Source organism: Acomys minous, assembly GCF_964271855.1.
Source record: "Acomys minous genome assembly, chromosome: 11".
NCBI classification, from domain to species: domain Eukaryota; kingdom Metazoa; phylum Chordata; class Mammalia; order Rodentia; family Muridae; genus Acomys; species Acomys minous.
Window position 1 is genome coordinate 55658041 of NC_140492.1, and position 127261 is coordinate 55785301.

Genomic DNA, 127261 nt, shown 5'->3' on the forward strand with positions numbered 1-127261 from the left:
TCTCCCAAGTACCTGGGATTACAGGAGTGTGCCATCCTGCCTGGCTAGGATAATTCTTAAATATAATATTTTCACTAGTTCCTTAAGAAATTCATATATACACACAATGTATTTTGACCATATGATTTTTAAAACTTAAGGAGCTACTGGAAGGGCTTACCTTGCTAATGACGCCATCTGTGGGCCACATCTCCACTAATAAAATTAATTTAGAAGTGTGTTCTTGCCACTTGCAAAGAAGTAGAATGAAAAATGGATGTTAACCAAGTTACTTCACCAGGGGAAGGAACTTTGCTGTGTCAAAAGCCTTGACTTCCACCCCACACTCACGTGATCTTCAAAGCCCTGGGGCAGCAAGAAAACATCACATCTATATTTAGATAATGAAAACAAGACCCAAAATGCTTGGAGAGTCACCCAGCTAAGAAACTGGCCTGTCCTTTCCACTGCACAGCCTCGCCTCTTCCCCTACTTCCCAATGGCCCATCATCACTCAGGTCCATGGAATCCCACATTAAGGATGTGAATCTGCCTCACCACAAAGGGAGAGAGGCCACAGTGCTTGTGGCACCAGTGCTTGTAAGATTACAACCATGAGTATTTGAAGTCAATTGTCTCATGGAAAATTCCAGACCTTGGTCTAAATACACAAGTACAATGAAGAAAATTCAAATGGGACCCGTTCATTGGAGAGATAGAAATTAGAACTCAGTCTGCAGACACCTTTGGAAATAGTTCTCACAGTCAACTGAGGCACCAGCAGAGAAGGGTTGAGAACATCTCCCCACTGAGGAGAAAGATTCAGGGGGCCTTGGGAGAACTCTGGTGCCCTGGAGGCCTGACTGAAGTTGGCTGTGTTTACATGCTTCAGCAGAGAGCAGGAGCCAACTTCTCAGTGGAGCGCGTATCTTGAAGACAGAGTTAGTTTCCTCCTAGGGATAGGGAAGGGTTGACAGGGTTGAACCCATTATTAAGGTCACCGGAAACCAGCAGACACTGCCTGAAGGACAGGAACAGAAGAGAGGAGATGGAGCCTGGGAGTCGGGGAGGTTGAAGCTGAGCCGTGGAGGGCAGGGCTAAGCCTAAGCAAGAGACTCATATGGCTCAGCTGTGTATTAGGTTGCTAATGGCTGGCACTGGCATTGTGAGGGCAGGACTGAGTCAGGAGACCAGGGCCTGATGGATGTGTATGAGCAACAGCTAGCGCACCCCAGCCTTCCCCTCAGCATCCTCCATCCTGAGCTGCTGCCCCTTCTCAGCCCTGGAGCTTGGCTGCTAGCAGAAATGGACCCCAAGTGATCGCAGTGGACTCTAGCATGTCGGGTCTAGCTGAGCACCTCAAGAAGGGTGGTACAGAACACTGAGGAAACGTTTCTGCACTGAGTGTGAGACTAACTCCTTTCCGCAGTGCTAGCACCTAGCTTCTTCCATCCCCTGCCACAGACAGAATGATGGCGCCCTAACAGCATCTGCATTTAGTCCCTGGGACCTGTGAGTATCCTGTAGCCTCACAAGGCAATAATAGTTTTCAGACGTGGTCAGATAGAAACAGGAAGATGATGAGCCCACAGCACTCAGAGTCTGTATGAGAACTGGATGCACATGCTATATATTGATTTGTAAATGGATGCTTTTGGAAGGGGATTAGATGTGAAACTCTTAAGCTGTCTTATGTGTACGCTAGAACTGATTAACTACATCAATACATTGTGAATGGAAGCAGGCTTCATCCTCCATGACAGAGAAAGGAGTTACAGCCAGGCATGGTGGCACAGGCCTTTAATCCCAGCTCTTGGGGGGCAGAGGCAGGAGGATCCCTGAGTGTAAGGAGTGCCTGGTGTACAGAGTTGAGGTCCAGGATATCCAGGGCTACACAGAGAAACCCTGCAGGATGGGGGAACAGTGAGAGACAACTGGAAACCTTTATAGTCACCTTAGTGATAATAGTTCATGGCAATGTTCCTGGTTCTAGAATGGGTGTGGTGGGTGTGCAAGATGGAGTCATTAGTGCAAACTACCACTGCTCTAAATCAGTGCAATATGTTATTTTCACCATGGACTGTGCAATCAGTTTAACACAATAAGTAGTAATTACCGGTGTCCTCTTTTTATTTACTAGTCAAGGATACATGTAACTATTGGAGCGTTCCATTGCATACTATTTTTTGCTTTGTAGTGTGTGTGTGTGTGTGTGTGTGTGTGTGTGTGTGTGTGTGTGTGTGTGTAGACCACAGGACAACTTGCGGAAGTTCCTTCTCTCTTTCCACCAGATGGGTCCCATGGATGGAAGTCAGGTTGTCTCGCTGTCCTAGTGGCAAGTGAGTTTACCTCTTGAGCTACTGGGCTGTCCCTAAATTATCACTATTTTGTAATATCACAGTGATCTGATATTATTCAGCCTCATGAAATATAATTTGACTTTTTAAACCTGTGTTATATTCTTAAAATGTTTTCTATGGGAGGAAAAAGGAGTGTATCTTCTTTAGTTTGTCGTTTGTTTCGAGTTTTGCTGCAGGGTCTTAATCTGTAGCCCCAGCTAGCCTGGAGCTTTGTAAAGAGCCCAAGATGCTCTTGAGCGACATCCTCCTGCCTCAGTGTTCCACGTTCTGAGATTAGAGGCTTGAACTGCCACTGGAAGGCTCATCAGCTCCTCTGAGGCATCTCAGTGATATGAGGTTCCCAGACTTGTAACTCAGGTAAGCTGTTTCAACACAGCTCTAACGTTGTCTCCCCTTCCTCTTCACAAGGTCAGAGCACAGCTTGAAGAGAAAACCAATAAGAAATTTGAAAAATATGAAGCCATTGAATATAAAATGCAAGTGGTCGCTGGATTCAATTACTTCATTAAGGTTAGAACCCAGCCTCAGTTTAGCACTGCTGCCATGTTTCCCGTTGCCCCGACTGTACCTTCGTTTCTATCAGGTGTCTTTCATTAAAGCACCTGCAAGTGGAAGATCCCAAATCCATCAAATGATAGGCTACTTCCTTTGTTTTTCCCTGCGAATATAGGAAGCTTTCTTATGTGGTCCTTAATTTCTAGAACTGTACAGAAAACGACAAATACTGCTCGGGCCTTGGCTTGCCGCCATGGCTATTTCTTCCATTAGGTGGTCAGGGAAGATAACATCTTAGGGTAGAGAGTTGACCAGTTAAATGCACTTAAAGGACTTCAGTCATTAGCTGAAACAATCACTCAAGCCACTTTCATCCTTTAAATAAGTGGTTACTCATATAATTTAAATAATTCCTTTTAAAATTTATTTATTTCTGTATATAAATGATCTGTCTACACATATGTCTGCATACTAGAAGAGCTCTTCAGGGCCCATGATAGATGGCTATGAAACAACTGTAAGAGAGCTGACTCCTCTGGTCTCCGAGGACACTTGTGTGTGCATACAAATACACAGTCACATATGAATATACATAATTTTAAAGTTTAAACAACTTTTATAGCCATATCAAAAATTAAATTATTAAGCTTTAAGAGAAAAACTATTTTGATATCCTTATGACCTCAAGGGAACCAATCCACAAACTCAGCTGTGGATAATAAATAGGAGCTGGGTTTCTCTCTGTGTGTTAAACAAGGACAATCCTGGCTCCACAGAGAACAGACACTCAAGTGCCTTTACCTACCCTGCGTTGCCACTGGACCAAAACCACAGGTGCCCTCTGCTCCTGTTCCAGGCATCGTGGAAATAAAATGTAACTCTGGAATGAGATTTGTGACCCTATTTTAATGAAAAGCATAATAAATTAAATGCAGATGGAGAGATGGCTTAGTGCATGAGAGCACTGGCTGCTCGTGCACAGGACCTGGCTTTGGGTCCCAGCCCCACCAGGGCAGCTCACAGCCGTCTCTCCCTGCAGCTCCAGGGCAGCTGACACACTCTTCTTATATCTTCAAGGCATCGCATTCACATGATGCACTTACACACGAGCAGGCAAAACATCCATACAAAGAAGTTCAATAAAATCGTTTTCTAAAACATCCTAAAAATAAGCCTAGAAAATATACATCCTGCCATCCTGTTAGTTGTTCTTTCTCTTAATGGAAAGGTTGGTGGGAGCTCTGTTCCTGGCTGGTGCCTTGGGACAGAGGTGAGGACAGCTTCCCACAGCAATTCTTTACAAGAAAACCCTGTAATACAATGGAAACCCATGTAAATAATCTCTCCCTCCCTCCCTCCATCACTCCCTCCCTCCTTCCATCACTCCCTCCCTTCCTCCTTTTATGTCTTTCAGGTGGATGTAGGATGTGGTCGTTACCTGCACGTGAACATCCTCAGTGATTTTTCTGGAAAAAATAAGGATTTGGTACTTAATGGTTACCAGGATAACAAAACCAAGGATGACGAGCTGACCTACTTCTAAGCAGCAAATTCTAAAGTGACCTGCTTCCTCTCATTGTAAAGAGATGTGGCCATCAGTAAAGAACCATTCTTCAAATAACTGTTTTTGCCCATTCTTACTCATGTATTGTGTTGATCTTCACTTTCTAGACAATATTTCAAAATATAGAGTGTTTTATGAATTTGCAACCCTGCTGAAGAGATCATAGTATTAATGGTTTGGAGTAGAAATCCCACATTAAGGATACTCACTAGAGAATTTATAAAAACTAAGGCTCAGGTGCAATTGCACACAGGTTAGTGCTGCCCCACCCTCAGGGCAGGTGCATGTGGAGGTCAGGCAAGCACACTCCTTGTTTCCTGTGGTTCTCCAGGAACCAGATGTTGGAGGAGGGGGCTGTCTACGGTCACAGCTCATCATGTCTGGATGGCTGTCCAAGCTTAGTGCAAAATGAAGGACTCCCTGCCCCCACCAGCAGGGCCTCCCATTCTCTGCCTGACTTAATCTGGAGATGGTCTCCAGGCACAGATGCCTGACCCTAGCTGGAGTATGGCCTTTGACACACTTCCCTGCTAACACTTTCCCCCTGCCACCATTAGGATAATAAAGTACTGTGTTCCCATCCATGTGACAGAACTGTGCTGCCAGGTGCAACTAAAGCACACTGTGGACACCTGTTAGGTGATGCCCCAGCTACTGTCCCTGCCCTATACATTCCCCTCACCTCCCTTGAATAGAGTTGAGCTGTCTCACTGCAGCTGTTCCTGGAAGTCATTCCATCATACTCACGGGAAGTCTGCACCCTGCTTCCCACTTCTGCTCCCCTTGTCCTCATGGGCCTGTGGCCAAGGACCCCTGGGGAAGAGCAGCTCCACACCCAGAGTGTCATCTCTGCTTTCACATTTGAAAATTACATGGCTACTTTACAAGATGTGCTTTGAAACAATCCTAAACTTACAGAAGAGCTGCACTTTCCCCTCCCTACTCTCCTCTCACACTTGAGAGTTAGTTGCAGTGATTTCCCAACAACAACAAATGCCTCCTGGCACTCACTAGTGCAAATAGCTGTGCAGACAACAAGGACATTCTCCTGTATGGGCAAAAAACAACAATGAAGATCAGAAAATGGACACTGTTGCCATAGTAACGTCCAGTCCCCAGATGCCATTCCAGTTTGTCAAGTTGTTGCAATAATGTCCTTTATTAGAAAAGGTCCAGTCCAGAGTCATGTGTTCCATCTAATTTCTGTCTTCTTTTAAAATTCTTATTTCATCTATTTGTTTGTTTGTGTGTGTGTGTGTGTGTGTGTGTGTATGTGCGTGTGTGTCTGCGGTGTGTGTGTGTGTGTGTGTCTGTGTGTGTGTGTGTGTGTGTGTGCACTCCACAGACCCTTTGTGGTCAGAAGATAACTTAAGGAAATCAGTTCCTTCTTTCTACCATGTGAGTCCAAAGCTCAAACTGAGATAATTAGCTTTGGTCAGAAATGCCCTCACCCACTGAGCATCTCACTGGCCCACTAAATATTTTATTGAAAAACTTATATTCCATGCATACCATCAGTTCACATATTTCAATTGTTCTGTTTAGGGGCTTTTAGTATATTCACAAATGTGTGCAAACACTACCATGTCCATTTCACAAGATTTTCCACACCAACCAAGAGACCCCTACAGCTGTCAATCCTCCAGGCTCCTCCCTCTCCCCTCACTCCTCACTGCTAAGCAGCCGTTACATCCTTTTCTGTCTGGATTTGCCTATGCTTGACATTACACATGTATGTATGTGTGTATACACACATATGGAATCATTTCTTGGAACATTTGTAATTGGCTTTTTTATGTGAACACTTTTCAATGTTCATCCATGTAGCATCATTTTATTTCTTTTTTGATACTTTGTAGGGCAGTTTGTATCATAGTCTATAAATACATATGTAATTAATATATTTATGTACTATGTTTGGTTTGCTTGTTTGTATGTGTGTTTGAGACAGATTGATGCTATGTAGCCTGGGTTGGCCTTCAATTCAATATGTAGCCCAAGTCAGCCTCTGAATCATGATCCTCCTGCCTCAGCCACTTAGCGTGAGATTACAGACACTTTACTTGGCCCACATTTTTATGATTTTTATTATATCTGAAAATATATATATATATATATATATATATATATATATATATATATATAGTGGGATACTTAAATCAAGCATGTTAATCCTTGCATCACTTCAAATCCTCAAAATTTAATGACAACATTTTAAACATTCTTTTGATATTATACTGCAGAGATCTCAAGTATTAGCTAGATCCAATGCTTTGCACAGTGCTTTCACCAACAGTTCATTCCTCTACTAGAGGAAACTCCATACAGTTTTCTGCAACATTCCCTCCACCTGTACAGTGTCCCCTCCTCTCCAGCCTTATCAGTACTTACTGTGTGAGGTGGCACCTAACTGCCATTTTACCTAGTGACTTTAAGCATAATTTCATGTCTCTCTCAGCCACATGCACAGGGCCAGCTATTCGGTTCTTTTGGATGTTTGTTTTTCTGGAAGATTGAGTTCCTTATACATTTTGCAAATTAATCATTTATCCAGGGTGCATCTTATAAAGATTTTCCCTCAACCCATCGATGTCTGACAGCGTGTGGAACTCTCTTCCTGTGTTCCTGTTTGTGCACTGCTTCTGTGGCCTGTGTTTCTGGGGAGCACATCTAACAACACCCCCCAGGGCAATGTTGTCACCCCTGATTTTTTTCTTGTAGGTTTTTTAGTTTTACTGAGTTATGTTATTGTTGCATTTTGAGGCGACCAAACAAATGCCATCCTGTACCAAGCCTCTGTCTTGTGCCCAGAGTAAACTCCCTCCCTTCCCCCATGCTCCCCAAGTTTTTAGAAAGCCCACAAAAGTAAGCCTGGTAACATCTCCCTTACACCTGGGGGGCCAACTAATAAGGTGAAAAACCCTCAATGTTACCATAGATAAAAAAAAAAAATAGATAAAATTCCTCTGTGGCTTGGCCCAAATCCCCTACCTTATCCTACCCTACCAGCATTAACACCAACTTCCCTCTAACCCCCTTACTCAGTCAAGTAATGCCAAGGCTTTAAAAGTCCTGCTCCAGAGCTTGTTCAATAAAAGACCCTTGTGAATTGCATCCAGCTGGTCTCTGGTGGCCTTTGGGTGTCTTGTGACTTGGGCATAACAGTTTTGTTTAAATTTGAGAAGGGGCCTCATTAAGTTACCCAGGCTGCATCGGAATTCACTCTGTAGCCCAGCTGGTCTTGGACTTTCTTTCTTTCTTTTTTTTTTTTTAATAAAGATTTTATTTATTATGTATACAGTATTTGAAAGCCAGAAGAGGGCATTAGACCACATTATAGATGGTTGTGAGCCACCATGTGGTTGCTGGGAATTGAACTCAGGACCTTTGGAAGAACAGCAGAACAGTCAGTGCTCTTAACCTCTGAGCCATCTCTCCAGCCCCTGGTCTTGGACTTCCAATCCTCCTCAGCCTTCCAAGTATTGGGACTGCCCGCTTGTGCCACCAGGCATGACTGATATTGAAATTTCCACTGATATTAAATTTATAAATATCCTTGGGCGATCAGACCATTTAAACATTAGTGTTTCTACCACAAGCACAAAGTATTATATTTTTCCAAGTATCTCTTTCAATGTTTGAGATTTGTTTTAGAAGTTCAGGTGGGCTTACCTCTCTGATCAAATTTACACCAAATGGTTTTGTGGGTTCGGGAAGCTGTTACAATGAGATTTTTCTTTTAATTTATCTGTCAGATCGGCCATTGCTAGTGTGAGGAGGACTACTGTGGTTATTTTGTTGTTGTTTTTGTTTTTGCAGTTTTGTTTGGTTTTTTGAGACAGGGTTTCTCTGTGTAGCTTTGGCTGTGCTGGATTTGCTTGGTAGACCAGTGTGGCCTTTGAACTCAGGGAGATCTGCCTGCCTCTGCCTCCCAAGTGCTGGGCTTGTTGTTTTTGTGCAGGGCCACACTGCAGCCTGTGGGTAGCTTAGACATCACAGTATAGACAAGGCTAGTTTCATGTAATTAAGTGGTGAGGCCATCAGGGCTGAGATGTTTTATTTCTGATTTAATCTCCAGCCATTTCTTTATTCACATGTGCATATTGCCTATTTTTTCATCATTTGGTGTCAGTAGGGTGTACGTGTCTGGGAGTTCCTCCTGGTTTCTATGTGGGGCATATGTTGTTCATAATAACATTTTACAATGCTTCATATTTTGATGGTAGCTGCTGTAATGGCCCCACTTTGATTTAGTTCTCAGTTTTTATGTTCATCATAGGCAAAGCATGATTTACAACTCAATCTTTTCCAACACTGAGTCATTTTTTCACCTTCCGTCTATTTGTGCCCTGGTTCCTATCTTTCCCCTTCCGGTTTTTAACGCATGCGCGGCTTGACCCTTCCTACTGAAGTCCAACACTAGGCAGCTCATTTGCGATCTTTGGGTTGTGAGCCCTACTGTGATCCTAGTTGCTCCTGGAGCGGCACATGCTCTGTCCTGCACGTTTCGGTGTGCTCTTTCTCAGTGTTTGCTGCCTTCGTTTTTAGGTTCTTTTAACAGCTGCTTATGGATCTGGCATATTACCTAATTGTTTTGTGCTTGTGGATTTCCAAAGTTTTTCTTAGTAGAGATTTCTCCTTTTACAAATTTGTGATGTTAAGAAAAATGTGGTGGTGGTGGGCTCTGGAGAGAGATGCCTTAGTGGTTAAGAGCATTGACTGCTCTTCCAGAGGTCCTGAGTTCAATTCCCAGCAACCACATGGTGGCTCACACCCATCTATAATGTGATCTGGTGCCCTCTTCTGGTGTTCAAGCCTACATGTAGTTAGAGCACTCATAAACATAAAATTCAACCTTTTCTTTAAAATAGGAAGATAATACTAAAAAAAAAAAAAAAAGACATTTACATGTCTTCCTCATGTATCTGTCTTTTTCAGTTGCTAGACTTGTCTTATGGTCTGCTGTAGGACAATCCGGACAGTGTTCTGTTTATTTTGTTAGGTCGATTTGGTCAATAGTGTGAAGTCCAGAGTACTCTTATTGATTTTGTCTGGATAATCTGTCCAATAGTGAAAATGGTATATGGAAGTCCCTTACTGGTAATTTGTGGTATTTCTTTTGTTGATGTTGTTTTGGGACAGGGTCTCATTACAGCCTTTGCTGGTCTGGAACTTAGGATCCTCCTGCCTCTACCTTCTGCATGCTGGACAGTGGTGTGCCACCAACCCCAGCGCCATGCCATTTCTCTATTTTAATTGATCCAATCTTTTAACATCTGCTTCATATATTTAAGTGCTACACTGTTGGTGGCAACAGCTACTGCGTCCTCTTGACAAAGTGAGCTCCTCATTAGGACGTTTATGGCCTCTTTTGCCACTTTAAATCTCAAGCCCCTCTGTCTGACGCAGGGCTTAGCACCACCATTCTTACGTTGCGTTCTTGTGGAATGCCTTCTTCTGTCCTTTTAGTCTCACTCTTATGCGCCCTTAAGAGACCACAACAGCTACAACATATATTATAGTTGGATCTTGGTTTTTGATCCACTCATTCACTGTCTTTTCATTGGAGAATATGAGTCCCTTACATTCAGTGTAATTCCTGACAGTACTGACTTACATGGCTGTTTTCTGATTGTTCTGTAGACGTCTACAAAGAAGGTGGAGGCTATGAGAACAGGGCAGTCAGTGCCGTTAGCGCTGTAGAAGACACTGAGAAATCTCCCTGTAAGCTTCTGCGTCTACTTCAAAACGTTGATCCTCCCAGGCTACAAGGGAAGCTGGGCCCCCACCTGGTAGACAGAGCTGGGGTTCTGGTGGTGAAGGGGAAAATGTGGTGTGGGCCCAGCAGGAAAACTGGGGAAGAACATGGCGCTCACAACCTGAAGTGGAAAGGGGGGCAAGAGCGTAGCAAAGACCCTGACAGAGGTGCTATTGTGGGGTACACAAACGGGACACCTCACCTAAGAGGTAGGCATGGCCTAAGGAAGTGACAGTTGAGACAAGAAGCTGGCTAGGGGGAGAGATAGCAAGCTCAGACATTGGAAAGTGACACTGGGTCTTGGCTAAGAGCAGAAGGCAGCTCAGTAGTGCAGAGGACAGAGGGCAGGGCAGAGGGATGATGGCCAGGGCAGTGAGGACATCCCACACCATTTTAAGGAAGCGTTTTAAGCAGCCTCTGTGGAGCTTTACATGGGGCAGCTCTAGAGTTTAAACCTAGAGGGAAAGTAATTCACTGAGTAGCAATTCTTCCTAAGTGTCAGTGGACTAGCTATCCCTGCCTATTGACTCCTGAGACAGTCACCCAGGCCAGCCTCTCCCTTCCACAGCAGCGCCCTCTAGTGGCCACTGCATTTGGGAGCTGGCTACTTAACCCCAGCACACACAACCCAACTGCTTGAGAATTCTTATAAAATGTTGAAAGAATAATTAGAGGGTTTTGTTTTATTGTTCTGAGAGTCTAACAAACTTTATCTCAGTCTGGAACAGAAGCTGTCAGTCTGTGGGCTGCACCCAAATCCTTTCACAGGGGTGACCTTAGACCATCTGCGTATCAGATATTTACAGTTCATAAAAGCACCAATATTACAGTTCTGAAGTAGCAATGAAAATAATTTTATGGTTGAGGTCACCACAACATTAGGGTCTCAGCATTAGGGAGGTTGAGAATCACTGACCTAGAAAAACATAACTATAAACTTCTATAACTATAACACTGAAGTTGATGAAAACAGATAACATGGTAATGTAAAAAACAATAAATCCTAAAACCTTAGTAATTAAAGCCCAGGTGCTAGGGAGATGATTCAGCTGAAAGTATTTGTTCAGGGCTGGAGAGATGGCTCAGAAGTTAAGAGCACTGCCAGTTCTTTCTAAAGGTCCTGAGTTTGATTCCCAGCAACCACATGGTGGCTCACAGCCATCTATAATGTGATCTGATGTCCTCTTCTGCCTGTGAGTGTACATGCAGGCAGAGCATTGTATACAAAATAATAAAAAAAAGAAATCTTTAAAAAAGAAAGGTTGCACTACAAGAAGAAAGCCTGTTTGATCCCCAGCTGGGGGTGTGAAGGCAGGAGCCTAGGGCTTGCTGGCAGCCAGTCTATGTGAATCAGTGAGCTCCAGGTGCAGTGAGGGACCCTGTCTCAAAACACTAAGGGGAGAGAGTGTGAGGAAGACACTAGACATCAACCTCTTGTCTCCACACAGATGCACACACATCCAGACAATAAACACTTACAAACACACACACAGACACACACACACACACACTCTCTTAAATTTTATCTCTGGGGCACCACAGTACTTATTCCTGGAAACTGAGGCAAAAGGAAACATGTGATGCACATGCTAATGCACATTCATAACCCCAGTACTCAGGGGCTGAGGCAAGAGGATCAGTGCAAGTCTGTGGCCAGCCTGGGCTCGTAAGGCTCTGACTCAAAGGAGCCTGATGGACCATGCCTTTAATCCCAGCACTCAGGATGCAGAACAGAGGTCAGGGTCTTTATGAGTGCAAAGTCAGCCTGGTCTAACATAGTGAGTTACAGGCCAGCAGCAAGGCATATATAGTTGAGACTCTATCTAGTCTGTCTGTCTGTCTGTCCCTCCCTCCCTCCCTCCCTCCCTCTCTCTCTCTCTCTCTCTCTCTCTCTCTCTCACAGACACACACACACACACACACACACACACACACACACACACACACACACGATAAAATAATTCATCAATTCATTAAACTCCCAGAGAAATTCAAACTATAAATTGTGTCACATCTTTACACAAAGTATTTTCTAAGTCATCATTTTTACTGACTTTCTCTTTCTTCTTCTATTCTCCCCACATGGATAAAAGTCAACCTTGCTGGTAATGATCATTTTTCTTATTTTTTTGTTCAAATGTTTATGCTTAGGATAAATTCTTTTGAAGAGTCAGTGATTTATTTAGAGTATTCCACAAGAGTTTCTCACAAGTAAGCTGATTCTAATATTTGACTAGATCCCCTAACTCTAGGTAGGATGGGCACTTTATATTTAAGTGTGGAACATTAGTGGACGACCACAGTAACACTAGCACAAACCATCCCATTCCCAAACTCATAGCTGGAAGCCAACTTACACTAGAGAAGAACATGACAGCGTCCTTCACCACAGCACTCAAGCTGCTCCATACCTAACTACGTCAGCTTGTAAGGCAAGGACCTTGTCCTCCAACCAGCAGCATTTGCAATCCACCTCCACTGCTCCCTGACTGCCTGCTCCTTATTCCTCGCATAGGACTTGACACAGGTTTTCTTCACGTTCCTTTCCTCTGCCAAGTAAAAACCAAGTTCGTCTCTAAATGTTGGCATGTTGGTTCTAAGTTCTCTGAAGCAAAAGCAGCAAATCAAATTGTGAGGCAGTGATAGTGGACGTGGGTTTCCGTAAGAGGACAATCTACCTTCACGTGATAAAGGAATTCTCTCTTTCAACCTCAAGCTTTAAATGCTATGGACACAGGCTGTGAATTCACTTACACTAATTCACTCCAAACTGAGGCAAATGGTTAATGAACGTCACACTGGATTGACTCAGGCACCACTGTGGTGGATGTACACGTTTTTGTTTTGACCCCAAGTGTGGAATGGTGAACAGACTTGTGCGAGAACAGGTGATGCTTATCCACTAGAAGACAAATGACCTCATGTGGGGCTTGGGTTTTTGCCAGCTGAAACACATCTTATACAGACTCTGAGAGTATGTATGTATGTATGTGTGTATGTATGTATGTATGTATGTATGTATGTATGTATGTATGTATGTATATGCCCAAAACAGGAGGCACGGCTTTTTGGGTGTTGGAATTGTTTGGCTGTTCACCGTTCCACTTGGAGAAGCTTCTAGAGAGAACCGCTCCAGAGAACACATTGGGGCTCCATGTTCCAGCTGCTGTTCCAGGTTCCAGCAGCATCTTTGACTGAATCACTGGTCTGCTGAAATCCTGCCAACTATGCCAGGGGAATCACTCCCAGGAACTGAGTCCAAAGGTCTACTTCTCCTGTTCCCACTTACCTCTTTTCTCTCCTATCACTTCTACAAGCTACTAATATAAATTCTGCCACCAGGCTCAGTGAACTCAAGCTGACTTTCAGGGTACAGACAAAAGCCAGGCTCACTCTCAGCTGCCTCTCAGCTTTCAAGCCCCGAGTCCAGTCTAACCTGTGTGGACTTTGGAAGCATAGGACGGTGACACGGCAAATATTAATAGTACGACACTAAGCAGTTGACCTGTGATGGTCTGTTCTGCGGCCACAGAAAGCTAATGCCCCACAGTGCAATACTGTTTCCCTGGAGGAACCCTCTATTCACAGCAGGGCTCTTGTTTTATAGTCACTTATCTCTTTCCCTTTTCTAAAGCATATGCTTCCCTTCCGGGTCCATGGGAAACATTCTAGAAAACAATCCCAACCCAAATTAGTTTTGTATGTCAAAACAGGTAAACGTTCTTTTCTCGAGACAGGGTATCTTGGTGTAGCCCTGGCTGTCCTATTTAGACCAGCTGGCCTTGTACTCAGAGATCCACATGCCTCTGCCTCCCGAGTATTGAGATTAAACGTTTGCTCCACCACAACCTGGTTGAAGATAGATGTTTGTGAGACAGATTCTCCCTATATATCCCAGGATGGCTTCAAACTTGTAACACTCCCATCTCAGCCTCCCAAGGTAACAGGATTACAGGCAGCTTTAAAAAGAAAAGAGGAGTTTGGACAGGAACCAGCCTGATTGTGACATTTTATCTTTTTCCCTTTATTTTTATAAGTATGGGTATTTTGCCTCCATGGTATCTGTGCATCACATGTGTGCCTGGTGCCCGTGAAGGCCAGAAGAGGGCATCAGATCCCCTGGGACTAGAGTTTTACAGTTATGGACTGCCATGTGGGTGCTGGGACCAAACTTGTCCTCTAGAAGAGCAGCCATGGCTCTTAGCCACTGACCATCTCTCCACAGAGAAACACATCTCTGACCAGAAAGAGCCACATCTATAGCAATACATCTGTAAAACTCAAGCAGGTAAACGACATGGAAACTGCAAACTCTTAGAAAATTGATGTCTCAACTTGCAAAGCCACCAAATAAATATGTACACTGAGTCAGAAAATTATTTTTAATAGTTACAAAACATTTTTACAGAATCAGTATAAAATAGCAATTGATTATTTTATAATTATGAGAATTAGACTTGAGGTCTTGGCTAAATGGGACTGGACCAAGCACAGGCCTTGGCCTGCGGGCCCAGACACCATCCTCGGAAGTCCACGCTGCTGACATCTGTCATGCTTAGCTGATGAGATGATGGGGTCTTTAAAAAAAAACCTCTCTACTCATTCTTTGGAGGCTTGAAGTGAATTCGGCAGCGCTCATTAAACACCTAAGATATTCAAACAGAAACAAAAGTCATCCAGTCATCTTACATAAATCAGGCCTCGCTATAAATTCAGATCAACAGATCTAGGTCAACAGGCTCAGGGAAAAGGAAGTTTCTTTAGCACACCAAATTCAGCATGATGTGCACCTTGGTGACATTCACTAGACAATTTCAGCGCCCAATTGCTGGCTAGACCTGTCTTCTGCTAAATTATGTGAATTTATGTATTTCTTGTTTTGTTCACCTTGTTTCCTAAAATTTGAAACAACATGGGCTGGAGAGATGGCTCAGAGGTTAAGGGCACTGAATGCTCCTCCTTAGGCCCTGAGTTCAATTCCCAGCAACCACATGGCGGCTCACAACCATCTATAATGTGATCTAATGCCCTCTTCTGGCCTGCAGGTGTATGTGCAGGCAGAGCACTGTATACATATAATAAAAAATCTTTTTTAAAAATTGAAACAACACATAAATGTCAAAAGAATGTCCTATGACTAAATGCGGCTATGCTACATAAAGTTTTCATAGGAGTAAACGGTTTAAAAATAAGGGAGCTGTTAACATTCTTATGTGAGAAGATTTCTGATGTATGTTAAAGGGGAAAAAAAAACACACACACATAGAACTATTCATGAACAGAGGAAAAATTCACTAGGAGAAACACACATGAGTGTCTGAAGGCCCGCCCCACCCCTACATGAGGAAAACCTCACAGTACGAGGCAGATGCTCACTGTACACTGTGTTTGTTTTCAGTTTGGATTTTGAGACAAGCTCTTGCTTTGTGGCTCATACTGGCCTTGAACTTGCTATGTAGCTTGTCTTGGCCTCAAACTCACACTCCTCCTGCACCAGCCTCAGCACCAGTGCTGAGTCACAGGCCACCGTGCCTGGCTACGTGTTCACTTTCCGTGGGCTAATGATGCACAGAAGAGTACTCTCTGAGTGTCATCCACTGTCGGTGTCTTGAGAACACAGCTTTACTGGGGATGCCATCCCATCATACTGAAGGGCACCTGGGATGTCACATCCAACACTGTTCCACTCTTTCTACCATGCTCTACATGTACCAACATCCTCTGGACTGGCTCCCAAAAGCCAGACAGTCACCAAACCCTTCTCCCACCACAGTCCCAGAATAAATTATGACCTCTTCAGAGAATGAATGAATAGACAAAAAGCCTTCAAGCACCACAGCCCCTAAGCCAATGCAAGGGCAAGTGCAGGCTACATTTTGGCAAGGAAGACAAAATAAGAAATGCCATAAGGCAATTAAAAAAATATTTATTAATTATTATGTATACAGTGCTTTGATGCATGTACAACTTCAGGCAGAAGAGGGCATTAGATCATATTATAGAGGGTTGTAAGGCACCATGTGGTTGCTGGGAATTGAGCTCAGGATCTCCAGAGGAACAGCCAGTTTAAGCTTTTAACCTCTGAGCCGTCTCGCCACCACCCGGCACTCAATTTATAGTCTGTAATTTATTTACACCTTCACATGCTGTGAGTCTGTCTGTCTTTCTTTCTTTCTTTCTTTCTTTCTTTCTTTTTTTAAAGATGGATTTAGTTATTTAATGACACAAGAAATAAGCTGGCTACAAATAGGCAGAACATGGCTTCACTTACAATGTTAAGAAACAGTTAAGAAGCATACAAAAGCTGGAAGGTTACACACCAAGACACCAGCATCACCTCTGCTTAATGACTACATTTCTTTTTTTGTTTGAAAATTTTGAAACAAAATTAATTCTGCAACAAAAGTTCCTGAATAAACAAACAGTTATTAAATGCCAGAATTAGTCAGGGCCCAGCAGCTAATATTCAACCCAAGGAGATCCAGGCGGAGAAGGGTGGAGAAAGCTCGCTGTTCTTTCCTTCTGCTGGAACTTACTTATCTGAGTGTTTCCTCTCCACTTATGTGCCCTGTGTAACTGCATTTAATGAGACTCAATGACTGTTAACTGACACCACTGCAAAATACTGCTAGCAACTTTGGTTTCTTAAAAATAACTATACAAAAGGCTATTTTTTTTTTTCCCGAGACAGGGTTTCTCTGTGTAATCTTGGCTGTGCTGGACTCACTTTGTAGACCAGACTGGTCTCAAACTTACAGAGATCCTCCTGCCTCTGCCTCCCCAGTGCTGGGATTAAAGGCATGCGCCACCACGTCTGGCCACAAAAGGCTAATTTCAACAACTAAACTCTTTCAAAGTTCTCAGTTAACTATAGTAAAAACCAAATATGCCCATAATTAGTGTTAGAAAATACAAAGTTTGTATCCAACCTCACTCTGTAGTGGGTCACAGAATCTTCCCTGTGCCTGTGCCATGATGCTCCAACAGAGGTTAGCAGCACTCACCACCTTCAGCCTTTTGCTGGGCTCTTTTCTCCAAGCCTGCCTGCTCTTCCTGGCCCCTCCCCGTTGCCCCTTGATCACTCAGTTCCGTATTTCTCTGTGAGAATCACCATTATTTCCTACCTTCCAGCTCCTGTCATTTACCACTTCTTCGACATTTAGCTCTGATTGCATCCATTTCAACTGCAAGAAAGGGAGAAAAACAGAAACTCTGAACTACAGCCCCAGTGCTGAGGAATGGGGATGACGTGGAGACAGGCAGATCCTGGGAACCTGCTGGCCAGGCAATCTAGGCAAAGCTGCCAGCTCCCAGTTCAGCGAGAGACCCTGCCTCAAAAAATAAGGTGGAGAAGTGATTGAGGAAGACATCTCAATATAACCTCTGGCCTCATCTCACCAGCACAGACAACCATACCCCCATCCCAACACACACATCACATACAATATCAAATAAAGGTAAACTTTTAAAAGCCTATGTAATATTATATTAATAAGCTGCCCTTTTGTTGAGCTCTCTGAGACACTGGTCCTGGAAGCACTGTCTCTCCACAATTTAGACCCAAACATGTCTGTCTCAAGGTGTCCTCCAAGGACTTGTGTCTAGGGATGAGCTGGCCCTACTAACTTTGTGACAGGGAGGGAAAAGAACAGCAAAACTAGCCCCAAAGTAGAAAGTTTGCCTGAAAACAACTAGAAAGCAAAGCACTTGTAATGGATGTGCCATTACTTGTATCAGGATAGAAAAGTGCCACCAGGGGGAAGGAGAAGCTGGAAGTTCAGCTGTAGGAAGCTCACCCATGGGGAGAGAGCTCACTGGAAACTCCAGCTGACTGCCTCCACTTGTCAGTCAGCTCCTGCTGCCTGTGTGCAGATCCACCTGATACAGTCAGTTACTCCGAGGGGACACTGCTCTGCCTGACTCCTAGTGGGGAGCTCTCCCCAGCAGAGTCCTGCTAGAGACTTCCAGCACCCAATTCAATGGTGTTACTAATGCGATGACGGTAAGACCTGGGGGGGAGGACTGAGGATGATGCACCCATAGAATCCAGCTTCCCACATGTCCACTGCTAGGTCAAGAGGAAGAAGCATCTTCTCTACTTAACACTGCAGTTACAGGTTAGTAGGAAAACAAGCTTTCAGCTCTGTCCTGCCTCTCTTGTCCACAAACAGTGCTGCTGCTAAAGGTCACTGACATCTCTGTAGCTGTGTGATGGGATGTAAAACTTCTCTAAATTCTCAAATTCTGTGTGACCCCTGGCCCTGGAGGTGAGAATAGAAAAATGCGAGATGTTAGGAAGTTCGCCTAAGATATGCAATGAAAAGAAAAAAAGAAAATGTGATGTCATTAGGGTACAGATAATCTTAATTTGCTACACTGTGCCATAATTTGAATTAAGTTCTTATTTAAAGGAGAAACAGTAGGTAGGTAAGAATGATGTTAAGGAGGTGATAAATAGAAAGTAATTTTGGTTTAAAAAAAAAAGTTTAAAAGAGCTTCCTTTGTTCTATTACTATAAAACCTCCATGGAACTGCTTCCATGATAAAACCTGGACCTGGGGTGCTCTAGCTCAGTGTTCCCAGGCCATGCTCACTCATATTTGGCTCCAGAACAAACTAGCTCATATTTGAAAAGGGGGTGGCGGTGAGAATAAGAACGTTTTAGAAAAAAATGGATTTTATATAGTAAAAGATAAAATGAGTCAGGTGTGGTGGCGCATGCCTTTAATCCCATCACTTAGGAGGCAGAGGCAAGGGGATCTCGGTGAGTTCAAGGCCAGGCTGGTCAACAGAGGGAGTCCAGGACAGCCAAAGCTGTTTAAAAAAAAAAAAAAAAGAGGAATTCTCCTAAATAGAAAAGATGAAAACAAAGCAGAACCCTAACATATAAAAGACTTGAGTAGGTTGTACAAGGTGACTCACTTTCAGATCCCATAACCACACTGGGAAGATAGACCAGCGGCCATTGCTGCACTGGCTACAGGCTACTCACAGTTGCCCTTCCTGCCTGGGAAGCAAGCCTGCCACTTATTCACTGATGGCTCCTATGCCCCTCCCCCTCCCTGCACACCTTCCAGGCACTAAGGGCAAAAGGGCAGATCTGAGTGCTGAGTAAATAGAGACACAGTCACTCCCAATCCCAGGCCTTAGCTGAACTTTGCCCTTCACTTCAAGGGTAGCTCCACTCTGACTTTTCAATACATGACTTAGCCATCCTGCCCACACACTGTCAACATATTGAACACAAGCCAGGGTGTGAGGGTGACACGGCTGCCGCATGCTCACACCACTGCTGGTTAGGATCCACTGGGCCGACGTGGACGGCTCCGCGGTGTCCCTTTCCTCCTTCACTGGCTAAGCTGTGGGATAGTTGGAAAGCGTGGCCGCTCCTGACAGTGGAGGACAGGTCTGCAGTCATGCCCTAAACAAACAGAAAGCTCAAAGCTACTCAGACCCTGAGCAATTGTACAAAAGAGCACACAAGGAACTCGGAATACCAGGGGAAGGTCAAGGGCTATTTTATCAAGTTTACCATCTGGAGACTCCATCACTGCCTGATGAAAAAGCAAGACTGAAACAGAGGCCTAGGCAGTGGACAAAGACACAGACACAGGGTTGAGGCTGCATCCAGGGAACACTTAAATCTGAGAAAGCACAGCTGCCTGGCCTACTTGCTGTGTGCCCTGTGCATCTGGCTGCATCTACTAAACAAACATCTAGTTCCACAACTACATAATATTAAAAAAAAAAAAAATCACCACAACAACTGTGTTGCCCATTGTGCTATCTTAAACAGACAACTGTTGTGATAATTCTATGTTGGTCATGTAAGAAAAATCACTGTTATTAAGAAATAACAAATGGGAGGTTGGAGAGATGGTTCAGCAGTTAAGAGCACTGGCTGCTCTTCCAGAGGTCCTGAGTTCAATTCCCAGCAACCACATGGTGGCTCACAACCATCTATAATGAGATCTGATGCCCTCCTCTGGTGTGCAGACATATACATGCAGATAGAGCACTCATATACATTTCTAAAAGTAGCTTTTTAAATAAGTGCCTTAAAATTAAAAATGGACCAGCCAAATGAATAAAGGTACTTGCTGCCAAGTTTTAATCCCAAGAAGTCATGTGTTAGAACAAAAGAACCAACTTCTCCATGTGGTCCTCTGACCTACACATACACACACAAAGAAATAAATATAATTGGAAAATAAGATATAATAAACTTATTTAAGGGTAAAGGGGTACAGCATATCTAACAAGTGCTTAAAATCATTCCAGAGAAGTGTACATGTATGTGCACAGGTAAGAGAAGGAAAGGGGGAAGGCCAGGAAGGATGAGAAAGGGAGGCCAAGACCCGTGAAGCAGCCAATAGCAAGGGAGTACAGGGCGCTCTTTACACTGCGCTGCAGCTTTGCTCTTGTCTGGAATACATAAAGCTAGATGACACCTGAGAGTCTCCTAAGAAAGAAGGACAAGTTATGCCATGAAATAAAATATAAGCGGCTCCCTGTGCCATCTGTGAAATCAAGCAATGGCTGGTGGTGAAAACTGCACTGTAGCAAACATGGGCACGTTGTATTAGCTGCTTTTAGCAGTCTGTGGTGACTTAAAGCACAAGGCAGGGGAAGGAAAGGAGTTAAATGCAAACACTAAGCCACTCACACATGGGAGATGAGAACCTGTGTGCTCTGACACCCTGGTGGGCACTGGGCCGTGGAACCCCAGAACACCAAAGCACAATTGTTTTCTTGATAAAGCAAACAAGGGCCTCGGTGGTGGCTCTGCCCCATTAACTCTATTACATGGGGAAAAGCTCCCTGTCACATATCCCTGAGTGAGCACTTGACTTATAAAATTATGTGGTGTGTGTGTCCAGAGTGAGCAGGTGTGGAGGTCAAAGGACAACTTATGGGACTTCTCATCTTCATCATCTGAATTCCAGAGATCAAACTTAGGGTCTTCTGGGCAGCAGGAATCCTACTCTGCCACTTAGCTGGCCCACGGTGAGAACACTGAAAGGATACTGTCAAAGGCAGCCGAACCCCACAGTGCCTACAGAGTAGGGTGGACATCACACTGAGGTGTTCAGAGTATCTAACTATATTCAACCAGTATGGCTGAAGAAGGCAATAGCTAGAACTGAAGAAATCTGTCTTGATTTCAGCAGATTCCTACACAATGAAAGAGGTAAATATTTTCAAAACACAAATTCATGAGGAAATGTTTCAAGTAAACAAGCACAGATGTTTTCCACAGAGCTTCTGAGGTGGTGGTGGTCATTGATGTTTTGTCTTTAACACTGGAAAACATCACAGGGATAGAAATAAACATAAATCTATGTTAATTTTCCCTAGGCTGCTATTTTGCATTTGTTTATGAAATATGCATTCATTTACTATACTACATCTAAGTGTGATGCAAAGCCCACCTATCTAAGACATTACTCTTCTGCACCCCTCTCGTGTGTGTGTGTGTGTGTGTGTGTGTGTGTGTGTGTGTGTGTGTGTGTGTGTATAGGTACAGAGAGAGAGAGGTAAGTGTGTGGAAGCACAAGTCCACAAGTGTGCACATGCGAGTGGAGGCCTGAAGTTTATATCTTGTGTCTTTTCTAGACCACATTCTACTTTATTTGCCGAGGCAGGGTCTCTTGCGGAACCTGGTACTAACCAATTCTGGCTAGTCTAGCTAACTGGCTTGCCCACGATCTCCTGTCTGCCTCTGAAGTGCTATAATTACAGGGGCTGATAAGATACTCAGGCGTGGGTCCTAGAAACCTACAAGGAGAACATTACGATGGGCAGATCTGGGCCCAGGGGTCTTACTCAAACTATGGCACCAGCCAAGGATAATACGTACAGTAAACATCGAACCCCGACCCAGATCTACCCAATGGACAGGACATTCTCCACAGTTGAGTGGAGAGTGGGGACTAACTTTCACACAAACTCTGGTGCCCCTTATTTGACCACGTCCCCTGGATGGGGAGGCTTGGTGGCACTCAGAGGAAGGACAGCAGGCTACCAAGAAGAGACTTGATACCCTATGAGCATATACAGGAGGAGGAAGTCCCCCTCAGTCACAGTCATAGCGAGGGGAGGAAGGGGAAATCGGGAGGGAGGGAGGAATGGGAGGATACAGAGGATGGGATAACTATTGAGATGTAATATGAATGAATTAATAAAAAAAAATTAAAGGAAGAAAAAAAAGATAACTCAGGTGTTTTGTTGTTGTTGGTTTGGTTTACTTGTTTGATGTATATGGGTATTTTGTCTGCATGTTTGTACACCACAGCATTGCCTGGTGCCCAGAGAGGCCAGCAAGGGAGATCACATCCTCTAAAACTGGAGTTACAGTTGGTTGTGAGCCTCAATGAGGGTGCTAGGAATCAAACTGAGGTCTTCTGGAAGCAGCCAGTTTTCTTAGCCACCACCCCAAACTCCAGTCCCCATACTTGCACAGCAAATAGTTTATTCACCGATCCATCCTCCCAGCCCTGTCCTGGTCGTTCCTTAAGAAGTACCCACAACTTACTTGAATTTTTGCACCTTAAAACTATTTTGAAGGCTATATTGGGAAACCTTTGCCCAGCTTACCTTCGTCTGCTCTTTCCTAAGCTGCTTTAATAACGTCAAGTCATCCAGATTCTTCTCTCGCTCTTCTCGGAGACGGTTTACTACTGCTGAGGTCTGGGCTATACAGTTCTTTATAACTCTGTCCCTACTGACGTGAGCTGCCATCAACTAAAAGAACAAAGGAACGAAGAGGGAAGAAATCAGACTAATTTGTTTCATTTTAGTATTAGGAAAATATTGAGACTTCAGAAATTTAATAGTTTTTAAAACAATTTTTAAAAATCTCTGGAAGAGAAAACTGTTGGTGGGGTTGCCTAAATCACCTCAAAGCAGGCAGAAGGGAAAGCCGGGGGAGGTGCCGAGGATGAGGCCGGCAGCTCCAGCTCCTCCACCTCCGGTACCTGTCCTCACGTCTCTACCCTACAGCGTCCTTCCCACCATCTGCTGCTACTCTTGCTCCTTTTTTGTCTTTTCTAGTTGTTTTCAGACTCGTGTTGCCAACAACGGGAAGATGTTATAAACAAAGTGATGAGAATGTCTTAAAATACAATAAAAAAAAATACAAAGAATGTTATATTTAACTAAGCAGTCAGAGGCCTTTTCAAAAATTTAAAGTACTGTTAAGGAAAACCTGAGGCAGGGATTAGTGGTTGCATCAACTGCATGTGCTGACTGCACGGATAACTGAAAGAATGACTCTCTCTCTCTCTCTCTCTCTCTCTTTTTTTTTTTTTTTTTTTTTGAGACAGGGTTTCTCTGTGTAGCCCTAGCTGCCCTGGACTCACTTTGTGGTCCAGGCTGGCCTCGAACTCACAGAGACCCACCTGCCTCTGCCTCTCGAGTGCTGGGATTAAAGGCGTGTGCCACCACGTCAGGCCAGAATGACTCTCATAACCCCTTCTCAGAGTAGAACATCCCATAAGAAGCCTTTCTCCAGCTGTCTTGAGTAGCAAGGCATCATAATGGTCACGGTTCAAGCTTCTCTTACAGTCACTCCCGAGGAGATTGCAATGAAATTATTTAATTTTTATTAATGAGGAGCCTTTCAAGGTTAACATTCTAAATTCATACTTTAGCTCTCATATCCTTTCCTATTTAAAAAAAAAATCACCATTTAGGGAATGCAAATATGTCTTCGTCAGCTACAAGAGAAGCTGGGCTGGGAGCTGACGTAAGTCAGGGAGGCTGTGAGCAGCAATGCTGGATGCTCCAGACCTCAGAAGAGACAACACTCGAGAAGAGGTCTTACTGCATCTTGTTGGCTGAGCACCCCACAGGCCCAACCTCCAGAACAAAGCTGCTTGAAATACAATAATGACCACCTGGGCAAGCATTCTTAGTTCACTAATCCTCCCAAGCACTAAGAAGGGAGCTTATACCAGATGCTCAGTCACCAACCTAGGAAGCAGCAGATGTGAGGTTTGATCTAGTCCTGGAATCCATATTGCTAATAACGATACTATCAACACTACTCTACCAGGAGACTGTAAATGGGAAGAGCTGAACGGCAGGGATCACGCCGGTGGCCAGGAGGAGGAGAGCAAAACAGAGTGACCGCACATTTCTAGTTCTTAGTCAGAGAATTCGAAGACACAAATGAGCTATCAGACATCCCACAGTACGCTAGGACTTGGACCCAACCCCCACTCGCCATGACTGAATCTTTATAAAACACCACACCCTCTAATTTTCTAAAACCACAGTATTTACCTGATTGCTCAATAGAATGACACACTTTAAAGGAGAAAAGAAAAACCAGAAGGTGGTGTTCTGAAGTAATTGATATGAGTAAGTCTGTCCACAAAATGACTTTTTTCTACACCTGAGAAATACATTTTAGATTTAAATAATGCCTTTTTTTCCTGACTAGAAACCCACTCGGTAACCTCGTGGTGGGAGAGCACTGGAAAGCTAACTTCTAATTTAATTGAGGGGCATCAGCGAGCTACAGCACAGCTGCACCACCATTCCTTCTGCCTTTGCAAAAGCAAAATGGGACTCTAGCAGGTAATGAGCAGCTCCATGCTGGAGGAGGGCGACTGCTAGCACCTGTGGCTTTCTCTTCCCTTCTACTGCACACTTCCTCTCCCTTCTTGATAATGGGGTGGGGTAGGGGCAGTGGGGAACCCAGAAAACAAAAGGCAAAAGGTCTGAAGGATTTACACTCTTCTTGCTTTTAGCTGCTTGGCCTCCTGGGATTGATTCTCGCTACTACTGTCTTGACTGTTTCACGGTCCTTGTGGTCATTTCATGCATACTGTCTATTTAAGCAAAGGGCCATGAATGCACAGGCCAAAACCAATCCTGTTCCTATTCTTTACAACCATTTCTTTTCAGATTTATGCATACACTACACAATGTATGTCTGGAGTTATAGAAATATACAAGATGTCATGTGCTTTTCACAGTTTAGATACAGGTAACTTCTTTCTTTCTTTCTTTCTTTCTTTCTTTTTTTTTTTTTTTCTTTTTTTCTTTTTGGTTTTTTGAGACAGGGTTTCTCTATGTAGCCTTGGCTGTCCTGGACTCACTTTGTAGTCCAGGCTGGCCTCGAACTCACAGCAATCCGCCTGCCTCTGCCTCCTGAGTGCTGGGACTAAAGGCATGTGCCACCACCACCCGGTTCAACTTATTTCTTATTTTGTACAAAAGATACACAAAAGAGAGACTCAAGAGATAAACTTACAGATTCATAAAGTTGTTTACAGGTTTGGCTGGCATCAATTTTCCCTGCAAAGGAAGCTGTTGGAACCGTAGTGTTTAATTCATGTACTATTCTGTCATCAATTGTCCTCATCACCTTGAGTAATTCCTATATATATTTAAAAGAAAAGAAAAGAAGAATAGAACTCAATGAAGTGTTAAGTGATACAAGCTAAATAGTTAAGCAAAAAGTGGGGAAGAAAAAGGTTTAGATATTTTACCTAAGAGGAAAACAAACCAAACAGTGCAAGCAGAATATCTTTATCACAAGGACACTAGGTAGGGCATGTGGCAGTTTTGCTAACAGAGGCCTCTGAGTCTAGCGGTGGCTCAACAGTGGAATCCCACGGCCTGGCCTGACCTTTAGCAAACTGTGTCTTCTACTCCAGCCACAGCCAAAGAGGGCTCTCCAGCCTGAGTTCCACGCTCTCTCCACAACCATGCGTGCCAGCACGCTAACCTAACTTTGCAAATGTGGCACTGGGGGACGCGAGGGCAGGACCAGTCAGCTCACAGAAACAGAAGGCACACCCTGCCAGCCTTACCTTGCAGTTCTTTGACTTTCTACTGTGACTGTAGGTATTTTTGTGATAAAAACAGAGCACATCTGCTAGTAGAGACTAAACATACTTTGGCTTTTTCATTCATTGAACACAAACGAATTAGCTCTAGCTTTTCTTCAGTAGCCCTGGTTCACATCTCTCCTTCAATGTCTCCAACTCACAAAAACCCAATCAAAGCAACAACAACAAACATTATTTATTATTGTGAGTGCCTGCAGATGTCGCTCAGGAGTGGAGCACTTGCTCCCTTCCTGTGAGGCCCTCAGTTTCACCCCAAGAGAGAAAGAAGAGAGAGCTGAGCACACTGCACAGCACAGCCCTTCCCCACACTAGGGATGGGTCGAGCCACACTGTCTTCAAGCTGAGTGTCTAGCAGGGTACAATTCTCTCTTTTATATACATTCTTAACATTGAAACCCCTCCTAGACACTCCCCAGCCCCACACTCATGGGAAAGCCCGAGAAACAACCACATTAAACTGCATACACACTTATTTGTGAAACCTTCCGAGTGAGCCCTAGAGGGAACTTCACTGACTAGCTCCCTCAACACAGCACCCCCTTTCTTTAGTTTGTCAATTTAAACCCATGACTGAAACCAACACTTGGTATTTTTTTTTTCACTTTCTCATTTTTAAAAACTTCCCTTATCATTAATGTAGCCTCTGTCAGGCCTCAGGCAGTCCATGTATCTAGAAATGAGCTCAAGCCGGACTACAGAAGGGTTCCTCAGGAACTTGTGAAACTGGTTCCCATCTGCTCCATCTGGCAAGAGAAGCATGTTGTACATGAAGCCCACAGGCCTCCAGGCTCCCTCAGTCCCTACTCACAAATGCTTCTTATACATCTCGAAGTCCACACTAGCCTCTTGGCCCTTCCTCCCAGCTACTCATCCTCCTTAAAACCACCCATCACTAATGCACTGTGTCTCTCCCTCCCTCTCTCTCCCCCCTCTCTTCCTCCCCTTCTCTCTCCCTCCTCACCCCTCCCTCCGTTCTATTCCCTATCTCTCACTATGTCCAACTTCCAGCTATGCTCTCTCCCTCTCCTTCTCTCTCTTGGACAGCTCTGGCCATGACCAGTCTATTTCTTTTTCTTTCTCTCATTCACAATAAAAACCTTTCTCTTAATCATACTAGAGTGGCCATTCCAGTGATTTCTTTACTGTGCCCCGTCACATACACTTACCTTTTAAAAAACTTAAAGAAATATTTAATTACCCAAAGTTAATCATTAGTAATATATGAACAAGTTTCCTTATTATTTTTATACATACTTATGAAGTAACATCTTAAAAAATGACATACTGTGAACATCTTGCTCATGTTACTAAAAATACCTTGGAAAATCTACACCCAGTGCTGGGGATCAAACCCAGGTCCTCATGCTTGATAGGCAAGTGCTCTGTCACCAAGCCACTCCAGGCCTCCTTGAAGAGGTTAAAATACTCAGTCCATGGAGGACTCAGTTACCAATTGTAACCATTTAATCAGAGTGTGTAGTCTAAATTCTGCTCCTACCATTTCATTCACCTTAACCAGCTGAATATTTTAATGGCCTGCTCATGATCTCAACACAGAAATGGAGTAGCTGTCACAACATCCATAATTTAGACTAATAAATCCTAGGCAAAGGCTTTTATCAACAGATAAAGGTACTTGCTGCCAAGCCTGATGCCCTGAGTCCAATCCCCAAACCCACATGGAGGAAGAAGAGGAAACCAGCTCCCACAGGCTGTCCTCTGATCTCCACTCACTTGAATACCACTGCACGTGCATTCCTTTCTCCAAATAAATAAACTTAATGAAACCAACAAAACACCACAAGCAAGTAACACAAAGTTCGTTATCCTGTCTCCTTTTTTATCTATGTTTGTTGATAGCATCCTTTGCAAACTATAATTCTTAGGGGACATAGAAAGTCAGTACAGTTCTGGGACAATCTCAATATATTCCCTGGGCAACTAGCATTTTAAATAGCATACTATATAATGTAGGGTATATACTGCCCAGGAGTAGTAAATTCCAAACAAATGATGGTAGCATTTAGTGACTCAAAGGGAAGAAGAAGCTGGGTGTGGTAGCAGAAGCCTGTGACCTTAGCACTCAGGAGGCTGAGACAGGAGAACCAAGAGTTGCAGGCCAGCATGGGCTACAAAGCAAGACCCTACCTCTAGGGGGAGAAATATGTACCAGACTGAGCCACCTAACCTTCCACAACATGACTATTTTTTTTCTTTTCTTCTTTTTTTTTTTCCCCCATACCCCCTTTTAAAAATCTCCTTCAAGCTCTTCTTTTCTTCTGTTCATAGTGAATTTATCTTCTGAGGCCAAGTTTCTGTTTTACTTCTTGGACAGTTTTCCTTGGCAAGGAAAGCTAGCAGCAATTTTCTTCTTGGACCAGTGAAAGTTACAATTCATCCTTTCACTAACTCACACTGTATCCAACACAGATGTGGGGCTGTGTAAGAGTTGTTTTTAGGGCTAGAGAGGTAGGCAGCTCAGTGGTTAAGAGCACTGGCTGCTCTCCCAGAGGACCCACGTTTGATTCCCAGCACCCACATGGTAGCTCACAACCATCAGTAACTTCAGTTCCAGGGGACCTCACTCCCTCCTCTAGACTGAGGGCACTATGCATGTAGTCAAAACACATATAAATAAATGTATTTTAAAAACTATTGTTTTTAAACTGTACAGTGTGATATTTTTGTACAGTTAACACACTACCAAATGTATCTTTAGATAACCCTGTCCTGGAGGTATTTTTAATACCCACTGACCTTGTCTGGTACAGGATGGGGGATGTAAACTGGCATGGGAATTTATAACGGGTTCAACAGCAATTAGAATTCAAGAATTTCAAGAATGCCCCTGATAATAATCACTTAGAGCCTCACTGTTATAGTCTATGTTACAGGTCTTTAATGTTTTCTGAGAAGCACAGAAAATGAGTGAAATGCTCTCAGAATAGTGGGGTTGTATGATCAGACTTCTGTTCTGAAATGACTGCCTAGAAAGTGGACTGGACATGAGGATAGGTGTAAAGACCCCAGTTAGGAGACTGACACAGAAATCCAGGCAAAAGTTTATACAGCTTAACGTTTGTTGAGTTTTTATTGATGCTGAACTTTAGTCAGTTTTTGAGTTTGATTACTAGCTGTAACGTTAATCATGATAAATCCTCTCAATAAAACAATTTAAACATGCTACTAAGGTCTTTACACAACAATGGAAATTTGTCTGCATTAGCTGGGTAATGAATCTACTTTTTAAAAATGTAATAGTGTGTGTGTGTGTGTGTGTGTGTGTGTGTGTGTGTGTGTGTGTGTGTGTTGGGGTGCACATGTGCCTCAGCATATATGTACTCAGAAGACAACTCTGTGGATATGGTTCTCTTTCCATGTTTATACAGGCCCTGGAAATCAAACTCAGGTCATAGTAAGGCTTGTGTTGGCAAGCACTTTTACCTGCTGAACCATCTTGCCAGCCCTGAAACCACCCACTACTTTTGCAATCTTTTTTGTTTGTTTTGTTTTGTTTTGTTTTTTGAGACAGGGTTTCTCTGTGTAACAGAGTCTTGACTGTTGTCAACTTACTTTATAGACCAGCCTGGCCTTGAACTCAGATATTCTCCTGCCTCTGCATCCCTCGAGTGCTGGAATTACAGGCATGTGTCATCACGCCCAGCTTACTTTTGCAATCTTACCAACACAATCTACAAACAACATCTGCCAAATATACTATATTCCTCCCTTTCCTGGGAGGGATTTCCTAGTAGATTACCAATCTATGCTCTAAGGCTTTTATTACAACAGACACCAGCATGTGAGGTTTTTTACATTGAAATTCACGATTTAAAATCTTCACTGACAGCAGCATACTTAATAAGCTTAAGAGCGACATGTTAGCGGCAACTACTGCATGTGCATACAAGTACACAGCACAAATACAGAACTTTCTATCATCACAGGGAGTTCAACTGCACAGAGCCAAGCAGGTGAAGGTGCGTGTGACGCAAGCCTGGCAACCTGAGTTCAATCCTGGAGTCCACATGAAGGAGGAAGGAGAGAACCAACTCCACAAAGTGTCCTCTGACCTCCACACATGTGTCCTGTGTTCTCCCACCGTGCACACATTCACACAATAATAAATCATTTAAAAAGAAAATTTAAAAAAATACAATGAGAACATCTGAACTGATGTCATACTTATTCCTGGATTGTTGAGAATTATTAAACTTGATAGATTACAAAAAAGTCTAAAGAACAGGAGCACTATCAATGTCCCACCAGGCCGATCTCCGTACAGTGCAGGAAGCATCAGACCCCTTGGGTCAGCTCCAGGAGGGTCTAGGACAAAGGCTGGGTGGTTTAAAGTCAACTCAAAATAAACTATGTACACCCGAATAAATATTCCTAATAGAAATACAGAAAAACGCTCTAGAAAGAAATAGTGAGTTGATTTTGTCCAAGAGAAACATGATGTGGGTCTCAGCTGGGGGAGGAGAAGGTACTTCAGAGTGAGCGACAGGTGCGAGGAGGAGGCACAGCAAGCAAGAACATGTGCTGAGGAAAAAGTTAGGAATAAGTAACAAGGCAGAGGGTTCAAACACATGCTAGCTATGGAAAGGGGTTGGGAGAGAGAGACATTCAGAAGATTTTGTCTGGAGGCACGTCTCTCTCTCTCACCTTTGTTGTTATTTTGTTTTGTTTTTTGTTTTGGAGACAGGGTATCTGTGTGTGTGTAGCCCTGACTGTCCTGGAACTCACTATGTACACAAGGCTGGCTTTGAACTCAGAGACCCACTTGCCTCTGCTTCTGCCTTCCCAGTACTGGAATTAAAAGCATGCACCACCACTGCCTGGCCTATGATGGGTTCTTAAAAAGACTGGCATGCCATGGTTAGTCCTTTTCGAGACAGGGTTTCTCTATGTTATATCTTGGCCGCCCTGGACTCGCTTTGTAGACCAGGCTGGCCTTGAACTCAGTGATCCGCCTGCCTCTGCCTCCCGAGTGCTGGGATTAAAGGCGTGTGCCACCATGCCCGGCCCTTAGAACTTTTATATAAGTGACCTGAAATGTACACAATGGTAATGTTCTAAATTCAAAAGAAAAGGACACAAGTGACTAATGAAAGGAGACTTATCGTACCAACCAAGGACAATGCATGCAGTGAACCTAGGCCCCCTGTTCAGATCTAGCCAATGGACAGCTCGTTCTCCACAGTTGTGGGGAGCACAGAGACTGCCTCTGGCATGCACTCTGGGACCCCTGATTTGATCACGTCCCCTTGGTGGGCACACAGAGGAAGGGGAAGCAGGCTATCCTGATGAGACCTGATAGGCTATGGTCATATGGTGGGGGAGGAGGTTCCCTTCTGTCAGAGGTCTAGGTGGGGAAGATGGCAGAAAAGGGAAGGGGTGGGGGAATGGGAAGATACAAGTGAGGGGCTAACAGTCGGGACATAATATAAATAAATTATAATAAATTATTTTTTTTTAAAGGAGACATCCCAAAGCTGCAGAAATCACAAGTCCCATATGCCTCTGCCTCCTCAATGCTAAGATTAATGTTGTGAATTACCATGTCCAGTATTTCCTGATTTTATTGACCAGTACTTGTCGGTGTTCCTCTAAGAGTCTAAGGGGCTGAAATTATCAAGTTTTTGTAATGCTGGTGCAAATACACTGTGCTTACAGTCAAAAGTGCATCAAGAATCATCATGTACAGAGTGTAACACTTGACAATGGTAATAAATGTTACTGGTTTATGTATTTATCATTAATTTTGCATACTTTGCTTCTACTTCCTAGCTCTCCTATTTACTGAATCCCAATTGCATCAAGCCATGACAAGGACTGGCTTAAACCTAGATGAGGTTTAATTACTGTTCATATTTGCACAACATTAAGTCACCTGTAACACATTTCTCAGAGTATATCCCTATTATTAAGCAATGCATGACTGTACAGGAAATGTTCTGCTGTGTGCTATTGCCTCTGCCTAGTTGTCAACCGGTATCATCTAAGGCCCAACTCATATGACCTCTTGATTTCTTTCCCTTTGAGCTTTTAAGCATTTTATTTGTAGCTCCAGTGTCTTTTACATGTTTACTCCTCACTTAAAGCTCCTCTTTAATACCATATCCACCATGGCATCTCCCAGAGCCTGGCAGCTGGCCGATACCTCGAAGTGGCTACATTGTGTATCCTGGGGTACATGCTAAAGCCCTAAGTCCTTGTTGACAGGGCTTTCAGAAATGGAAGTGAAATGAAGGTCACAACCAGAGACACTTGTAGTTTCAGCTACTTGAGAGGCTGTGGCAAGATTCCTCCACAACATAGTGAGATCTTGTCAAATACACACATACATACACAGATACATAAGTGGAAGTCAACAAGGCAGGAACCCTAATCTGTCACAACTGGGATTCTTTTTTTTTTTTTAATATTTATTTATTTATTTATTTATTTATTATTTATACAGTATTCTGGCTGTATGTGGCCTCCTTGACAGAAGAAGGCACCAGATCTCATTACAGATGGTTATGGGCTACCATGTGGTTTCTGGGAATTGAACTCAGGACCTCTGGAAGAGCAGCCAGCAGTACTCTTAATCTCTGAGCCATCTCTCCAGCCCACAACTGGGGTTCTTACTGGAAGGGGACAAGACATTAGTGACCCCTCTCCAATTGCACAACACAGAAAAATGGGTGTGAAGACAAGGTGACAAAACAGCCTGTAAGCCAGGAAAAAAGACCTCACCAGAAGTCAATTCCAACAGGACCCTAATCTTGGGCTTCTAGCTTCCAAAACGTCAGGAAACTACATTTCTGTTGTTTAAGACAATGGCAGATTGAGCAGACTTTAAAAAAAATGCCCAATATGTTGTTGAATATATGTTAGAATGAGATTTGAAGCATTCAATTTTAAAATCTCTTTTTTGGATTCTATTTCACTTTGGAAATAGGATATTTTCTGGGAATGCTACAACAGTGGGGTGGGAGATACAAAAAGTTTAAAATTCTTTCAAAATCTTTTAAGCGAAAACAAAATCAAAATTAATAGTTGGAGCTTGACAAAAAGTGACAGGGATTGCTTAGGAAAGCCCATGAGAAAACTTTTTAAGGTGAAAACATCCATTCTGATGTTGACATAAGTTTGTCTTAGAAGAGTATGTCAGGCTGGGCATGGTGACACACACCTTTAATCCCAGCACTCGGGAGGCAGAGGCAGGTGGATCACTGTGAGTTCAAGGCCAGCCTGGTCTACAAATTGAGTCTAGGACAGCCAAGGCTACACAGAGATACCCTATCTGGGGGTGGGGGTTGGGGGGGAGTATGTCAACATCAAACTAGAAGGAGCATTTGTAAATACCTGTGTACTACATCATATGCAAAATATATCCCTCCAAAATAGTAAACAAACCCTAAGCTCAGTTAATGATATGCACGCAGCATATTTCAAAGTGCTCTTGATTTTTGCAACTTTAAAACCTCTTCTCAAATTAAAAGGTGAACTAAATAGACACATACAGTCAGAATGGATGTAGCGAGCCACTGAGTGTAGAATTTAGATGGTGGGTACATGAGCACTCACGGTGCAACTCTTTAATATCGCATAATTATAGTGGAAGGGTTCTACCTAACATTCAGAGTAAAAAAAAGACAAGACGTTCATGGGTTTCGCCCTGCTACTCAGTGCCGGGCTCTCCATAGTTAGGACACTTATATACAAAATGATCTAACAGCTCTTAAGAATGTAAATTTTGATTACTAACTTTCGAGAATTTCAGTCAACCATGTCTTATAACTTTACCAAATTCATCTAAATTTAAATGCCATACCGATGTTTTACATTATTACAGCATCTTCCTGTATGTTCTGGTCCTATCTGAGAGGGAGTGGGAACAAAAAAACCAATGCCTATTTACAAGAAGGTTAAAAGATAGGCTAAGGCCTGTTCTGGGAAACCATGTCTTTAGCTTTTTAACTCACATACTCATTATTAAAGCTTTTGGCCAAGGGACTGGAGAGAACGGCTCAGTACATTGTCTGTTCTTGCAGAGGACTCGGGTTCAATTCCTAGCACCCGTAAGACAGCTTACAACTGTTTGGAACTTCAGTCCCAGGGGATACAATGCCCTTTTTTGGTGTGGGCACTGCACAGATGTGGTGCACAGACATACATGCCTCAAAACACCAATACACATAAAAAAATAGTTTTTTAAAAATTTGGCCAAATTATTTGTCAAACAAATCAATTGAGGTTATCTTCATGTATACTACCTACAAACTGCTCAGAGTATTAAGATTACTACTGAGAGGACAATGATGACATGTGAAACAAATTTTCACTATCTTTAGCAAAAAAAAAAAAAAATACACCTTAAAGGTCATTTTCTTAAAAATTCAACTCTAGTTTAATAACAGAACTTTCACTGGGAATGAATCAACACCCGGATCGTTATTCCTGAATTCTTGGGTGAGTATTACGTCTTCGACCTTTGATATTTATAGTGCAAAAAGACACTTTCCCCCCCCCTTAAGTGTTAACCGTCTCTCAGAGTTCAAGAAGGCAAAAGCACAGACCAGGTATTAGAAACTAACCCTCCCTTCAAGCTTCCAAATATTCTGTCTCGGCAAAAACAGGACACAATGCCCAATATCTTTGTTTTATCAAGCACACGAGGTCTCTCTGACTTCTTTCTCTCCCACAAAAATCTCAATTTACAAGTGGGAGAGGAACGGCAGACGCTGGGAACGAAGTTCGGGGAACTGTTGAGCTGTCACCAGCCCCTAGCCACAGCTTCTGAGCTCGGCTTCACCACTGCAGAGTGACCTGCAGGGACTCAACTACCTCATGGCACCGAGCACCTATGCTTCCCCAAGGCCACCCTTAGCCCCCGTGACCTCCAAAGTTTCCTCTTTAAAAAGCCCTGAAACGCCTGCGCTTCCCACCATTTTCCCATGCTCCCTCCCAGGACGAAGCACGGGCTAGGATCTAGGGACAAAAGGCTGGACAAGCTTGCCACGTGAGGAAAACCTCATCACCTGGAACTCGGCGAACTCTTCACAGTTCACACCGCCACTGGGCGCCGCCATATTGGACGAACGTGAGGACCCCGCAGCCGGCCAATCACCGTGGAGCAGAGGCGTCCGCGGTGCTGCCTGACCGCAAGTAGTGTGAGGCCCGGAGCGGAGGGCGGGGTCTCCTTCCTCCGAGCCTTTCCACTCTGTGATCCTACAGCATAGGGGTACTTGCTATAGAGGAATGAGATCCCGAAGAAGCGTCGAGAAATAAGGGCGTTTGGGGCAGTAAGGGTGAGCAAGCAGTGAGAATAACTAATTTTTTTTGTTTTGTTTTAAATAGCGAAGTGAAAAGCAAGCTTCCCTCAGGGCCATTACAGAAGCCAGCACGCCGTAGGGTCCCAAGCCCCGAGTCCCTCCGCGTGCGTGATCGCTTGCACAGTCCTAAAACACTACTCAGCACTTCACAGTTGGCAAACGTCGCCCTTTCTCCGGGGCACTCATGCCCGAGCAGGCAGGGCGCCTGGCAGCATCCTCCGCCCGTCGCGCACGTCCCACACGCCCGCTGCGTCACGCCTGCCCCGCCCACCTCGCCACAGCGCCCCGCCCACTCCCTCAGCGCCCTTCCCACGCAGGCACTCGGTGACATTGAGCGCCAGCGCCGCGGACGCCGTGGGTGCTGTGCGTCGGCGGAGCAGGCAGTCATGATGAGCCTCCGCGGCCTGCGCCTGGCGGCTGGTGAGACACGGGGCTGCGGGCGGCAGGATGGGGCATCACCGGTGGGGGTGTCCTACTTACTGCAACCGTGGGTGGACCGCAGCGGCTAAGCAGACGTGGCGAGGGGTGGGGGGGCCGCTGGCCGAGACCCTGGCATCTGGCGCTCATCTTAAGTTAACGCCTTGATACCTCCACCTGGTTCGCATCCTCCTGCGAGCACCTGCTCACAGTTAATATCCCTGTAACTTCTGCTTTCCACCCGTTATTCTACCTGAGCCTTCCTACTGAGCTACTTTTCCCTCCTTTGATGAGGGATTTAAAGATCTCACAGAATACAAGTAATTGTTGACTTAAGATGTGAGTGGGAATCCATTACTTTTCAACAAAAGTGCGATTAAGTGTAAAGTCACGATAATGCAAGCTCTGTTGCCTGTTTCCTTAGAAAAACATCGACGCGTTTGGGTGTTTTGGAGTCTGGTAAAGAGAACTTGTCCCGCCTTGGGGAAATCTAGAGAGCCTTGGAATTATCAAGTTGAGAAATCAGAGAAGGCTTGCAGCTTGTATCTTGAGGGTCTTTCGAGGGTAACTTACTTTTTTTGATCATCTTTATGAACTTTCATGAAATAGCTTTTGTTCCATGGGATCAAATAACTAAAGAGTTATTTAATTTCTAAAGAACGAATAGCCCCACGTTTTGCTGTTGGGGGGTCATGCAAATGTACATTGTAAATGCGAACGAAGCAATGCAAAGAATAGTAAATATATAATGCTTGCATAATCTTGAAGAAAAGCCAGTTAGATTTCGGTTAGATTTTACCGAGGGGAAGACATGTTTCAACGGGACAGCACTGCTTACGCCCTTCAACACTAACACCCACTCTGCTTTGAGAAGAAGCCCTCTTCTGTTCCTGGTTTTGATTTGTATCAGTTAGGATCTAATTCACCTAAACTCTTTTGTGTGCATTTTTATTAAGTATTGTAAAGTTTTCAACGTCAGCAAGTGGAAGAGTCAGCAATCTGAGCTATGCGAAAGCCATTTAATACTTGAAGAAACACTGACAAGAGTTACTTTTCTAGCCTTGAGACGGTAGCACACATCATGGAAAAAATCTAAAGTGTCTCCCAAGATTTCCGATGTTTTGGAACTTTGCTGTTGGGTCCTTCACCAAGACAGAATTCCCTGCACAATTTAGCAACAATTTATCTTCTGATAGGTAAAAATGTAGTAGCACACTGGGAGATGTTGTGAGGAACTGCTTGCAAGTGATTTCTTTTACTTGTGACTGTTCTGTGACTGAGTGCTTTCTTATCATTCCCTCCTGGCTTTATAAACAAACATAAGTCACAGGGCTAAATAACTTGTCCACCACCACTTGGTTATCTATGTGAGCCCCAAAGGGAGGCAGTGAGTTTGTGTTATCTGGGTTCCTTCCTACTGTTGAGGCTGCTTACTGTGTAGGTTGACTGTTACACAGCCAGTTGGAGCCTTCTTGTTTTGTTTTGTTTTGTTTTGTTCTGTTTTTTGAGACATTCACTATGTAGCCCTGGCTGGGATGGAACCCACTGTGTGGACCATGCTAGCCGCAAACTCACAGGTATCTGCCCCGGTGCAGTTGGGGCTCCTTAATGTGAACAGATGGCAATCTTGGGGAGACTCCCTTTGCAAGCAGTCTATGTGTGGTATGGGGGCTTTGGTGGTTTATTGTTGTGTGGATGTGGCCACAGCTGGGAGGCCTTGGGAGCCTCTGAATTGATATTCTGATGTTATGGTTGTGTACTAGGAAGAGAGAGGGGCTGCAGCTTAAGTCTAAGTTTCAGCAATGCAGGTTCTTTTAAGAACCGCTAATGTAAGAAGCAGAGGCTAGGGCCGGGCGTGGTGACTCACGCCTGTAATCCCAGCACTCTGCCCAGGCAGAGGCAGGCGGATCGCTGTGAGTTCGAGGCCAGCCTGGTCTACAAAGTGAGTCCAGGACAGCCAAGGCTACACAGAGAGACCCTATCTCGAAGAACCAAAAGACACAAACAAGCAAACAAAAGAATCAGAGGCTAAACAGCATCTCGCTGCTACTACTTTGGCTTCTATGAGCATCAGGCTAGCTTTGTCATCTGTTTACTAAATTCTCAGCATTTACCAATGTCTGATAACACATACTTCTTTGAGTGGAACAATACTAGGAAATATCTTGAATTAAGCAAATAGACGGTGAGTTTTTTTCCATCTCTTTTCTCATGGAAGTTGAATAAAATAGATACAACTTTTAAGACATTGTATCTTTATTTAAGTGTGTGTGTGTGTGTGTGTGTGTTGTACCTGGATGCTTGCGTACACACTTTGTGAAGGCCAGAGAAGGACTTAAGGTGTCCTGCTCTAGCACGTTCTACCTTATTCCCTCACTTAACCTGGAGCTGGGCTGGCAGCCAGCAAACCCCTGGGCTCCTCTGGGCTCCACCCGTAGCATCGAGGCTGTTACAGCACCAAGTAGCCACACCTGGCTTTCACATAGATGCCGGGGAAGCAAACTGAGGTCCTCATGCTTGCGTAGCAGGCACTATTATTCGTTAATCCATCTCCTCAGCTCCAAGACATTGAACCTTTCAGTAGGATGATTGGGTCGAAAGAATGAATGGACTTACCAGAGTATTCTTCATGCCTTACCCGCAGCCCAACTCCCTGAGCACTGAAGTCAAGAAATAATGTTAGAAGTCATCTAGTCCCTTACTTTGTACAGATGAGGGAACGTCTGTTACTTTTTGCTTTTAGAGTCAGGGTCTCATTATGTAGCCCAGTTGCCCTAGAACCCTGAGGCTCCTAAGTACTGGCATTTCCAATGTGCACCAGCAGTCCTGGCTGAAGGAAGAAGCCTGAGGCCTACGAAGGGAATTTTTGCCTGCTAAGGGCGGTCTGTGTGCAGTGCTGGCACGTAACCAATATCCGGCTCCCGCTCTGATCTTATTTCCATTCCAGTTTGCTCCCACGTTGCTCTTTTACTTGTTCTTGTGAGCCAGCCCTAAAAGAGATCACATCCATTGTAACTCCTCCGACTGTGGCTTTGCTTATCATATTACCTCAGGCGGTGGCACTGGCTTTCTATTTGAACATACCCTGTGTGTCCCACACACTGCTCACTTCCCAGGGCTAGTTTATTACGGTGAATCAGCCGGCCCATATAATGCAGCTGGAGAGCACACAGTATGTATTAGGCTCCAGATTACAGGCCACATTGTGAGTGCTGCTGGGCTGGGTCCTGCTGGCATTGTGCACACGCCCCCCAACTTCACAGGTGGTGATGTCATTTTGGCAGTGTGAAACCTGGTGAGGTGAGAGTTTATTAGTTTTTAAAATTATCTGTATTATCTGTAGGCCTGGCTAGCAATCAATTAAGACACAGACACTTACTATATTTTAAAATAGCCTTAGATAACCTGGGGCAGGACAGATTATCAATCCTCTAAACTACCTCCCTTAGTGGGGCAGGCATGGGATCCCTGTGTCAGTCCCATGCCATCTGCTTCTAATAACTTCTATCAAGCTACCTCATATATATGCCCAAAACAGGAGGCAGGGCTTTTTGGGTCTTGGTATTGTTCATGGCTCCACTTCGAGATGCTCCTAGAGAGAACTAGTCCAGAGAACGCTTCAGGGCTCCAGGTTCTGGCTGCTGCTCCAGGTTCCAGCAGCAACTCTGGCTGAATTTGCTGGTCTGCTGAAATCCTGCCGACTATGCCAGGGGAATGGCTTCCAAGAACTGAGTCCAAAAATGTCTACTTCTCCTGTTCCCATAAACGTCTTTTCTTTCCTATCTAAGGTAGGTGCTTCGGAAGGGAGGTATAAGCATTAAAGAACCTCAAATAAAGTGGGTGGTGGTGGAAATGGCAACAGAGAAGTGCCATGAAGAGGGTAGGATGGTTGAGGAGGCATGGATAATTTAAGATGACTTGATGGGACTACAGAAATGACTCAGTGGTTAGGACTGCTTGCTGCTCTTGCAGAGGACTGGAGTCCGGCTCCCAGCAGTACCTACATGGGGCAGCTTCCAGCTACCTGTAACGTCAGCTCTGGGTTCCACAGGCACTTGCACTCACAAGCACACTCGTGTACCTCCAATTGAAAATATTTTAAAGATACTCATTTTTATCTGATATGCATTAGTGCTTGCTTGAATGTATGTCTATGCATACATGCATGATTACCAGAAGAGGGTATTGGATACCCTGGGACTAAATTTACAGATGGTTCTGAGCTGCCATGTGGGACCTGGGAATTGAACCCGGGTCCTCTTAAAGAGCAGCCAGTGCTCTTAATACTCCAGCCCTCTCCCCCCGCCCGTGTGTGTGTGTGTGTGTGTGTGTGTGTGTGTGTGTGTGTTATATATAAAATCTGGGCTGAGGCAGGAGGTTCATTGCAAACTCAAGGCCAGTTTGAGCAACATAATAAGACACACACACACACACACACACACACACACACACACACGTTGGGAGAGAGAAAAGAAGGAGGAGAAAAGAAGGAGGAAAGAGGCAGGAACATCCTCAAAGACTTGTTAGTTGGCCCGAGACGCAGGGCAGATGCATTACTGTGTTGTAGGTGATGGTGAGATTTCTCAGTTAAACACCTGTAGACACAGGCAATGCAAAATGTAGAAGCCATTATAGTGAAGTTAATTATTAAAATAGAATGGAAGCATGCTGGCAGAGAAAGTGGGGAGAGCCTCAGAGGCAGCTCAGAGCCCACCAAGACGCCAAATTCTCAGCACAAAGGAGATTTATTACCCGGGAGGAACAAGCAGGGCTTATGGGGCGAGGTGGGTAAAGACCAATGGCAGCAGGTGTCTCTGCTGAAGTGGTCTTTAAGGGGAAAGGAGAGACGTCTGCTGGGAGAGGTTGCTTAGTCCTGACTGGACAGGTCAGCCAGTATAGACAAATAATGAATTTTGATTGCTGGGCCTTGGTGTTTAGTCTCAGGAATGAGCCAGTGGCCAAATAAGGGAACAGTCCTTGGGTGCCAGTACTAGGAATGTGATCTAACAGTTCAGCAAGAGAGAGGGAGGGGAACCGGGCAAAGGCTGTCTGCAATGCCTGGGCCTGCTAGGGAGCCCTTCGGATCCTTCCACGGTAGCACGAAGTCACAATGAAGGGGTCCAGGCATAGCTCAAGAATGGGAAGTGGGAACGGTGGTAACAGCCGTAGGGCTGGTGAGGTGGCCCAGCTGGTAAAGCACTTGTCCCCAAGCCTAATGACCTGGGCTTGATCCCCTGGGACCCTCCTAGTAGAAGGTGAGAACCAAGAGCTGCAAGTTGACCTCTGACCTCGGGCCAGTGGCACGTCACACACATGCATGCGCAGACACAATAAATGTAAAAATAAGACATAGGACACTGACATTTGAGGAAAAGGAAAATTTGACAAAGCTAGAGTCATCTGGGAAGAAAGAACTTGAGTTGAGAAGTCGGCTCCATCGGATTGGCTGGGGCACCTCTGTGGAGCGTTTTCTTGAACAATTGATGTGGGGAGGCCCAACCCAGTGTGGGTGGTGCCAACCCTGGCCAGATGGCCCCAGGTTGTATAGGAAAGCAGGCTGAATGAGCTTCATGGTTCCAGCCCTGTTGCCCCTGAGTAATACGCTGTGGCTGTGACTGTGAAAGCCAAATAAGCCCTTTCCTCCCAGGTTGCTTTTGGTTAGTGGGGTTGGTTTGGTTTTTTGAGACAAGATTTTCTCTGTGTAACAGCCCTGGCTGTCCTAGAACTCGCTCTGTAGACCAGGCTGGCCTCAAACTCTCAGAGATCCACCCACCTCCGCCTCCCGAGTGGAGGGAGGGGTTGCATTGAGGAACGATAAGGTCATAGACTCCAGTGGCCACAAAGAAGGGAGGGGGAGCGGAAAGGAGGCCCCTGATGGGGTGTAAGGTGCAGTGGTTTGACTAGACGGGGCTCAGCGCACTTAGAGCAGTTCGCTGGCGTGCTTGGGAAGAGGCGTGTGGGCCTCCAGGCGTGTGGTGAAGTGAAGGTAAGAAATGCATGCCTCCTGTGAGAGGAAGATCAGTGTTTTATCTATAGATCCGGTAGAAAACGGTGACTGTTTTCTCCAGGATAACGGGCCCTCCATCCTACTATGGCATGAGACAGGAGCACTCACTGTCTACAGGCCGGACTATATAAGTTGATGCTGCTTCCTAAAAGCAATTTGTTAAATAAAGAACTTTAAGGTGAATTGCACTCTTTAACCTTCCGCCCTGATGGTTAGGTCCTCGAAGATAGTCACAGATACCATTAGAGATATCTACAGGGGAGGTGAAGGTGCAGAAGACTGAGAGCACAGGAGTTCAAGACCAGCCTGGGCAACAGTGAGCTTCTCATTTCAGAGGCAGACAGGCAGGCAGGCAGGCAGGCAGAGACAGACTGGGTGTGATTAAATTCAGGCAATATCTGTGTTGAATGTTAATACGTCTATCAGAGATCTTTCTAATATCCAGGCTAGTATTTGTAGCTTTGTGCATAATCAAGACACAGCATCTGATGATGAGAACCAGGTTGTGTGGGCATAAGGAAGTCTGGAAAGAAACAAGAGCAAGTTCTCCCTGGGAGCTGTGGCAGGCAGCGCCTTCACTTCTACACTGTGCCTTTACCCTCTGTATTTTCAGGGATGGGCAAGAGTTGTGGTTATAATTTAAAGGTGGCTTTGTGGTGTTTTGTCCTTAAGATGGGCCAATGTTGTCTGTTTGGCAGGAAGCAGACAGTGGACGGTGAGGACAGAGGCGCTGATAGAGCAGTGTTGCTCAGGGGGCTCCCAGATGGAAAGGTCTGTGTTTTTCTGAGCCTGTGGGAAGGATGGGAAAAACATGGAGTGGGGTGCCTGTTTTCTGTCATAAAGTGAAGGCCAAGAGAGTTTCCAACAGCCCCTGTTGGGAGTGTGCAGGCCGGGGTCAGGGGTCGGAGGACAACACGGAATGGCTCCATCTCATTATGGTTGGACCATGAGATCCTAGTAACATTTAAAAACCTTTATTTAAAAAATGGCCAGGTTCCAGAGATTTATTTATTTATAAGTTGTTTTTTTTTTTTTAATCTCAGAGAAATGTTCCCATGGAACTAATGTTACAAGCGGTAATTAGGAGTTCCGCCTACCCGCAAACCTCGGTGTCAGTCTGGCCTCCTTTTTCCTCCTTCTCATCACTCGGTTCTTCCCCCGAAATCACAGCCCCCCTGGTTCCCGGGTGGGGCTGCAGTGTAGCCGCGCTTCCTGAAGGAGGGTTCCCTAGCCATGTCTTCCCCTCCGGCTCCTCCGTCTAATTCTGCCTTCACTTCAGGCCTGTCCTGCCATCTGCACTGAAGATCTGTGCCTCAGACATTCTTCTCTCCCTGTTCCCAACTGCCCTGCATGCTTGGCAAAGCTTTGTGTGGGGAGATGGTTGTGGCACATGAGGAGATTCTCAGCTGTGGGGGAGCACGGTGAGGAGAGTCTCAGCTGTGGGGGAGCACGGTGAGCCAGAGTCAGGTGGTCTAGTGTTGTCACTTAGTTTTAGAGAGGCTGTAGAAAAAGCACAGGTGTCATTGACACAGCCAGGCAGGCTGCTCCCAGTGTTAGTACGATTGTTTACAGAAGCAGTACAGACCAGCGTCTGAAGCCAGGAAGAATCCATCTCCTGTCAGAACAGCTGCAGATGTGCATTTCCGAGCCATTGGGCCTGATCCCGGAAAGGCTCAGTGCAAGGTAATAGATCCGTATTGTTTGCTTTGTTGTAATGAGCATTCAGGGCGGCTCAGCTTTGCTTCCAGTGTGGAATCTAAACCATCCACTCTCTGTTCTAAGTGAGCTTTGTGGACCAGAATGCTCATCCATAAAAAATACAATTGCAGTAACTTACTCACCTTAGGTGTCTTGGACTCACTCTGTAGACCAGCCTCTGCCTCCAGAGCACTGGGATTAAAGATATGTGCCACCATGCCCAGTCTAAATTACTCATTCTTTTAGGTCTCCTGAGCACTTGTAAAATTTAATGTACAATCTCAACAAATAAAATACAGTATTGATAAACTGCTATATAGGGAAGTGGCCACCCCCGGGATGCTGTATATCTCCTCTTTCCTTATGAAATTTAAAATTGGCCCTGATTCACTCACACACAAAACCACCGCAGATTTGCCCTTTCCTGTCATAACTGTAGCAACATCTGCAATACTCTAGTTTAGTTTTAAAGCGGACAAACAGGCATTTGAGTACTAATATGAGAACCATCTAATTATTTACCTAAGTTTTTAAAAAAATATTTCCATGGGACATGGGAAAGGAACATTGTTGCCTCAAAACCAGCTTCTTGCTGCCAAGGTCACAGCAGTCCCTGGCCCGGAACATGAAGAAAAAAGGAATGAGGTCGCTGGGCAGCTAGTGTCAGGACTGTGCAGTGGGCTCCGGCCATCCACTGTGGAGCTGTCAGAGGGGCGTGGGATGCTGTGGGAGAGAGGTGTCCCCTGAAAGGGCTGTGATAAGATAGAACGGTAGGACCGTGCACAGCGTGTCATCGCGTCCTGACTGTTAGGGACTGCACGCTCTGCCGATACGCGCCACTTGGCCCAGCGTCTGAAGTAATGAATTGAGCATTAGCAATGAAGAGAAGCTAGCGGGAAGCCCGAGCTGCTTTGTGAAGGGATTTTTAACCCATCCAGAGACAAAGGCATTAAGCTTTACGGTTGGACCCTGGAGTCTTAGTGTGACCAGCGGAGCTAGGGACATGGGTCAGGAGTTACGAGCACTTGGTCTTATTCTGAGGACACAGATTCAGTTCCTAGCACCAACATGGTGGCTTACAACTGCTGTAACTCCAGTTCCAGATCTGATGCCCTCTTCTGACTGCCAAGAGCATCAGCCACACATGGTGCACATGCATCCATGCAGGCAAGATGCTCATGCACATAAATTTTAAATATATATGTAAAATAAAAAACACTGACCAAAACCAGTTTGGCTTACATGCCTCCATCACAGTCGTTGAGGGAAAAGCCAGGGTAGGAGTTCAAGGCAGGAACTGAAGGCTATGGAGGGACGCTGCTCAGTGGCCCACGCTTTATTTAGCCCAGGACCACCTGTCCAGGACTGTCACCGCCCATAGTGAGTTGGGCCCTCCCACGTCTGTCATTAATCAAGAAAACGCCCACAGCCTTGCCTCCAGGTGCACTTCCTCAAATTAGGGTTCCCTTTTCCCACATGACCCTAGCTTGTGTCAAGCTGACAAACTTACTGCAACATTCACAAAGCCTGGGACCAGGGCTGGAGAGATGGCTCAGAGGTGAAGAGCACTGTCTGTTCTTCCAAAGGTCCTGAGTTCAATTCCCAGCAACCACATGGTGGCTCACAAAGCCTGGGACCAGCGGGAGCCACAAATGGTGGTGGAGAAGAGGAACAGTGTCCCATGAGCCTGCACATTAGGACGGCTCGGCTCGGGGACCTTGAGAAGCACTGGTGGCAGAGGCCTGAAGGATGCAGCTGGCTGTGAGAATCTGCGTCTCTATGAAGCTCGCTGAGCCTGAGCAGCACGGCCAGGACTTAACGTGTGAAGCATTGGTTTCCAGGGTCCATCACACAGTCGTCAGTCACGAGCAGCTGTGGAAATGGATACGGGTGGGTTGTCTGCATCTCAGACGTAAACCTTCATTTGAGTACGTGGACCTCATCCAAAGTGCAGGTTTACGTTGTCAGGGTCTGGGTGGGAACTGGCTACACTTCCATTAAGCTCCTTGAAGATGCCAGCCACAATTGAGCGCAGCAAGGACTTAGCCCAGCAGTTCTCAACCCATCAGTCATGTCCCCTTTGACCAGGGTCATATATGAGATCTTTACATTCTGACTCATAACAGCAGCAAAACTACAGTTATGTAGTAGCAACAAAAATACTTTTATGGTTGGGGATCACCACCACATAAGGAACTATAGAAAAGGGTCACAGCTTTACAAAGGTTGAAAACCACTGGCTTAGACTAACAAAACATGTTCCACCATACAATTTTCACCTTGCTGCCAGGACACAGGAGTCATATTGATATATCTTTATTCTGCCTTGAACTGGGTGCATTTCCTATACTTGGCTTTTTCTTTTCCTCTCCCGTTCCAGATGTATATTGGCATGTAATTGTTTTCATATGAAATATCAATACATAATACCTGATAAGGATAAGGTAAAGACCATAGGATGCGATGAATACTCAAGTGCCTAGGTTTCGTGTGTGTGTGTGTGTGTGTGTGTGTGTGTGTGTGTGTGTGTGTGTGTGTGTGTGTGTTTCTTTTGCATTTTTGAGGCAGGGTTTCTCTGAGTAGTCCTGGCTGTTCTGGAATTCACTCTATAGACTAAGCTGGCCTTGAATCCAGAGATCCGCCTGCCTCTGCCTCCCAAGTGCTGGGAATAAAGATGTGCACCACAACCTGCTGGTTCCTAAAACATGTTTTTATTTTGGAATAGTTATACAGAAAACTTTTTTTAAGATTTATTTTTTTATCATATAAACACAGTGTTTTACCCACATGTACACTAGAAGAGGGCACCAGATCTCGTTATAGCTGGTTGTGAGCCACCATGTGGTTGCTGGGAATGAACTCAAGACCTTTAGAAGAGACCAGCCAGTGCTCTTACCCTCTGAGCCATCCCTCCAGCTCCCAGAAAACTCTTATATGTGGCACACAGTTCTGTTTGCCACTCATCTGGTGCTATGGCTTTTTAAAGTAAACATTATCAGACTTCATAGCCAGCAACAGATGTTGACGCCAGGTAGAGGAGCTGGCGGATAATTACAGGCCTTTTGTGGACACTGACTGAACCCTCACTGCCATCACTGACCACTAGAGGTTGCCCTGTGCTTAGTAATCTCCAAGAAGATCTTCAAGGAGCCTGAGATTAAAAAACAAACAAACAAACAGCCAGGCAGTGGTGGTGTCGCACGCCTTTAATCCCAGTACCCTGGGAGGCAGAGGCAGGCGGATCACTGTAAGTTCGAGGCCAGCCTGGTCTACAAAGCGATTCCAGGACAGCCAAGGCTAACACAGAGAAACCCTGTGTCAGAAAAAAAAAAACAAAACAAACAAACAAAACTCTATCCATGCCCCATCTGGAATTGAAGCAGATTTTTATGGAAAAGGACTGCCAGAAGAGGCGCCGTGCCAGCCTCACCCCCAGCCACCAGTTAGCAGCAATGCTTGTAAGGAAGAGGTTTTCAGTTTGTGAGTCCCTAGACAGGCTCTCTAGGACATGTCAGAGACACCCACCCCGGACCCACCCATAGCTGCTGGGTGACATGCTTCAGCAGAGGAGTCCAGTAGCCTCTGGCTCTGATACACAGTCTGAGAACCTCTCCTCTTAAAGTAACCAGCAGAAGCTAGGTGATGGTGACGCACGCCTTTAATCCCAGCAGTTGGGAGGCAAAGGCAGGTGGATTGCTATGAATTTGAGGCCAGCCTGATCTACAAAGTGAGTCCAGGACAGCCAAGGCTACTACACAGAGAAACCCTGTCTCAAAAAAAAAAAAAGTAGCCAGCAGTTTGGTCAGACAAATTTGTCTGGTCAGAGCCTGACAGGCAGCCATGAGGCTTCATCTGGACTTCTGGCTTGGGCTCTGGGGATGAGCACTGGTCCACCAGGGACAGACAAGGCTTCAAGGGCACCCACAAGGTCAAAGGGCTGTTTTTCCTTTTGTTTTCTGTGTTTGTAATTTTGATTTAGCAGAGAGTGGAAAGTTTCTGTCTTGGATATCTGGGGCAATCTGTTCTGTCTCTCAGGGACCAAGAAGGAAAGTTAGTGAGACGTGGCCTGTTTGTGCTCTCATTTCCTTATAACGGAAATCTCATCAAGCAGTTCATGTTTGTTTTCAGAAACAACATTTAAAAATTATTTTATGCCCTTCTGTTGCATTTTTAATGTGTACAAATGTTCGTATGTGTACATGTTAATCCGTGCTTATCCTTTAGAGAGGCAGACATTATTGTCTTATAGTATGAAGTGACAGCAAGAGATTTTTCTAACTCTGAAATGTCACAATACTCATTTCAAATACAAATAATCATGTCATGTCCCAACGTCCCATTTCATTAATATTTTTCCTCTTTGGCACTGAGCTTCTAGTGTGTGTGTGTGTGTGTGTGTGTGTATGTGTGTGTGTGTGTGTGTGTTACACTAGAATATAAGTCACAACAGCATAGATTTTTATCTGTTTTATCTGTTTGCCTTGAGGCAAAGGTGAAAGGCGCTCTAAAGATGAAGTGATGTCGGAACATGAACCAAACACGCAGGGCCTGCTGTGTGTCACGCAGCCTGCCAGACAGATGTTCCCACTTGTTTTTCCCATTCACCCTCAAATGAAATCAGCCTCGGTGCTGTAATATTGCGTGCGTTTCCACATCAATGCGAGGGAACAAGTGAGAGTGGCTGCAGTTCATCTCCCCTGACGTGCATCCACCTGCTGCCCTGAGGCGGCACTGGGCTGCTCACAGAGGCTGGGGCAAAGCTGCTACGATCACAAGCCTAGAAGTGGAAATAAGTGGGCAGCCGCTGTAGGTGGCGCCGCTCTTTGCACAGAGGATCTGATTCTGATATGTCGGTGAGGAGCCCCGAAAGCCCGCTATCCTGTAAACGAAAACTGCCGGCATTTTGTAAGGCCTCACGATCTGAAGAGAGTTGGGGTTTTTTTTGTTGTTGTTGTTGTTTTGGGGTTTTTTTGTTTGTTTGTTTTTTGTTGTTGTTGTTTGGTTTGGTTTGGTTTTTCGAGACAGGCTTTCCCTTTGTAGCCCTGGCTGTCCTAGACTCACTTTGTAGACCAGGCTGGCCTCGAACTCATAGCAATCCTCCTGCCTCTGCCTCCCAAGTGCTGCGATTAAAGGTGTGCGCCACCACCGCCTGGCCCTGAAGAGTTTATTCAAGAAAAATTAGTAAACTGTGCTAAGAACTCTGAGGCTTGGCAGCCTTGACATGCTTGGTTCCATTCTCCCGTCAGCCTCACAGCGGCCTGCAACCCCACCAGCCTAGATCGCAGTTTTGGCTGGAGCTGATGAGAGCTGAAGGGGTTAGCGGTCCCCATCCAGACCCCCAGAGATTTTCTATCAGTTGATCTGTGTAGCAGTTTACAGGAAACGTCCACTCACACAGCTTTCTTTCACCCAACCCTGAGCTGTGCAAGCAGCTTTGCATCAGGGACATCTTTGCGTCGGGGACATTTATGAAAAAAACTGTCTGTGGTACTTGTTCAGCGGAGTGCAGAGCTGATAACTGGGTAAATGCAAACATTTGGAAGGAAAAGCTAGGTAAGGTGTCCGTTCTGAGCTGACAAGCTCTGGCATGCTACTGCGGTGGAGTGCAGGAAAGAGCGCGTGCATCCGGAAAGGCAGAGGAAGCCTCGGCTCTCACACTTGCCTCATTTGGGCTCTGTGTGAGCAAGAATTCACAGCTGTGGGAGCGCCTGACAGGAGAGGCTCCCAGACTTAACCACTGGGAGACTTGGACTGATTATTAGGTGACCACTAAACTGAGCAGAAACTTCTGTGATAAATACATGAAAAAAATACAAGGTGATAGTAAAAATTATACGCCCCAAATTACATAACTAGATGGAATGGACACAACTAGAAAAACAAAAATTACTGAAACTGAGTCAAAATAGATTTTTAAAAATCTGACCCAAACACTTCAGAATAATCAGTGCTAAACCTTTACAACTCTTAAGGCAGAGAAAAGGGCTAGAGATGGAGCTCAGTGTCAAGTGTCTACCTTGTATGGCCAAGGATATGGGTTGAATCCCCAGTAAGGCATGGGGTGGGGGAAAGAGGAAGGAAAGAGAAGGTAAGACCTTTCAAGCAGGTCTTATATAGGTCTTATAGGTGTGGTGGTGTACACCTGTAATCCCAACACTTGGATGCTGGGCAGAAGGATTGAGAGTTCAAGGCCAGCCTGGGCCACACAGTGAGATTCCACCTCACGTCATTTCCAGATTCATTTAATGAGCGCACATCATCCTGATAGCAAGCCAAAGACACCAAAAGAAAACTCCCTCACATCCCTTATAAATACAGATTCAGGAGTCCACAGAGGCTCACCAGCCAGTATGAGTAAGGAGAGGGAGGAAACAGGGACTACAATTACAGCCACCTCCTCACTGCTTCAGTGTCAGAGGCTGAGAGATCCCAGGCAGGTGGCCTCTTTTTTTTTTTTTTTCTAAGATTTTTTTTATTATGTATACAGTGCTCTGCCTGCACATTATAGATGGTTGTGAGCTACCATGTGGTTGCTGGGAATTGAACCCAGGACCTCTGGAGCAGCAGAGAGTGCCCTTAACCTCCTAGGCAGGCTTCTTATGCCCACAGAGCTGAGAAGGTACTCCTGCACAAAAGATAAGGTTTTTTGTTTGTTTGTTTTGTTTTGTTTTTGCCTTCCCTTTCTGTTTCCACAGCACTGGGGAGTGCCAGGGTCCATTAGATCCATCACTCCCACCTTCCTGCTTGCTTTTCTGCTCAGCTGTACTTCCTACACTCTCCCTTTCTCCTTGTCCTGGACCTGGCCTCTTCTGCAGTCTCTGTCTCTCAGAAGCCCTGTACTGGGCCTGCTGTCACATTCCATGACAGCACACCTTGTGACTCCGTTTTCCTCCTACTCCCACCAAAACTTGCTGAACATCTCTGCTATCATTTATTGTTTAAATTACTCATGCAGAAGATGAAAATTTCTGACCAAAATGTATTTCTTTAAAAGTATTCTTTAAAGAAGGTATCCATTTCTTTGCTACCTAGTTTTGTGTCAACTTGACACAAGCTAGAGTCACCTGAAGAGAAGCCTCAATTCAGAACATTTCTCCATAAGATCCAACTGTAGAGCGTTTTCTTAACTAGTGATTGATGGGGGATGGCTCAGCCCATTGTGGGTGGTGCCATCCCTGAGCTGGTGCTCCTGGGTGCTATAAGAAAACAGGCTGAGCAAGCCATGAAGAGAAGCCAGGAAGCAGCACCCCTCCATGGTCTCTGCATCAGCTCCTGCCTCCAGGTTCCTGCTCTGTGTGAGTTCCTGTCCCGACCGCCTTCCATTAAGGACTATGATGTGGAAGTATAAGCTGAATAAACCCCCTTTCTCCCCAATGTGCTTAGGTCATGGTGTTTCATCTCAGTAATAGTAATCCTAAAACACTAGCTTTGTTCACCAAAAAGGCTTAGAGCAATGGTGGTAAGTCCCCCGGGGTCTCTGAAAACATTCCCCAGATCCCTTTGGAGGAACCTGTAATTTCAAGTTAGGGGTGGGAACATTCAAAGTGGGTCTGGAACATGTTGGCAGAGAGGAGGGAAGCTGTCAGCCACTACTGATCATGTTGTGAAGGAACTGAGGAGCCGCCTTAGAGCTTCCTCCTAATCACAGATGGGGGTGTTTGAGGACTAACAGATAACAGAAGCGCTGCACATTACAATGTAAGTTGTAAGGAGTCATGTGCGCGCATCTGTGAGTACGTGTGTATGTGCGCACACACGTACGTACGTACAGGTGTTTATTCATGCAAGCACTTATCCCATGATGCATTGTACCTAAGGATAACCAAATGATATGGAAAGGAATGCTGTCATCTTGCAATCCACAATGAAATACGGAGCACACAAAGGAAAGGGGGGTGGGGGACTTTATAAGGAGTAACTTGCGACAACCTGGGCTGGTGGCACCTTCTGGTCAGTTCAGTATCACTAAATGACAAAACTAGCATGTAAGTCAAGGCCGGGGTAGGAAGAAGGCTTAGTGTTTTGAGACAAAAATCTCAATATAGCCTTCAACTCATCATATAGCAGAAAACAACCTGGAACTCATGATCCTCCGGCCTCTGCCTCCCAAGTGTCACCATGTCCCACAACACCCAGGTCTCTGAAGAAGTACACACAACCAGCGGGGCCAGGTGGCGCACGCCTGGAATCCCAGCACTCGAGAGGCAGAGGCAGGCGGATCACTGTAAGTCTGAGGACAGCCTGGTGTACAGAGCGAGTTCAGGACAGCCAGGACTACACAGGGGCATGTTGTCTCCAAACCAAAACAAAAACCGCACACACAACCTTGCTAAAATCTCTAGCCTGACTCTTGACAAACCTCACCTGCCTGTCTTCAAGGGACGGAGGAGTAATACTGCCATGCTGTAATCATGCTTAGACATGTGTGAAAAGTGCCTGCGTAGAACTTGCTGATAAAGTGTCATGCTGTCATTCTCTAGTCTCTTAATCAGCAAAGCAATTCTATTCTGAAACAGCACCAAGCATAGCACCTTAGACCCAGTCGAATCTCTTACATGCGTGTAGTGTGTATGCTTTATGTATATTGTGTTTTCTTCTATTTTCTAAGAGAGGCGGCTTTTTGTCTGTTTTGTTTGCGTGTTGGAGACAGAGTGGCGCAGGTACGCCTTGACCTCACCATGTAACTCCAGCTGGCTTTGAATTTGAGATCCTCACGCCTCGTCCTTCCAAGTACTATGTCACCACACACAACTGTTAGGAGTTAATTTGTGGTTTGTGTTTATAACTGAAAACTTGCAAACTTGTCCTTTCTTCTTCTTGGGGGGTGGGGATGGTTAGGCAAGGTCTTGCTCTATCGCTGGCCTGAGACTCACTGTGTACGGCAGGCTGGCCTCAAGCCTCTGATGGTCCTCCATCTCTCCCTCCTGAGTGCTGGGATCACAGCCCTGCACCACCACACTCAGCTGCTTGCAGGTGTTCCTCATCCTGAGAAAACATCAGATTTTCTCTCTAAAATATGTCTCTCTCCTCTTTTTAGGACATTGTTTTAGGCTGTATGAAAGAAACGCTTCTTCGTCTCTAAGGTTTACCAGAAACACTGACTTGAAGAGGATCAGTGGATTTTGCACCAAGCCACAGGAAAGTCCCAAAGCTACACCCGGTACGTTTTTATTGCTCTGTCCATTATGGAATGGGTAACCCCTGTCCCTGCCCCTCAGAGGAATTAGGAATCAAAAGAACCCGAAGTAGGCCAGTGTTCCCACATCGTGCTCAGTCGTGTCACTTGGCCTTCCTTACTGGACATGCATTGTTGTGTTCACAGTGTGCAATGGTGTGTGTGTGTGTGTGTGTGTGTGTGTGTGTGTGTGTGTGTGTGTGTGTTACAGGTAAACATCAGTTGTCTTCCTCGACCATTCTAATTTTGTTTTGTTTTGGATTGTTCAAAACAGCATTTCTCTTATAGTACTGACTGTCCTGGACTCACTTTGTAGACCTGGCTGGTCTCGAACTCACAGAGATCTGCCTGTCTCTGCCTCCCGAGTGCTGAGATTAAAGGCACGTGCTACCATGCCCAGCCTCTAATTTTGTTTTTTTGGGTTTTTTGGTGTGGGGTTTTTTGTTGTTGTTGTTTGGTTGTTGGTTTGGTTTGGTTTTTCAAGCAGAGTTTCTCTGTGTAACCTGCCTCTGCCTCCCAAGTGCTGGGATTAAAGGTATGCGCCACCACACCTGGCCTTCTAATTTTCTTTTTTGAGACAAGGTCTCTCACTGAATATAAAGCTAACCGATTTGGCAGACTGGCATGCCAGCAAATGCCTCTGTCTGCCACCCCAGTACTGAGATTCTGAGTGGGCACCATCCCTCCTAACTTTAAAAAAAAAATGTTTTTTAAGGTAGGTCCTGAAGATATAACTCATGTCCTCATGCTTGACTGAGCCGCTGACTTTTTAGCTATACCTAAGACGAAGCTCTCATCACTGCAGGAAGGAGGGCAGTGCGCAGCTGGGACATAGTGGCTGTCTGCAGCCTCTTTCTAGGAGTGCCCTTGGGCTCTGCAGATCTTAGTCAATGAAAAGGAGCCTTCCCTAAAGGACTTGGGAACATTTATGCCCTTCAACCTGGTATTTACCTTTCAGGGTTCAGGATCTAGCACAAGCAATAATCAACATATATGGCTAAAGATGTTATGTATGTCTAACATATATCGTGTGTGTGTGTCTCAAACTTGGATTGGCTACATGAGGCTGTTGACAGTTATAAACACTGTGTAGTTCTGTGGGATGTTACATATCTATGTCTATAATGTCATATTTTGTGTGTAAAACAAGCCTTGTACATATATAGAGAGAACATGGTCATTGCTCATCCTGATACATCTGAGGAAACATACCAGAATGAAAGCATACTGGCTACCCTATGGTAGTAGCACTAAGAATGGCTTTATCATTTCATTTCATTTTTATTTATTTATTTATTTATTTTTGCTTTTTTATATCTGTACTTTCTGAATTGCCCTTCTTTCTTTTTGCTTTTTGTTTTGGTTTTTGAGATAGCGTTTCATGTATCCCAGGCTGAGGTACTCCAGCTCGATAGCGAGTCTCCAGCTCAGCCTGTCTCCTCCCCAATGAGGGCGCTGAGATCTAAGCATGCACCCGACACCTGGCTTCTCAGTCCTCTTCTCAAGTAGTTGAATTCGATTTTTTGTGTGTGTGTGGATACCAGAAAGATGAAAGGCAATCCCTTTTCTGTACTTGTACACACACACACACACACACACACACACACACATACACACACACATACACACACACACACACACACACACACACACACACACACACACACACCCCATGGCTTTCCGGTTCCTCTTGCTGTTGTTTCCTGAGGTGAAAGCAAAGACGTCCATGGTGATGGGCGTGAGGCAAGGTGTGTAGCTCTCAGTCAAAGAGAAATCTCAGAGAGTCAAGTGGGCAGGTGGAAATTGGCTTGCACTTGCCGAATGTCTTGTCTCACCTCAGCACCTTGTGAGTCCCTCATCCTCTTTGCTGCTGCTCCTCAGTGAGCTCCCTCTGAGAGCATCTCCCTGTCACAGTCTTTGGGATGTCCCTGTTTTGCCCTGTCTACGTGCTCTGCTGCCCTCTGCTGTTTTCTCCCACCCCCTGATCTGGACTCTTGGCATTCTACTCAGATTCAGCACCTCAGAGGCTCGCCCTTCACACAGGTGCTTATCTTTACTCCTTACTTATGGGACCTTCTCAGGAGACATTCATTCATTCAGACCTGAACAAATCTAAAATGGCGTTTGTGCCGCTTTCCTCCCTAACTGGTCTCTGCACAGTGTCTTAGCTAGCTAACAGTACTGCTGGTGTTAAGTCCTCCGAGCTTGAGGTTCCTCAGGAGTCTCTCCTTGTCTTCACTCGGGTTCAGAGCCTGTCCCCCCTCCTTATATTAGAGCTCCTGCTTGGACTTTTTGCCCAGGCTCCACTCTTCCCCTTTGCTTTCTTCCATCCAGTGTGAGGACTGAGATGAGCGCCGCCTTCCTTGCTTCAAAGTGCGTCATCTTTAATTCCTGCACCTGGAAGACAGCTGCAGGCAGATCTCTGTGAGCTCCAGGCCAGCCAGGATTGTATTTAAACAAGAACAAAAAAGTGTATCCCAAATCCAGTGAATTCCTTAGCGTGGTGTGGAAAGCCTTTTAATGAAATCTAACCCTCTTTATCCTTTTTCTTATTCTCCCAGAGACAGGCAAGCTCCTGCTGTGCCACCTCAGCTCTCCCTCTCTGTCTCGTCTTGTGGTATTCTTTCCCCTATGTAGTAGCTAGGGCACATATTTTACCTTAGTCCTCATGGCGTCGCGGGATGTCATTGGAAGGCAAGGTATTCTGTGAGTCCTATTCACGGGACACGAAGATCCGGGTCAGCCTGAAGTCTATTGGTGTTCATGCTAAATGAATAATAACTGAAGACATTTATGTGTCTTTTGTTGTTGTTGCTTGATTTGAACATTAAAGTCTCAAGCCAGATTCTTACCTGTTCCCACCCTCACCCTGCACAGAGACTTACAGACACAGAGTGCCGCTGCACAAACCCACGGACTTCGAGAGGAAGATACTGCTGTGGTCAGGCCGCTTCAAGAAGGAAGAAGAGATCCCAGAGACGATCTCGTGAGTGCTGAGTGGGGGGTTGTCTGCGGCCTGCGTTTCTCACTGTCTCCGAAGGCAAAAGCGGAGTTTAAAACCTGTTGGCCAGACTTAGAAACACTCCCATCCTGTCCTTGTTTCCATCTTTGGCAGGTACCCAGAACAGAGAGTGTTGGGAATCTGTGTAGTGTGTTACCTGGTGACTGGTAGATCTGTTGGGTCTGAAGTCAGCTGATGTTCGGTTCCATCTCGTAGCTCCAGAAACATGGGGAACAATCATATGCACTATTTTAGTTTGTTTATAAGTGTGACATAATGACAATAACTACATCCTACAAAAGCCACTCAAGAGTCAGCTTTGGGTGTAGTAGTTCTGATGAATGGCTTCGGTTGGGTCTTAAACATACTCCCACTGCCCACCCACGGTGACACTCTTAGGGAGTCATAGAAACTTAAAGAGGGAAGGCCTCACTTGGCCCGAGATGGCACCCAGCTTTTGTCCCAGCCCTCCAGAGACAGAGGCAGAGGCAGGTGGAGCTCTTGAGTTCAAGACCAGCTTGGTCTACAGAGTGAGCTCCAGGATAGCCAGGGCTACATACAGAAACCCTGTCTCATAACCAAAAAAAAAAGTGAGGCCTCATGGGAGATCTTCAGGGATCCTAATCTTCGTCGATTTTTCTTCCTTCACAGTAAGTGGCCCCATCCTCACACACTTCAGCGGGATGTCGTACCTCAGCACAGACCCAAAGCCATGATCCCATTAATCTTGGGTGAGACCTCAAAGGCCCAAGCAAAGCCCACCTCTGACTTGTCACACGCTGGTCACCCGGGGTATCCCTCCCTGGTAACCAGGAAGGAGTTTCTTCTCCAACCTGCCTCCTTAAGCCTCAACTACAATCTAGACTTTTTCAGAATTTCTCAGAGATAGGTACAGGTTCCTCCAGCCGGGTTTGGCAGCTTGGGCTTGGAATAGTTTGTGTTTTATTTACTGCCCTGTGTACTGAAAGGTGTTTAACAACATCTCTGGCCTATACCCTCTCCTAGAGTATCTCCAGGCATTGTCACACTTCCCCTGGGGGGGCAAGTCTGTCTCAGGTGGAAGCAGTTTTCAGCCTTGTGCTAAAGGCCCTGACTGGCCAGCATGTTGGCCAGAAGTGAAACTCCCCTGTGGGCATCCTCCTCCTCCTTCTCCCCAGAGTAAGGGATATAAGTAAGTTCCCTGTCAGCAACAAACTATTCCTGGGCCTTCTGGATCTGGTCTCAAGTCACAATTGAAAAAGGCCTGGGTTTGAGCAGCGCGTCTTTTCCAGATAGTGTCTGCTTCGCATTTGTTGAGCCCTGTTGCTCCTGCTCGCTGAGTTACAGAACACGATGCTGTCACTGGAATTATCTCATCAGGAAAGCCTTAGTCCTCTCTCTAACCCAAGTCACAACGCCCTCTTCTAAGAAATAGGAATGCACCAGAAATAATGGCATCGCCCGGTTCTTGCTTGTGCCCTGGTTTCTTGATAATATCCCAGCAAAACAAGGTGACCTATACCTGGGGTGGGAGTGATGCCGTTCAGAGCTTGCCATGGATACTGTGTCTCCCTTGTCTCAGACCTGATACTATCTTCCTTTTATTATTATCACTATCTGAGTATTTCTTTCATGTATAGTGTGTTTGGCTTTAATATAGCCGTCTCTTCCTTTCCCTTCAATTCCTCCCACATTTTCCTCCCAACCTCATGTGACCTTTTGACATAGGTGGCACCTGTCATGGCCCTCTTTAAGTGGTCTCCTTTATAAATGGTCTCGTAAGTGTAAGCTATGCCACTGTTTAGGAGGACCGTAAGACTTCAGTAGACCAATCTCATGACATCATGTTGTGTTAGTTACTTTTCTGTTGCTGTGATAAAACACCATGACTGAGGCAACTTGCAGAATAAAGAGTTTGCTTGGGGCTTGCAGTTCCAGAGGGTAGAGTCCCACAGGCAGCACCCACGGGGCTGGAGCTGTGAGCTGAGAGCTCACATCTCACACTGTAAGCAGGAAACAGCGTGGGTGAACTAGGAAAGGCATGTGGCTTCCTGCTGTGTCTCATTGTATAACTTCCTGCTGACTCTGTCCCACTTCCACCCTGCAAACTGTCTATAAGATTCTGTACTTAATAACCTTGCTTGACATAAGCCATCAACTTATGCAAAGCCTCCTGGTCCTGACTTTCCTTTCTTTATTTTCTCATCCTCACCCTTCCCGTTAGGAACTTACTACTGAACATATGGTCCCTTCCACCATATGGGTCCTTGGGATGGAATCCAGGTCATTAGGCTAGGCTGCGAGCACCTTTACCTATGAGCCATCTTGTATACCAGCCTTCTCTATAGGCTCTTGCACATTAGGCCTCTTTGCTTTTGCCTGAGAAAGTTAAGGCATGTGCATCAGCAGTCAGCGGCCAGATTAGAAAAGCTCCATTCTGGGCACCTGCCAAAGAGCACAGGCTCCAGGCCACTGCCATTTAGTTTTGGGAAAACCTTCATGAGGAGATTGATGTTTACAGGATCACTTCACTGGCTCAGGCAGTCTCAAAGCTATTCTTAGTTCAAGACAGAACTAGATTAGGGCTGGAGAAAATACAAATTTACTTGAATTATTTGAAATAAAGCTTAAGGTTTATTTTGGTTTGGTTTGGTTGTATTTGAGACAAGGTCTCTATGTGGCCCTGGCTATCCTAAAACTTGCTGTGTAGAACAGGTTGGCCTTGAACTCACAAAGATCCTCCTGCCTCTGTTCGGGTTAAAGGCCTGTGCCACATTCCCAGCATACTTTATGTATGTTTTGTCTGACTGTCTGTCTGTCTGTGAACTACTCATAATTGAAGTTTAAAACTGGGTGAAAAAACTGGATTACACAAAGCACATTAGCTCTTCCATGTTTTTCTTTCTGAACTGATGTTTTTTGCTGTAACTTGAGTTCATAGCAGGGCTTTTGAGAGGAAAAGAATGAGTTCCAGGCTAGCCTGGGCTGCAAAGCCAAAAAGACTCTGTCTCCAAAACAACAAGAGTTGGGCGTGGTGGCGCACGCCTTTAATCCCAGCCCTCAGGAGGCAGAGACAGGGGAATCACTGTGAGGGCAACCTGGTCTACAGAGTTCCAGGACAGTCAGGGCTGTTACAGAGAAAGCCTGTCTCAGGACAACCACCACCCTCCCCAAGGTGCCATGAGGTCCCCAGGTCCTATCTTCTTTTTTCTATTTAGAGACATCACTGTACTGTAGGTGTACTTTTCTTTTTTTCCCATTTTTCGAGACATGGTTTCTCTGTGCAGTAGCCCTGGCTGGAATTAAAGGCGTGTGCCACCACACCCAGCCTGTAAGTGTACTTTTAAAATGTATTGGGGGGAGATTCTTAAATCTGTCTCCCTAATCCTTCCTAATCCCTTCCAACACCCCAACACTAGGTAGGAGAGAAAGAAGGTTAGTTGGGAGAAGGGGCATGATTTTCCTTAGCTACTTCTTCCTGCTTAGGGACGGCAGGTTCTTTGGGGCAAGTCCAGTCTCGTTTCAGGGAATCTCCAACTACTTCTCCTCAAACTGCATCAACAGCAACCAGGAGCAGCAGGGGGAAGCACCAGGAGCCTTCTTTGTCAGAGCCTCCAGGCTCTCTCTGGGTCTGGCGTTTATTCCCACTGACCTAGACCACACCCCACATGAGGCAGTTCCCAGCTGACAAAGATGTGTACCCTCTCAGGCAGTTATCAGCTGTGGACAAACTGGAGCAGCCCCCATATCCCATACCATGTTTACATATAAACCAGAACTTCCACAATGCTGTACATTTACGCTGTGATGCACAGAGCATCCAATCCTGCTGCAAGTTCAGAAAGAAAGGGGTTAATAAAGTTTTCTTGTCCTGTTATTAGGTTTGAGATGCTTGATGCTGCAAAGAACAAGCTCCGGGTGAAGGTCAGCTATTTAATGATTGCCCTGACAGTGGCAGGATGCATCTACATGGTCATGGAGGGCAAGAAGGTGAGAGTGGGCTCCCCTCCGCATGCTCTCCCCACATATGGGAGAGGGTGGTGACTGGCTCCTGCATTTGGTCTGAGAAAGGCAAAGTCTAAGAATACTTTGTATTAATTTCCTGACTGACTGCTTACTGCTCTTCTGAGTAAAGACCTCATTTGCACCTCACAACAGCTCTGACAAATAGATACTGCCATGAGACGAGGAAACTATAGCTTAGGAAGCTTTAGCATCGGCTGGTGTGAGCTCAGCAGGCAGAGGCACTTCTGCATGGGCCCTGATGATATGACTTCAGTCCCTGCATCCCACAAGGTGGTAGGTAGGAGAGAATCAACTTTAAGAATTTCCCTGGGACCTTTACACGCGCTCCATAGCACATGTGTGCCTGTACCTGCACAATAAATAAAACTAATTTTTTAAAGTAAATTTCAGCACCTTGCCTAAAGCCATGCATCTCTAATGACAGAAGTAATTTGAACCTAGACATAATTGAGGTAAGAGTAAAATTGCTTCCCAGTACTGAATGTCTGATAGGCAGCAGCAACTGCTAAGTTCAGTTACTGGGTGTGAGGACCTGAGAGAGAGGCTTTCCCATCACCAGGTTTATAGTGAAGGAACCGGAAGCTTACAGATGCACTGTGGATCTTCCAAAACTCACATAGTAAGAACAGAGGCAAAAACTTAGGTTAAAAAAAAATGTAAAAGTTTAAAAAACAAAACTTTAGACCTAATTTTGCATGTTACCAAAGTGGCATATTAAACTATCTTGGTATTAAGATAGTTTCTGTTAGCGGAGCGTGGTGGGTCACTCCTTTAATCCCAGCACTCGGGAGGCAGATCACTGTGAGTTCGAGGTCAGCCTGGTCTACAAAGGGAGTCTAGGACAGCCAAGGCTACACAGAGAAACCCTGTCTTGAAAAACAAAACAAAAGATAGTTTATGTTGGGGGCTGAGAGATGGCCCCGTAGTTAGGGCTGCTTGCTGCTCTTGCACAGTTTGCCTGGCTACAGTTCCCGGCCCCACATGGCAGCTTACAGCCATCTATAACTCCACTTCCTGGGGGACCTTGCACCCTCTTCTGACCGCCATAGGTACCATGCACACATGTGATACATGTACATACATGCAGTCAAATATTTATACACATATTTGTAAACTCTAAAGTGTGTGCTTCATGTCTAATTCTGTGTCATGGCTTTCACACACAGACATCCTTTAATTGTTAGTGCATATTTAAAAGATTCTTCTAAAGAAGCACTTGTCAACTGATCTCCCCGAGACTCCAGAGTGAAAAGGAAGTGAACTCTTGAGTCTCTGCACTCTGCAGTCACATAAAGATATTAGCCATTTCGGTCTGGCCTCATAGGAGCACAGAAGGCCGAGTGTGCTGGCCTGGGGGAAGCTCTCTTGAAAATGAGCCCGTCCTCCTTCACCTTTCCCAGCTCCCCCGCTGACCGCCACTCATGGTTCTCAGACTGAAACCTTCAGAAGCCCATGCACAGGACACGAGGACTTCTAGAATTCTGAGAAATGGTGGTTGTTTAAAAAAACAAAACAAAACAAAAACAAAAAAATAATAATAATAACCCTCCAGACAAGTAATTTCCCTTGGACATCCTCCAGCACCTTCCAGGGGAGTGTGCTGGAATGAGAAGCCTTCAGGCTAAATGTCACTTAGGAGATAAGTAGCTACCATTACGCTGTGTCCCCACCGTCAGCATTCTTTTCCCATCCTCTCCCTCTTCCCACCGAGTCCTTCACGTGTGAAACAACACAGACATCAGAAACCCGCGCTGCTGTGCCTGCTAGATTCACGTACTTGACATCAAAGCGGGTCTGATTGTGTAAGCTTCAAAGAGATGTAACAGTTCACATTGAGGGAAGCAGGAGAGTGGAGAGGAGGTCCCCCTACCGCTGACTGCTTTGAAAGGGTGGGGTTTGGGGCCAGATAGTCGTCGGAGGTAATATTTTGGTAGAGCCTGGGATTCCCAAAGCTGCATGGGTGCTGCAAAGGAAAGTGTACACATGAGTTAGGGGAGCAGAAACGGGAAGAGAAATGGAGATGCTATGGCATTTTGTGTTATAAAAAAGAGTGAAGGACGTAAGGAAAATGAGACAGGATTTGGAGAAAGAGGCCGTGAGTGCAGACAAGGGAGAGGTGGGTATTTCTCTCCTCGGACGGGCTGTTGGATACTCAAGTCAGAGAGGTAACAGAAGGTGTGTAGAGGACACTACTGTGCCCAGTGTCCAGCTGACCGCTTCCGGCCTGTGCTGCACTTGATCCACTGTTCTCAGCACAAGGTGAGACATCCCCAGCATGGCATCATCTCTTCAAATGTTTCCTTGTAGGCTGTGAAGAGACATGAGACGTTAACAAGCTTGAACCTAGAAAAGAAAGCCCGTCTGAGAGAGGAGGCAGCTCTGAAGGCCAAAACAGAGTAGAAGTATTCCTGCTGGATCTGGAAAGCCCGGAGTAAGGTGGCAACACCAAGCCTGCATTAGAAAGGATGTGATACGGAGAGCCGTTTCGCTTTGCACAGACTTATTCCACTTCCCTATTTCTGCTGTAGAGGAATAAATTTTCATAAAGAATGACTTGTCTGTGGTTTGATGTTTGTTCCAAGTAAAATGTAGCCTCCCACTTGTCAGACGAAGTGAAAAAGAGGCAACGCTTTTTAGACTTAGCATGACTCTTCTTTGGAGCATCAGGTGCCTTTTCTAGCTTCTGCTTACATGCCAAAGTTGAAGTATCCTCTGAGAAAGACCAAGAGTGTGGATCTTGTGGGTTTCTCTCTTATGTACACAATGTCCAACAGGATAAGAAGGCCAGCTGAGTACGCTGCCCAGGTGCATGTTGGGAAGCCAACCTTCCAAATGCCAAGGCCTCCCTAGAGCCTCGAAACGGCCGGGGTACATGTACTGTATGGTGTGGCATACCACCAGGCAGAGGCAATTAGAGCCTTTGCGCACGCCCTGGCAGTCATGAGGAGTCTGGTGCAATGGCTGGGGGCCAAGTAGTCCCTTTCCTACTCCCAGGGAATTGCAATTTGTACTTATGAAAATGCCACGCTCACTCTTGTTAGTGCTGGAAAGTAAACACTTAACACCAGCATTTGTTGCCTTAGCCTTGTCCTTACGACACCAAGATGTGTGGTATTTGGGTGGTTTCTGCTATAGACTGACTCTCACACGCCTCCCTGGTACCAACAGAGGACAGACACATCATAGCCACCCAACACACTACTTCTCAGAGTTCGTGGTTGTGATTTAAAAAATACCATGTGTTACTGTCTGGGAACTTGAGACCCACATTTTACATTGGAACATGGCTTGAGGGATGGTGGGGCCGGAGAGATGGTTAGTGGTTAAGAACATGGACTGCTCTTGCACAGGATCCAAATTCAGTTCTACAGCTCCAGGAGATCCAATGCCTCTGGCATCCTTGAACACCTCTGCTCTAGCATGCACACACATGTGCGCGTACACACACACACACACACACACACAGAGGATTAATAAAGTAAAAACAAAGAATAAAAAACAAAACCCACAGTGGAATGCTGCCAATAGCTTCATAATCTAATGGTCTTGATACGATCCTGTACTTCTGCCTGTGTGTGTGTGTATGTGTTATATAGATCAGTGTGGATACAGTTATTATGTGGGGCCACTGTAAAATAATTTTTAGTTAATATTATAGTTTGTAGAATTTGTTACCAAAATTCATTGACAGCAAGTAAGGAATAATTGGGCAATAATCATTCATTGCCCAGTAAATATTAAGTCCACTACAGAAAAAGCCAAGGCTACAAAGATAAGACATAAAGCATGATTTTAGAGTTTATTGTCTACTGAAAACATGGCCCATGAAGCCATCAAAGTTGGTAACTGTAAACTTTGACCTTCATAAGAAACTGCAACGAGGAGGAGGAGACACACTCAGCCACCCACTATTGGCAAGATGGCTTCTGAATTGATCGATGTTGAGCAGGAGAGTAAGAAGTCTAATCTGTCATGTAATTTGCCTGAAAAGTCACAAAATGGCACGATCTAACAAAATTTTAAAAGATTTTAAGATTCTGAGGCGGCAGAGGTGGGTGGATGTGTGTGAGTTAGGGCCAGGCAGGCCTATAGGATTACATAGCAAGACCCTGTCTCAAAAACAATGTAAGATCCTGGGCCTGCAAGATGGCTTGGTGAATAAAGGCTGTTGGGAAAGCCTGATCTGAGTTCACGACACAGACCCCACCATGGAAGGGGAGAACCAATTCCTGAAAGCTACCCTCTGACCTCCACAAAACATGCATGATGAAATGTTAAGACTCATAGAACAAACCTGACCATGGCCTCAGTTTTGACAATTTGATGTCCCATCATGTAGTGGAACAACAAAAATATGCAAGTGATGTCCTCTCATTACCTATCTCACTGTCCTTAGTGACCTCCCAAACCAGACACTACAAATCCCTCCTCCCCTCAGCCATCCTGTTCTGTCAACCCTCTCGACATTCTAAATGAAAGCTATTGAAAGGAGGACTAGACACTGTCCAGGGACAAACATGAGATTATTCCCAACAGACCTCCAGATCAGGACTCAGAAGCCCTAGGTCCTAGACTTGCTTGTACAGTGGTCTCCTTTTGCAAATTAAAATGTCTCAAACCCATGCAATCAAAGACAAATTTGAAAAGAACTACAAAGCCAAATTTCAAAGAAACCATCCTTTTGGTTTTGTTTCTAACTTGGTTTTACCCTGCAGCTACCAGAAGCTTTAGCAATCACTCGTCCACAGTTTAATTGTTTTGTCATTTTCTAATGCTGCTGATGCAATGATGTTTTCTGTAGGGTGACAAGCCGCTGAGATCACAACATCTGTGTGACCCTGTAATTTCTGTACAATCTCTTTAGTCTGAAGGTTCCAGATGTAAACCATGTTGTCCTCTGAGCCAGAAACAACCCACTTTCTACCAGTTACAGAGAAATTGGCGAATATACAGTATTTCTCATTCTTATGACCAGTATATGTCTTCAGACACCTGCCTCTGCTGTAATCCCACAGTTTTAGAGTATTATCCAAGGTTGCAGTGAGAATGTATTTACCATTCGGGGAAAATTTTACGAAAGAAACAGGAGGATTACCTTCACCAGCGAGTGTTTTTAAACACTGGCCTGACGCAGCATCCCAGATTCTACAAAGGCCGTCATAGCTCCCCGACACTATCAAAGACCCATTATAATTAAACTGCACGGCAGAAACGGGGTCTGAATGAGCAGACAAAGTCTTGAGGCACTTTCCTGTTTTCACCTCCCATATTTTCACACTCTCATCAAAAGATCCTGAAACAATGAGGTTGGATGGTGGGTTGAAATTACAGCAGAAGACGAAATCACTGTGGCCCTGCAGTGTTTTCAAACATTTTCCAGATCTCACGTCCCATAACTTCAGAGTCTTGTCGTCTGAGGCTGAAACGAGACGACTAGAATCTGAAGACCAGGCAATATCTGATATTTCCATACTGTGACCATAGAGTGTCTTCTTACATTCCCCATCATACGCTCCCCAGATTATAATTAGTGTATCAGCTGCAGAACTTGCTAGCCATTCTCCATTAGGACTAAATTTAACTGATGACACAGCCGCCGAGTGCCCTGCAAGAGTAAATGTGAGGGCATAGTTCGGTTTCTGACGCTCTTCCTGGCGCTGGCGGACCGACTGCGCTCCCTCTGCTGGCGGATGTTCGGAAGCCATGGCTTGGGCTCTACAGTTTGCGCAGGCGTCAGGCCCCGAACCTTACAAAAGATAAAACTTGCCGTTCCAAGGCGCACGGGTTTGATTGTAACATGGACTCGACTTAAAGTCGGCACCGAATCAGCAGGGAGGTGTGGACCACTACCCTCTTGCTTTCTTCCGTAGCACCAGAGATCACAGTAGTCCTCAGTTCGGTACTCGTGCTGGCTCCTGTTAAAGGACTAGGCCGTCCCGCGGGGGTTGGGGCCTGCACAGAAAGGCCTCGTCCATGCTCTCCCCAGCTCCAAATTGTCTGCGAACCGTGAGCAACTGAGGACGCTACACAGAACAGGGTTTGAAAGGTTGAGAAGCTGACCGAAGACCCTGGACGTACCATAGTGCAAGGTCCACATCCACCAATGGGGCCGGCCTGGCGGCGCAAGCGCCGAAGGAGGCCAGCGTTTGCTTCCGGTCCTGGGGGTGGGGCGGGAACGTTAGGCTGATGCTGAACCCAGCTTTTCCCGGTGAGAAGATGCGATGCAGGAAGGGGTGCGGCGTACAGGCATTTCAGGAAGGCTGTGCACGTTGCTGGTCTCTGCCTCTCCTCCCCCACGCTGAGTTTGACTGCCCCAAGGTTTGCTTCTTGTAGGTAGGGGACTGGGGCAAAGAAAATAGTAATTCAGGTTCTCGAGAAAGAACAGGTTGGTGGGAAGGTATGTTGTTGGAGCTTTGTCTCGTCAATAAGGCAAGACTGGTGCAAACTACCCTTTAGTACTGTGGAAATGTTTTTTCAGTGCTTCCTCTTTATGCTATTTTGTGATATACAGTTTCATAGTCCAACCTGCAACTCTTGGCCTAATAACTCCCATTTCCCAAGTGCTGGGGATGCAGGTGTGGACCATCACTTCCACTCATGACCGGGCAGGGACCGAGGTGCTGAGCAGGGTTTCACTGTATCCCAGACTGCCCTAACTATCTTAGTGTGTGGTCTTTTTCATGTGTACTTGGGTACTGGAAATCTTGAGTCCTCTGAACAGCAGCAAATGCTCTTAAATGGCAAGCTCCCATCCCTCTCAAGCTCCTTTAAAAAAAAAAAAAAGGATATAATATAGATGGCAGGATGGTGGTACAGACTGGAGAAGCAGAGTCAGGTGGATCTCTTGAGTTTTAGGCCATCCTGGTCTACAAAGTTCCAGGACAGCCAAGGCTACACCATGAAACCATCTAAACAATTTTTAAATAGTGGTGATATGAGGAAGGTCTCTTTACCACTGAACTGTTGTCTTTAAGACAGCTTCTTATTCTGCAGCCCAGGCGACTCTTGAACTAGCAGCCATCTCAGCCCGGCCTTGTTAGAGCCAGAGTCAACAGGCATGAGCCACCATACCCAACAAAATGACTTCCTTTCTATAGCATGGATTTTTGTAACTCATTTTTAAGCGTATGGTTTTGTCTGCACGTATGTGTGTGTGCTATGTGAATGCGGTACCTCCAGGATCATCCTGGAGCTGGAGTTACAGATGGTTGTAGGTGCTGGAAATAGTCCAGGTCTCAAGAGCACCCAGTGCATTTAACCACTGAGCCAGCATCTGAAGCCCAGGCTACTGCTACTTCTGAATGGGGGAGGAAGGGAGACACCGGGTTTATAAAGTATAGTATCAACTCAAAACCTTACCTAAAAGCACACTAACAAAATTTAGGCTTTATTTCAAGTAAATATGTATTTTTCTAATGACTAGGAAGCGAAAAGGAAAAGATGGGTACAACCTAGGAGCTAAAACAGGATGGTGGTGCTGGATGTTCATTCGCAGCACAGGCAGCAAACATGGGGAACAAAAGAGGCACAGACTTTTTTTTTTTTTTTTTAAGTAAACAGCATCGGAGACTTAAAAGGCATGAAAAGACTGTTAGTCATTATTCATGGGCTAATATTAACAAGCTATCCAAATTACTAGGATTTACTTAGTTCTTTGAGGACTATGTTTATGAACAGGGACTATAAACCCAAGGTGAAGCAATCAGAGTGGGATCTTGAGTTCCTAAGCACTATCGACCTATCCTTTTATAACAAGCTACCCTTCTCATAAGACAAGATGGCCTCTAAGTTTGGCTCACTGGAGAAATCAGATCAGCTCCCCTTAACTGCCCCGAGCCTTCCATCTGTAAGGCAAAGGCCCACTTCCCTGCTCCTCAGTACTCTCTAAATAGAAATGTTGAAACTTAAAACGTGCCAAACTTAACCAGCACGCCTTGGAAGATTCTTCCATTCAGGGCTGGTTTTTTTTTTTTAAATCATATTCAGTTTTGTTCTGTTTTACTTTTTGTCTGCATGTACACCTGTATGCCAGAAGGCACGAGACCCCTTTACAGCTATGTGGTTGCTGGGAACTAAACTGAGGACCTCTGGAAGAGCAGCCACTTGGGACTGTTTTCACTGGCTTCCTTATGGCAGCGCTTGGGACTGTAAATCCGGCTCCCACGCCTCCACCAATCAGGAAAACCTATTCAGACTAAAAAGGACATCTGCCATGAACATTACCCACAACTGAACATTCTTTAAAAGCAAGAGGACACAAATAACTAGAGTACTGATTGATCCATAAATTTAAAAGGCACCATCTTCACCAAGTCAGAAATCATTGGTGACAACCATGCTACCCTTGTAAAATCCCATGCTTACAACTTGATGTCCAGGCCACTCCCAAGCCCTGCACTACTTTGTCTCCACCACTGGTCTTTCGGGTTTTTATGTTCTCCTTTAGTTCAAATGGCTGATAAGGCAGTGACCCTTACAGCCCCTCTTCTGCACTCCACTGGCTTCCTTGGACTAAGGGAGTATGGACAAAGACATTTAAAGCATAACTTTATTCTCTGTAAAAACACTAGTCACATACATACTAACACTCACATACTAAGCCTGTATACTTAGTAATTTTCAATGGTAGGACAAGCTGGGAATGTGGCTCAATAGGCACAATGCTTGCCTTGTACTCACTAAGCTGTTCCTTCAGCCCTTTGCACCACTAAGTTCAGTGTGGTAGTCCCTGTTTAATTCCGACTCTGGCAATGGCAGCACAGCTATCCTCGGCTATAAAGGAGTTACAGCCAGCCTGGGCTTCAGGAGACACAAACTAAAGCATATTGTCCCACATACACCACACCCCAAGACAGGTGAACAATGGTCAAACCCACCCAAGCTTTGTAGTAAGTCCACATACTCTGTGGACTTTAAACTATGCCAGCAGACTGGTAAGGGGTTATCTGCCATACATCAGACCCACTGAGGTATGTAGTAGCTTGCAGAATAAACCAGCAGCTTTTCTTCCTTCTCTTACTGTTTTGCTGCCACAGACTCTGGCTTGCCAATGTTTCCTTTTGTAATTCCAGGTCTTTTATGTATCCTCAAAGGTAACTACAAACATTTTGTTGAGACATTTGCTTTAATAGCTATCAATTCTGGTTTCAGCCAACTGTGAAAAGAATTCCTCTGAATTTTCTTTTGTAATCAAGCACCCATTACTATTACAGATGAATATTCCTCAATATTTATTGACAATTTACTATGTGCAAAGCATTCACCCATGGCCTGGCAGAGTGTATTAAATACAAAGAATCAATAGCCATTCCAAATCAAGTGTAGAACACTCCTGACAAAGGGCACAAGATGGTCAAAGTTTCTTGAGGTAGGAAATACCCAACAGGTGAAATATAGGGAGATGTCTACAGGACAATCTACTTTTAAGAAGTAGGCCGGACTATCTTCATACCCATGGTGCTGCTTATAAGAGCACCTCAAAGCCATTCCCAATGTTGGTACCTTCTATATTTTCATTTTTATCACAAAACTCATAATCAACCCCTTGAATTTCATTTTATGCATTGTCAAATTTCTCTGACTATAGGTAATTTTACTACAGAAAGGGAAAGACGCTTTGGAACAAGGGGGTCAATTATCTATCTGAATATGCAAGTTTATAGCAACTGTGATATAAGTATTGGTGTGAGGGAGGTCCAATACAAAAGGCTTACCCACTGATAACTACTAAAAATTTAGCACAGGACTTCCTGAGAACAGAAATGTTGCATGACCATGAAGAACAGGACTTGCAAAGCTCTTCTCTTTTGGAAAGCCACCATCTAAGAATTATGATACTCGAGCGAAGTCATCCATTAAGTCTTGGTCCTGCCATCTATAATACAGTGAAAGCAACTAGAGGACTGATTAAGGAAAAGCCCTTAGCCAATTACCTGGAGCAAAATAGACACTAAATAAACATGACTTGCTTTTATTTGGCTTAAAGGAAACAGAAATTTCATTGTCTACTCTTAGCTGAAAACAGAATTTCCCCTCCAGTAATATTCCTTAATTCTTTCTTACTGCAAGCTTCTAGATGATCTTATGACCAATAGTAATTCGATACTTTGAAAAACAGTTAACATTTTTTTATCTGTGATTGTTTGTGTTACATAGTATACATGTATACGGTGTGTACACCTGGTGCCTGAGGAGGCCAGAAGACAACTATGGATCTCCTGGAACTGGAGTTACAAGCAATATCTGCCCCCTGATATGGGTGCTGGGATCCAAACCCACATCCTCTTCAAGAGCAGTACCTGTTGTAACTGATGGATCTCTTGTTGATTGGTTGGTTGATTTTTTTAGACAGGTTTTCTCTGTTTAACAGCTCTGGCTGTTCTAGAACTCGCTCTGTAGACAAGGCTGCCTCGAACTCACAGAGATCCACCTGCCTCTGCCTCCCAAGTGCTGGGATTAAAGGCGTGCGCCACCACCGCCCGGCTAACAGATGATCTCTTAACAGAAGAGCCACCTCTCCAGCTCTAGCAATGAGATACTTTTAAGATGTTAAATATTTACTTTATTAAACTATCGTGATCTTTGTATTCATTCTTATAAGCTATCCTTTCCTAACAATAAAGAGTATTATAGAATATCATTTATATTATAATGAACATATTATACTTAGTCACATCTTGTCTCCAGTTACTTTTAACTAATTTGGATGACACGAAAAGGTAACCCAAAATACTTCACAACTATGCAGACACCTAATCTGTTTACCTCAAACAGAAGGAAATGGCCCTACTAATTTAGGGCAACAAAATCAAACTGCAAATGAGCAGATTTTGGAATGTAGGAGGTAGCACACAGAATGTGTGTATCCTAAAAGGAAACGATGCCCTTCTCCAAAAGCAACTCCTTTTTCTTATTGTACATTACTGAACACAATTTATAACATAAGTTAAAATACAAAAGCTCCTAAATACAGCTAAAATGTGACAATTTCCCCAAAATTAACCAGAAATAAAATCCCATGACCCAAGGAAAACCTGTTTTACAATGCAGCCCCACGTCTGGGGGTCAGACAGCTGAAATGTTTATTTAGCACTACAGAAATCAATCAAAGTTGCCGGTAGGTAGTCATGTACAACAGAGTTTGGTTGACAAATTATACTTACATATGTTTTCTTAGGCATAATCAGCAGCAACTGTAATAATTCAGATTAATTATGGGGCAGTAAGGCTGAAAAACACTCAGAGTCCAATAGCTTTGTCTGCTCTATGGAAGAAACAACCCTAGAGCAACAGAGTTTCCAGCAGGGGGACTACTAAGGAGTAGTAAGGAGTAAAAAATGGCTCTGATTGGTGACAAAAACAAGTGTTCCACCAAGAACTCTGTCTCCTACATCTTTTTTATACTATATCTGCACTTTCTGGCTTATTTCTCCCCCCAATCTATTTACCTGCTGGCCCTTCAGATGCCAGATATCTTTACATCTCCAATTCTCTGAATGCTATTTTTTTTTTTAAACCAAAGTTCTCAGTATAAAATACATACTTGGAAAGTCTGAAGGAAGACAGGGAAAGGAAAAGAAAACAAAGCCACTTTGCCCTGATTACTATCTAAAAATCGTAAGTTTTCTTGTGTTATAAATACTAACATGCTTCTATAAGTAACACCTTTCTGATAAAAATATTCAAAAGATTAAACTAAATTAATAGACTTTGCCAGGTGAAAGACTAAAAATAGGATTTACAAGTACCCCCTTAAAATTCCACTTGCATTTTTTTAAAAAAGTCTGCTTTGTAAGTTACTCAGTTCCAGAACATATGCATTTACTAGGGCTTAACTTTAGCCAACTCCAATCTTTACACAGAAACAGTAATTTTACTATTAAAAACAAAGTTCAGAATTTTTAAGGTCCAGGAATTTCTGTTCAGGCCAAGATAAATTCTACTGTTTTAGATAAAAGAAATCACACTGGTTAATGGAGCTGAACTCACTGGCTCACCCTGAAATTGACAGGAAAGTTCCAGCTGTATGCTCTTGGTAAGGTGGACAGCTCTGTGTGCTTTATACTTCTTTCCGTTCAAACTCATTTATAAGATGCAAAGGTTTTAACTACCCAATAGAAAGTACATTAATTTAAAACATTCTATAGAAATAACATGTTACCAGTAATTTACAATTAAAAAAAAATCAGCCACAGAAAAGTCAAAGCTAAAAACAAGATTTTTTACTATGAATCAGTGCTTCTATAACCCTTCTCAAAGAAGTGATATTTTAATGTGATGTAAAGGCAACATTGAAAATTCATCTTTAAATTAACACCTAATTTATCCCTAAAATTACAAAGACTCAGTCTTGTACAGGTCAAGTTCAGTAAACTAACATGTTCTCTCAGCACAAAGCAGCACTAGAAAACAACAGGACAGATGGGAGTTGACTAGCTTTGTAGTGCCTGCTCCATCAATAGCAGACATCAGACAGCTTCTACCCCAGAGCACAGACACAAGTACAGACTAGGGCAAGAATGCACCACACTCTTGGCTGATGAACATCCTTTGTCTCTGGAACTTCCTAGTTTGAATGAAATTAAATTTTCAAAGTAAATCAGGTCGTGTAAGCTGGCTGCTTAAATAACATCATGATGAGGTATGAAAGCTCTGAATATCCCTTACATTCAGCAGGATTTACCAGAGATGTGCAATAGCTTGTCAGGGTAACTTCCAGATGGTTTTTATACTTTGGGGTTACAATGAATTCTAGAAGAGTAGTCTAAAGATATTTAAAAGGGTATGCTCTAAGACAGACATGAGCAACTTTTCCTTCAGAATTCTTTTGAACAGAGTATCATTAAAAAGAAAGGGGGGGGGGAGAGACTCCTCTCTGATAGTGTGTCCCAACATTGAGCCAAGATGGCCAACTAGCACCGAGAAGTCACATTGAACTCATTTGCAGTTCTCTTGGCAATTATGCGTTTTTGTTGTTTTTCCCCCCCTCTAGTCCAAGCACAACTGTGGATCAGCAAACACAGTACTGGAAGCTCCATTTGCAGGTACATTACAGTCATCATTAAATAAGCAGGAGGTGAGCACTGTTCTTACTAGGGGAGGTAGGGTACTAGTAGGAGAGGAAATAAAATTAGGGAACACTGAGGTTATTAGATCACTGCCCTTTTAGTCTAGAGGTCACATGGAGGAGACTTATGCTTTTAAAGATAAGGATGCTGCACTGCAGGGTCATATATGCAGCATGAATACATTAGAATCAAGCTGCACCTGACTAAAAATAAAATCCTTAAGTAACATTTAAATATGTGTTATCTGCCAGTCACAAAGAGGAAAAGCACCTAGGGTGAACTCCAATTTACCAGGACCTTGGTCAGGACCACAAAGCCTGAGCATCTCTTGTAGTGCAGGAACACAGCCTCTAGTCACACTGGGTTAAACAAAGGGATGGGCTTTCTATTCTTACTCTTTAATTGAATTTTATAACATGGTTTTACTTAAGGACTTTTAATCTTTATGCTATCGTTAAAACTGAGCCACTTCCAAATCCTAAGAAACATAAAACCAAAGAGAAGCAAAAGCCATACAAATTAGTATGTGCTCCTCTCCTTTCTGCTTTAAGGAAACCTGCCAAGCCAGTGTCCCATTTAAGTCAAAGTGTTCATTCTTGAGCACCCCTGACAACTAGAAGCACATTCACTGAAGGCTGAAGGGGAGGGAGTGGATGGTTTGATTTTAGTATCTGAAGAATGACTCCATTAGAGGAAAGAAAACCATCCCATCTCAATAAGGATTAATGCAAATTTGGCTAGAAAAGCCACCAGGTACTCCAAGGATTGGTTCACTGTGGAAGAGCTCGAGGAGAGTACTCTGACGTATACACAAGTCTAAACATTTCCCTTGTCCAAGTAGTTGTGTAAAATTCAAGATAAAGGTTTTAGTTTTATCTTTTAATGTCATTTTTCCCCACTTTATGGAATGAGGAAGAGTCCTCTTTTTATCCCCCACAAAAAAGGGAGCCACATTAATATGTGTATATATTCTCATGACTCTAATGTAAGTGCGGATCTCCAAAGCTTAGGGCTTTTCCATAAGAGAGTGGGCCATTCTGCTTACCCTTGTAATAAAAGGATAATCCACCACAGAGAGCCAGAAGTTTTCCAGAGGTGTGTAAGAGAGCAAGTGCGCAAGGCAAGCAAATGAGCGCAAACAGTATTATGGAAAACATTTGAGAAATTAGCTCCATGAGGACTGTGGGCTCCACAAGAGGACTTGACTGGGTAGCCTGGTCTGACACAGGAACAAGAAAGCAGAGGATTGCTTCAAAGCTGGAAACCTTCCATAGGAGCCTCACACTGCTGGAAGATGTACTGCTGCTGGCTAAGGTCAACCTGGGGTGCAATGCTGCTGTCCTCATCTTCGGTCCCAAAGTAATGCTCAATAAGATCAAAAGCCTTTTGATAGATCTCCTGGTTTTCATGACTCTGCAAGAACTCAATTTTATCCAGACCTAAAATGAATAAAGAAGAATCTTTCTTGAAAATCTGAGTAATTACATTCATAAGTCTACTTCTTTGATTCTCTACTTATATATCTTAGATTATGTCATCACTCAGAAAGGGTTCTTACTATTACATTTGAAAGCTACTTTATAAATTAACATCTTAAATACACAAGACAAGCAGTTTCTGGCTGAAGGAAGCAAAATTTCTCTAATTTTGTCACTAGCTGTGTCACCCAGTACCTATCATATTCGTGGTTTTGTGCCATTACTGTCTACTTCCTAATTCTCAGCCAAAAGCTGCCCCAGTCAAAGTCTTACCATATGCTTCTTCAATCAGAGCACAGTAAGGGTTAATGCCGGAGCCATTCCTTTTGGCTTCTTGCTCTCCGAGCCTCAGGATGTTTTCCAAGCCATTTAGGGCAACCTGTACAATCTTTGCATCCATGACAGTGAGGAGATCACAGAGTGGCTTGATACAACCCAGTTCTACTAGGTACCTGAATCAACAAAAAAGGACAATTAAGTCATAAAAATATTTAATTCTAGATTTTTATTGAACTGTGGGGCATCTTTAAGCTTGTTATAAAAATAAAAATAAGAAACCGTCAACTATGGAACTTTAATGGGAAAGAGTATCTATCTGGCTTACACATCCCAATCATCCATTACTGAGGGAGACCAAGGGAGGAGCTAAAGCAGGTAACAGTCAGCACTTACCAGCTGGCCCTTACTCAACTACCTTCTTAAAACCACCTCCCAGGACCACCTGCCCAGGGCTGACACCTCGCACAGTAGGCTGGGCTTTCCAGTATCGACTAAGAAAATGTCTCACAGGCTTGCCTACAGACCGATGTAACAGCGGCATTTTCTCAACTGAGGCTCACTCTTCCCAAGTGACTAGGCCTAGCTTATGTCAAGCTTTCACAGAACCTAACTAGAACGACAGGCATGGTGGCACGCCTTTAATCTCAGTATATAGGAGGCTGAGGCAGCTGAATCTCTGCGAGTTAGCAGCCATGTTGGTCTACATATGGAGTTCCAGGCCAGCAAAGCTATATAGTGAGATCCTGTCTCAAAATAATAACCATTTCATTATACTGACTGGTTGACTGATTGATTGAGGGGTATGTGTGGCATGGGGTGTCTGTGGAAACCAGACACAATCTATGCAAGTTGGTTCTCTACTTCCACAAAGCAGGTACCCACAAGTAGAATTCAGGTCATTAGGCTTGGCAGCCATTGCTTTTAACTGTTGAGCTATCTTGCCAGTTCTGACTGTAGAGCTTTATCACCAAGCACAAAAAACATCAACCAAAACAAAATGGGTTATGTAGTAATATCTTTTTCCCCTTCCTTGTAATTTTTATAGTGCAATGAATTCTTCCCATTTGGGTGAGTGACTCATCAAAATAGTTTTTCTTTCTCCATCTTTATTTTTCTTTTCTTTCTTTTTTTTTTTGGGGGGGGGGGAGGTAGGGGATTGTCTCTGTGTAGTCTTAGTTGTCTTGGAACTCACCCTGTGATAAACACATGGCCTGAAACTCAAGAGATCACTTACCTCTGCCTCCTGGGTGTTGGGATTAAAGGTGTGTACCACCACTGCCGAGCTCTTTGCCTGTTTTTCACTTTGGAGGTATTCCAAGGTGTGCGTTTTACATGTATATGGCTACACACAAGGGATGTGCATTCAAGTGCACGTGGAAGCACAAGGCTGATGTTAGGATCGTCCTTGATGATTCTTCCCACATTATTCATTGAAGCAAGATGCCTCAACCCAACAAACAGGACATATTCATGTGGCAGACTGTCCAGCCTGATGCCCAGGCAGACTCACCCAGCATTTACTTGGGTATGGGAATCCTATTTGCCAAACAACCACCAAGCCCTCAGCCTCAATTATTACATATGGTTTTGATAAGTTAATGTTACCATTATTTCTGTATGTAGTCAATTCTCAAATACAAGTTGTGTGATTTAAATAAGAATGAAACAAATGGAAGGCTTCTATATCTGTGTTTCTTTCGACTCCAGCAGGATATAACATATATTCCAGATTGAGTATAATAAATATGTGGCACAATTTATGGTATGATATTCATAGCAAATATTCATGCAATCCTTATCAATATAGTCTCTCACAAGTTGTATATGGAAGAAACAGAAAACCGATGCAGCTGAAACCTGTGTATGTGAATAATGTCATCGTGGAACTCGGTACTAGTCTTTATCCCTTTCCTTTCTACACTACTTTAAACTTAAAATACACAGATAAAGCTCTACAAGGAAGAAAGAACACATAAAATTACTAACACTATACCATTTTATGGTAAAGAAGAAAATCACTGCTGATGACATAGAGATTAAGAATCCAAAAACAAAGCCAGGCCCAGTGGCGCACACCTGTAATCCCAGTACTCAGGAGGTAGAGGCAGGCGGATCACTGTGAGTTCGAGGCCAGCCTGGTCTACAAAGGAAGTCCAGGACAGCCAAGGCTACACAGAGAGACCCTGTCTCGAAAAAACAAAAACAAAAAAGAAAAACACCTAACAGCAAACTAAGGATAGAGGTAATGTGATAAAAAGCCTTAACAAGAATGTGCAGCTGACATCATACTTGAAAACAAAGATAGGGAATACGAAAGGGACACTTTCTATCTATTCCTATTGCACACTATATGCAAATTCAAGCAATATTTTTTAAAAGGAATAAAAAAAGATGCATAGATAGGAATGGGAAAAAAAACTTTTTCATTATTGTCTATACAGGGGAGGAAAAACACAAAAAACCCTGGACAAAACAAACCTTGATAACAAGTACAGAAAGAGTCTACGACATAAGGCACAATACAAAGCTAGTACACAAATTTAACTGTTTATCGTCCAGTAATGAACACCTGGCATCTGAAACTGACAACATAATCCCACCACGGTAGCATTAGAAAACAGTATAAATTTGGTGGGCAAGGTGGTGCACACCTTGAATCCCACCACATAGGGCAGCTCACAACTGCCTGTAACTCCAGCACTACAGGGAGTATGAAACAGAGACAGAGAGCGGTCATTTTGGAAAACTGAAGAGAGGGTTGACTATTTTAGTGCCTTTAAAGCTTATTTTAAATCTAGTGCATCTCCGAATCTTTTATTTGGGAACTAAATGTTCTGAAGTGGGGTAGAAGCTCCTAATAGGTAAGCAGAAGCTAAAGAAAGCATAGCAAATCCCCCCAAAATAATTCCGATTCAGGACCCAATTTGTCTAGCCTTCCGGGTGCTCGCATTTACATGCACACACATCACACATATATGAATAATTAGAATAATTTTAAAAATAAACCTTAAAGACTAAATGTACTTCTGAGTCTAATTATGACACTGAGAACAATTTCCTAAAGGGCCAAACTTAAGCATTCATAGTCAGGAGGGTCATTTCTTAGTTACCAAGCATATTTTTTGTTTTAAGCTATACATTGGGGTGAAGAGAGGTTAAAACTTGTTTTCCTTTAATTTGCAAGATGCTAGATCATACTTACTTGATCTGCTCAGCTGACCCTCCAGAAGTTGCATTTGTGATGGCCCAAGCGGCTTCTTTCCTTGTCCGGAACTCTGCTGTTTGCAATATACTAATAAGAGCTGGGAACATGTTAGCATCTATCACAGTCTGAAATTGAAGAAAAAATTCAAAGGTCAAGGAAGTTACATAATTTGTAAAAATATTACTAATTGTCATTATAACTTCTTTTGTTTTTTGAGACCAAAAACAGATCTGACTGACCTGGAACTTGCTATGTGGATCAGGCTGGCCCTCAACTCAAGAGTTCTAACTGCCTCTGCCTCCTGTGGGCTGCAATTAAAAGCAGAACTTTTGAACTAACTTGACAAATGATGTTTGTTTTTTCCTGTTATCACTTTTTAAATTTTTATTTATTCATTATTACTGTGTATACGTGAATGCACAGATACAGCAATGGTTTTCTCCTCCCACCACGAGTTCTGAGGATCAAATCCAGGTCTTTAGGCTCACTCAGCAAATGTTCTTACCTGCTGAGCCATCCCATAAACCCTGTTATCTTTTTCAGAGGCTTATACTTAGCACCATAGATAATACTCTTATGAAATGTATGGTCTTATATCAAGTCTCATCAGGGTAGAAGAGATGATTTGGAGGATAAAAGCTCTGGCACAAGACTGGCATGGCAAAGAGTTATAATTCTAGAAGCCATTAGAAACGTCAGATGTGGTGGCAAGCTCAAAACGCAGGTCATAGTGTGCACCTACCTGTGTATAACACAAACACACATACAATAAACAAAGGTCAAATATACTTAATGACGACCTAGGACAGGAAATGTTGATGCATACCTTTAATCTCAATACTTGAGAGGGAGAGGCAGACAGATCTCTGTGAATTTGATGCTAACCTGGTCTACAGAGTGAGTTTCAGGCCCGCTGGGGCTACACACTGAGACCCTGTCTCAAAATAACAGTATTTCTCATTGAGTGACATCATTTTAACTCAATTTCAGTTACATATTATTACTAATCCTCCTAATATACTTTCTCCATGCTTGAAACTGGCCCAGAAACCTAATATAGGCTAGTATAATTTCCTATATCCAAGAAAAAGAAAAAGAAAGAAAGAAAGAAATAGGAAAACAAAGAAAAAATAAAGAAAACAGACACCCCCTTCAGGGGTCCTTGGGGTATACATCCTTAATCTTAGCACCTAGGAGGTAAAGACAAACATAGACAGATGTCTGTGAGTTCTGAGGAGAGCCTGGTTTAAACCATGAGATCCAGGCCAGCAGAGGTTACAAAACAAGAATCCTGTCTCAAACAGCAACAAATGGCCTTTAATAAATAGTCAATGAAAAATTTAAACAATCTAATACATGGATTCACTAGAAAACACAGTTTAATAAGAAGTAAAGCCAATCTACTTAGCATATAGTCCATTAAAACATTTTGAAAACAAAGACTTTTTTTTTTTTTTTGGGCACTTTGGTACAAATTATCAGTTTCTAAATGGTACAAATTATCAGTTTCTAAAGGTAAAAAGAAAACACATGGCTTAAGTATCCAAAGCCTTAACTTCAGGAGAAAAAGTTAGACTGAAATAGTGACATTGAAAGTTCAGAGTTCTAAAATGATGAAGACTATACATTAAAGATGGACCAAAACAACATTACCTATAGTTAAAAAGAGCACCCACAGATGGCTCACATCTGCCTCTAACTCCAGTTCCAGGAGATTCAATACCCTCTTCTGGTCTCCAAGGGCACCACATGCATATGAGACACATAGAGTTAAGCAGGCAATACACAGAAATAAATAAAGTATCTTGAAAATGCATCTCTTGTACAGGGATAGAAAGACAGGTCCTGTGACATTACCTGGATCTGTGCCCTATTTCCAGCTGTAATGTTGGATATTGTCCAACACGCTTCCTTTTTGATAGATTCCTTTGGGCTACTCAGCAAATGCAATAAACTCTGAAGAGCTGAGCAATTCAAGATGACCTAAAAGAAAAACGGGTTTTTAAGTTTTATTTATGGCACTGTTCAAATACATCATTTGATTTTGGATTTTTGTTGGGTTTTTGGTTTGTTTGTTTGAATGTTGTGACAGGGTCCTATGTAACACAGGCTGGCCTTAAACTTAGTGCACAATGCAAGATGAGCTTAAAATCCTGGCTCTTCCTATATCTACCTCCTCAGGGTATTAAGTGCATCTTTAACTTGACAAACCTAAGACAAATATAAGGGGAGGGGGGACCTCACCTCTGGAATTTAAAAAAGTAACTTTACATACATGAAGTAGTTTTAAATTGTATTTATTTATGGGGAGTGTACGGGCTTGAGTGTACCACAATACACATGGAGACCAGAGAAAAATTTGCAGGAATGGGCTCTCTCGCCTTCTACTATGTGTCCTAGGAATAAAACTCGGGCCATCAGACTTGGTGACAAGTGCCTTTATCTTCTCTTTCTTTCTTTTTTAAAGATTTATTTCCTTATTTGTATGTGAGCACTCTACCAGCAAGTTCACCTGCATTCCAGCAGAGGGCATCAGATCACATTACAGATGGTTGTGAGGCACCATGTGGTTGGTGGGAATTGAACTCAAGACCTCCAGAAGAGCAGCCAGTGCGCAAGTGCCTTTATCATCTGAGGCAAATTACTAAGCCAATAAAAAATATTTAATGCTAGTCTGAAATACATTCTAAGATTACTAAACTGATTCCAGTGTATCTATTCACAAACACTGTGACAGTGATTACACACATGTAATCAATCACCTGAGGGCAAACATGGGAAGATCTTGAATTTGAGGATAACTTGATTAAATTCATATTCACTTCCAAAAAAGAAACCAGAAAAAATGTAATGCAACATCTACAATGATGTTAGTAATTAAAAACTGTAATATGTGCTGGAGAGATGGCTCAGCAGTTAAGAACATGTCACTTTTTGCAGAGGACCCAGGTTCAGTTCCCATCAGCTGCATGGTGGTTCAGTACCGTCCACAACTCCAATTCCAGGGGATCTGACGCCTTCTTCTGGCCTTCACAGGCACCAAGCTTACATATGGTACACATACAAGCATGCACACAAAATACTCACACATAAAATAAAAACAACCAGAAATAGGGGCTAGGTGTGGTGGTATCTGCCTTTAATCCCAGTTAAAAAGCCAGTTTAGTCCATCAGAGAATTATAGGCCAGTCAGGACAACACTGTAAACCCTGTCTCCACCACACAAAAAAAGAAGGGACGGAAACTTGGCTGTAGGCCTCTGGTGATGACTAATGACATTTTAAGCCTTTAGGGCTGGGACCCTAGAGGTCACAGAGGGTTTGTCTTCTGGAAGCTCTCTATCTTGAATTCAAGAAACAGATACACACTGAAGACTCTACAGCATACAAAGAGTTAAAAACCAGGAGAAACCTAAAGAAAAAGCCAACCACCAAACAGCTTTCAAAACCAAAGGAATCAGATTAAATCAAAAATAAAAATTATATAGTTAAAATCATTAAAATCATGCATGAAAAGTTCAAGAGTCCATCACTGCATACATGAATAGGCGCTATTTCAGAAGCAGGCAAATATTTATATTAAAAAAGTACATTGAAAATGAAAGGTGATGCCTTTTTCCTCCAATTGCTACTGATTTTACTTAATACACAAGCAAAATGATTCAAATGGATGAAATACATTAATTTTAAAAAAAAAATCAGGGCCGGAGAGATGGCTCAGTGGTTAAGAGCACGGTCTGCTCTTCCAGAGGACCTAAGTTCAATTCCCAGCACCCACATAGTGGCTCACAACCATCTGCAATGTGTTCTAATGCCCTCTTCTGGCCTGCACGTGTACATGCAGGTAGAGCACTCACAAACAATAAATTTAAAAAAAAAAAAAAATACTTGCTTGACCCTTGCAGACAAGTAACAGTAAATACAAAAAAACCAACAACAACAACAACAAAACCACCCACAAAATAGCAAGGAAAAACAAATAAAACAAAACAACACATTTCAGGCTGATCTGGAGGTGTTGAAAGCCTTTTCAGACATACAAACAACCAAAGGGGAGGGGAAAGACAGACAAAAAATTAATACTACATCTAAAAGAAACCACTCCATGTCAAAAATCCTAAAATTAAAATGTAAATGATATTATGTGAAAACATACTTGCAACATGGACTGGCGAGATGGCTCAGAGGGAAAAGGTATTTGCTAGCAATGGGCCTGATGACCTGAGTTCAGTCTCCAGGAAAGAACATAGACTCCCAGGTGCACCCATACACATACACAGAAATCACACTACACATGCACGTAGACACACAAAATAGATGCTTTTTAAAAAAGCAAGAATAATTTATCTTAAGTTATACATATTAAAAAGATAACTAAAATTAATAGAAAATTTCTTCACAAGTAATGAAATAAATGAAAATTAAAACAAAGCCATGTACTGCCTACTAAATGTAGAAACTAAAACAATAAAAGTACAGCTAGTTAAAAGTGTTTTTCATTTATAAAAAGAAAAGAGCATGGTGGTAGTAGTGCACACCTTTTCATCCCAGCAGAGGCAAGTGGATCTGAGTGTGAGGACAGCCTGGTCTACAAAGCAAGTCCCAAGATTGCAAAGGCTATATACACAGAAACTCTGTGTTTGAGGAGAGGTGGGGAGGCTAAAGACGGAAGGAGAAAAAGAGTAAAGGAAAAGAAAAAAGAAAAGAAAGGCAAAGATTTATTTCCCATAGTTCCCTAGTGTAAAGGGCCTTACTGTATCTTCACATGACAGAATGTTGAAGAACCAGTGGGAACAAATTTCCTGTTCTTAACATGACAAAAAAGTCAAAGAATAAACAGAACTTTGTAAAAACAATTTTGACACAAATATTAAGTTTTTATTTTACAAGTTTTATTATTGAAAAATCTTCCAAAGAAAATAAAACACCACACACCAAAATTAACCAGACCTGAAGTCTATTAATCTCAGTAAACTTCTACATAGTCAAAGCCATTCTGATGCTGTGGGGTTCCATAGGAAAAACAATTAGCTTTATATCTTTCATAATGTATGCCTGAAAAGCTGGATACCTAGAAAAAGAAGAATTTCTAAGTTTATACTATCTACTAAAATTAAGCCCTGAGGATATAAACAAACAAACCCTTCACACACAATCAGACTGAAACCGATATTAGAAGTCCAGGGCCAGATGAATTCACTGAGTCCTATCAAACCACCAATGAAGACCTCATACCACTTCTTTATTTGTTCCACAAAACAGAAAGGAACACTACCCCAAACTCATTCTCTGAAGCCAGTATTGTCTTGACACCAAAACCAGGTGAGGACACGAACAACAAACAAAATAAGCAAACAAAGAAAAACCAAACACAAAATGAAAACAAAAGCCCTACAGACCAATTTCCTTGATGAACACAAATGCAAAAATTCTTAACCAAATATTTGCAAACCAAATCCAAGGACATTAATAAGATTATACATTTTGACCAAGTTGACTTTATCACATAGAAAGGCAAGGCTGATTAACACATACAAACCAATATATGTAATACACCATGCAAGAAACTACATGATTAGTTCAACTGGTGTTGGGGGATGGCCTGGTGTATTTTAATTAATGGCTAATTAATAAAAAAAGCCATCCCACCAGGGCAGGGCAAAGGAGATAGGTGTGGCTAAGGTTCCCAAGCTTAGAAATAGAGGAATCCTGGGAAGAAGAAGGAGAGGGTCCTGGGAGGGGAGGAGAAGAAGTCCGCCATAGGTTAGATGGAGAAAAAGCACATGGCCGGCATGAATGGATTTGGCCCAGATGAAGAACATTAGCAAGTACTTGGGATTATGGATGGGAAGTAGCTTGATAAAAGTTATTAGAATCAGATGGCACAGGATTGAGGCAGGGATCTTATACCTGCCCTACTATGGAAAGTAGTTTAGAGGATTAATGTCTGCCCTGCCCCAGGTTAACTAAGGCTATTTTAAAATATAACAAGTGTCAGTGTCTTGACTGATTGCTATCAGGTTTTACTATGATAATAAGAAGTATAGGCCTGAAAATAAACAATTACTAGGCCTCTACTGACAATACTGATAATAAACATTATTAGGCAATCTTAGTAATTTTAAAACAACAAACTGGCTCTGAAAAAGCCTTTAACAAAGTTCAATATCCCTTCATGATAAAAGTTATTAAGATTTTAGGGATAGGTGGCACATACCTCAAAATTATAATAAAGGCTATATACAACACACTGATAGCGAACATTATATTAAATGGAGGCAGACTGAGAGCATTTCCTGTAATCCCAGCACTCATGGAGGCAGAACCAGGCAGATCTCTTGAGTTCAAGGCCAGCCTCATCTATAAAGTGAGTCCAGGACAGCCAGGGCTACACAGAGAAATCCTGTCTCGAAAAACAAAAACAGAAAAGGAGAATGTTAAGTAAACAATAGGAAAAGAACACTAAACATAGCTGCACAAAAGTAAACAAAGTGTGAAAAATAAACATGTTGGAAGTGTGTATGCGGAGTAGGGATAGATGAGAAATTCAATTAACTGTTACGTACTGGTAACTCCAGATACAGTCCATGCACATAAGGGTGATGACCAAAGTTATAGAAGAGAGGAAGGAGGCTTAAAAACTGTTCCCTAGAGCATGCCCACAGACAAATAAGAACAAGAAAAGGCACTAACTAAGGAGAAATAAGCAGAGACAAAGAACCAAAGTATTCATTATCATAGAAGCCTAGAAAGATAACTGTAAGACAATATCACTGATACATCAGAGACAAATAATCAGAGAAAACTAAATGGCTAAAACAACTCACAGCGGATGTCATGCCTTGTCACTGAAGTAGAATGGGCACTGAGAACCATGCGGGAGGAGTCTTCTTAGCATACACAAAGGGAGGAAGCGACCAGAAAGTACACTACTAGAAAGCCAATTGCTGCCCCTAAGACCCACAAAAATAAAAGCAGGCAGCAAGGTGACTTAGGAAAAAGTTGTTTCATAAGGGAACCTATAATTGCTACAAGTCACAGGACAACAAAGATACTGACAATAGCAAACATCAGCAAAAGAGTCAGGGTGCTTCACAACACAGAGTTCAGTGAGGCAGAGCTGTGCTCATGGAGGTCAGGGGACTCACTCTAGGAAACCTCAGCATTTGTTCATACCTGTGTCTGAATATCATCCCCTGTGACAATGTTTCCCACAGCCCGCAAAGCAGGAGAGACCACTTTATAATCATTATGCCTGCAACCATAAAGAAAAAGAAATGTTAGAGACAGCAGTTCTGTCCAGAATCTTTTTTTAGGGGATGAAATCCAAAGTAAAGAAGATGTGATTCAATTTTAAAACAGAAAGGTACTTTATGATTATGGCTATTTAGGGAATCTACCATGGCAGCAGAACTGACCATTACCTACAAAAGCAGCCTTCCCCCACATATTTAAAGTAAATTCTTTTGAGTAATCTTTCCCAGGTACTTCAGCACTGAACTCCACACTTTTCTCTTATTCTCCGCTACAGGGGCCTTTCCTTCTTACTTGGCTCTTGGAGCTGAGATGACTGGGAAACACAGACAACATTTATAGACTGTTCATATTCTGAAACTGCTATGTCAACAGTTGAGCTAAGTTCAAAACCAAAATGAGATTCAAATCTCTAATATTTCTGTTTCCACTAAACCTACAAAGCTACCTTAATGGTCAAAAAAGCTTTCCACGAAGCCTGCTATATAATGTGAAGACAGGTATTAAGTACAAATTTCAAGGTAAATAAAGCAATACCCTTGTAACTTTCCTCCAAGACCTTATTCCTCTGCTTCGCATTTAAGATCTAATGGCTAAAACGACGCATATAGTAAACTTAGTAACTAAAATACAAAAGTGATCACTTCCCAGATTTTTAATTCCTTGGAAACTAGTAGCCCGTTCTGCTTTAACCTATAAGGAGACTACAACTGCTGTGTTCTGCAGCCAGTCTAGGATCAGCTATAATCCCAGTAATGTTATTTCCCAATTTCATGTCATGTTTGAGACACTATCTGTACAACTGTTTTATACATCAATTAACTTCATGTTGCTTCATATTGGTGGCTTTTTCCTTCTAAGCATTAGCTAACGATTTGATTAATACAGTCCAAAATTATTTATGCCATGAGTAAATCTTCAATGCTACTACCAAAAGCACTACAAAAATATGATTCAAAGTCTGCTACTAGTCTGGTTTTTTTCTCTAATGGGGGCTGGAGAGATGGCTCAGAGGTTAAGAGCACTGGTTGCTTTTCTAGAGCCCCGAGTTCAATTCCCAGCAACCACATGGTGGCTCACGACCATCTTATGAGATGATCTGGTGCCCTCTTCTGGCCTGCAGTTGTACATGCAGACACAATATTGTCTATAATAAATAAATCCTTTAAAAAATAAAAAATAAAAAAGCTGGGCAGTGGTGGCTCACGCCTTTAACCCCAGCACTTGGGAGGCAGAGGAAGGCAGATCTCCGTTAGTTCAAAGCCAGCCTGATCTACAAAAGGAGTCCAGGACAGCCAAGGCTACAGAGAGACCCTGTCTTGAAAAAAACAAAAACAAAACAAAAAAGAAAAAAAAGTAAGAAATGGCAATTTATAATGGCAATATGCCTTTGATTTCTAGTACCCAATAACAGAGATAGAATTACATAGCCAAAGCTTTCAAAATAACTGTGCTAAAGGACTCATATAGCAGAGGAATAATAAATTGTTCATTGAGTCACAAAAATGGTATCAATATAAGCATGAGATAGTCACCCAACACATAATAATCAATAAGATGTATAATCATCTTAGTACCAAAGTACTGGAAAGATGCAAAATACAGTAGCGTGTACCAGTTAGCATCAGCTGTTAACTTGACACAGTCTAAAGTCACCCGAGGAAGTCTCAACTGAGGGACTGGCCTGATCAGATTGGACTGTGTCTATGAGAGATTATCTTGGTTGATGACTGATGAGCAACACTAACCTAAGTGATAAGCTGGCTGAGCATGAACTGGCAGCAAGACAGAGAGAGAATAAGCCAGTAAGCAGCATTCACCTACAATTTCTACTTCGGTTCCTGCTCTGGCTTCCCTCAGTGACAGACTGTGACCTAGAAGGAAAAGTCAAACAAACCCTTTCCTCCTCTAAGTCATTTTAGTGTGGTTTCTCACAGCAGCATGAAGAAAAACATGGGAGGGCATCAGACACACTTTCTTAAAGATGTCTTACATCAGAAGCTCCACAAGTCTCCTACATACTCCCGCATCGATGACGGCCTGGATTTTATCATTGGGCCCATCTGACAGATATGAGAGGGCCCAGCAGGCATCAGCCAGTACATCAGTGTCACTGACAAACAGCAACCAAGAAAGGACATTCAGACAAGGAGAAACCTAGAAAAGAAAGATGGTTACAAAATCAACAGAAACAAACTGCAAGTGAGCCTAAAACTCGCAAGAAGCCTACCAAGCAGACACTCCATGAGCTGTGGGTGATTTACACTTCTGGCTATGTACAGTTCTGGCAATGCATCAGTAGTTATTCAGTTTATTGAGCTGAGATAGTCAGAGCACAAGGAAAATGATTTTAGGAAGAAAAATCTTATGCATTTATATCCTTAAATCAGAATCCTTTGTTAAAGTACACACTTACAGAGAAGAAGATAAAGGAATTCTCATACATACTATAGCTGGGAAACTATTGCAGAATGTTGTTATTAACAAAAATTGTTACAGCTCTAAAAAGTAATGCAGAGCTTCATACTGGCACTGAGGACTTAACCTAAATTAAAATAAAAACAAACTACCAAAAGCATTTTCTAATACTCTAATTTTATCAAAAATTTATCTTAGCCAGGTGGTGGTTGCATACACCTTTAATCCCAGCAAAAGCAGGATCTCTGTGAGTTCAAGGCCAGCCTGGCCTTCAGACTGAGTTCTAGGACAGCCAAGGCAACACAGAGAAATCCTGTCTTGGAAAACAAACAAAGGAGGACTAGAAAGATGGCTCAACAGTTAAGAACCCTGACTGCTTTTCCAAAGGACCCAGGTTCAACTCCCAGCACCCACATAGCAGCTCACAACTGTCTATAACTCCAAGATCTGATACCCACAAATATGCAGGTAAAACACCAATGCACATAAAATGAAAATAAACTGTATCTTAAAAGGGAGGCACCAAAAAATTTAAAAGCTTTCTGTAAATATTAATATTCAATATTATTTTTTCTAACAATTTTCTGAAAGCATAGTGTTTACCTTAGCAAATTCTGGAGGTGGACTCTTCCCTCTACAGAGATTAGATAAAGCCCATACTGCATTCCGGGTCATGGTCAAGCGGTTTTGCTTTGAAAATAACCTATAAGTATAAGTATAATGGTCCCATGGTAAATTATAAAAGATACTAATTGTCTATAAAGAAAATAATTAATGCTACTGATAAAGGATTCTTTAACTTTTTTCCAGAAAAATAGATTCATAAATTTCCTACATTATTTATTCTTTGCAGATGAACTTCATTAATTCTAATACACTATTTCAGAATTTCAGTAAGAGACATCACCCTAACAATGTAACAAGAATATACCTGGAATCAAAATAACAGTAGGAGATCCTAAATAACTTCCCAAGATGTAACACTTCTTATATAGTCATTATTCAAAAGAAGAAACTTACTGCAGAAGAGGGGGCAAGATATTGCAGTCTAAGACATAGTCCCTGCACATGGTACTATCTCCAGCAATGTTGCCAAGAGCCCAGACTGCCTGTGAAAGAATTATTCATTAATCAATTTGAATACTCTCATTGCTTCATAATTATTTCAAAAAGATGGCAGCATATCACAATAACACTTTATAGATCATAAAATAATTCATCAATATTTTATCTAAAGACTATTATTAACTTTTAAAAAATCACTCATCAGGGAGTCAAACCAGTTATAAGATCAGAGTTAGAAAATATGTGACTGTGTGTAGAATAAGCAAAAGGAAACATTATTTCATGAAAGTAAATAAATGCTAGACTGGTAAAGCTGGGAATTGAAGCTAGGACCTCACACGGGCTGGACAACTGCTTTCCCCACTAAACTGTACCCCTAGTCTGGAGCCAAGTCTTTTTAAAGGATTCTATCCTACCTCATTTTGTTGTTGTTGTTGTTGTTGTGTTGTATTGTTTTGTTTTTCAAGACAGGGTTTCTCTGTGTAGCCTTGGCTGTCCTGGACTCACACTGTAGACCATGCTGTTCTCAAACTCACAGAGATCCGCCTGCCTCTGCCTCCTGAGTTCTGGGATTAAAAGCGTGCGCCACCACACCTGGCCCCCTATCCTCTCTCATAAGTAATATTTTCTATAGTCCTTTGTAGAGAATAGGAAATTAAATGGCTTACTTGGTGGATTAAAAACACTCTTAAGGTTACTCATAACTGGAAACTGTAAGCAGGTAACTAGAAAATTATAGACACACTTATTAAACTTGTAAAGGTGGTAAATGCAATTACAAGACAATGGCTTCATAGGTGTACATGCCATATTGCATACTTTTGTAAGTATTATGTCCATGACTTTAAAAAAAAAAAAAGGACAGCTAAAAGTTGCGAGAATCCCATGGTTGGAAGGGAAATACTTGCTAGAGGATTTTTCCTATTTAAACAGGCTATGAGTCACTGTGAGCAAGTAATCAAAGCCAAGTAGATCTGTCTCTGTGTGACCGCTGCAATCTTACCTGCTCCTGGACATCTTCAAACTCTGAGCTAAGCAATTCGATGAAAATAGGCACTGCTCCTGCCTGAATCACAATGCGTGTCTGAAGAGAATTTCCTGAAGCAATATTTGTAAGGACCCAAGCTGATTCAAACTACAAAGACAAAAGTAAGCTTCATTAGCTTATCAAAATTTAGAAGGTTGTTTACTTAAAGCATTACAATGTTTTATACATTTAAAAAAATCTGGGATCAGTCTGGGATCATTATTGGCATATTGTAAATGGCATATTAATTTTAAAATAATTTCTAGAATCCCCCAGTCTATAAAGGAATATTCAAGTTATCTAAAATTTCAGGCCCAACTACAGTTACAATGAAAACATATGGAGAAAAAATGAGTTTTATAAGTTGATATGGAATGATCCCTAAAAAATTTAATGAAAGGAACAAAATTACAAATAATAGTTAACATACATTTCATTAATTAAAGGGTTAAAAAGGAATAAATACATTAATACATATATTGTACAAATAATCTCTAGACAGAGTCATCAGAAACCATCAATACTTATTGCTTATATAGATAAGCCTAGATGACTGAGAAATTGTTCTTTTTTTAAAAAATTAAAAATAAAGCCTCTAATGACCAGCCTATGTTCCTTTGGGTCTCATACTATGGCATTGTTTCTATAATCTAGTAAGCAAATATATCTCTAGAAGATGGGCAAAGTGAAATGAAAAGAGAACATTAGTGAAAATGTATTTTACAAAATTACAACTGAAAAAGGCAAAAGATCCTGTAAGTGATCGCTGAACAGGTAAAATGAATTTAACAGGCATGTTATCAATAGCAATCTGTTTCAAAATATAATCTAGCAGAGGAGAAGGCTTCAAGCCCAAGTCCAAAGATAACTTTCTTTTTTCTTTAAAATAAACTGGCCCCTTGGAGATAAGAGTCTTATACTATGCTGCCCTTGCTGGCCTGGAGCCCTCTATGTAGACCTCATAGAGATCTGCCTGCCTTTGCCTCGTGAGTGCTGGGATTAAAGACAAGTGCCACCATGCCCAGTCAAAGGTAAGTTTCGCTTATTTCTTTCTTAATACTTATTTTTATGTCCTTTGATGTTTTATCTGACTGTATGCCAGCTCCTCTGGAACTGGAGTTACAGACAGTTGTTGAGTTGCCACATAGGTGCTGGGAATTCAACCTATATCCTCTGGAAGAGCAGCCAGTGCTCTTAACCACTGAGCCATCTCTCCAGCCTCTACCATTAAGTTTCTTACCAGAGATAAAAAAAAGGGGGCAGGGGAAGAGAAGGAGAAAAAGGAAGAAGAGGAGGAAAAGGAAGAGGAAGAAGTTATAAAGAGGTGGTGGCAAAGGTAAACCTGAGTGAAAGTTTACCTGAGTTGACCTAGTAATTACAGCATTTGTAAGCAGAAAATATGAAGTTAAGACCAACAACAAGAAAAAAAAATCTACAGCCTATTACCAATTTTGGAGATTCCTAATTTTCTCTTTAGTTTAAGAAATTTAGAAATAGCCAGGCAGTGGTGGCGCATGCCTTTAATCCAAGCACTTGGAAGGCAGAAGCAGACATATCACTGTGAGTTTGAGGCCAGCCTGGTCTACAAACTAAGGCCAGAGCAGCCAAGGCTACACAGAGAAACCCTCACTTGAAAAAAAAAAAAAAAGAAAGAAAAAGAAGAAGAAGAAGAAGAAGGAGGAAGAGGAGGAGGAGGAAGAGGAGGAGGAGGAAGAGGAGAAGAAGAAGAAATAATTTAGAAAGCAAGAAATCAAAAAATGAAAGTTTATATCCCTATATTCAGTCAGGACACCTGAATTTTAGGTTAATTCCTTCCACTATTTTCTATCCTTTAATGAACAGTGGGGGGGCGGGGGGGGAGGGCGCAGTATGATGCATTTTGTTTAAAGGTATAACTTAGAATTACATGTCATCAAAAATAGACTTGCGGCTATTTTCTAAGCTTTTATATCAATTAAAAGTTAACTGATATAGGAAAAACTATCAATTACTAATATAGCAGAACAAATCCATGTGATTGATAGTAAACTTAGAGCAGAAGAAGCAAGAAGATGAAAGTGAGAGAAACCTATGTGTCTCTTTCTTGTCCCTTGATGGCTCACTCCTTTATCTTTAAGACTATGGTAACCAGTGAAGGAGCCCTCATCTACGATTGTGTCTATAGTTGGGAATATGTCACCAGAACGAAAAGGCAGTCAAAGAATCTCTGAGAGCTGAAACATTTGTCTAATGCTCTAAGGCTCACATCCATATAACTACATCAATGAAGACTTAGGGGAAGATAAAATTAAACCCAAAATAATTATGGGGTGAAGAAAAACATTTCATATATTTATCTCTAGTTAAACTATTAATGAAAGAAATGTTCAAAGTATTTTCAATCTCTCTGAAACATACATATTTCGGTTGCTTTTAGTTCTACCACCTAGAGAAAGAAATGTCAAATAGCATACCAGTTTATTCATACTATAGAGGAGGGGTTGCCTAAAATGTAGCTTATGTAACTCGCTATTTTAAATTAACAGGTTAAAACAGAAGTCAAACGATGTAGGAAAGCAGCAGGCTGTCCTACTAGAGGGACAGTTCAAAGTTTAAAGTTCAAAAATAATTACCAATTACTACAGAGTAGAAGTCAAAAGAAGCTGGAAAGACTAAGTCACATCTGAACACCAATACCAAGAGAAAAGGTACTGTAGACAGATTTTGATAAAATCACAGTAATGCCCTAATGACAAAGAACTTATTAAATTAATGAGTTATCAGTAGTGAAAAAATCAATTTGAATATTAAATGCTGACAGAGTTCATACTGCTCGTTGAGTTTAACATCAAAGGTCTCAGAGAAAAATAAGAGATTCAAAAACCTACTCAGATGAATAAAACAGAACTGTGAAAATGATTAGAAAAATTAAAAAATGAGCAACAGCTGAATATGAATGGTAAACATTCGATACACTTTTAAAAACTCATGTGCCATAGTTATGGTTATATTCAGTACATAATCATAATGATGGCCATCTTTAAATGCAGAGAAAATTCCCAAATGGAAATTAAAAAATAGCTTTGGCATTTATTTGATATTTAGTGTTCTCACCTTATGATGAGGTATAGCCATGTATGTATAGGAGAGAGGAAATCAAAGACAGACTTCACTTCAGGAATCTAAGTGCCAATGTCAGCCACTATCAAATGTATTTAAAATGCAGGCGTATTTTTTTGAAAACATGGATATGAGCTACCTAGCTGCCCTTTCCTCACAATCTATACTACAAGCTATATTTCACTAAGATATGACGCTTTGTTTTTAATATTTCAGCCTTGGGTGCTAGATTAGAATGCAACTAGAAAGAGAAGGTAAAACAGGGAAGCTCAGATCTAATGGTGACTACAAATACATAAAGATATGATAGAAAGAAACAATAATATTAACCTAAGTAATCATATAACTCAAGAGAACAACAACCTGAAAGATCAAAGCAGTATCTCAAAAATGTTGTCATCAAAAGTAACAAACTGTAGACAAAATATTATAGCCTTAGCTTTCTCTATGTTGTCCTACACTACTGTACTCTCAGCAGTCCAAGAACTGCCCCACAGAAAGTAACCTATTGTGCCACCATAGCTGCTTAAACGTTGTAATTCCACCGGTGTTTTGATCAGGAACTTGCTAAATAAAGACTGATTCCTACACCTGCAACCTTGTGTCCTTCAGACTTGAAGTTTTCTCTCTGCCCTCTTTCTGAGTCTCTACCTTCTGGTCAGTCCCTTTAATAAGGAAAATGCGAATGCAAAGCTGAAGTACTTCTGACCTCCTATCAAGCTTCCCACTCCAGGTTGAAGTACGCCTGGCTCCCTTTCTCCATTTGGATCAGGACTCTGTTGCTGGCCACTTTGCTGGTTCCACTCCGGTTCCTAGCAAATGCCAGGCTCACCTGGAGAGCAAGTGAAAAGAAAGGCTCACATCAGAAAAATAAACCCAGATTTTTATCAAACTCTGCAGAGAAGAGCACCTGAGCTATCTGAGCAACCCTCCAGGAAAGGTAGAGATCAGTGCAGACAGGAGGGCGGGGCAAGGGGACGAAGCTTACTGCAGTTTATCATACTAAGCTTCCAGAGGGGACAAGAAAGCCAAAAAGGGGGAAAAACTAAGCCAACTTGTTCAAATTTACAACTTTCAGAGGAGTGCCATCCAATGTTTAGAAACAGGAAGCAATTTATTATGTCTAGTTATTTTTTATAAACGTATAAAAGGCTTGGCAACACAGTGTCTCGGCACTGCAGAAGGTAGGATAAGATGCTGGCCCCCAGAACATGCCAGGAAGCAGACCAGTCTCATGCCAAAGGCTAGAGGGAGACATTGTCTATCACTAAGCTTACCGCGCTCTTGAGCTAAAGAACTGCTTAATTCCAAACCTGCAGATTCTACCCATATTCACCTCCAGTCTGAATGGCAAGAGAGTATCTGGGTAGTGATGCACCAACAGAGGCATTTTTAGCTCCCTTATTTGAGATACTCCACTAGTATGAGTAGACAACATGGTAGTAAAGTTCACTAAAACTCAATTCTTTAGCTATGTTATGAAAAAAATTAAACTTGGCCCTGGGATTTATTATTGAACTGAGCCATCCAATTTCCACTGTGCCATTTCCTACCAGTCTCTTTCTAGCAAAGTGGCAGAAACCTTATCCAAAGACACATCTCCAGAAAGCAGGCAGGTATAAATATGCTATCTCACATTTAGTGCTCTCCCCAAGCCACAAAGCAAGGAATGCCCTCCGAGCTTTGCAGAACACATGTACTTATTTGAAGCCATGGCAGAGCAGTTCTATCTCCCTGAGTCCATTTGCTCTTAACTTTGGAGGTGATGGGTATTACCCAATACTCACACTTGAGAATGCCAAGCTGTGTTTAAATGCAGAAGGAAAGCTGGAGACATCAACCTCAAACACTAGACTGCTTACATCCCAGTCTTAGATAGTTAAGACAAAAACTCATCAAGTGGTCACTTTAGAGGAATCAGTCTTTCAGTCTTTCAGGCCTAGTCTATTGGACAAGGGTGGGATCTAGAAATTTAGATAAAAGCAAATCAGAGCTTTGGACGGCTTTCACCTGAGTTCCATCAGGTTATAAATCACAAAATGATACAGAATTTAAATGTATCAGCCAGGAAAGGACACTGTATATGAGCATACTATACTGCTTATAGAGTACAGGACAATGTAGAGACAGGGAGATTCTCAAGGGTTTCATTTTCAGACTGGAAGATTCCGCTGTATTTCTTTAGTGTATCAGCAGACCTCTGTAAGCATTTAATGAAAACTGCCAATCTGAGGGTACAACTGGTACTGCTCAACTAATTCATTCCCGAGACTGGAGAACAAAATTTGTCTAATTAACAAATAGCTATCTTCCCTACCTCCCTTTTCCTCCAAACCATCTCAAGCGATAAACTGCAGTAAATCTCCTTTTGGTCCCTATGGTTCTCTTGGCAGGCTGCTTAGGGGCTCAGGCTCTGTTCTCTGCAGTGTTGGTTGTCTGGATTTCCTTTTTCTGAGAAAAATCTCTCTTCTCTTGCTCTCAGGGTAAAAATGATTTTTCAACTATCTGGCAATTCTGGGCTTAAACAGAGACCAGAATTATAATCCAGGAGGCAGCAAGCAGAACAGAATCTTAATCCAAATAAAACATAGGGATTGGCAAAGGTCAAACTGGAGAAGAAACTGACAGGACAGAGAAGTACTCTACCTTTTCTGGATTTCTGCCTTCTCCTCTGGAGGAAATTCATCACTGCAATAAAGGTGTAACATAAAGAGAAAGATGGAGAGGGAGAGAGGGAGAGAGGGAGGGAGAGAGAGAGGGAGAGAGAGAAGAGGGGAGAGAGAAGAGAGATAAGAGAGAGAGGGAGAGAGAGGAGAGAAAAGAGAGAGAAAAGAGAGAGAGAGAGAGAGAGAGAGAGAGAGAGAATATGTCAAGACAAAGCACCAAGACTCACATGTCGTCTGCAATGGCCTAGCCAATAAGGAGCCTGGGACAAGGACTGCTATGTATGAGATGCCTCAGGTAAGAGTAGACAAAGGATATGGAGATTAACCTTATTATTGGCAAGGTATTTCTCCCATCTTGAGATCTGCTTGCAATGTAACCAAATTTTATAGCTGTAAGGTAGCCCTAAAGTGTCTGAGCCCTTCAGATTACATAAAATTATTTGGCGAGAACTTAGGGGTTATAGGCATTTGTCAATAATTCAGATATTAAATATGCTGCACCAAGGAGGTGTACCTACTCAATAACCAAAATAGTAGAAAAAGTTTCATTCTACCAAGAAAAAGGTAGTATTTTTATAATTCCAGAGACTCAGAGACTGTGAGTTTGACAGCTAGCTTCTTTTACTGTCCAAGTCATTCAATGCTATGGTGGTAAACTCTGTGTAGTGCATGACTGGAAGATCAAACCTAAAGCAAAAAGTTCTATGGCCGTTTCTTTGTTGGCTCTTCAGATATAGGAGGAGGGTATTAAAGCCACATCTGATAACTAAGTTTCTGAGCCAGTCTGGGTTATAAATACCATCCTGAGAAGGCCAACAGGGAGTGTGTGTCTGACTTTGTCTCTTTTTGTCTGTCGCAAATCTTATGTAACTTGCAAAGGCCCGTTATGACGACTCCCACTGCTAAAACTCAAATAAGACACAAATTCTAATGAGTATTTATCAGGACCTCCATGTTAACAAACCTAAATGATCAGTTTTATAAAGTAGTTATCAGTGCCATTATAAGCAAACAAGATTCATATAGATTCAAATAAGTAAGTCATAGACAAAACACTTCACAGAACAAAGTTCTAAGACAAAAAATGAAAATGTCCGCACCTGCAGTGTGCAATTTTCTTTTCGTTTGAGGAACTCCACAAACCTGGCCACTACTCCTGGTGTGTTGATGACTTCATCAATAGGAGGATTAGGTTCTGTTTCCCCATAAAATAAAATAAGAGATCTCAATATAATGACTTTATAGATCAAAATTAGTCATAGTACCCCTTCCCTTCTTTCATTGACAAGTTTTCATATTAGAAATATTTCTCCAAAAAAAAAAAGGTTAAAATTGCTTTTGGTCTCTTCGAAAATATGGCTTGAAATGTTCCACAAAAATATAAGCTTTAATCTTGATAATAAAGGAAGGGCAGAATAATTTGTTTTTGCAATGGAAGGAAAATCTCTTAGGTGTGCACCCTCAGCACTGGACCGTGTGTGCTAAGCAACTAATTCTTATCACATGGTCTCAGGAATCCTTCAAATTAAGGCCTCTACTACAACGCTGTGACCCTTTAATACAGTTCATGTTGTGGTGACTTTCAACCATAACAGTATTTCATTGCTACTGCTATGAATCCTAAGTATCTGATATGTGACCACCATGAAAGGGTCCTTCGCAACCCACAGGTTGAGAACCTTTACTCTGCTATTTTACAATACTCAGAAAGCAGGAGAAATCCAAAGACAACTACCACTATCCAACTATAACTACTACTTTCAGTATTCTGATATATTTTCCTGTGGTCCACACAGATAATCTCAGCACTCCAGAGGCAGCAGAGTCCAGGTCAGCCTCGTGGCAAGTTAGAAGATAGCCTGTGTGCTACATTAAGGACCTACATTTTTATTTTGACTGAAAATTTCATTAGTTTAGTGTTGATTTGTAAGGAAGGAGTTCTAGTAACATATCCTTTGCTTGGTTCAACATTTTAATCAATTACTCAAACATAACAAATTTGGTAACAATAAAGATATACTAGTTAATATTCTGAATTATAAAAACATTATATAAAAAAGAAAATACACCAAAAAATGACAATAAACCAGGAAGAATAAGGCAAAAGCAACCTTTTGTTTGTCAGTACAGGGAATAAGCCCCAGGCCTATTAAGCCACATTCTAAGGCCAGAACAGCTGGTTTTGTTTTTAAGATGTAGTGTTATTATGTTAGCCAAACTAGCCTTATATTCTGAGATTCCTGCCTCAACCTCCTAGAGTGGCAGGCAATTTTACAATCATCTTAACAACCACATGTTTTTAGTACATATTTTAAATTTATTTCTGTTTGTCTCTCTGTGTGTGGACCCATGTAGCATGGCATGTGTGTGGAGGTCAGAAAATAACCTATGGGAGATGTTTTACACCACAGGGGTTTCAGAGATCAAACTCAGGTCAGCCTTGGAGCCCAGTGCCTTTATTAGCTTGATGGCTTGACTGCTATATTTTTTTAAAGCCATTTTTTAAAAATCCATGTCTGTTAATTGTCTTGATTAGACAGAACCTAAAATTATCTGGTATGAGGATCTCAATTGAAACACTGCCTATACCAGATCAGCCTGTGGGAGAGTATCTTGATTGTTAACTGATGTAGGAGGGCCCTGCCCACACTATGTGCAGCACCATTCTCAAGGAAGGTGGTCTTGAACAGTGGCATCAAGAAAGCTGAGTGTAATAAGCCTTCCTGTTAGGCAGCAAGCAGACTCTCCACAGCACCTGCCACACATTTTTTGGTGTGTTCTTTGGCATGGGACAGCAAGGCAGCCTGCTTTCAGTGATGGACTGTCTGCTGTGGTAACTATTCCCCATTAAGTCTTGCACATCTAAACACATGGTCCCCAGCTTGAAAAAGATCAGAGGTGTGGCCTTGCTAAGGAAAGTATAGTATATGTCACCAGAGATGGGTTCTGAGGTTTTCCAACACACACATCTTGTGCTCTCGGCTGCTGCTCTGGTCTCCTGCTGTGCACTACCTCCCTCCACCATCATAGACTCCAGCCATCTAGATCTGTAAGGCCCAAATAAACTCTTCCTTCTCTAAGTTTTATCACAGCAATAAAAAAGTAAGTCACATAAGCCCTTTTGTCCCTACACTGCTTTTGGCCAAGAAATTTTGTCAAAACAACAACAAAAATCTAGAACATTCAAAACTACAGCTCATTAAGAAAGTTTACTTTGCTAAAAACTCAGGCACATAACTATGCCATAACCACTACTGTTCTCCAAAGCTGACATTGAAACGATCGTCTTCTCAGGACAAGGAAATCTCTCACCATCAATTACTATAACAAACACATCTAGAGTAATATAATCTAGACATCACATTTTTAAGAAGGAAACTGGCAAACTAGAATTCATGTGGGAAAGTAGTGGTCATAAAATGCTAGAAATGGACATGACACAGAATTTTACCAAACTGTCATACTAAATACCACTTTTCTTTTTTTTCTTCTTCTTCTTCTTCTTTTTTTTTAATGTGCATTGATGTTTTGCCCCGTGTATGTCTGTGTAAGAATGAGTGATTCGGGGCTGGAGAGGTGGCTCAGTGGTTAAGAGCACTGTCTGCTCTTCAGAAGGACCCGGGTTCAATTCCCAGCAACCACACGGCAACTCACAACTGTCTGTAACTACAAGATCTGACACCCTCACATCAATGTACATAGATTAAAGTTAAATAAAATATTTTTTTAAAAAATAAAAAATAAATAAAAAAAGAATGAGTGATTCCCTGGAACTGGAATTACAGACAGTTGTGAGCTGGCATGTGGGTGCTGGGAATTGAACCTGAATCCTCTGGGAAAGTAGCCAGTGCTCTTAACCTCTCCAGCCATAAATACCAATTCTTATATGTGTGTTATATAGTAAGTTTTAAATGCAGTTATCGCCTCAAGATATAAATATTTTTAATAACTAATGATTTTAAACAACCATAGTTTGCTACTATATAGTTCACTATTTACTATCAGTATTTTAATACTATTCAGAAGTATTTTACCTGCTCAGAGGAACAAGTACTATATGCCAGTTCATAGTAATTACATAAAAAGAGGAATTATACTATTCCCCAATAAATCTGTACTTAACTTTAAGTGGGAAACAGCTAATATTAAAATCAGTAATTACCACTCAAGTAGTTTATAAAGAGCAGAGCTTTTCAATTCAGTCAGCACACGCTACTGTATAATATATATATCATACTTACCATATGGGTCTTTTATCTTTATTCTTTTTTTATATTTTTTTTTATTTAATCTTAATTTATGTGCGTTGGTATGGGGGTGTCAGATCTTGGAATTACAGTCAGTCAGTTGTGAGCTGCCATGTGGATGCTGGGAATTAAGCCGGGGTCCTTTGAAAGAGCAGTCAACACTCTTAACCACTGAGCCATCTCTCCAGCCCCTATATGGGTCTTTTATAATTCTCAAATGAAAGTAATGTTCCTTTCTGACAAGATCCCATAAATAAGGATATTTTCTACTCAAAAAACAAACTCCAAAAGAAATTATCTGGAGCTGTAGAAAAGGGCTCATTTCTATGTAAACAAGGAATAGTTTACATAGAGATGAAACGTATTCAAGACTTACCTTTTGAAAGTAGTTTCCTGAATTTCTGTGTTGCAGAAAGCTGCTGCTCTGGGCTATTTGAGAATATCATCTCAATCATGTCAGAGGTAATGACCCCACCCTGGATCACAGACAAAGAGCAAATACAACACAATATTAGCCTTAGTTCAGTGGGGGGGAAAGGCAATATAAAAGGCTATCAAATTAACTGCACATTTCCAAATGTTATACAAGTACATAAACTCTTTAACTTCAGAACTGTGTAAGAGCACACTAATGTGATAGGCCAGAGTCTCCATTATTAATTAAGAAGCTTATGACAGCTAGCAGGCCATGGTGGCGCACGCCTGTGATCTCAGCACTTGGGAGGCAGAGGCAGGTGGATCACTATGACTTTGAGGCCAGCGTGGTCTATAAAGTCCAGGACTACAAGAGAAACCCTATCTTGAAAAAAAAATTTTTTTTGATTAAAAAATTAGAAAAACTACTCTTTTCAATGTTACAAGACTGATTCCTAAGTAAATAAGTGTTTAAGGAACTCCTATATATGTCTTCATATATGCAAAATATATGTCTATAGTACTATATACAGTGAACAATTATCTTTTGCTTCCTTTTTATATATCCTCTCCTACAGCTGTATAAATTTATATCATGATATTTAAGTTACAGGACATCTTGCACAAAGATCTCTGCATCCTCTTCTACTGAGAAGGTTGGTTTTGTAAAAAAGATATACCATTTTAGAGGAACACAACCTCATTATCTTTATTTGAAGCTCAATATTGTTGAGATTTTTTTTTAAGTGTATGTATGCCTAATAAGTAAGGAGTAGCTTCTAACAGGTAATTTTATATGTCAACCAGGATAACCAAACAAATACCAGTCTAAAGTCTACTCTCCCGGTATTTCAGATGTGATTACCATTTACATCACAGATTGTACGATTGCTTTTCATAATATAATATGGCGTGACTGTAACTGGCCTTTTAGACTGGTTTCTGAAGGGGAGTTCAGCATCCCACTGCAACAACGATGCTTCTTGAGTCTCCAGCCTGCTGACCTGCCCTCCAAACTACTTGCCCATCACAAAAGTCTCTTCCTCTTTGCCGCACCCCACTCCCTCCCCCAGGTCTTTTTCTAAGAAACCCTGACTAATACATCTAGAACACTACATTCATAGGGCCTGATGAGGTGGCTAAGCAGTTAAAAGTAAAACCTGCTGCTCTTGCAGAAGACCAAAGTTCTGTTCCTAGAACTCAGACTGGGTCGCTCATAAGTGCCTGTGGTTCCCACTCCAGGGGATCTAATACTCACTTCCAGCCTTCTCAGGCACCGTACATACAAGTGTGTACCGACATAGAGAAACTTTTATACAAATATTTAAAAATAAATACACCTTATACAAACAACACTACTACATTCACTTAGCGTCCCCTTTAGTGACTGGAAAGACAAGAGTGTCTGTTTGTTGGTGTAGTTCTGGCTGTCCTGGAACTCAACTCTGTAGACCAGGCTGGCCTCAAACTCAAGAGATCTGCCTGGCTCTGCCTCGCAAGCACTGGGATTTGCATCACCACTGCCCTCTAAATTTCTATCCTAGTAAATTACAAAAACTTGAACCCTTAATTATTGTCTCCTAAGTCTAGGCCTTATCTGCTTTAAGATTAATTTATCAGAATACAGAACTCAAACTCCATTTTTACCATGGAAACCACAGTTCTAAAACAACAATTTAAAAAAAAAAAAAAAAGAGTACATTTCCAGTGAACTGAGCTGCAAGCCCTAAGACATGAAAGAAACATAAATGCACCATTCCTAAATGAAAAGCCCAATCTGAACAGTCTGCACAGTATGTAATTCCAACCATGATACCCTAGGATGCAATCAGTGGTTTTGGAGAATGATAAATAGAGGCGTTTCAGGGCAGTGAAACTACAGTGTGATACTATCATGATAGATCCATGCCTTTCCACATTAGTGAAAACTCATGAAATGTACACCAATAGAGGAACCAAAGATAAATGCCAGGCTCTCGGTAAGAAAGTATGTCAACACAAGCTCATTAACTAAGTGCCACTCTGTGATGAGGCTAATAAAGGGAGAAGCTGCGCATGTAGGGGGCAGGGGAGTACAAGGAAATCTGTTTTGTTTTTTAACTGGTTTTTTGTGAATCTAAATGTTCTAGAAACAGCATTCTATTAAAAATTCCAGAAGGAAGTATACTCTGTCAACTCTAAAAGGAACCATATTACGTATAACTGGAGAACAGGAAATGACATAAAAGACTATACAGTCTTCTTACCACCATTTGTATAGGAAAAGAGAGAGGCCATTTGTTTCCTTTCACATACAGAAGTTCTCAAAGAGAATAAGAAGTGGTTACCCGGGAAGAAAATATTTGGTGACTGAGGAGGCAGATACTTTAAAAAAAATCAAAATAAAAGCCATACACAGGGCTGGGGTATGGCTCAGTAATAATGCTATTTGCCTAGTCTGGAAAAGGCCCTGAGTTAAATCTCCAGCACCACAAAAGACGAATGTATGCAATGTTATTGGAATATATTAACTGTTCAAAATAGAAGGCTGAGGAGACGGTTTGTTGTTCTTGCAGAGTATGTGGGTCCAGCTCTCAACACCGACATGGTGGCTAACAACCACCTATAAATCTAGATCCAAGAAATACAGCACCTTCTTCTGGCCTCCAGGGGCACCAGGCACGAACACACTTACATACATGCAGGCAAAACACTCAGACACATAAATAAAAATACATATACCAACTGCTTATTATAATGGGATTTAATGAGACATTTTCATAATGTATAGCATACTTTATATGATATAATTAAAATCAATTAATTATACACAGGAAATCTTGGCAGATCTGATCCATTTCAGTATAATTTCTGTGTGGGTTTTTTGTTTTTGGTTTTTTTGTTTGTTTGTTTGTTTGTTTTTTGGCTTTTCGAGACAGGGTTTCTCTGTGTAGCCTTGGCTGTCCTGGAGTCATTTTGTAGACCAGGCTGGCCTCAAAAATAACAGTGATCCACCTGCCTCTGCCTCCCAAGTACTGGGATTAAAGGTGTGCGCTACACCCAGCCCTAATTTCTGTATTTTTTTATAACTCAAACAAAAATTACAACAAAATTATCTAATACTTCTGATGTAAGATCAAAATTTCCAAATCATGTTACACAACTTTGGAGAGGGTCCACAGGCTTTGGGGCACATGGCAGTCAGAGGACAAGAGGGAGTCAGCGCACCCTCCCCCAGGGGAGTCACAGAGACCGAGCTTAGGCTTGGTGAAAAGACCTTTACCCACTTCACTGTACACAGTTATAAAGCACAATGAGTGGTTTCAGCACATGTATTTTTTAATAGGCTTTCTGTTTGTTTGGTTGGTTGGTTGGCTGGTTTTTTTCTTTTTTCTTTTGAAACAGGATCTGTAAAGCCAATGAAGGCCTTAAACTAACCTCCTGTCTCAGATTCCCTAGTACTGAGATTATACATAGATATCACTATGCCCAACTAACTTAACCCGTCAATTAAACTTAAGAAGAAAAAAAAAATCAAAAAGTTCCTTTTATTTTCATACTTACTGGTGCCATCTCCATGTTATTTATCTGGGCCTCGTGAAAGCCACCATCTGACATAACTTCTTCTTCTGTTTCTTCTTCTGCTGTGGCAACATTTCTTCTCTTGAATAACTGAAAAGCAAAAGGATTTACAATTTTAACACAAGGGAATTCAACATCTTTTTAACTCTAAAGCTTTGTGCTGGTCAAACACTTCAGACTTCTTTCCCTACAGGCTTACATTTGAATCTATTGACTACCACAACATGTATGCCAATACTTAAGGGCATAAAACTGACACTGTGTGACATAAATGTGGCAGTGGTGGTGGTGGTGATAATGACAACCACGGTAACAACCTATAAGGATAAAAACAGGACTTTGGACATATTGAGGTCACTTCCCTCAACATTTGGTAAGAAGCAGGCAACAAGATAGTCTTAACAATTCTTCAGGAAAAAAATGACAGATATGCTATTAAAATGATTCAACACTTCATCTTAACAACCTTCAAGGATAGTATATGAAGGTTTCTAGCTTTGCCAATCTCTAGGAGTCAATGCCAGCAAAGGATGACTGTATGGACAGTATATTTTAAAGCACTCATTAATTTTCTGAGGCAGTACTATATGTTGTTTTTCTACGTCTTCAAAATCCAGTACTAAGCGTGTATCTCACACATCACAATTTAAACTAGCCACATATTAACTGTAACAAGTGGCCACCATACTGGACAAACAGCTCAAAAGTTTAGAAATTCAGGGAGATCAAAGCAGCATGAGACACAAGTAGAACCTGAAGCTCTACAGAACACAACTTGAACATTACTGTCAAAGGTCCCTTCCAGTAAGTAAATAAAATACACAACGAAGCTATAGTAGCATTTGGAAACCAGTAGGAAAGAAAACAACTTCAATATTCTAGGAGAATCTCCATGCTTGTGGGGCTGAGGCAGAAAGACAGATATGAGTTCTAGGACAGCTGGTCTACACAGTGAAAACCAGACCAGTAGGGCTAGCTACTAAACCACTGACTTTAGCAAAAGCAGAAAGTTAATGCTTCTAGAACAGTGGCTCTCAATTTGTGTGAATGCCACATTTTTGGGGTACAAATGACCCTTTCACAGGGGCCACCTAAGACCATTGGAAAATACAGATATTTAATTATGATTCATAATTAGAGTTATGAAGTAGCAATCAAAATAATTTTATGGCTTGAGTCACCACAACATGAGGAACCATATTAAAGGGTCACAGCATTATAAAGGCTGAGAGCCTCTGATCTAGAAAAACATGAGATTAAGAAGAGATGACCATTATTAAGGAAAAGGTAAGAAATCCCCAGCAAAGAAGTCTCAGTATAATAGCTGCACAGCAAGTCCACAGGACAAGCACTATTAACTGATTCAAGAGAACAAAACATGTACTTGGGAAAAGCCTCTTCCACAGGTACCAGGCATGCACACAGCGCACAGACATACATGCAGACAAAATACCCATACACACAACATATAAATAAATAAATCTTTAAAAAAAAGAACTCCAGAAAAAAAAGTACATAACAAAAAATATAGCTACTCAATTCAATGATGGATAATGCATGCACACAAAAATACTGCTAGAAATGAATGGAAAGGGTACCATAAAAACTTTACCTACCACAATGGAACATCAGAAAACACTTTAAATGCACCACTATACCGAGCTTACTCAGAAATCTAACACTCACATTACCTAAGACTGAAACCTGGAAAACTGCTGGTTTATTTTCAAGTATTTTCATACTATTTGGCTTTCCATACTCTGTGTGCCAGTCACTCACAGCAAAGTAGTATTGTGAAAAGAAAACCCAACTGCCCTGACAATCATGACCTGTAGGACTACCTCATGGCACAACAGGTTACCTGGACTCATCAGCCAAGCCAACTGATGGGAACACTGACAGTCCAGTTTCTATCAACCTGCTACTCCAGAAGATAATTCTTGGGGTTTTTTGTTTGTTTGTTTGTTTGTTTTTTAAAAGGAGGGCATAGTAGCACAAGCCTTTAATCCCAGCACGCGGAGGCAGAGGCAGGCGGATCTCTGAGTTTAAGGCCAGCCTGGGCTGTTACACAGAGAAACCCTATCGGGGAGGGGAGGGGGGGGGTCAAACCAGCCTTCATTCTTTATCACTGGTTTCTTATGAACTTTATGGCAATACCTTATGTCCTAGTCATACATACCATGTCAGCAAACATGTACAACTCAGTAAACACAAAATAGGTTCTTTCTCTACAAGAAAAATTTTAGTTTCAACTGTCTGAAAAATAGAGACTAATTTATACACTCTTGCCTAAATAGCAAATATTAATTTCTACTCTATAAAAGGGTGGCACTACGACAGGCAGCTAACACTCTGTACTTGGCAGTGTTAACTGCTTGCTACACTTCACCCAGACCTAGCTGCTTAGTTAGCACAAGCCAGTGACTTTTCCAGATAGATGACAAAGCAGCTATGGGAAGCTCAGCAGTAGCAACTGCATTCCTGTTTTCCTGATCTTGACTCTCTCACAAACCAGGCACAACGTACTAGTTAGCTTTACCAGTTCATCTATACAAAACAGAATTTATCAAGTGATAAAGTTTAAGTTTGTTTTGAGGGGGAGGGGAAGACAGAGTCTCTGGCTAGCCAGGAACTTGCTCTATAGACCAAGCTGGCCACAAACTTAAAACTCTACCCCCACCTCCTGAGTACTGGGATTAAAGGTGTACCACCATACTCAGTTCAAAGTTAAGATTTTTAAATAGAGCAATATTCCAGAAGATTAAAGCCCTAGCACAATTTCAGATCTTTACACAATAAATACGTTAAACTTCCACTTACAACTACAAATGCTTTTACTCAAGTGTGGTCATATTTGTCAATTTATATACTATGGGTGTTGAGCTTCTTTCTTGCTTTCAGGCAGATAAATAAGAAAAAAGTTATGGAAATTTTATAAAGGAACTGAAATATGAATAAGCTATCTCAAGAAATAAAGAATTATAAACTGAACACCTTTTTGGCACTGTGACACAAGCTTGCCGAGAAGGAAAAAAAAAGTCTTTACTCACTAAACCATCTGCGACTCCAAGTTTTGTTTGTTTTTGAGGAAGTCTATAACCTAGGCTGTCCCCTCCAACTAGCAACAGTGTTCCTGTCTCACTTGCCCAAGCACTTCAAACTACAGCTGTGAGCCACCACACCCATCTTTGTCCTGAGTATGTTTAAAGGGAGTCCCCTATCTTCCTGTACATTTTCATACTTAAATAGTTAAAGGAGCCCATAAGATGGCCCAATGACACTCATTACCACTCCAGTACCAACAAGGTAGACAGAGAATCAACTCCCGTAAGTTGTCCTCTGACTTCCACATGTATCCTTGACTCCAATATGCCAACTCCTACACTGCCACACAAACATGCACACACACCAAATAAAAGTAAGCTAAATCATCATCATCATCATCATCATCATCATCATAAAACAACAACAACATTGTCTAAAATGTCCTTTTGAATAAAACACACTGAGAAAAGAAAAGATGTAGTCCCTAAATTTTTACTTTAAAATATTAGGCATTAGAATTGTAAAAATAAAGATGAAAGCCAGAGCACACTGATGGGCACTGAAGTTAAAGTATGGGTTTATGAGGTTCATTGTCCTTTGTTTATCTTCACTTCTAAAATTAAAAATGTTTAGCCAGGCGATGGTGGCACACACCTTTAACCGAGGCAGGGGCAGGGGCAGGGGCAGAGGCAGGGGCAGAGGCAGGTGGATCGCTGTGAGTTCAAGGCCAGCCTGGTCTACAAAGTGGGTCCAGGATGGCCAGGGCTACACAGAGAAACCCTGTCCCAGTGGGGGCAAGGGGAGTGTATAATGAGACCTGGGAGGTGGTGGTACACTTTTAATCCCAGCACTCAGGTATATCTCTGAATGTGAGGCTAGCCTACTCTACAGAGTAAGTTCCAGGACAGCCAGGGTTACACAGAAAAACACTGTCTCAAAAAACCACACATTAAAAACTTATTAACAAGAGGCAATGCTTTGTCACCTGGGAATTCAGTAACACATATACAACAGAAGCACGCTGTATTTTAAGAAAAAATAAAATTAACATAGAGACCCTGTCTTGAAAAACAAAACAAAGAAAAATTAAAATGAGAGGACTGACATCCAAGCATGGAACATCAAAGACTTGCCTGTTCTTCTCTTTTTTGCTTTCGTAACTGCAGTCCTTCTTCCTCCCTCCTTCTGCGCATCTCATCAGGATTCAGAGATTTGTTCTTATAACTTTTCAGGCGAAAGTTCTCTTTTCCTGGAGTGGTCATGATTTCTAGAAGAACAGAGAAAACTTGAGTTTAAGAGTTTTATTATTCTCTATGCTCAGCCTTCAAATATATACCCAGGCTCATCAAAAGGTTGTTTTCAATTTTTTATTTCATTTATTTATTGGGAAAAAGGATGCCAGTACCTTATATGAAAGTTAGACTCAGTTCTCTCCTTCTACCACATTGGTCTAGAGCACGGAACTTGCATTGCTAGGCATCTTACCCCCATGGTCTATCTCAGAGCCCTATTTTATTTTCAATAGCTTTATTAAAATACTCAATTCAACAGTTCTTACTTTATTAATGGTATGTACAACCACCACCAGATTAAATTTGAGTAGTTTTATCACCTTAAAAAGGAACCTGATTCATCTGGCAGTGGTTGTGCACCCCCTTTAGTCCCAGCACTTGGGAGGCAGAGGCAGGCAGATCTCTGTGTGTTGGAGGCTAGTTCATTCTAATAGTACTGTAATGGTCTATACATCAACTTAGAGTACTGCCACCACAGCAAGCTGAATATTCCAATTTTAATATAACTATTTATATAGCTTTAATTTTTCTAACAATGCTTTAACCTGCATTTCAATGTGTATGTATGTGTCTACATGTATGTATGTGCCTGGTGCACCTCAGGAGACCAGAAGAGGGTATCAGATACCCTTGGAATTAAAGTTACAAACAATTGTGGGCCACTATGTATGTGCTGGGAACCAAACCCAGGTCTTCTCCAAGAATAACAAGTGCTCTGCAATTGTAAGCCATCTCTCTGGCTCCTCATATAATGTTTATACACCATTCTGGGTATAAAGCTTACATTTCTTTTGCTAAGCATATTCCTAAGTATTTTTTATTTTTTACATCCTGATGAATAAAATTTTAATTTTATTTTAAGTTATTCATCACACATCTATAGAGATACAACTTATTGCTCTGGGGGTTTTGTTTGGTTGGGGTATTTTGTTTGTTTGTTTTTGAAACGGTGTTTCATGTAATCCAAGTTATCTTCAAACCTTCCAAGGACTGGGGATTTGAGGCATGCACTACCATACCCAGTTTCAAATGATTCTTAAACATTAACCTAAAATATTCTTCAATATTGCTGACCTATTAATGTCAACACTATTTCAGTGGATATACAAGATCACTTCCGGTAAAGATCACTTTACTTACTAATCTTGATACCTTTATGTCTTAACTTTTCTGGTTAAAGCTGTCAATACAAAACTGAACATAAACAGAGAATGGACATCCAAGGAAAGCAATCATTTACCATGAAGCACGACATTACCCTACAGGGTTATTTCGTTAAAAACATTTTTTTAACTTCATGTATATGTGTGTCTTGTTTGTGCGAGTGTGCTACGTGTACTTAGGTACCCACGAAGACCAGAAAAGGGCATCAGAACCCCAAGAGCTGGAGTTACCATGGTTTTGAGTACTGCAAACTAAAGTGTTCTGAAGGAGCAGGAAAGGCTCATAGCCTACCCATCCATTTCCCTGGGAGTGCTCTACCATATTGAGAAGCTCCTTTCTATTCCTAAATGGTGTCTCTACCACTGAAGGAATTTGGATTTTGTCGAGTGCTTCTTCTGTGTCTACGGCGATGTACTTTTTGTTTTTATTTTACTAATATATTACATAAACATGTTTTAGACTTTAAACCAATCCTGCATCTCTAGGGGAAAAAATCCCACCTGGCTATAATATACAAGTCTTTCTATATACTGTTGCCCTCCATTTGTTAGTACTCTGTGCATGAACGTATTCAAGTTATGATGTTGATCTGCACTTCTTATAAATACCTTGTCTGGCTTTGGCATCAGACTTTGGTATGAGCTTTATAAATGAGCTGGGTGTTAACACTTTGTGAAGAATTAGTAGTGAGTCTTCAGATGTCACAGAGAATTCAGGGGTGGAGCCAGCAGGCCGAAGCTTTTCTCCTTGGGCAGCCTGTTCTATAGTTCCACACCTTATATGCCTATTCATAGACATTCTTTATTTAGGAGCTTGACAGACAGACAGACAAGGTAGGTAGGTAGGTAAATGTTTCACATAAGCCTTTATTGTGATGCAACTGTTGGTCATATTTTTATAATCCTTTTTATTATAAGGTAACTAGCTAGTAATGTCCCCCACTTCAGTTTTACATATAGTAACCCTCCCCTTCCTATGGTTTTGCTTTCCAAAGTTTCAAACACCTGTAATCAAACACAATCCAAACCTTGATTTCCAGAAATAAATAATTCATAAGTTTTATACTGCCCATCATTCTAACTGTGGTTGAAATCTCACCGTGTTGTCAGATAACTAAATCATTACCTTGTCCGGTATACTTTTGCTGTATATCCACTCCCTACTTCCTGCTCATCCTGGTCATCAAACCAACGGTCATCATACTACAAATGCTTATATGTACAGTACAGTATTACTTGGTTTCAAATACCCATTGAGGGAAACAGAATGTCTCCCTCAAAAGAAAAGGAAGGAATATTGTACTTGATTACTAAAATTATAGTAATGAAGTATCCTCACTCTTACTGAGTTATTCAATTATCCTTTCAATTATCACACACACACACACACACACACACACACACACACACACACACACACACACCCCACCCCTATTTACTATAGGTCCTAGTAAGACCTTGTGGGGAAGAGGGGAAGAGTGCTAAAGAGATGACTCAGTGGTTAAGAGTGCATACAGCTCTTGTAGAGGACCCAAGTTTGGTTCCCAGAACCCATGTCAGGTGGCTCACAACCACCTGTAACTGCAGCTTCAGGGTATCTGAGACCTCTGGCCACCACTGAAGGCACCTGCTTTTGTGCACAAAGACAGACAGACTCAAGCCCCGCCTCAAAAGAGATCATGAGCCTGTGATCCCAGAACTTAGGAGGATGGGGGCAAGAAGATCAAGATTTCAAGGTCACTCTTACTACAAAGCAAGCTCAAGACCAAGACAAATCAGGGCTACATAAGAGAGCCTGTCTCAAAACAAAATTTTTCAAATTAAATTTCTACAATCTAAATATATTTTCACAAAAATTGCTCTATTTTTTCCCCTAAAAAAAAAAAGTTGGCAGCTGTGTACGGTGCACATGCCTTCAATGCCAGCACTCGGCAGGCAGATCATGGTGAGTTTGAAGCCAGCCTGGTCTATAAAGTGAGTCCAGAACAGCTAGAGCTATCACACAGAGAAATCCTGTCTCAAAAAACCAAAAACAAAGAAAAAGGAAGGAAGGAAAGAAAAAAAAAAGAAATGGTATGTCGTCTTATTAGAAAATATGATCTGACTTTAACATAACAACTAAAACTGTAAGAAAGTTTTACAGGGGCTGGAGAAATGGCTCAGGGGTTAAGAACATTGTCTGCTCTTCCAGAGGTCCTGAGTTCAATTCCCAGCACCCACATGGTGACTCATAACTTTCTACACTGAGATCTGATGCTCTCTTCTGGCATGAAGGTGTGCATGCAGATAGAGCACGTATACACATAAAATATTTTGTGAAAAGTAAAGATATTTTTAAAAAACAAAGGATTACTACAAAATCATAAAGATGTGAGTTAATATATGCTGGGGTACACTATGTGAAGGTGTGTCTCTGTATATTCAATTGTTAATTCTGTACAGGCAGAGAGCTATGGCCCATTATCAGCCTCATATTTTGTAAATATCTGTTCCTCCCTCACCTACCTAAGGTGAGGAATTGTATCTGATTGGCTTTAATAAAGAGCTGACTACCAGCCAGCACTCAGGAGGCAGAGGCAGGTGGATTGCGAGTCCAGGACAGTCAAGACTACACAGAGAAACTCTGGCTCGAAAAATGAAAACAAACGAACAAACAAATAAATGAAACAAAAACAAAAACAAGAAACAAAAAGCTGACTACTAAGAGCTAACACAGAAGGAACAGAGTACCAGGGCTAAGAGAGGTAAAGAATTAGCCACGTGGGGTTGTGAGCAAGATACCTGCTGGGGTAAATTTAGAGTAGCTGAGAGTCTGCCCGGCTAAAACCTAAGCTGTTAAATATTAATAAGTCTCCATATCTTTAACCACTGGTGGGCCCAAGGAGTGCTGCTATACATAAAAACCAGGGGGGTATATAGAGACTTCTAAAGAGTATTAGGTTCCTAACGATACTGTGTTCTAAGTTTCTTCCAATCCTCTGCTTCCCCAAATGTTTTTTTGTTTTGTTTTGTTTTTCTGGTTTTTTTATTTTGTTTTTGTTTTTGTTTTGTTTTTCAAAACAGAGCTTCTCTGTGTAGCCTTTGCTTTCCTGGACTCACTTTGTAGGCCAGGCTGGCCTCGAACTCACAGCGATCCACCTGTCTCTGCCTCCCAAGTGCTAGGATTAAATCCACCACACCAGCCACCTCGCCCACGGCCCCCTTCCCCCCCCCCCCCCCCCCCGTTCCCCCAGATGGTTTTACTGTCCAAGTAGAGGACTATGAAGCCGAACACTGGCAAACGGAGAACAAACAAGGTAATTAATACTACCCACCAATCAGGGAGCTTCACACAAGATCCTGCTGATACCTCTGAAAATAGAGGCTAAAAACTAGGTTGGAAACTGAAAAGTCAATGAAATAGCCAAGAAAGAAACTAAACTACAAAGCCTGAAGCAGTGTTCCAGTGCAAGCTCAATCAGCAAGTCAGACCCACAAAGCTTCAAAGCTGGTTTTTGGCACCACACTCTCAAGTGAACAGATGGGACGTCTTAATAGAGAAAACACAAGGATGGAAACACAGGAGTAGTAAAGGAACAAAAGAAAATGTGTGCACATGCACGCACACACAAAGCTGGCCGAGTGGTTACGAGCACTTGCTGCTCCTACAGAGGACTCCAGAGCTTGGTTCCCAGCACGCATGTCAGAAAGCTCACAACTTGTAACTCCAGCTCCAGGAACCCCAACACACTTTTCCTACCTCTGAGGGCATCCACACACAGTCATGCTTATTCACACACACACACACACACAAATTTAAAAACAAATTTTTTTTTAATCTTTAAAAATTGAAAGAAAAGCAAGAAGGACAAAAAACAGCAAAGAAAAATATTAAGCCATCTAAGAGTTCTAATGTTCAAGGAAAAAAAAATACAAAAAGACAAAATAAAATGTTATTGAGGACGTGATTACCAGCCAGTCTGGGTGGTACAGGGAGATTACCAAATTCAAGGCCCACCTGATGCTACGTAGAAATCTAAGACCATCTTGGGCAACTTAACAAAACCCTGAATATAAGTAAGTAAGTAAATAAATAAAAGCTGAAGATTTAGTACTTGTCTAGCACTCAAGGTACTTAGTCCACTCCCAAGTAGCAGACAATTAGAGGTTATGGACAATACAGAACCAACTGAACAATTGAGAATACCCACTCATTGGAGCAGCAAGGACAATATTAACATAAAGATAGCAAGCTGGGCGTGGTGGCACATGCCTTTAATCCCAGCACTTGGGAGGTAGAGGCAGGAGGATTGCTGTGAGTTTGAGGCCAGCCTGGTCTACAAAGTGAGTCCAGGACAGCCAAGGCTACACAGAGAAAAACCCTGTCTCAAAAAACCATTAAGGGTAAAAAATAATAATAATAAAACTCTTTTTATATCGAGGATGTGGGATGCCTTTAGTTCCAAGCACTACAGAGGCAGAGGTAGGAGGGTCTCTTTGAGTTCAAGGCCAGCCTGGTCTACAAATCAACAGGCAGGACTATACAGAAAAAACCTTGTCTCGAGGGATTTTTTTTTAACCTAAGGGAGAAGAAACAATAATAAACTTTCTAGACCTCAGAAACAAATTTCCAGTTTTTAAAAAGATCTATTTATGTATGTATATGACTGTTTTATTTGCATGTACACTCACACACGAGAAGAAGCTATCAGATCCTATGGACTGCAGTAACAGTTGTGAGCTACCATATGGATGCTGGAAATTGAACTCAACCTCTAGAAGAACTGCCAGTGTTGTTAACCACTGAGCCACCTCTCCAGCCCTGGAATGCGCTTTTAAGAAAGAAAGAAAGAAAAAAGTAGGAAGAGGGGTCGATGGAAATGTAACTCAGTTGGTAGAGTGCTTGTCTACCATACTGGGTTTACATCCCCAGCACCACAAAAGAAGAAAGAAGAAAGAAGAAGAGGAGGAGGAGGAGGAGGAGGAAGAGGAGGGGGAGGGAGGAAGAGGGGGAAGAGGAGGAGAAGGAGGAAGTGGTGCTAGCAAGGTAGTACAGGGATCAGGAAACAGTGACTGTTCTTCCAGAGGACCTGGATTTAATTCCCAGCAGCCAAATCAGGTGTCTCATACTGTGCAACTATAACTCCAGTTCCAGGGAATGTGACTCCCTCTTCTAGCCTCTGGGGGTACCATACCAGGCACTAATGTGGTATACAGTTATGTATGTAGACAAAACACCTGTGCACATAAAAATAAACCTGAAAACGTAAGAAAAATGCTTGTAGTAGGCATGGTAGCATATATCTGTTATCCCAGCACTTAGGGAGGCAGAGGCAGGCAGATCGCTTTGAGTTCAAGGCCAGCCTGGTCTACAAAGTGAGTCCAAGACAGCCAAGGACGCACAGAGAAGCCCTGGGGGAGGAGGGGCACTCTTGCAGAGGACACAAGTTCAGTTCCCAGAATCCAGGTAAGGCATTTGACAACTGACTCCAGCAATTACAGGGAATACAAAGCCTCAGGCCAACACCACAACCTGCACTCATGTCCAAAGCCACAGACAAGGACACACATAATTAAAAATAAAAAGTGAGACTGAGGATACCTGAGGCTTTTGGCATCCATACTCACGTGTACACATGTGCATACACACCCACAAACATCAGGCCCAAAGAACACTTTAAAGCGTCTTGAATGTCAACAACCCTGGAAGGAAGTTTCAGAGATTCTACTTAACTCTGAATGAAAATAATTTTCAGTCTTGAATTCCATACCCAGCAAAACTACTGCCAATGTTAAGGTATAATAAAAACTTTTTTTCCCCTCATCCAAGATCTGAAAAGATCTTACTGCCATGTACCATGGGTCAGGTAGTTTGTTTTTTGTTTGTTTTAATTTTTATTTTTTGGTTTTTTCAAGACACGGTTTCTGTGTGTAGCCTTGGCTGTCCTAGACTCACTCTGTAGACCAGCCTAGCCTATACGCACAAAAATTCCCATCTGCCTCTGCCTCTCAGTGCTGGGATTAAAAGCCTGCGCCACCACCATTCAGCTATGTCAGTAAGCCATTAAGAGGACATACTCCAAAGAAAACACGGGGGAAAGATAAGGATGACATAAAGAGACATCCCAAGACAAGAATATGAACAAGCAGAAAGAAGAAAACCACCAACTCAGACTGTATGAAAAGAACAACGGAGCCAGGTTTTATAGCACACACCTCTAGTCCCAACACTTGGGAATGAGAGGCAGAAGATGAGTTCCAGGACAGCCTGGGCTTAATAGTGAAACCATCTTTAAAAAAAAAAAAAAAAGCCAAAAACAGAGAATTAATAAAGAGGATAACAATTTCAAAAAAGAGCTCAAGAAATGAAGCCACTCTACTCCCAAAACATACTGACTCCTATATAAGCATCAAGTGGTTGACAGGAAGTTACCACATAGTAGTCCATATGGTTCAGCTTGTTTACAGTTGTACTAACAGATACTATGATAACTATATTGAGAAGGGAGGGGCAGTGTAAGTTTAAGTGGAGCTGATAATGTATACCAAAGAATATTTTACTCTACAGAAAATCAATACTATAAACCATTCTATCAAGAAATAAACCAGGCATGGCGATGCACAATCCTTGATCCCAGCACTCTGGGTGGCAAAGACAGGTGGATCCAGGTCTGTGAATTTGAGGCCAACCTGGTCTATAGAGCAAGTTCCAGGAAGCTGTGACTACACAGTGAGACCATTAATGATTGATGGTGATGATGATGATGGGGGGGTGGTAATTATGATGATATAGCAGCAATGATGGGGTTAGGGCTGTAGCATGACAAAAGACCTTCATTTAATCCCCAAAACGGGGAGGGGCGAGGGGGGGCAATAAAACAAAGAAAGGTATTTATTTATCAATATAAAACTAGATGATGCACACCTTTAATCCCAGCACTCGGGAGGCAGAGGCAGATGGATCACTGTGAGTTCGAGACCAGCCTGGTCTACAAAGCAAGTCCAGGATAGCCAGGGCTACACAAAGTGACCCTGTCTCAAAAAAACAAAAAACAAACAAACAAACAAAAAATAAGAAAATAAGTTCAGCCTCTAGTTTGTTCTGATACAAAGACTGAACTGAACTGCTGATAAAGCCAAGCTTTAATGACTGGTGCAACCATATGTACAAACAGCCTATGGCTCAAATCTTGGCCCTACCACTTACTGTGAAGTGGGGCAAGTTACCTAATCAGGCAGTAAGACAACCTCCTCCTCAGAGTGGTTTTGCAAGAATAATTACTGAAAAACACCTGATGTAGGCAAGACTGACCCGTAATGAATTTTACGGCTTTGAGTCTTTCTTCCTTCAGCTAGCAGCCCCATTCTGACCCCAAGTTGTCTTGTTGGCCACAAAGCGTCAGAGGCACACGGACAACTCAGCACATACTCTTGTTCATGCCGGACAGCCATTCATGATGAGCAAGCAGCCTTATCTTGTATATGAAGGGCAGCATTATTCTTGTTATATGAAGAGGATTACCACATTATCCACATTCTGGATTATTGCCAGGGCCCAAGAATTATCCCAATTAGTCTACACCACTGGGACAGAATCTTTTCCCCCCACTATGGTCTATTTTGCAGTGTTCAAAAAACAAACAGAAACCACAATTCGTCAGTCCTTAGTCCCACATTTTTTTTTAAAGATTTTTTGTTTATTTTACATATATGACTACCTCTATCTGCATGTACACCTACATGTGAGGTGAGGGCATCAGATTCCAGTTTAGATGGTTGTGAGCCACATGTGGTTGCTAGGAATCGAACTCAAGACCTCTGAAAGAGCAGACAGTGCTCTTAACCACTGAGCTATCTCTCCAGCCCCTTATTCCCATATTTTCAAGACTACTCCACAATCCTTCTAATACAAGTCCTATCTGTACTGCATCAAGGGAAAAGAGAAATCAGCTCAATTCAGCTAAGTGAACTGCCACAGCCATTAATTTTTCCATAATTACACCTCAATTCACAAGTCCCACAAAGGACAAAGATAACAAATAAAAAGGCTGGAGAGATGGTTCAGTGGTTAAGAGCATTGGAAGCTCTTGCACAGGTCCTGAGTTCAATCCCCAGCAACCACATGGTGGCTCACAACCATCTATAATGAGATCGGGTGCCTCTTCTGGCCTGCAGGTGTACATGCAGGCAAAACACAGTATACATAATAAATGAATCTTTTTAAAAAATAAACAAGAGTATTAAGGGATTATCCTTTACCAATAAGTCAGTCATGGAACCAATCAAATGTCTTAATTTGGTTTGGTTTGGTTCATGTGGCCAGTAGGTCTCATACTAACTTTGTGCTGAGGATGACTTTGAGCTCCTAATATCCTATCTCCCTTCCAAATACTGGTGCTAACCCTAGAGATCAAAAGACACAATTCTACTCTCCACACATGGGAAAATATAAAGTGATAAAGTAACTGAAACCAACAGGTAACAAAATGACTGTCTCAAGAAATGACTGTCTACACCAGGTGTGGTTGTGTATGCCTCTAAACCCCAGCGCTTGGGAGGCAGTGGCAAGTGGATTTCTGTGAGCTAGAGGCCACATTGGTGTACAAAGAGTTCCAGGACAGCCAGGGCTATTACATAGAGAAACCCTGTCTCAAAAAAACAAAAAAAGAAAAATAAATAAATAAATGACTGACTGACTGGTATAAACAATCTATCCCATAGTTAAGACCAAAGATCATAACAGAAATCAAACCCATAGAGCCTCCTACCAGTCAAGATAGAAACAAGACTGCTTACAAAACATTAGTCTAATAAAGGCAATCATTTAAGAAAGGAAGGGAAGGAGGAGAAAAGGAAGGAAGGAAAGAAAAGGCCATGGCTGGAGGGATAGCTCAGTAGCTGAAAGCTTGCTGCTCTTCCAGAGGATGCAAATTTGGTTCCCAGGACCCAAGCTGGGGCAGCTGACAACTACCTGTAACTCCAGCTCCATGGGCTCCAGTACAAGCCCCTCTGGCCTCCACAAGCAACCCAACATACAGTCACATGTACACGAAATAATGTCTTTTGAAGAAAAGGCTAAGGCTGGGTAGATTTCTCAGTGGGTAAGAACTCTTGGTGGGAAAGGATGAGGATATTAGTTTCACTCTCCAGCACCTAATTAAAAAATAGGGGTATGGAAGCACATACTGTAAATCCAGCACTGGGCAGCAGAGATATGCAGATCCCCAGACAGGCAGCTTAGCTGACAAGCCAAGCTTCAGATTCAGTGAGCCCCTCTCTCAAGGCAGTAAGGCAAAGATCAATAAAGGAAGATGCCCAAAGTCCTTTTCCAGCTTCCACAAGCACCCAGAAGCACAGGAACACGACAGTCATGTGCTTGCAACCCACATGCATATATATAGATATAGACATCTATATAGATATAGATATCCCACACAAATAAAAAATAAAGTAAGCCTACCACTAGCAACAAAGCTGGGGGTTGTTTTCTGTTTTAGGTTTTTGTTGTTCCCTTTGGTTTGTGTCAATTCTAGATAAAAGTCAAGGTGTGAGCTGGGATAGGTAGTGCACATCTTTAATCGCACCACATCTTTAATCGCAGCAGGAGACAGAGGCCGGCGGATCTCTGAGTTTGAGGCCAGAGACTCCGGGGGGGGGGGGGTCAAGGTGCATAACATTCCATGAAGACCACCAAAAAGCACATAATGCAAGGACTAGGGACATAATCCAGTGGCAGAGCACTAACCTAGTATTGTGTAAGCCCAGGAAACAGAGCCCTAGCACCACAAAAATAAAACAAAAACAGGATAGTGGCCTGGCATAGTCGGGCACACCTTTAATGCCAACACTTGAGTTCAAAGACTCCCAAGACTACCAGAAAGACCCAGCATAGTGCCAAGGATCTAATCTCAAGTAATATCTTTATCCTCTTTACTTAGCTTTTCGGGTTTGATTTTTGTCGGGTTTTGGTAGGGCTAAGGGTTAACCCCAGGCCTCTGGCAGGCTCCACTCCTGCCCTATTCCAGGCCTTGCTTTCTTGTTTTTGACAGGCTCAAGTTCCAGGCTGGCCTCAAACTCAGGGTCTTCCTGCCTCCGTCTCTCAGGCACTAGGACTGTAAGCACAAGCTACCAGCACCTACTCTGCATTCCATCATTGATTTGTTTCCCTGGAACTGTAAAGCTTCAAGAATTATACTGTCTTCCCCCAGTGCTGTCTGGACTAGAGAGGTGGCTCAGCAGTTAAGAGCACTCGATGCTCTCGCAGAGGACTCAGGTTTGGTTCCCTACCCCTAGAGAGCAGCTCAAACCATTTTCAACTCCAGTCTCAGAGGACCCAACACCTTCTGGCCTCTGCAAGCACCAGGCACCACCAGGACACGCCTACATTCATGCAGGCAAAACAGTCAAACATTTAAAATAAGTAGTAAAATATTTTTAAGAAACAAGCTATTCTTAAAACCAAGATTGTGTTCGTCCATGCTTTCATTCATAGTAGGAAAAATTAATATATGCTTCAAAGTTACTATAAATTTGTTTTTCTTTTTTATTGGTTTTTTGAGACAGTGTTTCTCTGCATAGCCTTGGCTATCCTGGAGTCGTTCTGTAGACCAGGCTGGCCTCCTCCACCTCAGAGCCGCCTGCCTCTGCCTCCCTGAGGAAGGAGGGCAACTGTGAGTGCACACGACTTTTAACTCCAGTATTGCAGGAGTCAGAGGCAGGTGGATCTGAATTCAATAGCATCCTGGTCTATTTATGCATTCCAGGGCTATGTGATGAGACCCGTCTCAAAATAAACAAACAAATGTATGTGTACACACACACACACACACACACACACACACACACACGAGCAAATCAGACATGTTGTTGTACCTGTAACCCCATGACTAAATATCGAGGACTGTCTCAAAAACAAAGACACATCTTAGAGACTGAAATTTTGAGCCGGGCTGTATGAAGCACAGATGAAATTCTGCCACCCCAGAGGCTAGGGCAGGACAACAAACTCAAAGCCAGCCTACCAAACAAAACCCAGTCTCAAAAAATAAATAAATAAATAAATTTTACAAAGAAAGAAAATAAAAGTAGGAGGTAGGTTATGAGGGAACTTTTAAAGGGGGGAGGGGAGTGTGTCAGATATAACTGTTTGACATTTCAGAAGCATATCTCAATTCTGGATTCTGATAGTTTACTAAACCGAAGTTCAAGCCGTAAAATCAATTTATTTGAAACTTTTCATTGCAAAGTGGATCGGAAGCAGTTGCATTCAACACTCACATTCTATTTGCCAACATCCCTGACTCCAGTCACCCTCCAGTTTTCTGCTCCCACTGCGAGCCTCAGCTAACGCTTGGCGGTTTCCCTCGCATCACCGCTCACACAGCCGACCAAGTTGTCATTGCTATAATTACCACACCCCCGTCAGCAGCTCCGGGCCCGCGTAGTTATGACATCTGTAAACTGCAGCCTCCCGTCTCCACCCCCACCTCCCTCCAAACACCGGCCCCGGGTGGTAACCTGCCAACTCCCGGAATGGCCCCGCACGCCTCGGCCTCGGCCACCGCACTCGGCGCCGCCCGCCCCCGCCCTCCGGCTAGAGCGGCGCGCAGACTCCGCGCCGCCGCCCGGCGCCCCGCAGTCCCCGACGCCGCTTCCACCGCCGCCCCGCCCCGACCGGCGTTCCTCACGGCGAGCAGCACCAGCCTTCCCCACCCCCACCGCGCTCAGCCGCCCGCGCGGCCGTTAGGATCGCCGGGCCCGTGACGCACGGGAGCGACGCGAGGGTCCGGTCCCTCTGGCCGCCGCCCGCGTCCGCCCTCGCCCCGGGGAGGGGAGGCCTCCCTTGGGTGCGCGGAGGGAACCCAGAGCCGCCCGCCGAGGAGGAGGGGCCGCGGGGACCCCGCACGCACACTCACCGGCTCCAGGCGACCGGTCCAGGTGCCACTGCGAAGGCGAAACGCTCGCTCCTTGTCCGCCCGCGGCGCCCCTTCCGCGCACAACCTTGACCAGCCGGCGCGCGCTACGGCGGCGCTCACCAGGCCTCGCTGTCCGCTGCCGCGCACCGAGCCGCGAGACCCAGCTCAGCCGGCGTGCGCAGTGCGCCTGCGTGCGGGGGCCGGCCTGTGCGCCTGCGTGCGCCTCTCCGCCCCCCCCCCCCCCCCCCGCCGCAGGGGCTGCCGGGAAGCGGAGTCTCGGAGTGTGGACGCGCTGGGCTAGCACGGGCCAGGGAAAAGGTAGTGGCCAGGGCGTGGGTCTCTGAAGACGAGGTTTGAAGTCAGTAAAAGCAAAGACGTGTAGACGTTACGTTAACAAACTTGTCCTTACTAAGCTCCTCCAAGACCTACCGATCCCCGTCACATCTCTATAGCTAGCCTCTCACATGGTAGGTACCTCACTCACACCGAGCATGCTTATTGGATGAATGGTGGCATGGTTGGAGGCTGAGGGAGTATTACAAAATACGCCAGTGTCTCACGTTCAAAGAATTCACATGCAACTCATTTGCAGGAACCTTCTGGGTATTTTCTTCAGTTCTCTTCCATTTAATCTGGCAATTTATTTTTCTTTTCTTTCTTTTTTTGTTTGTTCCGTTTAGTTTTTCAACACAAGGTTCCTCTGTGTAGTCCTGGCTGTCCTGGAACTCTCTGTAGACCAGGCTGGCCTCCAACTCAAAGATTTGCCTGCCTCTGCCTCCTTGAGTGCTCGGATTAAAGGCGTGCACAACTACTGCCAGCCGTGGTAATTTATTAGATCATAAAACATTAAGAAATGTCTACAACGTGAGTCCAGGACAGCCAACGCTACAACAGTGAAACCTTGTCTCAAAAAACCAAAAAGAAAAAGAAAAAGTAATTTTTGAGCCTGGCTTGATAACACAAAACTGTATTCCCAGCACTAGGAAGGCTGAAGCAGAAAAATGGTGAATTCTAGACCTACATGACTAGGAAGACTTCATCTCAATATTAATAAAACATCGTAGGACAGCCAAGGAGAAGTTTACAGGAAAATCTCACGATTTAACAAGTCAGTTTAAAAGGAATGCTGAAGAGCAAGAGACAGTAAATCCCTACTTTATTTGGGGGTTCTTTAATGCTTATACCTCCCTTCCAACTCACCTACCCTAGATAGGAGAGAAAAGAACTTAAAAGGAATAGGGGAAGACGACCTTTTGGGGCTCAGTTCCTGGAAGTGATTCCCCTGACATAGTCGGCAGGATTTCAGCAGACTAGCAATTCAATCAAAGTTGCTGCTAGAACCTGGAACAGCAGCCCGGAACCTGGAGCCCCAAAGCACCTGGAAGTAGAGGGATGAATAGCCAAACAATACCAAGACCCAAAAAGGCGCGCCTCCTGTTTTGGGCTCATGTATATATCTCCTCTCTCAGAATCTGTACTAGGAAGTGTTTCAACAGGCAAAAACCAAGTCCACGCACAAGGTGGATAAACATCACCTGTTGGACTCACAAGTCTGTTCCCCATCCCACACTTGGGATCAAAACAAAAACATGTTTACATCCACTAGACTCCCGCTCCCTTGTTATTACTTTTATTAGCCTCCCTCTTCCCCCTCCCCCTCTTGGACTTTCTTCCACAAAGTGAAAACCCAACTAACTACATATTAAGACTTTTTTTTTTTTTTTTGAGACATGGTTTCTCTGTGTAGGCTTGGCTATCCTGGAAACACTCTGTAGACCAGGCTGGCCACATGAACTCAAGAGATCTACCTGCCTCTGCCTCCCAAGTGCTGGGATTAAAGGCCTGTGCCACCAGTGCCAGATTGTGTGTGTGTGTGTGTATGTTTGTTTTGTTTTTGATACTACTTTTAAAACAAACAAAAACTTGCAGGTTCAGAGTGATAAAATCACTCAGTCAGTAAAGTACTGTTCACCAGAGCCTGAGAACACGAGTCCAATCCCCAGCAGCCAAGCAAAATGCCAAGGACATTGATATTGGGCTTTTAATCCCAACTCCAGGAAGGCAGAGACTAGTGGACCCCTGGGGCTTGCTAGCCAGCCAGCCTGACTTGATAGCCAGCATACCCAAGGACCCAGTGAGAAACTTTGTCTCAAAAAACAATGCCAGGCAGTGATGGCCTCCCAGCACGTGAGAGGCAGAGGTAGGTGGATCTCTGTGAGTTTAAGGCCAGCCTGATCTACAAAGTGAGTCCAGGACAGCCAAGGCTACACAGAGAGGTCCTGTGTCTCAAAAAACCAAAATAAAAAACAACAGTAAAAACAAACATAAACATAGATTTACTTGGAATTATATAATCTAGCATACTTCATTTATGTTACATACATCCTGTTAGTACTAGCAAAACAGCAACAGGCCTGGTTAAAAATGGCAAGTAGTATCTGACAAAGGTCTAATATCCAAAGTATATAAAGAACTCAAGAAATTAAGCACCACCAAACCAAATAACCCAATTGAGAAATGGGGCTTGGAACTAAACAGAGAATTCTCAACAGAGGAATATCGAATGGTTGAGAAACACTTAAAGAAATGCTCAACCTCCTTAGTCATCAGGGAAATGCAAATCAAAACAACTCTGAGATTCCATCTTACACCCATGAGAATGGCTAAGATCAAAAATTCAAGTGACACCACATGCTGGTGAGGATGTGGAGAGGAACACTCCTTCATTGCTGGTGGGAATGCAAACTAGTACAGCCACTTTGGAAATCTATCTGGTGCTATCTCAGAAAACTGGGAATAGGGCTTCCTCAAGACCCAGCTATTCCACTCCTTGGAATATACCCAGAAGATGCTCCAGCACACAACAGGGACATATGCTCAACCATATTCATAGCATCCTTATTCATAATAGCCAGAACCTGGAAACAGCCTAAATGTCCCTCAGTAGAAAAATGGATAAAGAAACTGTGGTACATTTACACTATGGAATACTACTCAGCTATAAAAAACAAGGAATTTTTGAAATTTGTGGACAAATGGATTGAACTAGAAATGATCATAATGAGTGAGTTAACCCAGAAGCAGAAAGAGTCACATGGTATATACTCACTTATATCTGGACACTAGCCCAAGGGATATGTCCCATGAAAGCCTTCACTTACCGGGAAACTGGGACAGAGGGGAGGACATCCTATTTGGTCTCTAGGTGAGAGAAGCATGGGAGAATGGGGAAATAGAAGGATCCAGAGGGTCCTAGAAACCTACAAGAAGAACATTATGATGGGCAGATCTGGGCCCAGGGGTCCTGCTCAAACTATGGCACCAGCCAAGGACAATACATGCAGTAAACTTTGAACCCCTACACAGATCTAACCAATGGACAGGACGTTCTCCACAGTTGAGTGGAGAGTGGGGTCTGACTTTCACACGTACTCTGGTGCCTCATATTTGACCACGTCCCCTGGATGGGGAGGCCTGGTAGCACTCAGAGGAAGGATAGCAGGCTACCAAGAAGAGATTTAATACCCTATGAGCATATGGAGGAGGAGGTCCCTCTTAGTCACAGTCATAGGGGAGGGGAGTAGGGGGAAAGCGGGAGGGAGGAATGGGAGGATACAAGGGATGGGATAACAATTGAGATGTAATATGGATAAATTAATAAAATATATTTTTTAAAAAATGGCAAGTAGTAAGTACAGGAAGGATCAATTACGTAATAGTTATAACCAAAATGTGGTAGTATTTTTATAACACTTCTATCCCTTTGTATCAGCAATTTTACTTCTTTGCCTTTTAAACTTTGTAGGATATATTATTATTTTCTTAAAGATTTATTTATTATTTATAGAGTCTGTATGCACTCCTGCACTTCAGAAAAGGGCACAAGATCTCACTATAGATGATGTGAGCCACCATGTGGGTGCTGGGAATTGAACTCAGGACCTCTGGAAGAGCAGACAGTGCTCTTAACCACTGAACCATCTCTCCAGGCCCTGTAATCCTTTTTTGTAGTTTTATTCGGTGGTGCAGTGGTGCTGGGGAATCAATCCCAGAGCTTCACACACGCTAGGCAAGCAAGTAAGCCCAGCCATTTTTATTTTATTTTATGTATTTATTTTGGGTTTTTTGAGACAGGGTTTCTCTATGTATAACCTTGCCTGTCCTGGATTCACTTTGTAGACCAGGCTGGCCTTGAACTCACAGAGACCCACCTGCCTCTGCCTCCCACATGCTAGGATTACATGTGTGCGCCACCACACCTGGTTCTCATTCTGTACTTTATAAAATGTATAAACATAAGAATATTAACAGAACAAAAGAACCTATTAAATACATATTATCTGTATTAAATAAAAATGATATATTTCTGTACTGACAAGGTTGAATTTTTTGTTCTGTTTCCTTTTCCATTAATACTGCCTGGAGCCTTCAGGTGAAGTCTTCCCCCCCCCACCCCCAATAGTTAAACTGAATGCAGTCAAATATGAAATTAATTTTGACCTGCAGCTCTGCTCTTTTGCCTGCATAGCAATGGTTCCTGTAGTCATTGCATCGTAATGGCATCAAGCTAAATTTTCTCTCAAACAGTACACAAGCATAGAGTACCAACGGTTTCATTTACTGGCACACTAGGTTTGATGCTTCACTTTTAGCTAGGTTTGATGGCTTGGGCCTGTAATCCCAGCATTTGAAAGGTGGAGCAGGAGGATCAGAAATTCAAGGTCATCTCAACTATATAAAAAGTTCAAGGCTCAGCCAGCAGTAGTTGTGCACCTTTAATCCCAGCACTCAGAAAGGAGAGGGAGGTGGATCTCTGAATGCAAGGGCCAGCCTGGTCTACAGAGTGAGTTCCAGGATAGCCAGGGCTACACAGAGAACCCCTGTCTCGAAAAACCACACAGACACACAAAAATAATGATGATAATAAATAAATATAAGTAAACAGGTTCAGGGCTAACCCAGGCTATACAAAACTCTGTCTGAAAATAAACACATGAAAGAATTCGTTTTCACTTCTGCAAAACGACTGTCTGCTTTGTGTGTACAGCCTGCCGATAAGTCCTTTACAGCTGTAAATTAACCATGCATGCTCTCCGTGCCTCACATACCTAGCCATTTGTAGGCATCCTGTAGGTTCAGTATTTTTGTATGTCACCATAAGTTAAAGATCTTTTCTAAGGCTAGGATATAGTCAGTGGTAGAATGCTTACCTAGTATGCCTAAGGCTATGCTAGGTTCAGTCCCTAGGACCACAAAATAGCAACAACAATAATAAACGCCTACCATATGTAAAGCCTCTTTCTGCAAAGAAAAATTGTTATTAAACACAGCTGCGATCTGAAATTGCAAAATTGGAGTTAAATTTTAGGTTAAGTTTAAGTTTGAGGCCAGGCGGTGGTGGCGCATGCCTTTAATCCCAGCACTCGGGAGGCAGAGGCAGGCGGATCATTGTAAATTTGAGGCCAGCCTGGTCTACAAAGCGAGTCTAGGGCAGCCAAGGATACACAGAGAAATCCTGTCTCAAAAAACCAAAACAAACAAACAAACAAAAAGTTTAAGTTTGGGTAAAGAAATTCGGGAAGTTCATTTCAATTTGCTTGCCTTTTTCTGAGGACTTTTTTCCCCCTAGTATTACAGGCTTTCAATGGTCCACTGTCTAGGCCCTGTGGACTTCTGACTTTGGGTTGATGGACCCAGCTGTGGCAGACCCAGGCAAGGAATCAAGGCAGAGTATTCTATTCAAGGCAATAGTCTAAAGCAGAGACCTTCTTGCCCACATTTTAGGGCAGCACTATATGATGGAATAAGCAGGGGGTTTTGTTTGTTTGTTTTTTGGTTGGTTGGTTGGTTGGTTGGTGGTTGGTTAGTTGGTTTTTCAAGACAGGGTTTCTCTGTGTAACAGCCCTGGCTATCCTGGACTCACTTTGTAGACCAGGCTGGCCTCGAACTCACAGAGGTCTGCCTGCCTCTGCCTCCCAAGTGCTGGGATTAAAGGTATTCACCACCATGCCCGGCCGTAAGCATGTGTCTTACAAAGAGAATATAACTTAAAGACCAGAAGGGAATGTTTTGTTTTGTTTCGTTTCCATTTTGTGCATTGGTGTTTTGCCTGCATGTATGCCTATGTGAGAGTGTCAGATCTTGGAGTTACAAAGCTGCCATGTTGGTGCTGGAATTTGAACCCCAGTCCTCTGGAAGAATAGTCAGTGCTCTTAAGTGCTGAGCCATCTCTCCAGCCCCATAGGGAATGTTCTTATGAAGAGTTGAAGATTGAAGAGTGAGAAGTCAGAGGTTTAAAAGTACAGATAAACAGTGACTTGGAAGTAGGCAATACGTAGATGGTAAGATTAGCCTCTATTTCACAAAAGCACCTTACAGTCAAGTTTGGGCCCAGGATAGGTGGATTCAGCCTATTTCTTTTGGATTCAGTCCTTATAAGAGCT

At 42.8% G+C, this 127261-nt stretch overlaps 5 protein-coding genes across 6 annotated transcripts in view; 2 read left to right on the forward strand and 3 right to left on the reverse strand.

The window, feature by feature from the left end:
* Positions 1-4531, forward strand: part of LOC311608170 (cystatin-A-like) — a 6486-nt gene extending 1955 nt beyond the window's left edge. The window contains exons 2-3 of the mRNA XM_084800509.1: positions 2748-2849; positions 4249-4531. Coding sequence (XP_084656635.1) covers positions 2748-2849; positions 4249-4377 — 231 coding nt within the window. The 3' untranslated portion in view covers positions 4378-4531. The remainder of the gene's footprint in view (positions 1-2747; positions 2850-4248) is intronic.
* A 9993-nt stretch (positions 4532-14524) lies between these two features.
* MIX23 (mitochondrial matrix import factor 23) lies at positions 14525-35500 on the reverse strand. 2 transcript variants are annotated; one of them, XM_084800507.1, is made up of 5 exons: positions 35049-35500; positions 25419-25544; positions 22754-22900; positions 17281-17340; positions 14525-14802 (listed from the first exon to the last, which is right to left on the reverse strand). In XM_084800507.1, the coding sequence occupies exons 1-5, from the start codon at positions 35097-35099 to the stop codon at positions 14752-14754; spliced, it is 435 nt and encodes a 144-aa protein (XP_084656633.1). In that variant the 5' UTR covers positions 35100-35500; the 3' UTR covers positions 14525-14751. The 2 variants fall into 2 exon arrangements, with proteins under 2 accessions (XP_084656633.1, XP_084656634.1); XM_084800508.1 differs by lacking the exon at positions 25419-25544.
* Positions 35501-35613: 113 nt separating this feature from the next.
* Positions 35614-62195, forward strand: FAM162A (family with sequence similarity 162 member A). Its single transcript, XM_084800506.1, has 5 exons — positions 35614-35762; positions 52502-52624; positions 55517-55625; positions 59501-59609; positions 61953-62195. Exons 1-5 carry the CDS (start codon positions 35729-35731, stop codon positions 62043-62045), a joined length of 468 nt encoding a protein of 155 aa, XP_084656632.1. The 5' UTR covers positions 35614-35728; the 3' UTR covers positions 62046-62195.
* Positions 62196-63418: 1223 nt separating this feature from the next.
* WDR5B (WD repeat domain 5B) lies at positions 63419-68562 on the reverse strand. Its single transcript, XM_084800500.1, has one exon. It carries the CDS (start codon positions 65348-65350, stop codon positions 64373-64375), a length of 978 nt encoding a protein of 325 aa, XP_084656626.1. The 5' UTR covers positions 65351-68562; the 3' UTR covers positions 63419-64372.
* Positions 68563-69599: 1037 nt separating this feature from the next.
* KPNA1 (karyopherin subunit alpha 1) lies at positions 69600-121012 on the reverse strand. The gene is made up of 14 exons (XM_084800498.1): positions 120819-121012; positions 107603-107736; positions 103407-103514; positions 99826-99925; positions 96303-96397; positions 89414-89545; positions 88366-88454; positions 87949-88048; positions 86921-87084; positions 84850-84928; positions 79532-79657; positions 77672-77799; positions 74464-74642; positions 69600-74151 (listed from the first exon to the last, which is right to left on the reverse strand). The coding sequence occupies exons 2-14, from the start codon at positions 107729-107731 to the stop codon at positions 73964-73966; spliced, it is 1617 nt and encodes a 538-aa protein (XP_084656624.1). The 5' UTR covers positions 107732-107736; positions 120819-121012; the 3' UTR covers positions 69600-73963.
* Positions 121013-127261: the final 6249 nt, after the last annotated feature.

Excerpts from the sequence above, each read along its gene's own strand:
- MIX23 (XM_084800507.1), bottom strand. The coding sequence starts at position 35,099 with ATGGCGGCGCCCAGTGGCGGTGTGAACTGTGAAGAGTTCGCCGAGTTC. Across the intron at positions 25,545-35,048 it reads AAGAGTTCGCCGAGTTCCAG|GAATTACTCAAGGTGATGAG; the intron begins GTGATGAGGTTT and ends AAATATATATAG. Across the intron at positions 14,803-17,280 it reads TAAATGACAGGAGCTGGAAG|GTGTTTAATGAGCGCTGCCG; the intron begins GTAGGAAATAAT and ends TGAATATCTTAG.
- FAM162A (XM_084800506.1), top strand. The coding sequence starts at position 35,729 with ATGATGAGCCTCCGCGGCCTGCGCCTGGCGGCTG. Across the intron at positions 35,763-52,501 it reads CGGCCTGCGCCTGGCGGCTG|GACATTGTTTTAGGCTGTAT; the intron begins GTGAGACACGGG and ends TCCTCTTTTTAG. Across the intron at positions 59,610-61,952 it reads TGGTCATGGAGGGCAAGAAG|GCTGTGAAGAGACATGAGAC; the intron begins GTGAGAGTGGGC and ends GTTTCCTTGTAG.
- WDR5B (XM_084800500.1), bottom strand. The coding sequence starts at position 65,350 with ATGGCTTCCGAACATCCGCCAGCAGAGGGAGCGCAGTCGGTCCGCCAG.
- KPNA1 (XM_084800498.1), bottom strand. The coding sequence starts at position 107,731 with ATGACCACTCCAGGAAAAGAGAACTTTCGCCTGAAAAGTTATAAGAAC. Across the intron at positions 99,926-103,406 it reads ATAACATGGAGATGGCACCA|GGTGGGGTCATTACCTCTGA; the intron begins GTAAGTATGAAA and ends TCTGTGATCCAG. Across the intron at positions 74,643-77,671 it reads GGGTCAGCTGAGCAGATCAA|GTACCTAGTAGAACTGGGTT; the intron begins GTAAGTATGATC and ends TTGTTGATTCAG.